Genomic DNA, 144,179 nt, shown 5'->3' with positions numbered 1-144,179 from the left:
AGTGTAGTGCCATACTTGACACTTACTAGCTGTGTGACCCTGGGCAAGTCACTTAACCCCGATTGCTTCACAAAAAAAAAAGTATAGTGCCCAAGACTACAGCAGTCCAGATCTGAACAGTTTCCCTTCCCCTTAAGACTACTTTTTTTAATACTCTATGCACATATGTATGTATGTGTGTGCATATATGTGTATATACGTATATATGTAATATGTACAGAGCAATGATCATACTATCTAACATTTATATGATCCCTACTATGTGCTAAGTGCTTTACAAATATGCTTTCACTTGATTCTTACAACAACTCTACCAAGTCAGTGCTATTATCATCCCCATTTTAAAGATGAGGAAACTAAGGCAAACAGAGGTTACTCACTCACAGTCATATGGCTAGTAAGTGTCTGAGGCTGGATATGAACTCAGGTCTTCCTGACTCCAGGCCTACTATGCACTGTGCCGTCTGTTTATATATTTATCTCCCAATAGAACACGAGTTCCTTGAAGATGATGAGGGTAGTTTGTGTCGTTCTTTTAGTTCTTAGTCCAGTGCCTGGCACATAGAAAGTATTTAATAAATACTTGCAACCGACCAGTACAGAATAGAGCAAGTCTACCAGTCCCTTATTTCTGGACACTCTGCTTTTCCAAAGGCAAACTTAGATCTCATCTTCTCCCCATCCTTTCTTTTGGAGAGGGGATGTTTGTAGCTCCCCTAAAAACCCTCAGATATTTATACTGCTGTCCCCAGAAAATGGTGACACTTCAGAAGGGCTTCTGGCTCAAAGGACTATGAAGGCAAAAATTCCTTCCATCTCTGAGGTTCTGAAAAGTCACCTCAATTTACACAGATTAAGGAAGGTGAAATGAACTTCTTGGTAAATAGCCACCTGTATTTCTATAACCCTTTGCCAGTTACAAAACCTTTCCCTCACAATAATCCCATGAGGCAGGTAGAAAAATTATTCCCACTTTCCAGAAAAGAATCCTTGAGGTCCATAGAGGTAAAGAAACTCTTCCCAATATGATACAAAGTCTTCTCACATGGAGCCCAGTATTCAATCTACTGTTCCTCAATGCCTCTCACCAAGCTCAGTAACTATGTGTCTATGTCTGCCAGGAACTTCTGTGATACACTCTTGGTGTCTACATTCCTAAGGAGTTCCTGTTGGTATTTGTTTGCTTTGATTTCCCTTTGTTTTCACTCAAGTGCATTTTAGGATGTGGTTTTGCTCCAAGCCAGTTTTGCAGCAATAAAGCCCTGTCACATGGCAGTGTGTTCCTCTCTGGGTTCTTACTGAAACACGACACAATTTTAGATGTTGTCATCTCATACCTCAGGGAGGATCCAGTGAGCTGGACGGTAAATGAAGCTCGTTTGACTAGAAATATAACAGAGGACTGGAAGAAAAACACACACACATCACTTTACAGGCATGTAGCCACATGAATGTCAATAAACAGGATTAGGTATGTAATGAAAAGCACACTCACCCTGGAAGTACAAGCCACTGAGATGGAGGGAGAGGATAAGCAAAGGACCATAGGCTTACACCAAAAACCATGTCTGCCATGGACGTTCAGGTGGAAGTCAAAGACCCTCAGTCTGAGGGAAAATGGAGACAGAGACACGCTGCTGGAAGAGTGGCTGAAATCCTGCAGATGGACAATTGTCTAATTGACTGGTTTACCCTTTTTTGGAAGGCAGGAAGCCTAGTCTAATTTCAGGCTCTCAGCAGTGGTGTGCTGATGTGGGTGAGCAGAACTTTGATCCGGCCTCTAGGCTGAGCTGCATTGCTAGGGTGAGTTAGCCCTTCAGGGGAGCTAGCTACAGGATGAGGTCCCTGGAAGCTTGCAAACAGAAAAGAAATCTAGGCAGATCCCCACCCACAGGAGTCAGGAATTCCATTACAAATGAGCCTGTGTATGCTCCTGTGCTATGCCACTAAGTTTCATTCCAGGAAAGTATCTCTAGTCCACATGTTTCTGAAAGATGGGGGAAAACCTAATGGGGGTGGTTTCTACCAGAATTATGGGCAGTGGGAAGAAACTGGGTGCTCAGTTTGCTTAAGAATGTAGATAGCATGAATTTTAATTCCATACTACGTGGATTTATCTCATGGCTGAGAGTCCTCTGAGGCAGCTTGCATCTCAGTTCCAAGAAACTACACCAGGAGAAGAAAGAGGTACCTCTTAATCCAGTTTTTAACTTGAAATAATTGTCCTACAAACTAATTTTCAGTAAATGCAGCCCCATTAAAATCTAATAAAATGGGTTTACTTTCTTCACAAGCCATATATTATGGTTTCTTAGTGTAATGGAGTACACAGGCAGTTACTCCCCCACCCCTGCCAATATATGGGACTCTGAATCAAACACTGACAGGTTTAACTCTTTGAGATGATCCTAGGTGATCCCTTTATCCCCCATACCCCACCCCATGATAGTGGGAGGGGAGATGTCAAAGTCGTATCAGTTTGGAGAGACAACATCTGTTCTCTCTCTCTCTCTCTCTCTCTCTCTCTCTCTCTCTCTCTCTCATTACAATATTACATTGGAGAGTAATAGGAATTAAAATTTACTGCTACACATTAGGAAATATTTTACTCAATTATATACCAATAAATCTGACAATCTGAGTGAAATCAATGAATATTTACAAAAATATAAATTACCTAGATTAACAGATCAGGAAACAGAATACCTAAATAAGCCCATCTTAGAAAAAGAAATTGAACAAGCCATTAATGAACCCCCTAGTAAAAAATCCCAAAGGCCAGATGGGTTCATGAGTGAATTCTACCAAACATTTAAAGAACATTTAATTCCAGTGCTGTATAAACCATTTGGAAAAATAGGTGAAAAGGGAATCCTACCAAACTCCTTTAATGACACAGATATGGTGTTGATACCTAAACCAGAAGGAGTTAAAACAGAGAAAGAAAATTAGAGACCAATTTCCCTAATGAATATTAATACAAAAATTTTGATCAAAATACTAGCAACATGATTACAGCAATACATCACAAGGATTATACACTGTGACCAGATGGGATCTATACCAGGAATGCAGAGTTGATTCAACGTTAGGAAAACAATCAACATAATTAACTATATCAAGAACAAAACCAACAGAAATCATGTGATTATCTCAATAGCTACAGAAAAAGCTTCTGACAAAATATAGCACCCATTCCTATTAAAAACTCTAGAGAGCACAAGAGTAAAGGGAACATCTCTTAAAACGATAAGCGGTGTCTATCAAAAACCATCAGCAAGCATTATACGTAACGGAGATAAACTAGAAGCCTTCTCAGTAAGATCAGTTATGAAACAAGGACGCCCGTTATCATCACTATGGTTCAACATTGTACTAGAAATGTTAGTTTTAGCAATAAGAGAAGAAAAAGAAATTGAAAGAATTAGACTAGGAAATGAGGACACAGAGCTATGATATGGTATACTTAGAGAATTCTAGAGAATCAACTGAAAAACTACTTGAAATAACAATTGTAGCAAAGTTGCAGGATATAAGATAAAACCACATAAGTCATCAGCATTTCTCTATATGGTCAACTAAGTCCAACAGCTAGAGATAGAAAGAGAAACTCCATTTAAAATAACTGTAGACAATATAAAATACTTGGGGATCTACCTGCCAAGACAAAACCTAGGAACTCTATGAACACAATCACAAAACACTTCACACAAATAAAGTCAGATCTAAATAATTGGGAAAATTTCAATCCCTCATGGCTGAGTCATTATAATAAAAATAACAATTCTGCCTAAACTAATTTACTTATTCAGTGTCATTCCAATCAAACTACCAAAACCAATTTGTTAGAACTAGAAAAAAATAACAACAAAAATCACCTGGAACATAAGTCCCCAAAGTGGGCAGTATTGCCCTGGGAGGTACTGGAACAATGGGGGGGGGGCACGCCGTAGTAGCATCAGCTGCACTTAGGGGACATTGAATAAAAATAAGGGAGCAGTGGAAGCATAAGGAAATAAGAGAAGATAAGAAAATTTTGTAAAACCATTTATATGTGTTTCATCTGCCGTGTAACAGAGTTAAAGTCATAGTGATTACATTATTTTCCAAATAAACACATAAGGGGCAACTAGGTGGCACATGGATAGAGCCCTGAAGTTAGGAGGACCTGAGTTCAAATCCAGCCTCAGACACTGGACATTTCCTAGCTGTGTGACCCTGGGTAAGTCACTTAACCCCATTGCCTAGCCAAAAAAAAAAAACCAAATCAACACACAAAATGCAAGTTATAACTGATCAGTGGTCAAGTCCGCCCATAGCTCTTAACAAGCAAGTGTTGTCAGGTGAGCATGTAACACATTTTTGGAAAGTCCTGCATGTATCTTCAAGAACACGTGCATGTAATGACTTGTTCACAATACAATAACTATACAGTTACATAATGCAATATTGCATCATCAAAATTTCAATGGAGGAAAAACCCCACAAATTTACATTGAATTATTAAATTTAAGATGTCATTTTAAAAAATGTATATATTTTAAAATAATGCAAATTTTTTAAAAAACCACTAAAAGGTTAAAGAAAGTAGATTTCCATGGTGGAGTGTTGAGCAATTTTTTTAAAAGGGGTGGTAGGCCAAATAAGTTTGAGAACCTGTGATCTGGAAGAACAAAAGGTCAAGAATATGAAGGAAATCAATGAAAAAAAAATACAAAGGAAGATGGCCTAGCAATACCAGATCTCAAACTATATTATAAAGCAGTAATCATCAAAACTGTCTGGTACTGGCTAAAAAATAAGTGGTGGATTAGTGGAATGGATTATGTACACAAGACATACACACACAAGAGCATAACAACCTAGTGTTTGAAAAATCCAAAGATCCCAGCTTTGGGGGTAAGAACTCACTATTTGACAAAAAAAGCTGAGAAAATTAGAAAACAATAAGATACAAACTAGGTATAGACCAATATCTCATACCACATACCAAATAAGGTCAAAATGGGTATATGATTTAGACATAAAGGGTGACACCATAAACAAATTAGAAGAGCAAGGAATAATTTACCTGTCAGATCTATGGGGAGGGGAAGAATTCATGAGCAAATGAGAGATAGAGAACATTATGAAATATGAAATACATCATTTTGATTATATGAAATTAAAAAGTTTTCACATAAACAAACCAATGCAACTAAGATTAGAAGGAAAGCAGAAAGCAGAAAAACAATCTTTACAGCAATTGGCTCTGATAAAGGCCTCATTTCTCAAATGTATAGAGCTAAATTTATAAGAATTCAAGCCATTCCCCAATTGATAAATGGTCAAAGGATATGAACTAGTTTTCGGATGAAGAAATCAAAGCTTTCTATAGGCATATGAGAAGTGCTATAAATCACTTTTAATGGAAATTAAAACAACTTTCAGATACCACCTTTTACCTATCAGGTTGGCTAATATGACAAAAAAAGAAATGATAAATATTGGAGAAGATGTGGGAAAATTGGGACACTAATGCACTGTTGGTGGAGTTGTGGACTGATACAACCACTCTGGAGAGCAATTTAGAATTATCCCAAAAAGCAACCAAACTATGCATATCCTTTGATCCAGCAATACCACTAATAGATCTGTATCCCAAAGAGATCATAAAAAAGAGAAAAGGACCTACATAATCAAAAACGTTTATGGCAGCCCTTTATAGCAGCTCCAAAATATTGGTAATTGAGGAGATGCCCATCAACTTGGGGAATGGTTGAACAAGCTGTGGGTTATAAATACAATGGAATACTATTGTTCAATAAAAAAATGATGAACAGGTATGTTCCAGAAAAACCTGGAAAGACTGGTACAAACTGATATAAAGTGAAATGAGCAGAACCAGGAAAACACTGTACAAGGTATCAGCACCATTGTGTGATGATTCTCTATGAATGACTCGGCTCTTCTCAGCATCACAATGATCCAAGACAAGTACAAAGGACTCCCAAAGGAAAATGCCATCCACCTCCAGAGAAAGAACTGATGGGCTCTGAGTGCAGATCAAAGTATATGTTTTTCATTTACATTATTCTTTTTCTTGTTTTTTTATTCTTTTGATCCATTTCTTCTTTCACAACTGTAACTAATGCGGAAATGTATTTTACATAACACATGCACAACCTACATCAAATTGCCTACTATTTTTGGAAGAGGGGAGGGGAGGGAGGGAGAAAAATTTGGAACTCAAAATCTTATAAAACATGAAGGTTAAAAGTTGTCTTGACATATAATTGGGAAAAAATAAAATACTACATATTTTTTTAAAATATATAAATAAGAGGGCATCCCTGCTTAAAAAAAAAAAGTACTGCTTCATGTTTAATCTGTCAATGTACAGTTATAATTCATTTGTGTTTTAAGCATTTCTTTTGTGTGGAGGAAATAAGTAACTGTCCCATACCTGATCTACATTGTACATTTAATACTTTCCTATACCTTCATTTCAAAAGACCCTAAAATTGAGCCACTACTGAACTTTAAATTATTCTCCCTGGGGTTCCAGTGTAGGGATATAAAAAGCCAGAGTAAACAAAAAGAGGGGGGAGGGAGGGTTGAATTGCCCAGGACAGAATCCATTCTATGCACTTAAATCCAGAGGTAGGACCCCCTTTAAAGGGTAAGATTAGTGCATCAGCCCTCTAGAGCCAAGTAATGGCTCTGTTATCAGGAAGTCTGGCTGTTATGAGAGGGAATCAAGGAACCAGGGACCACTCGAGATATATTGTATCATTCTGAAGCACAAAGCCTTCTTCAGCACTCAGCCAGAATCCACATGGCCCATTGGAAGTGAACCAGGATTGGGCAGACCAGATGATGCTCACCTGTTTTGCCTTCTGCATCAGAATTTTGTAGTTGACGTTGGGGTGTTAAGGGGTCCCCTAAACTTGTCTTTTTGAGTTGCCATGTTTTCCAGAAACACTGGACTCAGAGAATTGAGGAAGCCCTGAATGTGTCAAGGACAAAACTCCCCTTCAGCTGACATAATTTTTTGTTGTATCCCAAGCTAGACTCCATGTGTGTTCTTGGGAGGCAAGACAGGTGCCAGCCAGTCTGTGCGTGGCTAGGATGATTGTGCAGCTGGGGTCCTTTGCAGATTAAACAGACCCTCCTATCTTATAGTGTAGCAGTTTCCAAGGAAAAAGAATGAGGCTTTTGCCATCACCTTGCTCCTCCCCATGGGGAGTAATCTTGTCTTTTTTCCCCACCTTCGCTGCACCATTGCTCCTTCCATGTCACGCCCCCTCCTGGTATCTCCTCCTCCTTTTGTCCTGTTATTATAAAAATGTAGAGACTGGGAACCTTTGGGTTCCACATGCACGTTCATTTCTCTTGTAATAAACCTGGTTTTCACTTGTCTCATAATGTTGTGATTTCCTGTTGACAACATTCAGTCATTTTTTTGGTCATGTCCAATTCTTCATGATCCCATCTGGATTTTTCTTGGCAAAGGAACTGGAGTGCTTTGCCATTTCTTTCTCTAGCTTACTTTACATATGCGGAAACTGAGGCAAACAGGGTTAAGTAACTTGCCCAGAGTCACACAGCTAGTAAGTGTGGGAGCCCAGATTTGAATTCAGTAAGATGAGTTTTCCTGAATCCAGGCCAAGCACTCTATCCAGTGTGCCACTTAGCTACCCATCTACATTATAATACCAAATATGTTTATCACTGGGCCACTCAACCTGTAATAGATGCAATGGAATTGGGAGAAAGAGATCATAAGATCATATATTCAGAGCTTGAAAGGACCTTAGAGATCATCTAATCCACCCTCTTCATTTTATGGATGAAGAATCTAGAGAACTGAAGACTTAGGAAGGTCATGATATCTTTCACCACGTATATGAATGAATGAATGAATGGGAAAGCTTTTACTAAATGTTTCCTATGAGCGAAGAACTGTACAAAGTGCTAGAAATACAACAGAAAAAGCAAGACAGTCCCTGCTGCCAAGGAACTCACCTCTGATAGGAGGAGATAACTCACAGAAGAATTCAACTGCAAGGAAGATGGAAAGGCCCAGGATTCCTAAGGGTGCTTTTATGGCATACAATGCAAGGCCCAGAAGTTCTTATGATGGGTTGTCATGTGAAAGAGGGCTTCGATTTCTGCTTGCACAGTGTTATCTAATGAATAAGAGTCACAGATGCAGTTTGAACCCACACCTTTCCTGATGCCAAGTCCAAAATTCCATTCTCCTCTTCCACAATGCCTCTCAGCAAGCTGCTGGAAGACCCCAAGTATGGGTTCTATCCTCATATACCAGACCCCACATAAGAGAGACAATTCCTAAAAAATAAATCTACTTGAGAGTAGAATGGGAGGCAATTGGAAATCATAGATACCATGCTCCCTGGAGAATTTCAACAAAAGATTGGATTGCCACTTAGCAGGTATGTTTAAGGTGAGATTCTAGACCCCAGGCACAAATTTAAGGCCATCTGTAAAATGAGAGTGTTATGCTAGATAGCCTCTATGGTTCTGAGATCCCATGTGATCTCTGAGGTCCTTCTAGCTCTGAGATTCTGGAAAACATTGACCCAGAGAGAGGAAATTACTTGCCTGTTATTTTTTTTTCTTTTTCTCCTTTTCTTTTTCTTCCCTAGGGGAGTAATCTTTCCCTGGGGCAAAAGCAGATATTGTGAAATATTAGTAAATTGTGAAAAGTCAGTTGTCCTTCTTTCCCACAATTCTTAAAAATGAAGGCTATAAAGTCCCAATTGATTCCCTTTCTGTATGCTACATTTCTGAAACCAACAGAGTGTGCCTGGGTGCCCTTTGCCCAGAGAGCTATGCCTTGTCAGGCAAAGAGAGCCCGGAAGTTTCCCAGCAATAGTTCTGGGGAGCTCACCCAACAAGAACCACATATCATAAAAGAACGAGGGAAAACATGTTTCATTCACCAAGAGAATTCTGGCAAACAAGGCAGAGGTGACTAATCAGCTCTAAAAAATCAATGAGGCAAAAATGGGCCAGCAGGAACAGGATCTGAAATGTAACTGTACCTAAGGTGAGCCACAAAACAAATGCGGTGATATTTCTATCCGTCCTACAGTGTGCCGTCTTATTGACATTACTCACACAACAAAATGCCTTTCCTGCCACCATCTCCCAAACCCTACCAACTTCTCCTCAGGATTCTGATGCCTTTTTAAAAAAATCTTATTTATTTTATTCTGAACTTCAAAAATAAAACAAGCGTTTATAACATAGTTGAATAGGGGAAAAAAACAGATGATTGTACATGAAATTACAAATCTGTTATGTGCAACTTGCTATTCCTTTTAAATATATAATAAAGTTACCATGTAGCTTTCTTTTTTCCCCTTTTCTTCCCCCCCCCCAGAGATGACTACCATTAGACACAAATGTGTATGTATATATGTATAGTGTGTGTAGGTGTATATATGTGGATGTATATGTGTACATATATATGCACACACACGCATATATATATATATATACATATGTATATGTATACACACACACACATATATTTAAAACCATTCCACATATACTTCTTTTTTTCAGTTCTGTCTCTGGATGCAGACAGCATCTTCCTTCATATACCCTTTGTAGTTCATGTTGGTATAGCAAAAATAATTTAGTCACTCAAAGTTGTTTTTAAAACAATATTGCTGTTACTGTACACAATGTTTTCTTGGTTCTGCTCATTTCACTCTTCATTGTTTCATGCAAGTCTATCCATGTTTTTCTAAGATCATTGAGTTCATCATTTCTTTCTTTTTCTTTTTTAGGTAGTTGAGGTTAAGTGACTTGCCCAGGGTCACACAGCTAGTAAGTGTCAAGTGTTTGGTCTGAGGTCGGATGTGAACTCAGGTCCTCCTGACTTCAGGGCCGGTGCTCTATCCACTGTGCCACCTAGCTGCCCCTCTCATCATTTTTTATAGCACAGTAGTATTCCATCACAATCATATAACACAACTTGTTCAGCCATTTCCCAATCGCTAGGCATCCCCTCATGGCTTATCTGGTCCAACATAAAAAGGATAAGAAAGGGGGTTGGAATTTTGAAGTCTCCTTTGGGAGCAGATACGCATCTGTATTTTGGGTTTGTCTGGTCCTGCGATTTCATTGGTATAGGAACTTCTAATACAGAAACCCTTCCAGCTGATGCACGAATGTTTTGCCCAGAGCACTGAGAAGGCAAGGGTCCTGCCCTGTCTTACAAATAGGTCTCAGCAGTATGTTTCAGAGGGGGCACTCAAACCCAGGCCTTCTTGACAATACTTCGTTCAGTCACGATTAGGTGACATGGTCAGTTGGATAAAGCTTTGAAAGGGCAGTCGGGTATAGGATTAGACTATAGAGGTATAGTTACAGGAAATACAATTGGGATTTAGAAGAATTCTTAGAAAGTATGGCAACATGGGTAATAGTGAGGAAAGTAATGGACTTGAAATCATTGACTGTAAACTCCTTAAGGGCAGACTGTATTTTTTTTTTGGTCTTTCTTTGTATCCCCAGTGCTTAACACAGTGCCTGGCACATAACAGGCATTTAATAAACACTTAATAACTAAGTGATTGAAATCAAGAATGTCGTTATCAAAATGCTGAATTTGACATTTACTACCTGTATGACACGGGCACCACCTTTTAACCATATTGAGCTTCAGTTATGTTTAAAGCGGAGATAATAATACCACTTTATTAACTACCTCACAGGACTGAAGTATGTAAAATAATCTGTTATTGGCAGCTATTATAATGGGGGAGAGGGCACATGTGCTAGTATGCAGAAATAAACAAGGCTGATTCATATTCTTCTATTCTGAAACAGGTAAGTTTGGGGCCACTAGGTGGCGCCATAGTGCATGGAGTGCTGGGCCTGGAGTCAGGAAGACTCATCTTCAGATATTTACTAGCTGTGTGACCCTGGGCAAGTCACTTTACCTTGTTTATCTCAGTTTCCTCATCTGTAAAATGAACTGGAGAAGGAAATGGCAAACCACTCCAGTATCTCTGCCAAAAAAACAAATGAACAAAAAAATGGGGTCCCAAAACATCAGACGTGACTGAAACAACTGAACGACAAATCTGGAGTCTTTGAGCTGGCTCACTCCCACTTCTTGATGGCCTCATATTTTTCACAGATTTCACAGACCAAGAGAGAGAAGGGACCTTGGAGATCATTTAATCCAATCTCTCCATTTTCCCATGAGGAAACTGAAGCATGGAAAGGTTAGGTGACTTTCCCAAAGTCACCCCACCAGAGTAATGGAGGGTACAATAGAAAGCACAGCTGTGATCCCCAGTATTGGCATCATAAGTCTAGAGCTGAAAGGGGTTTCAGGGGCCATCTCGTCTGATCCCATAATTCAACAGACAAGGAAATTAAGGCCCAGAAGGGTCAGGTGAATTGAGTCAGAGGGCTTGGATTCAAATGTGTGGCACTTTAAAAAGTTTGAGAGACATAGTTTCTGGGTAATTTAATCATTTTATCAATAAGGCTGGCATAATTAATAAAATGATGGTCATTTGGCCATCTCTCTTAGACCAAAGACTCTTCATGATGGTGGGATCACAGTTTGTATACTCTTGGAAGAGTAAGTGTTCCTCAGGGTAGCAATCAACTCTAATTGGTTAACAATTAACGAGAAAATGAATATTATGATGAGAGGGGGGACTATGAGGATATTGGGGTACAACTCGGATCACCCAAGTCTTGGTCAAAGAGACTTCTCAATTTCCACATCACCTGTCTGACAAAAGGGAGGATCCACATTTCCCCAGACATGTCTGAGCAAACACAAAAAACAGGAATGCACCCATTAGCCCAAATTAGAATGTCTTTTACTGTCTGATTAGATCTTGACCTGGCCAAATCTCTGCCTCAGATTTCCCACACTGATTGATTTCTGAATGAAGAAGTGAAAAAGGGGGGGAAAACTTAGTCCTAATATAATAATTAGTTATAATACCAGAGAGAAATAATTATTTCTCACACTCTGATGCTTACTATCTGTATGACCTTGGGCACACAACTCCATTCTTTCAACAGTGAAATGAGGAAGTCAAAATAAATGGTCTCTGAGATCCCTTCCACCTCTAAATCTAGGGCAGGTCCCCCACCCCTGATCTAGGATCTGAAGTGGCATATCTAGCCTTTGAACACAGAGCCTCTGACTTAAGATTAATCAATTAAAATTTATTAAGTGCCTACCACTTTGCTTCAATGCCTTATTGCACAGCTTCCTCCCATCATGCATTTCTCTGACGACACCCTTGAAGCCACAGTAAACTGAGTCCAAAAATAAAAACAAAAACAAAAACCTTTTCACACTGATGACAACATAACCCAGGTGAAAGGACAAGTGACTTGATTCATTTCCCCAGTCCCAGAATACAAGTACAGTACACATGTTTTCCCACATACCCTTGGCCTAAAGGGTATCTTGTCTTCCTGTTGTTTTCCTCCTGAGGCGAAGACTTTGAAGAGAACAAAGCTTCTGGCATTTTCCTCCCCTCCCCAGAGTCATTATTAGTCTGATGGGCTGGGCCTGAAAAGCTGAGCGCTGCTGCACCCTTCAAGGAGAAGGTCTCAGTCTTCCATTCTTGTTTCATCTTGCAGTCCTGGTGGCATCGTTCCAGGCTGAGAGACAACAGAGGCTATTAAATCAAGCACTTGAGCAAAGAATAACTTATTAATAAGCAGAGAGAAGAGGAGCTGGGGCCCAGAAACAGTATACCAAGGGGGGCAAGCTCTTGAGGCTTCCTGGTCAACAACGAAGCTTCTGTTCCCTCGAGGCCCCTCTCGAGACAAAGGTGTCTTTCCCACTGGTCTCTGGTCTTTCAAGTGTTAACATCTCTTGTAGCCGAGGTTCATTCCTAGGTGAACAGGCCCAGATTGCTGTATCTGCTTCCTTTTCCCCAGAGGAGGGCGGGACCAGAAGAGAATAGAGTACAGTAGCTCTGGGTGGTATCCGCTGAGCGGGGCCTCAGCAAGTTCCCTGCTCTGGAGATAGCAGGGAATTAAAAACAGCCTCAGCCTGCTGAGCTCATGATAAGAGTTAGACTAGAGCCTTCCAGTAAAGTGACAAATAGGCAGCCTGGTGAGTTAGGGAGCTGAAGGCAGGGTCCACTCTCTGTAGAGGCTGGGTGAGACAGAGCATAAAACTCAAGCTAGAAAGGGCTTTAGAGACCATCTTCTCCAATAATTTCATTTTACAAATGGAAACTGATGTCAAAGGAGCTTATCAATCAACCAGCATTTATTAAGCTCTTGCTGTATGCCAGCGAAGGCTGGGAACACAAAGAAAACGCCAAAATAGTCGCTGCCCTCTAATGGGTATATGTGTATACATGGGCGGTGTCAAACTCAAAGAGAGATAGGGGCCACTTAATGGTACTGAAGGATCCCTGTGGGTCACACATACTTAGAAAGCAGTATATTAATATTATCTAGGTTTTTATGTAGCTTTATTTATTTTGTTAAATATTTCCCAATTATATTTTAATCTGTTTGGGCCCCACTCTGAAGTGCTGTGAGTTGATACAGCCCAAAGGTGTTTGACATTTCTGGTGCAAGGGCAAGATACATCAATAGACGGGAAGCAGTCTTAGAAAGGAAGGCACTGATGTGGGGAGGAGTTCACAGAGGGAGGGAGTGTTAGCTCAGAATCTGAATCCAGAGCAATTGATCAATCAGGGATGATGAAATGAATCCTTTGGATGACCCCCAATTCCTTTCAATTCACGTATCTGAATTATATTAGACACAGAAATCCCTCCCCACTTTTATCTGCATCATAGAAGAATGACATCACAAGGCTGAATTTTCCAGTTAATTTTATCTTTTCCAGGTCATATCATAAGTATCTTGAATAACTTTCTAAAAAGTATCAATCAATCAGTGATGATTTATTAAGCTCTTGCTACGTGCCAGGCACTGCCACCAGACTTCCATGACTCTGGAGAAGACAGTGAGGTTGATGACTTTTTGTAGCTCTGTCTCACTTAAATCCAATTCACCACATCACCCTCCTCCCGTATCATTGATCTTCAAGAACAAAGGACAAATAACAACAACAAAAACAAAAGTCCCTGCCCAAGAAGCTTACATTCTGGAGGAGGAGAGATGTCCATATAGGAGGGTATACAACATATAAGGCAATGCAATTAGGAAGAGGAAACATCAGGGAGGGCAAATCAGTAAAGACCTTATGCAAGGGGTGGCATTTAAAGGGAGCCTTGAAGGAAAAGATGGATTCTAAAAAGAGGAGAAGAGGAGGAAGTGTATTCCAGATATGGGGGACAGCCTTAGCAAAGGGATATGTGAGGAATGGCAAGCAAAACCAGCGTGGCAGAACTACGTGGAGTGTGGGAATCATGTGTGTCATATGTCTCTTAACAGAAGAGGACCTTGACCTTAATTTAACCTTTCTTTGGACGCCCATCAAATAAAATCAAATGTCTTGACACCGCATTCAAGGTTCTTAATAGCCCTTGCCATATTTTGAGGCAACATGACGCAAGGGGACCCAGTGTATACACAGAGCACCTTGGAGGCCACTCGACATTTAGAAAAGGCTGGAAAGTCAGCTTCTGGGAGAATCAAGAGAGAAGTAAAATCAAAGCATCTTAGACTTTGGCACATTTGCAGACATTCTACACCTGGTGCCAGTCGACAAACAGCACAGTCAGAAGAAGCTTTTTCAATCAGTCGCATAACTGGATCGAGCTGTGCCTTCAAGCCAGCCAGAGCCCCGACCATCCCAGATTTGGAGCTCTTGGTTTGCTGGTTTGCTGACTGCGTCCCACGAAAGAAGAGACCCAGGGCCCCCTGCCTCTGCGCCATGAAAATGACCCTCTGAACTTTGCTTCAGCATTTTTCCTCTTATTTTAAAAGGAGATTAATTCGGTAGCTACTGAATTAACTGCTAATTTAGTAACTCCATCTTGATAGTTTCAAAAGGTACAACACCGGATTTTATACGCAGTCCAGCGTCAACACCCCAAGGAGCAAGGGGAAGTGTCTGTATTTCTCTTCTTGCTGTGTCTTGGAAATAAATATTTCTTTGTAAAAGCTAATTGATGTTAAGTGGCTAAGCGGAACCGCGGTGCTGGTCTCTAGAACTTAACAGTAAGGAACACAACTGGTAGTGAGTTAGCCAGTAGTATTACAGAAGTATCTCCACTACCCCTTGAGGAAGCCCTAGAGCCCAGGGAAGTTGTCATAGGCCTTGTCCTGGGAAAATAAAGGCAGAATATCCTCACTACAGTAGTATAGTGGAAAGAGTGTGGGGTTTGAAGTGGTAAGAAGTGGGTTAGAAGAGGTGGGAACTCAGCCACTTAGTACCCTGTTACACTGGGTGAATCATTTCACCTCTCTAGCCTTTGCTTCTTCTTCATATAAAATGAAGGATTAAGATAATACAACCTCTAAGTTCCCACCTAGCTCTAGATCTTTGATTCTGTGCTGTTCCCTATACTTATAAGGTCCTCCTTCTCCTCCCTTCTGATCATTAATTCCATACATCCTATTTAAAACCCAACTTAAATGCGACCTCCTGATCCTCCCAAGCTCCTAGTTTCTAATGAACTTTAGCCACTTAAACTATTTAACCAGTTGCACATGAAATAGCTCTTACTTTATACCTTCCTAACCCACATCATGCATTGATATTTTTATTTCTATCTTCCTTTTTCCTCTCAATTTTTCTTCCAATTTTCTTATTTGATTTTTAAAAATCTTTTTGGGGCCAAGATGGCAGAGTGAAAGCAGTGACTTGCTTGAGCTCTCCCCCAAACCCCTCCAAATACTCATAAAAAATGGCTCTAAACAAATTCTGAAGCAGCAGAACCCACAAAAAGACAGAGTGAAACAAATTTCCAGCCCAAGACAACCTGGATGATTGATCAGAAAGGGGTATCATGTGGGGATGGGAGGGCAGCACAGCATGGCCTGGGCATGCAGGCCTCAGCAAACCTGGAGCAGGCCTCAGAGGACTGAATTGTGGACAGCTGTGGAGGTTTCCAGACTCCTCAATCCACAAATGCCAAAGACAACTTAGAAGGTCAGTGGGAAAAGTCTGTTTCTGCAGTGCTGAGACAGGAAGGTGGGGTCAGCTCCATTCCCCAAGAGAGTGGCCCGGGGAGGGGAGGGGGGCAGCTGCTTCCCAAGCTTCCTGCCCATACACTGAGGGGGAATCCAGTGGCTGATCAGAGAGGGATTGCAGGGATCTCTTTGCCAGTGCTCAGGCAGGAATCTCTTGCTTTGCCCCTGTTTGGATCTGGGCCACAGTTCTGGGCAGCAGTGCTGGGGTGAGGAGGAGCACTGGCGTGGTGGAGCTTGTAGTGGCTGTGAAGAAGAACCCCTCCTCACAGTTACAGGACAGAAAGTAGTACTTATGGTCACAGGCCAGGAAAGGAGTAAACATCTGGCCCCTTATCATACCACCTTGGAAGAACTGAAAATTTACAGGTCTCTACAAGTATCTCTGAAAACATATGTACAAACCCCTGAAGCTTGGGACAGTACATTCTCCACATTGGAAGCAGACTCTTACCTTAACAAAGAGTTTAAAACTCAAGTAATTGGCTGGGATCATGAGCAAGCAGCACAAAAAGAGTCAGGCTATATTATCTTACTTTGGTGACAAAGAAGATCAAAATATACAACCAGAAGAAGACAACAAAGTCAAAGCTCCTACATCCAAAGCCTCCAAGAAAAATATGAATCAGTCCCAGGCCTTGGAAGAGCTCAAAAGGGATTTTGAGAAGCAAGTAAGAGAAGTAGAGGAAAAACTGAGAGTGATGAAGAAAATCATGAAAAACAAGTCAACAGCTTGCTAAAGGAGACCCAAAAAAATACTGAAGAAAATAACACCTTAAAAAAAAGCCTAACCCAAATGGCAAAAGAGGTCCAAAAAGCCAATGAGGAGAGAATGCCCTAAAAAGAAAATTGGCCAAATGGAAAACGAAGTCCAAAAGATTACTGAAGAAAATACTTCCTTAAAAATTAGAATAGAGCAATTGGAAGCTAGTGACTTTATGAGAAATCAAGACACTGTAAAACAAATCCAAAAGAATGAAAAATTAGAAAACAATGTGAAATATCTCATTGGAAAAACAACTGACCTGGAAAATAGATCCAGGAGAGAGAATTTAAAAATTATTGGACTATCTGAAAGCCATGATCAAAAAAAGAGCCTAGACATCATCTTTCAAGAAATTATCAAGGAAAACTGCCTGATATATTAGAACCAGAGGGCAAAATAGAAATTGAAAGAATCCACAGATCTCCTCCTGAAAGAGATCCCCAAAGGAAAACTCCTAGGAATATTGCAGCCAAATTCCAGAGTTCCCAGGTCAAGGAGAAAATATTACAAGCTGCCAGAAGGAAACAATTCAAGTACTGTGGAAACACAATCAGGATAACACAAGATTTAGCAGCTTCTACATTAAAGGACTGCAGGGCATGGAATATAATATTCCAGAGGGCAAAGGAGATAGGATTACAACCAAGAATCACCTACCCAGCAAAACTGAGTATAATCCTTCAGGGGAAAAAATGGTCATTCAGTGAAATAGAGGACTTTCAAGCATTCTTGATGAAAAGACCAGAGCTGAATAGAAAATTTGACTTTCAAATACAGGACTCAAGTGGAACATGAAGAGGTAAACAGGAAAGAGAAATCATAAGAGACTTATTAAGATTGAACTGTTTACATTCCTGCATGGAAAGATGATATTTATAACTCATGAGACCTTTGTCAGTATTAGGGTAGTTGGAGGAAAAAAATATTTATAGATAGATAGATAGATAGATAGATAGATAGATAGATAGAGATAGATAGAGGCACAGGGTGAGTTGAAGATTAAGGGGTCATATCTGGAGAATAAAATTAAGGGATGAGAGAGGATTATACTCGGAGAAGAAAGGGAGAGGTAGAATGGGGTAAATTATCTCACAAAAAAAAAAAAACCCAGAAAAGTCTCTTACAGTGGAGGGGAAACAGGGGAAGGTGAGAGGGAATGAGTGAATCTTATTCTCATAGGATTTGGCTTAAGGAGGGAATAACATACACATTCAATTGGGTATGGAAATCTGTCTTATCCTACAAGAAAATAGGGGGAAGGGGACAAGAAAGCAGGGGGATGATAGAGAGGAGGGCTGATTGGGAAAGGGGGTAATCAGAAGTAAATACTTCTGAGGGTCAAAAGGAAGAATAGAATAAATGGGAGGGCAGGATAGGATTAAGGGAAATAGAGTTAGTTTTTCACAACATGTCTACTATGGAAGTATTTTGCATAACTGCACATGTGCAACCTATATTGAGTTGCTTGCCTCAAGGAAGAGAGAAAATTTGAAACCTAAAGCTTTAAAAACATATGTTTAAAAAAAAGTTTTCACATGCTACTGGGAAATAAGAAATACAGGAAATGGGGTACAGAAGTCTATCCTGCCCTACAGGAAAATAGAAGGGGAAGAGGATAAGAAAAGGGGGGGGGAGAGATAGAAGAGAAGACAGACTAGGGGAAGGGATATTCAGAATGCATGCCATTTGGGGTGGGGGAAGGAGTGAGATGGGTTGAAAATTTGGAACTCAAAAACTTGTGGAAGGGAATGTTGAAAACTAAAAATAAATAAGTTAATTAAACATCAAAAAACATATACATCTTTTTTCTGGGAATTCTTTTTGGGCCTGCAATCAACTCACATTTTTCTTTGAGGCTTTGGATGTAGCTGTTTTGGCTTTGGTTTCTTCTTCCGCTTTTCTGTTTTGATCTTCCCAGTCACCATAGTAACTTTCTTAGGTCAGGTTCTTGTTGTTGTTGTTGTGTGTTCATTTTCCAGCTTATTTCTTGATGTTTTACTTTATATGAAGTTGGGCTTTGCTCCCAGGGTGGAGATAGCATTGTCCAAGTTTCAGGATTTTTGTACAATTGCTTTCAGAGCTAGTTCTGAGGATCTGTGACTTTTCAGTTCTTCCAAGGTGGAATGATCTAAAAAGAGGTGTGGTCACTGCTCTCCTGACCTGTGCTCCGGTCTGTGAGTGAACATAAGCACTCCTTTCTACCTGGAACTCTGGCCAGAGTGTTAACTCCCCTGCAGCCACAAGCTCTGGCGTGCTGGTGCTCCTCCTTCTTCTGTGACTGTGACCCAGGACCATAAACTGTATCTACCTATGGGCAACGTAACGGAGTCCTGCCCCCAGTGCCAGCAAAGGGACCCCTGTAATCTCCTTCTGACAGGTTGTCTAACTCCCATATCATCTGTGGGCTGAGTCTGGAAGCCACCGCTGCCTTCCCTGATTTGGTCACCTTCAAGGCCTTGGTCATCCTGATTTCAGGCCCAGAACTTTAGCCACTGAGAAGAGAAGACTTGAAGTGCGTGGACGTGTTAGTTGTCTACGCGTACTCTAAGGGAATCCATGTGGAAGAGTAGACTCATTCTGTTTAGCCCCACAGAACAGAGCTAGGAGAAGGAATGGAAGCTTAAGGCTACTTTTTGTTAATCGGCCTGATATAAAATAAACAAACTAAAAATTCTTAACAATTAGAGCTATCCCAAAGTGTAATGGACTTCTTTGAGGTGTAGAAGGTTCCTCATTATTGAAGCTCCTTAAATAAAGGCTGAATTATCACTCATTAGGTGTATTGTAGAGCACAGGTATCAAATGGGATGCCCACTGGTTTACGCTGGAACCAGATTAAAATTAACTGGGAAATATTCAACAAAATAAATAAAATTAAAATATATCACAGATAATATCACATTTTAAAACTAAGTCAATCTGCAGGTTGTAGGGATCCTCATGTGAGGCTTCAAGGCCTTCATTTCTCTTTAGGTTTGACATTACACTTGTAGATATTGGAGAGATTAGGTATAGGTTGCAGGGGTAAGGAAACTGTGGCCTTGAGGCCACGTGGGGCTCTGTAGGTACTCAAGTGTGGCCCTTTGCCTGATGGATTCAGTTTGACTGTCAGTTGACTGAATTCAAAGTCAAAAGACCACATGTGGCCTCAAGGCCAAAGAGTCCGTCATCCCCCCCCACCCCCCCACCCCACCCCCCGCACTGAATGGGCTTTGAGATCCCTTCTAACTCTGAATGATTATGTGATCATAGGATAACATACATTGCGCTGGAAGGAGTCTAAGCTCTTCATTTTATGTCTGAGTAAACAAACTCTGAGTCCCAGGGAGGTAAAGTAACTTGTGCTATATGTCATAGAAGAATTGAGATCAGCTCCCATGATGAGAGTACTCTGGCTGACAAAATCACCACTCTGTGGCATATTGAAATAAATTCAATCCCAAATCTCACCTGTTTGGGGGAGGGGAAGGAGGTCAACACTTAGAATATAAATCCAGCTGTGCTTTTTAGCTAAGATCGACAACTGGGAACTACCTAGCTCAGGGGATGGTGAGGTCTTGGATTGAATGATCCAGATACCTAGTTCCATTGGTTTCCTTAGATTGGAAGGGCAAGTAATAAATGGAGGCAGTGTAGTATGATAGGAAAAGTGTCGGCTATTAAGTCAGAGGACTTCAGTTCCAAATTTACTTTAGATGCCTGATATGTGACCTTGCATAAATAATTTCATCTCCATGGGTCTCCGTTTACCTCATCTGTTAAAATTGAGATTGGACCAAATGGTGGCTAAGCCTCCTTCAAGCCTTAGGTTTATAATATAGATTTATAATCCTATAAAGATGAAGGAATATATTTTATACCATATAGATAATTGATCCAATAAACATTAAAATGTTCATATATAATCAATTGGCCCAATATTTTACTTCTAAAAGTGACATTAAGACACCTATGGATGGTTATCTTCTTTTATGGATACCTCAAATGTTAAGCATGTATATAAAACACATCAGTCTCCTTTAACGCCTCATCATGACTCTATCATCCATGCATTTATCTTAACCTGTCTTGAACAAGTCCAGAGGTGGAACCTACATATCATGTCTTGAAATAACAAATTCCTCAAATTTTTTAAGAACCTGCTATGGGAAGCAATGAGAGATAATTTGATAAAGTGTTAGAGAGCTAGTGGGAGGGTCAGCGTGTCCTGGGTTCAAGACCTGCCTCTGACATACATTAGCCACCTGACTGAGCAAGTCACTCAACCCCTAAATGTCCCAGGCAACTCAATCCCTACTTCTGGTATTCTGGCCCTGAGGGAGCAAGCCTGTGCTGACCCTACCCATTCTATTCATCAAGTAAGAACTCTCAGTGCCTGCCCTTGCCTTAATTAGGAGAAAGCTGCCCCTTAGGGGCTCCTCCAGTTTCTCGCCTTAGCAGCACACTGCTGCATGTCCTAGCTTGCCCATTCCCAACAAAGACCATAAAAGAGGACATAGTGCAAATAGCTTCCCACCTACCATTCAAACACACCTGGATCTCCTGCCAGTTAGAGCTATCTCTGACTCTTGGTTTATGGGTTTTAGACACTGAAGATTAATGGAAAGGGCATTAGATTTGGTGTCGGATGAACTGCGTCTGGTGTCAGATAAAGGGATCCCAGAGGGTACCATCTAGAACAATTCATGTTTCAGGAAAAAAAAAATCCCCTCTATAATGTACCCAATAAACGGTCAAATTAAATCAACAAGCATTTAATAGGCACCTCCTATGTGCCAGGCACTGTGCTGAATGGAAGTTATCAAGACTTTGATGATATAGATGTGTGGAAAATGACAAACACATTTGCTAGCTTCTAGGGCATCCTATTCCACTTACTACTTGTGTGCCCTTGGAAAGTTATTTCCTGTACTGGGGCCTTAGTTTCCTCAACTAGAATATGAAGAGGTTGGACCACATAGTCTCTCACTTTCCTTCTAACTCTATATTCCATAATAACCACTGCCTAGACCTTGAAGTCTTCCATGGTGTGACTGATGGTTGTCCGATATTTCCGATCCTATCTGCCTTTCAGATTCATTGACATATTGCCTGCCTAACCTGTCATGAAGGAAGTCAACCTAGCAGAGCAGAGGGGACTAGCCTTGGTGTCGGAGAGATCCAGGTTTAAGTTCTGTCTCTGACACATATTGGCTTTATGGCATGAGCAAATCACTTAACTCCTCTATATTCCAGGGTATTGTCTAAAACTTTAAGTTAGGGAAGAATTTTGGAAGGGATCTAGGAATGGCAATTTCATGAGAAACCCAACAGACAGATTAGGGACATGCACCAGCCAGATGAACTATATGATCTTGGGTACCAAAAGAAGTGACAGGTATGAATGCTGATCCATGGGAAGCCATCTTTGAAAAATCAAGAGAAATAGGACAATTGGCCTAGGTTTCAAAAAAGGGAAGAGAGAGCTGGAAAATAGAGAACAGTGCACTTGCTTGGCTTCAATTCTTGACAAAATGCCAAAATGAGTTATTAAAGAGGTAATTGATGGACATCTGGAGAGGGAAAAAGTGACCATGAAGAACAAGAATGGTCCCCTTGAGAGCACATCAGACTAACTCTGATTGCTTTTTTCACAAGGTTGGTAAGTGGTAAATTAAAAGGAATGCCAGAGGTATAGTTTACCCAGATTTTGGCAAACCATTGAACATAGTTTCTCATGCATTTCTTGTGGGAAAATGATGGATTTGGGCTAGATAAAAGTCCAGTTAGGTTGGATTTTTTTGTTTGTTTGTTTCCTGTATCTCTAATGTCCAATTCATCCTCCAAAAAGCTATCAAAATAGTTTTCCTAAGGCAAAGTTCTGGCCATATCACTTCCTAAAAATTCTTTAATTGTTCCCATTGCCAATAATATTAAATATGAACTATTGCCTTGGTATTTAAGGCCCTCCACAATCTGGTTGGATGGAGGGAAATCAACAGTTAGTAATCATAACTGTGGAGAAAATTTACAGCAAGTTTCTCTGATAAAGGCCACATTTCTCAAATATATGGAGAACTAAGTCAAATTTATAAAAATACAAGTTATCCTCCAATTGATAAATGGGCAAGCAATATGAACAGGCAGTTTTCAGACAAAGTAATAAAATCTATCTATAGTCATATGAAAAATGCTCTAAATGGCTACTAATTAGAAAAACACAAATTAAAACAACTCTGAGGCATCATCCTGTACCTATCAGGTTGGCTGATATGACAGAAAAGGAAAATGATAAATGTTGGAGGGGATATAGGAAAATTTGAGACAATAATGCATTGTTGGTGGAGTTGTGAACTGCTTCAACCATTCTAGAGAGCAATTTGGAACTATGCCCAAAAGACTGTAAAACCATGCATATACCCTTTGACACATCAATACCACTAGTAGGTGTGCATTCCAAAGAGATTTTAAAAAAGGGAAAAGACCTGTACATGCAAAAATATTTATAACAGCTCTTTTGAGGTAGCAAAGAACTGGGAACTGAGGTGATGACCATCAATTGGGAAATGGCTGAACAAATTGTGGTATATTATTGTGATGGATACTATTATGTGCACTATTGTGACGGATACTATTATGGATACTAGTATGTGACTGTGATGATACTATCATGCTATAGGAAATGACAAGCAGGATGATCTCAGAAAACCCTGGAAAGATGTGAACTGATGCAAAGTGAAACGAGTAGAACTAGGAGAACACTGGACACAGTAACAGCAGTACTGTGTGATGATCAACTATGAATGCCTTAGCTCTTCTTAGCAATAAAATAATTAAAGACAATTCCAAAGGACTCATGATGAAAAATGCTATCCACCTTCAGAGAAAGAAGTGATGGAAACTGAATGCAGATCGAAGCATAATTTGTAAATCTTTCTTTATTTTTCTTGTTTGTTTTGGTCCGTTTTCTTTCACAGCATTACTAATAGGGAAATATGTTTTGCATGACTGCATGTGTATAATCTATATCAAATTGCTTGCCTTCTCAATAAGGGAGTAGTGGAGGGAGGGGAAAAAAATTGGAACTCAAAACCAAAAAAAAAACCATCTTAAAATTGTTTCTACTTGTAATTGGGGAAATATATATATATGTATGTATGTATGTATGTATATATTTCACTAGGCAATGTGGTTAAGTGACTTGCCCAGGGTCACACAGCTAGTAAATATCAAGTGCCTGAGATCATATTTGAACTCAGGTTGTCCTGACTGCAAGGCTGGAGCTCTATCTATTGTGCCACCTACCTGCTCCGAAAATATTTTTAAAAATAAAAAAAGGTTAACTGATTAAGAGGATTTGGATTTGATTCAATATGGAGGCAACTATTAAAGCTTTTACTGAATTATTTTCTATTGGTTCGCACCCAATGCTTTTGATGCTTCATTGTTGGGTGGGTATGACCATGAATTCTCAAAGGCTGTGCCAGTGTCACACGAGCCCTAGCAGGTATTACCAGAGGCGGAAAGGCTTCAAGGGTGGCCTGAACAAGTAGCAGTGCTTACCTTCAGGCCACTTGATGAAGTAAATGTATTCATCTTCACTTTGATTCCTTCTCAGATTTCCACATAGGCATCCACGCCCATGCTGGAAGCTTGCAAGTACAATGAGTAGCAAAAATATGATGTGGAAGCCAAAACACACTTAAGTAATCTTAGGTCATATCAAGAGAGGCTCAACTTTCAGGAATAAGTACTTAGTAGTTCCATTATATATACTCTGCCTTGGTCACACCACACCCAGATAATTGTATTGGGTTCTAGATGCCACAGCTTAGCAAAAACTGGAAATCATACAGGGGAGGGCCTTAAGTTTATAATATTAATAATAGCTAGCATTTATACAGTGCCTTAATGTTTATAAGTACTTAACAAACTCTATTTCTGTTATGATCTTCATTTTACAAATGAGGAAACTGAGGCTGAAAGAGGTTAAGTGACTTGCCCAAGGTCATACAGCTATGTCAATGAGGAAAGATTTTAATTCAGGTCTTCCTAACTTCAAATAGAGTGCTCCATCTGCTGCATCACTTAGTTGCCTTGCCAGTTTATGCTATGTAAGGATTTGTTAATGGAGAAGAGAAGACAGGTGGTCCATGATAATTGCCTTCAAATATTTGACTGGCTGTCATGGGGAAGAAGAGAGTAGGTAAATGGAGTTTGGCTCCATAGGGCAGAACCAGGAGCAAAGGAAAAGATGTAAATAAAGACTTGATGTCAAGAGGGGAAAATATTGCTAAGCCTTACAGAAATCCAAAAGTGACATGAGTGACCTTGAGAAGCAGCAAGTTCCTCCTCAATGGAGATCTTGAAGAAGAGGCTGACCAACCATTCCTCACCTATATTGCAGCAGAGATTGCTTTCTGGTATAGGCTGGACTGGAATAATCCTTAACTTCCTTGGGCAGTCGTTCAGTCGTGGCCTACTCTTTGTGACCCCACGAACCATAGCACACCAGGCCCTGCTACCCTCCAAAACCCACCAAGGGCTGTCCAAACTCATGTTTCTATGACACTATCTATCAATCTTATCTTCTCCCATCCCCTTTTCCTTGCAACTCTGAAATTCTGTATTTCTCAAATTATATGTTTTGGGCAGGAACTAGACCTTGAATTGGCATTTGAAGGAAGGAATCAAAATTAGGTAAGTGGAAAAGTTATGAGAGAGCATTCCAGGATAGGAGGCAGCAGCTTGGACAAAGGATTGGAGTCAGGAAAGCACAAGATAGGCTCAGGAAATAATGAGGCCACTTTGGTTGGAACGAAAGGTTTGTGGAGGAATGTCGGGTAATATAGATAAAAGGAAGGTTGAGGTCAGATTATGGAATTCCTCGAGAACGAGATGAAGACTTTGGACTTCGTTCTGTAGACAATGGAGAATGATCGAAAATTTTGGTTGCGGATGGGGGAGAATGCCCAAAATATTATTTTAGGAAAAGTAGTTTAGTTCTGATGATGGAATAGAGAGAGAAGAGTCCGGAGTGACGAGAAACTTGTTAAGAGAAAAATGTAATGCTTTAGGCATGAGATATCATAGACTAGGTTACCAATGACGGGAACAGAAAGGATTGGAATTGCAGCAGTTATTTATTAAGCCCTTCCTATGTGATAAGCACTTTGCTAATATAGAATGGAATAGAACCTGGCATGGGCCAGGTGGAGCCTACCATGGAGGGTTTTGCTTTCAAAAGCTCATATTCTAATTTGAGGGAGAAAACACATTACGAGAGTTCACGGAAGAGTGAATGGATGAGAGGCAGCTAGATGGTGCAGTGGACAGAGTACTGGGCCTGGAGTCAGACACATAACACTTACTAGCCGTGTGATTCTGAGCAAGTTACTCAACCCCAACTGCTTCACCAAAAGAAAAAAAAAGAGTGAATGGATAGAACCCATGTTCCTTGGGGTACACTTCTGTATAGGAGAGACCATAGTGGTATCTGAGTGGGCAGGGGTTGGGCTGAGACTGAAGGAAGGGGTCCCAAAAGCCTGGCAGTCTCATTTACAATCTCTGGGAAAGTTCACGCAGGAACTTCTGAGTGAAGGGACAGATGTGAAAGACAGGATAATCTGTGAGCAAGGGAGAAGAAACATGACTAATAATAAACAAAATTAAGTATTCTAAACAAGGCCTAGATAGAGAAGCTATATCAATGTTTCTGTCAAAGTCCCAAGAGTCTGGATCTGGAGTCAGAAAGTCTGGGTTGAAATCATGGTTCTGCCACTTGCTACTTTTGTGACCTTGGGTAACTCTTGGGTAACCTCCTCCAGCCTCAGTTTCCTCATACATAAAATGAGAAGACCAGATCAGATGGCCCCTAATGTCCCTCCCCACCCTGTTTCTATGATCCTATGATTCCTACCTATCATTCAAAGGGAAAGGTAAAGTAGGCACATCTGTAGAATAGAAATCATCACCCAATACATCTCACAAACTGCTAATACAAGGCAGACACAAAGACAGAGTTAGGTGGTTGAACTGGCCCAGGGCAAGTGGGATGTTGCCCCCGGGTACTGCCATTAAGGTGGGAGTTCATTTCCCCCTGGGGTGACTACCATCTTCTGCTGGCCTGCATCATTACAGAGTACAGCCATTTCATGGGTCATCCACTCCCACAGTTCTATCATTATGGCACCCCTTCCCATGCCCCTCCCCCCTCCAACACCAGCACATGGTCTCCTTTCCCAGCATGCATGCACCTTTGTCTATCTGACCTCTGGATGTTACATCTCTCCTCTCCTCACTTCACCCAACAACTACTTTTGCCTAGTTATAACTCTGTCAAGAATGAATGGACATCAATATTTCCCCCAAAAAAAACGCTCTTTATTTTCTCTAAATGTTCCAGTCAGAGAGATTTTCAGTAACATCACAAATTGGAAGAGGAATAAAAGTGTCCCACCAGAAGCATTCAGGGTAGAATAAGAGGCCATCTGTGGCTCTTTAAAAATGTTGTGTTTACTCTAGTTTGAAGGTATTTTTCTCTTCAACCCACTTGCTAAAATTTACCAGCTGGGAAAGGAACAATTCGCCAAACCTGAATTAATTCGTCTTTTTCCAACACAGCTAGCCTGTCTGCTTTGACGCTTCCTCTACACCAGGTAATGCCTGCACACTGCCCATCTGGGGATGTGATACAACAATATCCATTTGTCCAGGCTCGACAGGCAGATCAAAGAGGCAGACTGAGGCAACTGTCCAAGCAAAAATGTTATCTTCCTGAATCACCCAAGTAATTGAGTTAACATTCTGCTCTGCAGCAGCTGCAGGAAGCAACTTCCAGGGCATTGTACCCATAACATATAATAATTAAGAAGAACAATGCCTCACACGTGTACAGGCTTTAAAGATGACAAAGCCCTTGCATGTATCATCTGCTGTCTGACATGTACATCAACCCAGGCAGATTGGCATGTTCTCGCTCACAGTCTAGTACCACTTTTGCTTTCTATCCATCTTTATGTAAATAAATGCATTAGAACAATTTTTTGTTGATTAAAACAAAAGGAATGGAAATCTGGATTAAATATAATAGGATAAAAAAAATTTATAACCATAAATCTAACAGTTTGCAATCAGAGGTAGTCAGTTAACAAGCATTTATTAAGTGCTTACCATGTGCTAGGCACTGTGTAAAGTACTGGTGATACGACGAAAAGCAACAAGCCAAATAAAAATAAAAAGCAGCCTCATAATGGTCACAGTCTAATGAGGAAGACAACATGCAAATGATATAGACAAATGATACATATCCTGTATAAACTGAGGATAATCAACAGAGGGAAGATAGCATTAAGGGGTAATCAGGAAAGGCTTCCATTAGAAGGTGGTATTTTAGGAAGGGAGAAAGGAATGAGGGGAGGAAGAGAAGGAAAGAAGGAAGGAAGGAAGGAAGGAAGGAAGGAAGGAAGGAAGGAAGGAAGGAAGGAAGGAAGGAAGGAAGGAAGGAAGGAAGGAAGGAAGGAAGGAAGGAAGGGAGACAGGGAGGGAAGGAGGGAGGGAAGGAGGGAGGGAAGAAGAAAAGAGGGGAAAGGGGAGAAAGAAAGGAAGAGAAGGAAAAAGAAGGAAGGGAAGGGGGAGGGAAGAAAGGAGAGAGGGAGGGAGGATGGAAATTATTAATAAGTGCAAATACTATCTCATTTGATCCTCACAATAACCTTGGGAAGTAGGTGCTATTACTATCCTTATTTTACTGATGAGGAAACTGAGGCAGGGAAAGGTGAAGTGAGCTGACCTAGGTCACACAACTAGTGAGTGTCTGAGGACAAATTTGAACTCAAGTCTTCTTGAGTCCAGGCCCAAATCTCTACCCACTGTGCCACCTAGTTGTGCCTACTTGTCATAGCTTTTCCCATTTCAATATTATATTTGAAATAGAACTAGAAGAGGTTTCAACCTGGAATGGAAGAGAAACCTAATTTTGATGATGATTTTTTTTAACCATCTTGACTCATTTTTGAAGTGTTAAAGGACAGAAAATAATGCTAATTGAAAGAAAATTTTGTTTCTATACAAATCCAGTCTCATTAAATTTTGGCTGCTGCAGACCGGCAAAGTGGGCACAATGTTAGTCTTCAAGTCCAGAAGAGTTGAGTTCAAATCCTGTCACTAAGGCTTACTAGCTATGTGACCTTGGGCAAGTCAATCAACCTCTTGGTGCCTCAGGGAGCTCCCCAGACTTATTTATTACACTGTAGATGGTTGCTTGCTTCTTGAAATCTATCATGATGGAGGGAGTTCCCAACAAGAAGCAATCCATACAGACAAAATTACAGAACCTTCAAGCATTTCTTTACACAAAGCCAGTCTTATACTTAGGATGAACGTACAGTGACCAATAGGCTTCCCTTCCCCCAAATATCTCCACTATATGCCTACACCAGTTACAAAAATTATGACAGTGGGCAGTCATTTCTTTGCATTAACATATTGCCACCTCCAAGCAGACATTCTTTAGAAGAGGTAGCAAGTTATATATCATTAACACTTGAGTATAAATTAGTTCTTTCCTCTGATTAAACAACTAGCCAAGAAAAGGAAAGAGGATAATATGGAAGTCTGAGTGAAGAATCAGCTCCAGATCAGGAGTTGAGAGAAGAATCCATTTTGGTCATGACATCTTGCCTTGAGAAATGGCATGGTAGAGAGGCAGAAAGCTAGGATATGAAGAAACTGTTGAAAAGGAGAAAGAGGAGATAGGAGATAACCAAAATGTTTGGCTAGATTCATAGTTTTGGCTAGGGATGACTTTAATGCCACTAGGTTCTGAAAAGTTTTGGGGTTTTAGTGACAATTTTGTGAAAGATCATTTAATTGATTTTTTTTGCCTTTTTTACCTACTTTAATCCTCAACATAAATGCAAGCATCCCCAAATGTCAGTCATAATATGATCCTAGAAGCTCCCTATAAGGAGGTCCATTGTAAAGTAGAACAGATTTTTCCACAAGGATAATGAAATTATTAGGGGAAAAAGGGTTAATGGTACTGACCAAGGACCAGAAATCAAATAAATTAAATCCATGACGGGCAATATGCTGTAAGCATAATGAAACCACTCTCTGTTTCTAAATCATTTTAAATGGTACAGCTATGCTCCAAGTATGAAATCATGTGGATAAATGAACTCCGTTCAGATGACTAGGAAATGTACATAAAGCACACACAATTTTAACTTATTTTTTTTCCTTTTTTTACTTTTTACTAATATAGCAGCTACACTAAACATTTCACATTTGATGAACAAAGGCTTTGCTTGCCTTGTTAACCTATGGTAGAGCTTATGGAGGCTCAATTTAGATGGTCCGAAATAATTAAGGAAGTTTAGATTATTTCCTTCCTTTTCTCCAGATAGATTTCTCCCTCTTAATTAATTTCAACAAAAATTTAAATATCTAATAAATGCAAACTCCTGTACTAAGGTCACAGAATCATAGCTTTAGAGCTAAAACGAACCTTAGAAGCTGTTGTTTCCAACAATTCATTTTACAGATGAGGAAACTGAGGCATATCTGAGGTGGGATTTTAACTCAAGCCTTTTTTTTAATTTTTAAATTTATTTATTTTTATTTTTCAACATTCACTAGCACGAGATTTTGAGCTCCAAATTTTCACCCCATCTCCTCTCCACCCCAAGACGGCATGCATTCTGAATATCCCTTCCCCTACTCTGCCCTCCTTTCTGTCTCTCCCCCCGACCTTGTCTCCTTCCCCTTCTATTTTCCTGTAGGGCAGGATAGATTTCTGTACCCTATTTCTTGTATTTCTTATTTTCCAGAAGCATGTGAAAACATTTTTTTGAACATGTGTTTTTAAAATTTTGGGTTCCAAATTTTCTCCCTTCCTCCCTCCCCAGCCAACCTCATTGAAAAGGCAAGCAACTCAATACAGGTTATACATGTGCAGTTATGCAAAACACTTCCATAGTAGTCATGTTGTGAAAAACTAACTCTATTTCTCTTAATCCTATTCTGCCCCTCATTTATTCTATTCTTTCTTTTGACCCTGTCTCTCCTCACAAGTGTTTGCTTCTGATTAACCCCTCTCCCAATCTGCCCTCCCCTCCATCATCACCCTGCTCTCTTGTCCCCCACCCCCATTTTCCTGTAGGGTAAGATAGATTTCCATACCCAATTGAGTGTGTATGTTATTCCCTCCTTAAGCCAAATCTGATGAGACTAAGATTCACTCATTCCTTCTCACCTTCCCCTGTTTCGCCTCCACTATAAGACCCTTTTCTTTTCTGTTTTTTTGAGATAATTTACCCCATTCAACCTCTCCCTTTCTCCTTCTCCCAGTATAATCCTCTCTCACCACTTAATTTTATTCTCCAGATCTGACCCCTTCATCTTCAACTCACCCTATGCCCTATATCTACCTATCAATATGTATATACATATAATTTTTTCCCTCCAACTACCCCAATACTGACAAAGGTCTCATGAGTTACAAATATCATCTTTCCATGCAGGAATGTAAACAGTTCAACTTTAATAAGTCTCTTATGATTTCTCTTTCCTGTTTACCTCTTCATGTTCCACTTGAGTCTTGTACTTGAAAGTCAAATTTTCTATTCAGCTCTGGTCTTTTCATCAAGAATGTTTGAAAGTCTTCTATTTCACTGAATGACCATTTTTTCCCCTGAAGGATTATACTCAGTTTTGCTGGGCAGGTGATCGTTGGTTGTTATCCTATCTCCTTTGCCCTCCAGAATATTATATTCCATGCCCTGAGGTCCCTTAATGTAGAAGCTGCTATATCTTGTGTTATCATGATTGTGTTTCCACAATACTTGAATTGTTTCTTTCTGGCTGCTTGTAATATTTTCTCCTTGACCTGTGAACTCTGGAATTTGGCTACAATATTCCTAGGAGTTTTCCTTTGGGGATTTCTTTCAGGAGGAGATTGATTGGTGGATTCTTTCAATTTCTATTTTGCCCTCTGGTTCTAAAATATCAGGGCAGTTTTCCTTGATAATTTCTTGAAAGATGATGTCTAGGCTCTTTTTTTGATCATGGCTTTTAGATAGTCCAATAATTTTTTAATTATCTCTCCTGGACCTGTTTTCCATGTCAACTGTTTTTCCAATGAGATATTTCACATAGTTTTCTAATTTTCATTCTTTTGGATTTGTTTTACAGTGTCTTGATTTCTCATAAAGTCACTAGCTTCCAAATGCTCTATTCTAATTTTTAAGGAAGTATTTTTTTATTGTTGTTGTTTGTCCTTTATTTTATTTTATTTTATTTTATTTTATTTTATTTTATTTTATTTTATTTTATTTTATTTTTAGGCAATTGGGGTTAAGTGACTTGCCCAGGGTCACACGGCTAGTTCAGTGTCAAGTGTTTGGTCTGAGGCCAGATTTGAACTCAGGTCCTCCTGACTTCAGGGCCAGTGCTCCATCCACTGTGCCACCTAGCTGCCCCTGGAAGTGTTTTTTTTTAAGTAAGCTTTTGGACTTCCTTTTCCATTTGGCCAATTTTGCTTTTTAGAGCATTCTTCTCCTCATTGGCTTTTTGGATGTCTTTTGTCATTTGGGTTAGGTTATTTTTTAAGGTGTTATTTTCTTCATTTTTTTGGGGTCTCCTTTAGCAAGCTGTTGACTTGTTTTTCATGATTTTCTTGCATCACTCTCATTTCTCTTCGCAGTTTTTCCTCAACTTCTCTTACTTGCTTCTCAAAATCCTTTTTGAGCTCTTCCAAGGCCTGGGACTGATTCATATTTTTCTTGGAGGCTTTGGATGTAGGAGCTTTGACTTTGTTGTCTTCTTCTGGTTGTATGTTTTGATCTTCTTTTTCACCACAGTAAGATAATATAGTCTGACTCTTTTTGTGCTGCTTTCTCATGATCCTGACCAATTACTTGAGTTTTAAACTCTTTGTTAAGGTAAGAATCTGCTTCCAACGTGGAGAATGTACTGTCCCAAGCTTCAGGGATTTGTACAGCTGTTTTCAGAGATACTTGTAGGGACCTGTAAATTTTCAGTTCTTCCAAGGTGATATGATAAGGGGCGAGGTGTTTACTCCTTTCCTGGCCTGTGCTCTGGTCTATGAGTAACGACAAGCCCTCTTTTCTGTCTTGGAACTGTGAGGAGGATTTTCTCTTCATCACCCCTACAAGCTCACCATGCCAGCACTCCTCCTCACCCCAGGACCACCACCGAGAACTGTGACCCAGATCCAAACATGGGCAAAGCAAGAGAATCCTGCACTAGCAAAGAGATCCCTGTAATCCCCCTCTGATCAGCCACTGGATTCCCCCTCAGTCTGTGGGCTGGAAGCTCAGGAAGCAGCCGCCACCCCGGGGCTGTGCTTTGAGAAGTGGGACTGGGACCTATCTTCTCTCTCTCACTGCAGAAACAGAGTTTTCCACTGACCTTCTAAGTTGTCTTCTGCATGTGTGGGTTGAGAGGTCTGGAAACTGCCACATCTGCCTGTGATTCAGTCCTCTGAGGCCTGCTCTAGGTTTGCTGTGGCCAGTGTGCCCACACCGCACTGTGCTCCTCTGCCCACCTAGCACGATATACCTTTCTGATCAGCCATCCAGGTTGTCTTGGGCTAGCAATTTGTTTCTTTTTGTGGGTTCTGCTGCTTCAGAATTTGTTCCGAGCCATTTTTTACAGGTATTTGGAGGGGTTTTGGGGAAAACTCAAGCAAGTCACTGCTTTCACTCTACCATCTTGGCTCTGCCCTCTCAAGTCTTCTTAATTGCAATCTTGGATTCTACTCACTAACTCATTTGGTGGTGGGGTAGACAAAAAGATAAATAAAACATGGCCCCTAAACTCATGGGGTTTTGAACCTCTAAAGGTAACGTATATGTACAAATATTATAATCAAAATAGAATAGGATAAGTTCATTAAAAAAATGCATTGAGGTAGGATATATAGGGTGTTCCAAAAGTCTTAGTGAAGTTTTCAACTATTAAAGCTGTTAAATTATAAAACTGCACTAAGATTTTAGGGTGACACCCTCCATAATTTATGACTGAGAGCATAATAGTTTACATATATGCATATACATACATATATACATATGTGTGTGTATAAGTAGATGCTACTTTTATCTATCTCTTACAGATGAGGAAGATACAGTTAAGAGAATTTGAGTGACTTGCTCAGTAGTAAGCTTCTGAAATAGAACAGAAACACTAGTCTTCCTTATTCTAGGCCAGCACTCTACCCTCCACACTATACTTCTTCTCGAAAGAGATGGCATTCATGTTGGTTCTTGAAGGGTGGGTAAGTTTGTTGTTGTTTTTAACATAGAGTTCCCAATGTAATAATGAAATACTATAGGATAAAAGAATGCAATGAACAAATCTTTACAAAAAATATATAATTTTACAATAACTGCAAGTAGAACTACAGAAGAGTAAATGGGGAAAACATAAGAACCGTATGAGTGTTTGAATAATTTTATTAAAAAATTACAGTGCTAAGAAACTAAATTGGCTTTCTTTAAAACTGAAAAAGAGAACTGATAGCTTGAAATAGAAGGTGGAAAAATTGTAACAAGGCAGTGCACATTCCCCCCCCCAAAAAAAAAAGTAATGGAAGAGGCAGAAATAAAAAATGCACATAAATCTTTGAGCAAAATCAACGTGTGGTATCTATAATCCACAGCAAAAAACCTTCAAGACAGAGCTTAGTGGTACAGTCTATGAATCTTTTGCCTCCAATTATACCATGGTGAAACGAAAATCTTGAATGGTATGGTTCAGGGAACCATAAAAGAAAATTACCTAGAAGTATGGGAACTGAGAAGAAAGTAAGAGCTGGTAGAATCCACAAGACAGCAGCAGAGAGAAAATTTTAATTCACTGCAAAATGTAGTCAAGCAATTAATCCAAATAATTCTGTTTGGTGATCTCTTAAATTACCAATATCAAGTGAGAAATAAATAAGAAAGATGCATACTCAATGAAGATGTTTGCTACCTACATGGAGGATGCCCAGCAAAGTTCAAATGGAAGGGTGATTCCCTATAGGTCAGTGGTTCTTATCTTTCTGTCTTGGACCCTTTTGGCAATCTGGTGAAGCTTATGGATCCCCTTTTTATACAAAAAAAACTGGAGGAAATTTTAGTTAGAGGTGGGTGAGAATGAAGTTTTTGTTTTCTTCATACCAGTTCTCAGACCACCCCCCACACGTGTAATTATCTCTAATTTATCCAGTGTAAATCTTGTTTACATGTTCTCTCTCTCATTAGACTATGAGCTCCTTGAGAGAAGGGACCGTTTTTACCTTTCTTGGATCCCCAGCATTTAGCAAAGTACCTGGCATACAGCAAGCCTTTAATAAATGCTTGTTTACTGACTGAGCCTTCGAAATCTATCCACGGACTCCTTGGGAGTCCATGGACCTTGATGTAAGAACCCCTGATAGAGATGCTAAAGTTCTCCAGACACTTCTGTGTGAGGCTAACATTGTGATAATCGCACCAAGTCCTACAACACTGAAGAACTTCCAAAGTAATGTCTATAATCACGTAAAAGGCTTTGACCAAACCATCCACCAGAGGGGAAAACAAAACACAACAAATGAATGAAGAATATCTTCTGTCCAGATTATGATATGTAATGGGATGGACAGCTCAGAAAGCAAATCAATTAGCATATAGTACAGCTTATTGAATCTGTATATCCATACGCATCCATAAATGTCTTCTGTGTAGCATGTTAATAGGTTACATTTATCAATATGTATTCATATAGCTTTCATCACATTGTCTATGCTTCACTTATTCAATTTTTAATAGATTTACCTGCAAACATATCTTATCACCCATATAGATATGAAGCCTTGAAGGCAAGAAACCACATCTTATTTATCTTCGCGAGTGTCTAGCAGAATGCATTGTATACAATAGGTGCTATTTGTTGAGAGAATAAATAGATACAAATATTCTACTACTTACTATATGATAATGGAATGAGAAATAATATGGTATCAAAAGTAGAATTGTTCTTATCATGAATAACAATCTTAGAAGAACTCACAAACTCAGGTCCCCACCCAAAAGCAAAGGTACGTAAACACAGCTACTTCCTTTAATAATATTCTGGCTCCTCTCCTTCCATCTCCAAAAGGCTCTTCTAAAAAATTGAAGAATCTGGCAGCATGCTTCACCTTTGAGTTTTAATATTCTGAGACTGCCATAGGCAAGTTTAAATATTTCTTACATTTGAAATAATGGAATTCCTCAGGTAATAATTTTTGTTCTCTTTTAAATTTTATGACTAAAATATTGAATGGCATTTTACCACCTGTGCCAATTCTATTCTGCATAGTCAGATAGTCAGCTCTAGGCAAGCATCATTTCTGAGCCTAGAATTGGTGGCTGAGGAATGAGAGATTTACTGTGAGTAATCATATGTTCATTAAATATCAGGATTCTCCAGTGGTTCTGGTGCTTAAAACTAAGTAGAAACTGTAATGCTATTACACACAACTTTCCTTAGTTTGTTACTGTTGTTTTTGAGACAAAATAATTTTCTTTTTTCCTTTCAGGTATGAATTACTTCTGCTGATGTCAGATTTCATCTCCCTTGGGAGTCTGGGGTTACTTGCGTCCAGGGTGGGATTATTTATGACTATTTTCATTTAGCAATAAAAAGTGATTCTTTACAATTGATAAATGGTCAAAGGATATGAACAGACAGTTCTCAGATGAAGAAATTAAAGCCATCTATAGTTGTATGAGAAAAATGCTCTAAATAACTATTGATTAGAGAAATACAAATCAATACAACTCTGAAGTACCACATCACACCTATCAGATTGGCCAACATGACAAAACAGGAAAATGATAAATGTTGGAGAAGATGTGGGAAAATTGGAACACTAATGCATTGTTGGTGGAGTTGTGAAATGATCCAACCATATTAGAGAGCAATTTGGAACTATGCACAAAGAGCTATAAAAATGTGGATACCCTTTGACACAGCAATAGCACTTCTAGGGTTATATCCCAAAGAGATCATACAAATGGGAAAAGGACCCACATGTACAAAAATATTCATAGCAGCTCTTTTTGTGGTGGCAAAGCATTGGAAATTGAGAGGATGCCCATTAATTGGGGAATGGCTGAGTAAGCTGTAGTATATGAATGTAATGGGATACTATTGTGCTGTAAGAAATGATGAACAGGCTGACTTCACAAAAACCTGGAAAGACCTATATGGTCTGATGCTGAGTGAAGTGAGCAGAACCAGGAGAACATTGTACACAATAACAGCCATGTTGTGCAATGACTAATATTGATAAACTTAACCCTACCCAGCAATACAAGGATCTAAGACATCTCCAGAGGCCCCGAGATGGAAAATGCTGTCCACATCCAAAGAAAGAACTATGGAAGTTGAATTGATATTTTTTTCTCTTCTGTTGAGTTTTGTTTCCTCTTTCTGATGGTTCCTCCTATTTGTTTTAATTTTTACTTACAACATCACGATTGTGAAAATATGTTTAATAGGAATGTAAATGTAAAGCCTATATCAGATTGTGCGCCATCTTGGGGAGGGTGGGGGGGAGGAAGGGGGAGAAAAATTTTGAACTCAAAAGCATACAGAAGTGATAACTGATAAATCAAAATAAATTAATAAAGAAATAAAAAGAAAAAAAAAAAAAAAAAGCAAAAGTGATTCTTCATGAGGGTGAACCAAAGAGCCTAGACATCTTCTGGCAAATTTCAAACAGAACTGAAATAGAAGAAAATCTAAACAAAGTGACAGATTATAATCAATTATTCAATCAATTAACCGGCATTTATTATGGGCATACTGTGTGCCAGGCACTGTGCTAGTCATTGGTGATGTAAAGATAAAATTGAAATAGTTCCTGGCCTCAAGGATCTTACATTCTATCAGAGACATAAACCACATCTGTATTTGTATATCCGTATTTTTATCTATATTTACACAGACACACAGGCAGACAGATAATAGATAGACATGAATACTGAGAGAAATTATATTCCTTATTCAAAGCCCAGCCTTTGAAGGACATTACTGACCTCAGCCAAAAATTTTCCCCATGTAGACCATCTTATCTAAGGTGAATTCCTGACCATTGTGTTCCACTCAAGCAAGTCTGGGTGGAGGTAGATCCTTTGTCTAGGCTAGAGCTAGGGATGGTCTGGGTGTAGAGACAGTCTATTTGTCCAACTGTGACATGATGTCCCTCTCTCAGTTACTCATTGGAGTGAGCCTACTTCTACTGTAATATTCATTCTCTCATTAATTGTTAACCAATCAGAGTTGACTGTCATCCTCAGGAACACTCACTCTTTGAAGGGCATATAAACTGTGAGCCCAACACCACGAGGGGTCTTTGACATTTGAGAGTACACTAACCTCTTTTATTAATAAAATGCTAGCATTAATTTCCCCCCCAGGCAATGGGATTACATGATTTGCTGGGGTTACATGGCTAGTAAGTGTCAAGTATCTGAGGCCAGATTTGAACTCAGGTCCTCCTGACTCCAGAGTTGGTGCTCTATCCACTTCAACACCTAGCTAGGTGTCCCTAGCTAGCTAGTGCTAATTCTAGCATTATTCATAAAATAATTAATCACACAGAATTTATGTCTCTTAAAGATTTTTAGATATTACAACACATATACATGTACGTATGCATAAAACAAATATGAGGGGATCTTGGGGTGTACTGGCATCTGGTGATCAGGAAAATTTTACAGAAAAGAGTTAAAACTCTTCATTTTTAAAGAGAAGTATTTAGGACAAGATCTTTCTACCATCAAACTGTCATTTTAAAATATCATATAAATTCTTGTGCATTTAACTGGTTTCCTAGGTTAATGAAAAATGCTATTCTAGCCAAAAATACCACAGACAGTATAAGAGAAAGTATAGTTGACTAGGGTTTGGGCCCTGATTTCATCACATATTGATGTGTAACCTTGGGCAAATCCCTAAATCTCCAGACCTGGGTCCTCACCTGTTCTGTTGAGGGTACCACTATTCTATCAGCTACCCATGTTTGCAAACTTAAAGTCATCCTTGACCCTTCCCTCTGTCTCATGCCTTTCCCACACACAATAAGTTGATGAGTCTTGTCAATTCTCTGTTTATATCCCTCAAATTGCTTTTTTTCCACTGTTAAATCTTTGACCTTGTTCAGGACTCTATCACCTCTCACCTGGCCTTATTAATCTTCCTGCTTCCAGTCTCTTCCCTTTCCAACCTCCTTCTCCACACACCTGCCAAAAGAAACTTTTCAAAGTTCAAAGATGCTTCGGTAGTTGCCTATTGTCTGGAATAACATGCAAACATATCCATTGGTACTTTGAAACCCAGTCTAGCTCCAGTTTACATTTCCAAATTATCTTAAGCTTCTCCACTTCATCTACTCTACATTTCAGACAAAAAGGTAATGCTGTGCCAGTTCCACCACATTCCATCTCTTGTACCAGACTGCCTCCATGCCTGGAATGCTCTTTCGCCTCAGTCCACCTTTTTGGTATCACTAACTTCCCTCAAAGTTTAACTCGGGTGCCATCTTACACACAAGAGTTCTCCTAATCCAAATCTGGGTCCAATTATTAGCACACACAGCTTAATGAATTTTTGTTGATTTGATTGATTGACCTTTCCAATTATTACTGCTCCCCCTATCTTGAGATAACTTTATGTTACTTTACACTTACCTGTTCACATGCAGTCACCTGCAAAGGACAATATAAGTTCTTTGAAGGAAGGTACTGGTTCATTTTTTTTTTTTTTGGTCTTTTAACCTGCAGCATCTAGCATAGTGCTTTGTACATAGTCCTCCCAATGCCTTCCTTCACAGAGGGCAGAAACTAGACCCTCAACTTTCTTCACTTTGCATCTGCTGCTCTGCCTGGTTTCAACTCCATCCCTCCCAGAACAAACTCATCACTTCTAATCTCATCCCCAATGTTGCTAACTCACTTGATTATCATCAGCCTTCTCTCTTCTCTGATTGGAGGTCTGGAGGGTGGAGTTCCAAACTTGTCCCAATTTCTTTCTTTATAAAGGGCAGAAACTGGGCTTTTCAGCTCACTCCACTTTGCATCTGCTTCTCTGCCTGGTTTCAACTCCATAGAACAAAATGCTCTCTACCTCCTTTTGTGTGTTGTCTCTCCCTTTAGACTGTAAGCTCCTTGACGGCAAGATCTGTTTTTTTTTTTTATTAATTATATCCCCAGTACTTAGCACAGTGTCAGGTATGTAGAAGACGCTTAATAAATGTTTGGCAGCTAGGTAATTCTGTGGATAGTGCAGTTGGCTTGGAATCAGGAAGACTAGTCTTTCTGAGTTCTAATCCAGCACTTACTAGCTGTGTGATCCCGGGTAAGTCACTTAACCTAGTTGCCTCAAAGAAACTGGAGAAGGAAATGGTAAACCATTCCAGTATCTTTGCCAAGAAAATTGCAACTGAGGTCACAAAGAGTCAGACATAACTCAACAATCACAACAAATTGCCTTTATGTTCTAAACACTTTCCTAGTGTTTGTTACAAACAACTAATGATAAATAGTAAAATCCTGCCACAAAGTAATAAAAATGATGGGGCATATAACGAATTTCACTAATAATAAGGAAGCATCTGGGAAATAGCTTACTTTTCTTAGAATTTAGGTCAAGGACAGAAACATAATTATCATTTTATAGGTATGCATAACCTGAATTTTCCCCCTCAAATATACATCTCAAAATATGCCTGTACTGCAGATTCCATTTGCTTTCTTAAGTGGTGAGTGTTTCCTAGTTTTGCTAATAAGTTTCAATTATTTCATTTAAATAGACACTCCTTGCCTTTACAATGTAATTTGGAAATGTTACTTTCTACAACTCGATTTTTTGCCACCAATAAAATAAAGATATACAATGAAAGGCATGAAACCTCATTTCAGCCTGTGAAGTTAGTTTTTTAAATTGTTATTTTTTGGGGGGGCGGGTTAATAGCCCTGGGTAACAAGAGCTCATTCCCCTCCCACTTTATCACGGACAGGCTTACTTCCAAGGGCCTCTGTAAACGGCTGACACTGCAATTCCACTTCACCTGGGCAGATATTCCCATATGGGGATGCACACCTAGACATGTGTGCTGCATAGGACCCCATGTGTGTCTTTCGAGCTAGATCCCATGTGAGGATGCTGGTTCGGAAGACTGCAGCATTCACACAATGTCTTCAGAGGGGAGACAGGGCCCTGCATTCCACACCCAGTGTCCTCTGTGCACTTGGGTGTCTGCCACACGCCCTCTGCTCCTGCTTCCCTTCCACACATGCTTACACCTGGGATGAGCACACGCATACACCGCACCAGCGGTTCCTGTGTCTGCATCTGGACCGCATACATAACAAACACACAATCACACACCCACACAAGTCGCACACGTGCGCGCGTGCCCAGCGACAACTAAAAGTCCCCTCTGCTGCTCCTCCTCCTCTCACTCGGGACAGGCTCCACGTGGGCACCCCGCGGTTCCAGCCGGCCGCCACCTCCCCACGCAAGGTAGTCCCACCAGCCCGCGCAGGGGGCGGGCCGCCAGAGCCCTCCGGCCAGACAGACAAAGCGGGCGCCCAATGGAGCTGGGCCCTGCCTCCCCAAAGGGAGGGAGTGGCCGCTCGGACCAGCCCAATGAGCGCAGAGCCGCGCGCGGGACTTCCTCCCGGAATCCCGTTGGCCGGAGGAGCGGGGCTGGTGGGTGACACGTAAGTTGAGTGGGAGGCTGTGGCGGCCCCGGCAGGGCCAGAGGCAGCGGTGGAAGCGGCAGCGGTCAGTCCCTCCTGGCCCAGACGCGCAGTGCCCCCCAGCCCAGCCCAGCCCAGCCCAGCCCAGCCCAGGCCAGTCCAGCCCAGCTCACCCCACCCGCGATGCGCCCGGGCTAAAGAGCCGCCAACGGACCGGGACCAGCCTCTCTTCCCCTTTGTCCTACTCTCACCCTCCTTTAGGTGGCAACAAAGTAGCGCCCGGAGCCGGAGCAGCCCGGCTCAGAGCCGGCCTGTCTGGACCCTGCCCGGTCTGAAGCCGGCCGGCCCAGCCCAAGCCGCCAGGAGCCCGAGAGGGCCGGATCCCGGGGGCACAGGGAAGCGGCTGCTGGCCGCCAGCTCGGCCCTGCGGGGCCAGGGACAGAGGGAGCCCCGGCAGCCCTCACCGAAGCATGCAAAGGGCCCCCGCGCGGGCGCCAGCACTCGGGGAGAGCGCACTCAGGAAAAGTTTGCTGCTCCGCTGCTGCCCCAAGGAGTTGGAGTTGGAGCAGCCGTGGCGGTAGCGGTGGCGACGTCGATGGCAGCCCGCCCAGCAGTGCCAGGGGGCTGAAGCGAGCGCGCCGCTGTACCCGGGGGTCCTGCGTTGACGGCGCCTCCTCCCTTCTTTCGGACCCGTACCCGATGCTGCTGCTGCCGGGTGCTGCAGCCCCCTCCTGCTGCGGCGCCTGCAGCTGTTGAGGCGCTTGGGGCGCAGAGGAGGAGAAGGAGGAGGAGGAGGCTCGGGGGGCCAAAGCGGGGACTATGGGAAACGGGATGTGCTCCCGAAAGCAGAAACGGATCTTCCAAACGCTGCTGCTGCTCACCGTGGTGTTCGGCGTCCTCTACGGGGCCATGCTCTACTACGAACTGCAGAGCCAGCTGCGCAAAGCCGAGGCGGTGGCGCTCAAGTACCAGCAGCACCAGGAGGCCCTCTCAGCCCAGCTACAAGGTACCTGGGGGGGCCCCCGGGGCGGAGCGGAGCCGGCCCCGAAGGCAGCACGTTCACGGAATGCCCCCACACTTGTGCACGCACACGTACATGTACACTCATTCACACTCTGGCCACCACCGGCGCACACACTCACCCTGACCACCAGCGCACACAAAAGTTGCCTTTCTGCCTCTGATTTAGGACACACTGATGAATGTGGTGGTGGCTGAGGCAGCGCCTTTGACCTTCAGCATGAATTGAGGCAGGAGAGTGATGAATATTGATGCCTGGCTATCTCCCTGCCTTCCTATACCTGTTAAGCAATGGAATCCGTCCCTCCCAGCATCCTTGTATTTCAAGTAGGTTCGGAGAATGCCATTGGCAGGTCACCACAAAGTCAGTCTGAGGGTTATAATGGGGTTCTTGATCTTCAGCTGGAAAGGTCCTTTCTTAAAGATCAAGTTCAAGTCCCTTATCTTTCTCAGGCCCAGAGAGAGTAAGCAGATTGGAAGTAGACAGTAAGCAGATGGGAGTTTCTGTCCCTGGATTTGAAATCTTTTGCCCCTTACATTATATCATGAGCAGAGAGATTTAAAGCCAGAAGGGGTCCTAGAGATTATCTGGCCTAGAATCCTCATTTTTCAAATAGGGAAACTGAGGCCTAGAGACATGAAGTAACTTGACCTACTTGCAATTTGGAAGTGGTCCAGCCAGGATTTGAGCCCCAGGTTGGTTGACTTCCCCCCTGGAGAGGGGGGAAGGTTTCCCATCACACCATCTTTTGCTCTCCTAGTTGAATCCCAAGTCTTACCAGTTCAACAATCGAGTAGTAGGTTGAGTTCCTGGACTTTTAGTCAGGGAGATCTAAGCTAAAATCTCACTTTCTCGACATTTACTAGCTGTCTGAACTTGAGCAAGTCGCCTGAACTCTGAGCTTCAGTTTCTTCCTCTGTAAAATGAAGAGGTTGGATGGACTCAGCCTCTTAGGTCTCTTCCAGGTCCTTGTCTGATCTTATGAAATGCTCACTCAACTATGTGCTGAGTATGCAAACACCAGAACCACACAGTCCTACCTACTCTCTAGGAGCTTACAGTCTCCTTTGGGGGAGTGAAGAGATAAAAGGGTAGGATGGGTAAATACACCACCTATCCAGATTAAATACAAGTTAAAAAACAAAGTCATCAGAGGGAGCACTAACATCCAGTGAGACTGAGCACAGCCCTTTGTTGGAGGTCCACTTTGAGTTGAGCCTCGAAAAGAGAGCCTAGTGGGTTGGATGCAGTGGGAGAGGAAGTTCTCATTCATAGCAGCACGCTCCCCATTAGACTGGCCACCCAGAACCTCTCAGACAGGCCTAGCATCTTCAAGATGTGTCTTTTTGCTTGGATCCAGTCAGTGATGTTGAGGAAATTGGGGGAGAAGAAAAGGGTCATTGCCACAAGGCTGACTGAAATTGATCTAGCTAGGAATTCAAATTTTCAAAATGATCCCCTGGCCTAAGCAAATGGTGAATCAACTATGCCTCTGGGTTTGTCTTTTCGCTTCAGTTTGTCAGTGTAGATGGATTGGAGAGGTTTGGAGTGTTTACATTGAAATGCCTATGACACTTAATGACTTGTTTACCTTCCCTCGTTACATTTGGTGCATCCCACATGGCTTATTTTCAAAAATGTTTCTTCTGGACCCAGAGTGCAATTGATCACTTTCCCAGCCTCAGCAGATACCAGTTCTAGCCACACCACAGACTCACTCAACTTCTATCTATCAATATATCTAATGGAAGTGTCAGAATCACATAAATAATGCATGAATTCAAAATAAACACTATGTATGGTAAATAGGCCTAGTGGAAAAGAGTCCTTTCAACTTTGGAGACTTTGAAAGTCTTAAACTACAGTTACTTTTAGCTGTTTCATATCAAGTCACTTTTAAGTTAAGGAGTGTGGGATTTGTGGTGCACCTTTTGACAAAACCTTTCCTGCAAGATAACTTTAAAATTACCTTCATATACTCTGCCTATATCTCATATACAGCTAGATATTTATTTACATGTTGTCTCCCCATTTGAATGTATGTTCCCTGAGAGCAGAGACTGAGATTATTTTTCCCATTTCTTTGTATCCTCGGTGCTTCAGACAGTGCCTGGCACACTTAGTAAAGAGTTTGTTCACTGACTGTTGGCTGTCCAGTATATCTTGAGTGGAGTAGAATATCAGCTCCCCGGGCCAGGCACTGTTTTGTTTAATGTCCTCATCTCCCCTGCCTGTGATTTCATGCCATGTAGTTGCTTAATAAATATTGGCTTGAATCTTGTTGAAGATTGTTATGGATACACATTAAAGCAGTGCCTTCAGGTCACTTTAGTTCTTCTGGATGCTTTTTCTAATTAAAAAAAATATTAAGGCAGAAGAGAAAATTAAACCCACCCATTTGCCTGCATGTTTGCTGTGACCAAATTAGAAGAAAGTGAAGTATTTTTAGCAAATAGAAACTTCATAGCTATAGGCACCATCCATCTGTGAGCTGGGCTGGGCTCAGAAGAGATCTTGCTTTTTGCATTCTGGCTTTTAACTGTTTCTTTTTTCTTTTTTAACTGGGTGAATTGACCCACGAGTTATTGTTGGTATGAGAGGTAGGGATTTATTAGTCACCAACTTCTTTCCGGCTTGCTTCCGCATATCAGGTTGCACCAAACTTATCTTAGAAGTCCAACTGGTGCTTTAGAAATAGATTTTCATAAAAGTGGATAGAAGAGGAAGGAAAGGGGAGGGCTTGTAGGTGCTCTTGGATTCATTGGCTGGGCTCCTGGAGCAAGCAGAATCTGAGTTGTCTTTCTCTCCTCCCCCTGCACCCCACCCCCCTCCCGCCTCACTAAAAAATTCTGAACCCAAGTGAGGACACTCATAAGTCGTCTTCTGTGGGTTTCCTCCTCAACCCTCTGGATCTGATTTAGCTTTGAAAGCAAAACCAACCAACCAAGAGGGACCCTGGTTCCTCCCTCTGCCCAGCTAGCTAAATCTCCTTAACAGCTGCTGCCAGAATTTGATGACTGAGCCCTTAATTAATGAATTGGTGCTTTCTTCCTGTTTGCACTATTGGATTTTTGAAAATAGATTTGATTTTCTTTTTCATCCTTGCTTCATTTAGGAAGTGAGATGAGGGAACTCGGCACAATGCAGGCTGGTATTGGGGGGGAGGCATTTGTAGGTCAGAAGGTGGGGATATCAAGAGGGAGAAATATATCTTGAAAAAGTTTTCAGTGAGGTGGACTTAAAGCCCAGCCTTTCATTGAATCTGTTCTGAATTGGGATATTGTAATAGTTACAAGAGGGCAACAGAAGCAGCCTTGCAAAATGAGGCCAGAGTGTTTGAGCAGCCCATGTGCAGTTAGTTCACTGTTAGCTCTAACTCTGGGACGCTGCTTCTTGTTTCATTTTCAATTCATTTATTTATTTGGACTTGTGAACCACCTGGTTTATGGATTTTGGGGAGATTATGACTTTGTTTTTCCCGGCCTCTGGAAAAATACCATTTTACTAAGAGGGGCCAATAGGAAACTACCAGGGAGGGCCCTTGGTTCATCAAAACATACACTCTTAGGGTTATATGTAGGTTAGATTTAATCTCTCTTTTGTGGTTTTACTAGACAAGTAAAAGGAGATAATTGTATAAATACTCCTTTTAAAAACATGCAGAAAAAGTCAGTCTGTAACACTGGTGCCTGGAGTTTTTTTTTTTTTCAGCCAACAGAAATATAGTCAGTCCCTTACACGCAACCCACACTGTTGGAACAAAATTCAATTGGAAGCCTCCTGTTCTAGTGGAAGGGATACTTGGATTTGGAGGCAGATGACGTGGGTTAGAAATCTGCTTACTACCTGTATAATTTTGGACAAGTCGCTTTATCTCTTTGGATCTCAGTTTCCTTATCTTTAAGTGAGGAGATTGTACTAGGTAATTCCTCAACTCCCAGCTCTAGGTCTATGTTTTTGTGTCTGAGTCTTAGGGCCATTAAGGACCCCATTAGTGATTTAGTATGAAGTGGTAAAAGTAAGGCGTTTGGTACTTGTAAAGCAAAGTATCATTGGGAGATTGGGTAAAGGACTTGGGAGAATGGCTTCCCACTAGTCTATTAATGCCTATGATGTAGGAAGTTCTATGGTACCTCTTTCAGGCCCTCAATATGTTTGATTTTTGCTTTATAAGCTATTTGTTATAGAAACAGAGTGGGGAGAGAGAGAGAGAGAGAGAGAGAGAGAGAGAGAGAGAGAGAGAGAGAGAGAGAGAGAGAGAGAGAGAGAGCGCTTGCCTTAGAGCTAGGAAGACTGAATTCAGAACCTGCCTTTGACCCATACTAGCTGTGTGACTCATATCAGCTTATTTGAGTGTTCTGGGCAGTCATCTAAGACTGTATGTTATGGAGAGAGTACTTACCTGTGTGGATCAAGGGCGACTTTTGTTTTGGAATCTCCAATGCCAATGAGCCACCTCACAGGTCCAGTCTTTATTCTGTTCTTGTCCTTGGCCTTAGTTATTTATTTGTCTGTGGTTTGTAAGTGTTCCTTCAACCAACACCTCCTCTCCATCCCCCAGTAGCTTGTAAACTGTTTGAAAGCAGGGGCTATGCCTTCATTAAGTTTTGTGTTTCGCTGTGTGCTGAGATAAGAAACATTTCATGGATGGATCTGGTAGTAAAATATTCCCCACTTTCTTCCCCTCTGCCCAAGTCTTTGCATGCTTACAGTAAAGTTTAGAATCCTCCCGTGTCTCTATACCAATTCCTCTATTACCAAGTATCTAATAAGCAGGTTTGTGTTTTGTATTGTTTTTTATTTATCTTGGATTGCCAGAAAATAGTGGACGGCATATATGTCCTAGATGTGATATTAACATATGAATAGGAGATGATACAGATGCGGAAACCAAAAAGCATTTGTCCTTCCTGAGAGTATGTCCTACAAATTAGGAGGCCCTTGCAATAGTCTAAGCCTGACATTCAGAATAAAGGGGAGTTTGTTGCTAATGGGGGATAGGAGATTGTCCAGAGGACCTAAAGGAACAGCAGGGCTGAGGGGGTCAGGGCCTTTGAAGGGACAGAACTGAGGTGAGTGGTGATATCCAGTTGTACCAGGAAAGATGGAGGGAGGGAGAAGGGGCACGTTGATTTCTGCTTTAGCAGTTATTGACTCTGGATCAGTGAGATAAAGAATGTGGCTTCTGGTAAGCTTTTTGCCTCTCTTCTCCTCTGTCCATCTTCCAGCTGTAACTCAGAGAACACTAATCCAATCAATATTACCTTTCCTGGCATGGACCTCTTAGGCAGTTTGTCCTGTTGGGCCAATCACTGTCCTTGACTTCCCTCTCCAATAGCTACTCTAGCTACCACTTCTCTGTATTTGTTGCTTTTCCTATTACAGTGTAAGCTGTTTGAGGGCAGGGCCCCATCTGGTTCACTTGCACTTGTATCCCTAGCATTTAGCACAGTTCCTGGCACACAGTAGGCAGTGACGGAAGAGTGACGGTGGTGATTTTGCTCTCTGCATGAAGGCTGTCTTCTAGGAGCCACGTCCTAAGATGACAAGGTCGTGAGACAGACTCAGGAGATACCCTACGTGTGAACAAGGCTTCAGGCTCTTGATCTGAGAGTTTACTGCAGTCCCCAAGGAACACTGGGGTGCTAAAGCTTGGGATCTGTGATGGCCTAGAGCAGGAGTGGGGAACCTGCAGCCTCAGGTGACATATGGCCTTCTAGGTCCTTGGGGGCGGTCTTTTGACTGAGGCCAAGTTTTACAGAAAGGGGATTTGTTCTGGGAAGTTTGGATTCAGTCAAAGGGCCGCACTTGAGGATGTGGAGGGCCACGTGTGGCCTTGAGGCCTAGAATCGCCTTCAGAGCAAGCTTTCTGCTATCCCAGGTACCTAGGGACTAAAATCGAGGTGGACTTGAGGAACTCTTTGGAACTAGCCTTCTCTTCTTCTGGTTTTCAGAGGCTGGGTTGTCCTGAAATCATGGCAGGTGGTCCTCAGTTACTCTGAAAGCTTCTGCCTCTCATCTCTTTCCTTTTTCATCCCATCCTATGTACTATAGGTGTGGACAAGAGACAGAGTAGGTAGAAGGTAACCTTAGAAGGAAAGGTTCTACCAGCCATAAAGGACCCTCCATGCTTATCCTCCAAACCCACCACTTTTATCATGCCAATCACCTATTCAGAGACCCTGTAATGGCTATTTGTTCCTTTTCCCCAGTCCAGGCTGTTCATCTTGTTATTCAACGTCTTTTGTAATCTGGTCCCTTCTTCTTCTTCTTCTTCTTCTCCTTCTTCTCCTCCTCCTCCTCCTTCTTCTCCTCTCCTCTTCTTCTCCTCCTCCTCCTCCTCCTCCTCCTCCTCCTCCTCCTTCTCCTTCTTCTTCTTTCATTTTTAGGCAGTTGGGGTTAAGCAACTTGCCCAGGATCAGGCAGCTAGTAAGTGTCAAGTGTTTGGTCTGAGGCTGGATTTGAACTCAGGTCATCCTGACTTCAGGGCTGGTGCTCTATCCACTGTGCCACCTAGCTGCCTCTCCCATCTTCTTTCTAACATTTTTCTCTTGATTCTCTGGTCTAAAAGGAATCTGGCTTAATTCTATTTTCATTGGAACCTCCCCAACTGTTTGTATACTTGTCTTTGGTCAAAGTGTTCCTGCCACTTATTTTACCCAAAGGCTGTGAGCTCCTTAAGGATAGGGATCCTAATGCAGATAGAGTAGGACAGTGCTGAGCCCATTAGGAGCATTCAGTAAATACTCATTGCATGGAATCTGTGCCGTGATATTTATCTGTTGGATCCGTGTTCTTCTCACCCAATTGGTGCTCCATTCACCAGTGCCCATTGCAGCTCAGCCATCGCTTCTTCCCTTGCCATTCTTGTCTATGTTCTCCCATAAAATCCTCTGAAGAGTCTCCACCCAATGTGCTGCTGGCCCTTTACATCCTCTTGGCCTTTTACTCTTCCACGCGTCCCAGTGTGCCTTTCGTATTGGGTGTCTTTCATCCCTTTAAATGCACGGTTGGCTCACTTCCTTTCACAGTCCTACGTCTCCTTAGCATCCTAGCTATGGAGCTGAAAGGGACCTTCGAGGCCATCTGCCCCAACCGCTTAATTTTACAGATGAGGACAGTGACGCGCAGAGGTCATACAGGGGCTAAGTGCCAAAGATGGGATTTGAACCAGAAAATCTGATTCTAGAGCCAGTGATTTTTCTTTTTCTTTCTTTTTTTCTGTTAACTGGATGGTTTCCTTTTCCTACCTTTTTGTGTGCAAGTCATTGTGGGTAATATGCATGCAGCAGGGTGATGTATATGTTAGGGCCCCAACAGTACTGAGTTACTTCGCATTTTTTCTACTATTTAGAGATAGTGTAGCTATTATATAATTATAAAAAAATAATAGCTCACATTTTTATAGCCCTTTAAAAATTTCAAAACATCTCACTACCCACTTGATCTTCACCTCATCCCTATTCGAGAAATGTGCTAGGATTAGCCCTGTTTTATAGATGAAACTGAGGCTCCGGGGGTAAAATGATTTGTCCAGTGTGAAGCAGCCAACGTGTCTCCAAGGAAGGATTCAGACACACATCTTGCTGACCACTAGTCCAGTGCTTTATCCACTATACTAGGCTCTAAAAACTCAGCACTGGAAGAGCCAGACACATCAATTGAAGAGATCTATCTATCTACCTTATCTATCTATTTATCTGTATCAGTAGATATAAAGGTAGCCATATATACATGTGTATATATGTATTATATGTATATATGTATTATATGTATATAAAATACACATAAAGTTATATAATTTACCTTGAAATATATATTATACATAAAATTACATATATAATTTACTTTGAAAACATTTATATATATAAACTGTATGTATGTATGTAAAATTTTACTTTGAAATAAAAATTTTCATCTACTGTCTTTTTTTTTTCACCTTAAGGATGAAAACAAATGTATTGCATCGTTTGACACAGCTTAGTCTCCTAGTATTAACTTAGGTTCACCTAAATTTGTTGCCTTTTATCTTTTTCTAGCATGTATATGTTGTGGGCTTCTTCATCAGCATCATCAACAAAATTTGAGCACCGAAAGTACTTAGTAGGTCAGGCAGCTCATCCCTCAAAAGCAGAGACGGACATTTTCTTCTGATTTCTTTAAAGTTGGGACCTGAAGCCTTCTATTTGTAGCCTTCTTAGAGCATCTTCAGCAGTGCGCACGCACACACACACACACACACACACACACACACACACACACACGCGCGCGCGCACACACACACACACACGCGCGCGCACACACACACACGCGCACACACACACACACACACACGCGCGCACACACACACACACACACACACACACACACACACACACACACACACACCCCTCACTCACTCACTCTCTCTTACTCTTGCTTTTTAGTAGACCTGAGACTAAGTCTACCACCTCCCATGCTCCCTGCTCCTCTTGGCAAACAGATCACTCTTCTCCCTAGCTTGTCTCCTTTCTGCTGCCTCATTAGGCTCAGCACTAGCTCCAATAAAATCCCATACCCTCCCTAAAGGCTCTTCTCCTTGGGGGCAGAGACGTAGGAGGTAGTTACTGCTAAGATTCTTTTGCTGTGGCTGATAATTTGCAAAATGGTCTGTGTATTGCTCGGAACTGAATAGTCTCCAGTCCCTTCTTTGAGCGCTGTTATTTGCAATACTTAATCACTGCTTTGAACCTTGTAGATTGGATTATCCATCCCTTTAAGAAGAGAATGGTGAATTGACCCTTGCATTTTTATTTTGAGGATCAAGAGTAGAGGGTTTAGCCACATAGTGGTTCTTTTTTTTTTCTCACATGGGCTGAGATTAACTTGTTTTTTTCTAAAGTTTAATACTTCTTTTTTTCTTTTGTATGACTCTCACTTCCCAGTGACTCCTGCATAAGTATCAAACAAAACAATTATGTATATATATATATATATATATGTATATGTGTATGCATGTATAAATGTCTGTATATATGTATATTTATATATGCCCTCCTACACCTATAGTCTTCCTTAGGAGACATGCTTCATTACCATCAGTCTTCTGAAGTCCGGATTGGTCACTCAATGACAGATCAGTATTCTGATGTTTTTTCTGATGTCTTGTGGTCACCAGTGTGAAGGGTTCTCCTGAGTTTACTCATTTTTCTCTGCGTCATCTTCTCTGAATTCTTTATATTTAGAGTGAACTACTTCCAAAGTGCTTCGGAAAGTCTACACAAGAAGTATCTTGGGCCCATCAGGGTGGCCTAATGGGCAGCAAAGATTTACTCTGGGCCGAGTACTACTTTAGGGATAGGAATACAAGAGTCGCTAACATCTGTATCATTTGTAAGGTTTGCAAAGCGCTTTACAAATATTACTCACGTTGTCCTCACACAACCCTGAGAGGTGTCATTATCATTCCCATTTTAACACAGGGGGAAGTTGGGACTGAAGGAGGCCAAGGGTCACTCAGCTAGTAAATGTCTGAACTCATATTTGGACTGGAGGCTTCTCACGTCCAGGTCCAATGCTATGGCTGCTTAGCTGCCTCAAAGAAGGATGGAATCCCCACTGTCAGGTGCTTACATTATAATAGCTACGTATGAAGTTACCAATAGAACTATGTTCCTTCAGACCTTTCCAAAATTACATTCTCTAAACAAAAGGATGAAGCTTATACCCTCAATATTTAAAGTAACAACAGTAAAACAGAACAAAGCAAAAAACCCAAACCTCTGAGGTGGTGAGACATTGCACCGATGTATATCTCTGCAGACTGGAAATGGGACACGTTGTCTGTCTTCTACACATCAGTCATTGCGGGTAAATTGTAACTGGCTATCTCCGTAATAGAAGTACCTGATACCAAGGCTTTTGCATTTTCTTAAAGCTACTATCAAGTCTCCAGAGAGCAGGAAATGCCTGTTTTATGTATTCTCTTCAATAATGAGCACATCAGTACTTGGGAAATTTTAGGCAGTGATGTTACGATAATGGCTTGATATCCGTGAATCTTTACTTCAGCTGAAGGTCTGATGGGATCTCCTTCCACAGTGTAGCCTTAGCTACTGTACCATAGGATATATTATGCTTTATTCTGTAGCAGCGGTTCTTTTTATTATTATTATAATATCTGAATTGAGGTTAAACTTAAATACAGAATAAGAAAAGGAAAAAAAATCGCCATGTACACAGCAGAGCATAAGAGAGAATTCAATATAAAGCAATAAATGTCCATTTCCAGAAAACCTATATAATCAATACTATACGTTATTTTCAAAGCTGCCCAACTTTTCTTTGCTGACTTGTATGTTTTCTTTTATTTTCTGCTATGCACTTTATACTTTATTTTTTTTCTTTCCTTCTTCCCTCCTACCCAAGAATGCTACAATTAAACATGGATAAGTGTGTATGTGTGTGTGCATGTGTACAGATATACGTACATACATCATGCATACACATACATGCATAAACATATACATATGTACACGTATACACTCGAACGCATATACATAAGACCAAATCATGCTTATTTCCACTCGTTATCCGTTTCTCTGATGAAGGTAGATAGCAGCTTCCTTCGTTAAGTCCAAGTCATTCCATATTTTTCTAAATCCACCAGCTCATCATTTCCTACACTACAGCAATATTCCAACACAATCACATTCTGTCTGGGAGATTGTCTATGAGAATTTTTTCCCAATTTTTCTGCATTTTCATTATTTTTGGCTACATAGGTTTTATTTATAGAGGAAATTTTTAATTTAAAATAGTCAGAATTATCCATTTTACACTTCAGCAATGCTGTCACCTTATAATATGGTTTAAGGTCTCATACTACTGAATCTAATCCCTTCACATCTTTTTCCCCTGGTTTCCTTGAAATTCCTGACCCTCGACTCTTCCAAATGAACCCTGTTATTATTTTTTCTGACTCAGTAAGATAATTTTTTAGTTGTAGCAATGATTCTTAAGTGCGGGTCTGGGAACTTGGGCCATAGATTTCATTAGCCAGGCAAAAGGGTCCAGAAATGATAAAGTACATCTGCTTTTTAGGAGCTTTAGCCCCCAGTCAGGAAACACTTCGGTGGTACACGCCATGGTATAGTTATTAAAACACGCTGGGTATGGAGTCAGAAAGACCTAGGCTTCAGATGCTGTTCGCCTGAACCCTCTGTGCCTTAATTTTCTCTCCGTGAAATGAGGAGTTGGCCTCGATAACCTCTGAGCCCCTTTCCTGCTCTAAATCTAGGTCCGTCTAACGGGCTGCCTTGGCGTTTTGGCACATGTAACTCTGAATTCTCAAAGTCTCAGCTCATGAGTGGAAACATCTTTGGGGTCCACAGACTGTGAAAGGTTTTCCACTCTGAGTATACAGACTTGTTGAGCTTTGAAAAACTTATCACTAGAAGGTTGGCTTCAAGGGGATGACATATTTCCTTTTTTTTTTTTTGGCTAGGCAATGGTGGTTAAGGGACTTGCCTAGGGTCACACAGCTAGTTAGTGTTATGTGTCTGATGTCAAATTTGCACTCAGGTCCTCCTGAGTCCAGGGCTGGTGCTGTATCTACTGTGCCACCTAGCTGCCCCTGGGATGACATATTTCTGCTGCAGACCATCTTCTGACCATCTTCTAAGGTGCTGACAGGTCGCAATCTGTGGGTTAGAGGTGTAACAACTCAATGTGAATCACAGAGCAAAGGAAACAGAGGCAGTATTTGTTTTTTTGGTTCCAGCCTTGTGAGCCTTTTGGTGTGAGGAAACCTCTGGGGTGATAGCTCTCTTCACTGACGCAGATCAACAACTTGTCTATAATTTGTAGTTAGGGGTTGCATGGACCTGAGAGGTGACTTGTCCAGGACCACAAAGCCAGTCTGGACAAGAGAGAAGACTTGAACCAAGGTCTGCCTGACTTCAAGATGTACATTCTCTCTGTTGTGTTGTACAGTGGTAAAGTAGGTGACACTTCCTGTCAACAGTGAATGTTGTCTTACTGCTGCTATTCTAAGCTGGATTTGTGATTTCATTCAGGTAAGGAAATCTCCCTTTTCCAATGGAGACTGGCATACACTTGGCATCCTAGCATTTCAGAGAATTGCCTGAGCGTACTAGGCAGTTACAGGGCTTTTCCAGGAGCAGACACACAAGGCCAGGCTCTAATCCAAGTCTTCCTGACTATGCCTCTCAGTGGAAGGTCAGCCATCTGAGATGGAGTTTTATTAACAAAGGTCGACCTTGTAATAATTGTTCACTTGTTTTCAGTTGTGTCTGATTCTTCATGACCCCATTTGGGGTTTTTTTGGCAAAGATACTGGAGAGGTTTGCCATTTTCTTCTCCAGTTCATTTTATAGATGAGGAAACTGAGGCAGACAAGAGTTCGGTGATTTTCCCAGGGTCACACAACTAGTAGTAAGTACCAGAGGCCAAATTTGAACTCAGGAAGAGCTGTCTTCCTGATTCCATGCCCAAAGCTCTATCCACTGTGTCACCTATCTGCAATCACTTACAGATCTGTCTGTAACCTCGTTTTAATTCAAAACAATCTTTAAATACTTCATGTTGAAATGATAATAGTTTTGTGGGAATGTCCATGCCAAGGCTGCTCTGGTCTTGTAAAAGTAGCATTGGGCATGTGCCCAACCCCCCTCTAGATCAGGAAGTGGAATTGTTGCTTTTGGCTCCCACGTTTTGGAGTAACATTGCCAACACATAGCATAATTCATGAAAAAGCAGATTGATAAAGGGTACGACACCTAGCCAGAATGAATGACCCGTTATAGTTCAGAACAAACCCGAGGCTTTTGCTTTACCTTTATGCATGAGTACGTGGCTACTCAATTAGTAATTTGATCAGTATCAACATAGTTTTTGGTTTAAATTGAAATCCCTTTCCCCACTCCCAGTGATAAAACCAACTTAAAAGAGTTGAAGTTATAAGTAAACAGTTGAGGCTGTAGTTTCAATTTTGATAATTGAATAACAATTGATCATGAGTGATGAAATTACTCACTGCCACTCTCATCAGTGGATGGTCCTTCATTTAGGAGTTTGGTGAAGTAGTGATGCTAATGGAAAGATGAGAGAGAGAGAGAGAGAGAGAGAGAGAGAGAGAGAGAGAGACAGAGAGAGAGACAGAGAGAGACAGAGACAGAGACAGACCTTGGTCTGATCCCATTCACCTCTGGCACTAAATATAGAACCTGGGACACCTTTAGTATTCCTGGCTACACTATTTGAATAGGTCAAATAAGGATTCTTACTGATTTTGACAGTGCTCTACTATTATTAAAAGGTTGGGACCGGGGTATTAACCTAATGATTGATGACTTGCATCCACCTCCATGTTAATATCATTCAGTCAGTTTTTCAGATCAGAATAGAACTTTTGCAATATGAGCATGCTCCACCCCCTAGCTTGCATCCCCCCAGAAAACATGGAGGGCTGCAGAGAGAAGACGTGGACCGGAATAGGGTGGATCAGAAGGTCACAGAGTTAGAGTTGGAAGAAACCTTGAAGGCTGTCTAGTCTAAGCCCTCCTTTTTTTATTTTTAAAGGGATGAAGAAACTCACTCCCAGAGATCTAAAGTGACTTGTTAGTCTCACATCACCAGCCGATGTCCAAAGCCAAATCTGAACTCAGGTCTTCTTGGTTTCAAATCAAGCACTCCATCCGCTAGGCTGCACTGCTTCTAATTCAAGGGTAATAATGAATTTGAGCAGCACTGATGGAATACTTTACAAAATGGGTGTCTCTGAAAAGCTGGGGACAAAGTCAGAAGGGCCGCTAATGTAATTCCCCATTGTGTTCATTCTGATTTCTGACCTATCTTTCAGTGGGGAGAACATTGCCCTAACACCAATAAACACTCCAGAGTCAGAGTGTGTTCTGCCTTTGTTTGGGCAGCTGACTCATAGCGTCAGAGAATGAATGTTAGGACACAAGTTCTTCGAGGCCAGGAACTATCTTATTTTTCCTCTTTATGTTGTCAGTGGCCAGTGCAGTGCCCCGTATTTGGGTGGCATAGCGGATAGAACCCTGGGCTTGGAGTCAGGAATCCTCTCTTAGATACTTACTAGATGCCTGACCCTGGACAAGTTATTTAATTTCCCTTTGCCTCAGTGTCCTCATCTGTAAAATGGGGATAATAATAATACCTACCTCCCCGAGGACTTGTGAATATCAAATGAAATAATCTGTGACAAGTGCTTTGCATACCTTGTAAGTGCTACTTGGTACCATCATCATCATAGTCAGTCATCATTATCATTGAAGAATAATAAAGCTATAACTGACCTTTGAGTGATTTCCCATAGCACAGTTTAGTCAGATGGGTAGTCAGTACCACCAGCCTTTTCATTTACTTTGTGGCCTCAGTTCTTGTGGTCACATTAGCATAGAAAAAGGGAAGGGGGCTTAGATACACCCTTTCCTGGAGGCTTGCTAGCAAGGAAAGACTTATCCAGAAGATTGCAGACTTCATTGTTGTAGATCACAGCTCCTTAGCTGGGGTAGCCAGAATGTTCTGATGGCCAGTGGCCAGCTGTCCAGTATTGAGCCACTCCAAAACTTAGCTGGGCTCAACCTAGGTTTGTAGTGGGTTGTGTATCCCGGTTTAAAGCTTTTCCGTCTGGGTTGGACCTGGGAGGTGGTGGCCGTGGCTGGCATAAGCTGGCCACCTCTGTGCCCTTGTGGTCCTGTGTAGGACTCTTGGGGAGGAGGAAAATCACAAACTTTCAAAGTTACTGCCCCGTATCAATTGCTTATGTGTAAAAGGATGTTATTGCTACTTATGGATGTTTCCTGTTCATTAACGCATGCCTGGGAGGACCTCTGCAGAATACCATTTTTTTAACAGTTTGACTTACTTTCTATTCTCAAAGTAATGAAATCTGAAAACCTGCTTTGCTTTTTTTAAGCCTTCTACAATGTGGAGTTTCCCTTAATTCAGACTTTCCTTCCCCCTCACTTAGTTTTAATGAGTGAGGTTTTCTGAGAAGTTGGCCAGATCCTATTGCCTGAATAAATTCCCCTGTGGAAGAAGTTCCTTAATCTGGAGTCCATGGATAGATTTCAGAGGAATCCGTGAACTTTTCAAATATAGATATTTTGATAACTATTTCCTTTGCATCCCTCTGTGTTTTATTTTATGCGTTTAAAACCATTGGTTAGCCACAAGTTCATAGACTTCCTCAGACTGCCAGATGGGCCTATGACACAAAGAAGGTTCCGGATTCGGAACCCCTGCCCTGTGGGGATGTTGGGGGGGCTTTTGAAGCTACCTTACTCTCAGTCCAGTGGGGTATATATGACTTCATAAGCTCCGGGAGAATTCTGAGTCAACAACATGGTCATTTAGGGCTACTCAAGATGCTAACTTATGAATTCTATTAATAATTTTGAATGCTATTAATTATAATTATTAATACTATTAATGCTCTTACTAATACCAACTTATTCATTCTTTAGAGACCTGACATTTTCATTCCTTTGAAATTATAGCATTAGGTTGGGTTTCTAATACTTTCCTTTTAGGCATACTTACTAATGCATCTAATAAAAGAGGCTTTGGGAAATTCCTTAAGAAAAAAAAAAGTATGGCCAAGGCAGCTGGTGAGGAGGTAGGGGAGTCCTGAGACCAGGTTAAGCTTCACTGAAGTGATGAGGCTGGAGGCCTTCATGAAGTGGTGGTCAGGGCTTGTCTGGAGGGCAGACCTTAGGGTAGAAGTCTCTCTGGTGGGAGGAGGTAGAGGAGGCCAAAGAGGGATTTGATGTACAGTGGGACTTCCTCATTTCCTGGTGTTCTTGCTGGCTCCCTAGCCACAATGCCACGCTTGCTTGCTTTCTGAAATGTACCATAGTGAAATAAAGTTTGGTTTTTTTAATTTGTTTCCCCAGAGGAAAATTGATAAGATTTGAAAATTGATAAGACTAGTCCAACCTGTAGAAAGCCAGGCGAGTTCATTTTAAGGGATTTCCCTACCTTATACTCTATGAGTTCAAATGTAGACTCCTTGGCCTTCTTGTTTTTGTGTGTCCCCTGTGCTCAGCACATGTGTGATTAACAGGTGTTTGCTCGTCAAATGCTTCCTTTACTCTGAAACCAAGGACTTGTTTGTTTTTTAAATCAGTAAGAAATGGATGACATAAATCTTTCAGCTCACATTTCCTAGATGCATAGGGTTTTAGAGCCATAGGGTTTTAGACCATCCAGCCCAATCCACTTCTTTTTCAAATGGGGAAGCTCGGGTGGGTAAAGCAACATTGCTCAAGTTGCACAGCAAGCTGGTGGCAGAGCTGAGCCTGAAACCCATGGTTTTCATTCCTTCCAAGGTGCTGTCCTCTATTCCCCATTCCCCCCCTCCCCCTCCCAGCCACTGCCTCTGGAGTTAGATTCAGTGATTATATTCATTGGATTCAGTGATTACCTCCTTGGGTGGGAGCTGTGATCACAGTGGAATTTCACATCAGCTGTGGGATTTGGGGTCAGAGCCATTGATATGGATTCTGCTGCTTATTCCCCGTATGACTTTGCCCAAGTCACCTGCCCTTTCCAGGACTTAGGGTCCTCCCCTGTAAAACGAAGGGGCTGGATTAGAACCTCTAATATCCTTCTAGTTCTCCATTTTTTATCCTATGGTAAGTGACTGTGCCCAGCAAGACTTGGACCCCGGGTCTTCAGGAAGTACTTTTGATTTTAATTGAAGTGAACGCTTAAAGCTAAATGCCATCCCATGGAATCTTTATGATTCAGATTTTTAAAATTATATTTGTGTGGGTGGAGTTTTCTATTAAAGGGCTCTGGGAAACTTGGGATACTGCTTTGAGCCTTGGAAACTAGGATTAGAAAATGGATGTTTTTGTTTCGCACGTTTTTTTGTGTAAAACTATAAAGGTTTTGACATTTCTGCAAAAAAGGGCCTTAATGCATCTCTTAAACTCCTTAAAGAAGGAGACGAAATGGTATAAATTAAGGCCTGACATTAATTATAAGGTCTGGTAAAGGAGGTGGGAAGGGAGAAAAATGGGAAAATAAAATGCCAGTGCTTATTAATAGGCACATGCAAGGCTTAGATTTCTTCCCTTTGATGGCATAATTAGATTCTTTCATGGAAAGTAAAGTAACTTTATACCACCAGGAAGATAAGTAAAGGTGCCGATAACCGTTCACTGCCAAGAGTTACACTAAAATATGATACCAGGAAGGCTGGTTGAGAATTCCTGGGGACCAAAAGGTTGTCCCTCTTGTGTAGGAACTTGGTTTTGAAGTATATTTTTAGTACTAACAGCTTTTAGTTTCTGCGATTCCAGCCTGCCCATTGCATCCTGTTTATCATGACTCTGGCTCTCCTCATGGAGATAGTGATGAATGTGTATTACTGGCCTTAGGTTAGTCTGAAACAGTGAGGCCCATCCCTTTTACTGGATTCTTTCTTACAAATTCAATCAAATAGGCATTTATTAAAGGCCTACTGTGTGCCAGGAACAGTGTCCTAAGAATAAGAAGACAAAAAAAAATGTTCCTGCCTTCCAGGAGCTTATATTCCACTGGGGGAACTCAGTCAACGAGCATATGTTAAATACTTCGGCTGTGTTCCTAGGTACTGTGCTCGGTGCTTGGGGCGCCAGGACAGAATTCTATCATTCTCCCCCCACCCCACCCCCTGCCCTGCCCCCTTTGCCAGTATGTTGCTATGGCTTGTCTCATGGGTGGGGAGCCTGTGGCTTTGAGGCCACATGTGGCCCTCTAGGTCCTCAAGTGTGGCCCTTTGACTGAATCAGAGCCACACTTGAGGACCCAAAGGGCCACATGTGACCTTGAGCAGCAGGTTCCCCACCCCTGGCCTGTCTATTTCACCTTTGCAGTATTTCTTGAATCCAACCCTTTCTTTTGTCAGACACGACCACCACTCAGGTGAGGCCTCCGTCACCTCGCACTTAGACTATTGCATTAGCCTCCCAGTGGGTCTGCCTGCCTCAAGTTTCTCCACACTCCAATCAATCCTCCGTTCAGCCACCAAAGTGATTTTTCTAAAGCTCAGGTCTGACCGTGGCACCCCCTACCCTACTTAATAAACTCCAGGGGTTTCCTTATCCTATGGGATTAAATTACAAAATGCTCTGTTGAATGGCATTCAAAGCTCTTTATTTCCTATCCAGTCTTCTTACACACACACTGGCCTCCTGGCTGTTCCATGAACAAGACACCCCATCTCTCACTCCTGGCATTTTCTCTGGTGGTCCTCCATATCTAGAATGCTTTCCCTCCAGATCTCCCCTTCTTGGCTTTCTCGGCTTCTCTTAGGTCTCAACTAAAATCCTGTCTCCTATAGGGAGCCTTTCCCAACCTCTCTTAATTCTGGTGCCTTTCCCTCTTTTAATGACTCGCAGTTGTTTACGTCCTGTATATTTTGTTGGCTCCCCCATTGGATGGTGAGCTCCTCAAGGGCAAGAGTGGTCTTTTAGCTCTTTTTGTTTTTTTTTTTTTTGGTATTCCCATCATTTAGCACAGTCCCTGGCACTTGACAGGCACTCAATAAGTTTTTATTCCTACTAGATTGAAGTTGCGAGCCCTTGTGAGCTGCTGTGGCCAAATCACACTGGTCATCTAGTGGCCAGTCATTGGGTGAGAAGCTTTCTCTTCTCATTGACCAGCCTCCAGGCTGGTCCTTGTGTCTCACCAGGTCGGTATTTAATGTCAAGCTGTAAAGCTTGATAGGGGTACTAGGGGCTGCTATTTATGTGGCATTTTAAGATTTACTGAGCACTTGCCTTACAGTATCTTGTGAGCCTCCCAGAGCACCCTGGGAGCTAGGTCCTCTCGGCTTTATGGAATCCCATTTTAAAGATGAGGAAACTGACATATGGGACTTGCCTTCAGTGATCACATAGCTAGTAAAATGTCAGAGGCAGGATTGGAACCTGGGTCTTCTAACTCCCAGCCCAGAGCCCTTTTGACTATGTCACATGGTAAGAAAGACCTACTTGCTTTGCTATATCTGAGTGACCTCCATGACAAGGTATTGGAATGGGTCTTCTTTGGTAGGCTTTGTGCCTGGTATCCTCAGAGATTGAAATTAAACGGAATAAATGGTTCCTCCTTTTTGGGTTCTGGCAAAAGTGAAGGAAACCCGTTTCCTTACATTAAAATACTATAGTCTTAACAAGTGGTATTTAGATGTGCTAAACCATGTGTGTGGTTTGTCCTTCATTCTCAAAGAGAACCATGACATCAGAGAGACAATGACATGACTTGCAGTTGACTTTGATTTGAGTGGGGGAGGGCTGTGCAAGGTCACCAGCCTCACTTTGTCCTCCAGAGCCATCTGGGTCCGGTGGCCAGATATGGATCAGGACAACTGGAGATGGCCCAGGATGCAATGGGGGACTGTGGCCCTTTTAGGCTAAGGTCTTTTCAGGTTCTCACTTTGAGTGAGGCAATGCCCATCCATTGAACAGGCCTCTTTAAGAAGTGAGTTAAGGGATGGTCCCATTACACATTTAATAAAAGGCATACTGGGGGTAGATTGTAGCTTCTAATGCCTTCATTTCTGCAGGAATAGTTTTCAATATGTAAGTGTGTAGATTCTTGTAGAAATGTTGTTGGTGAGGGGAAAGGTAGGGGCAGGTGAAAAAATTGGTGAGTAATCCCACTGTTCCTATGGTCAGTCATTTGGGGCCCTAATCCAAAGGAAGCTCAGGATGAGAGAGAGAGAGAGAGAGAGAGAGAGAGAGAGAGAGAGAGAGAGAGAGAGAGAGAGAGAGAGAGAGAGAGAGAGACAGAGAGAGAGAGAGAGAGACAGAGACAGAGAGAGACAGAGAAACGAGAGGGTTCAAAAATCACCTTTAAAGCTGAGCTGATTTTTATCAAAAACTCAGAGCTTTTTTGTCTCTGGCTTTAATTCCTCAGTTTAAAAAAATCTTAAAATAAAGCTGAACACTTAAAAAAATATTTGTACATATTTGAACCTAGAAAAAATAGACCTGTCTGCTAATTTCCAAGACAGGAGCTAGGCTGAACTTTCTCCTTACTGACCCAAGCAGTTCCATTAGATAGAGGTATCAGTTTCTTTTAATTTTCATCTTAATGGTCAACAAAGAGGAGAATAAAAAAGAGGATTGCATATGAAGCAGTAAACTTCTGTTATGTATGTGTGCATCAAATTTAATGAGGTAAAAAGAATTGCTGTCTGTATCCCCTTCCAAGTTCTGTTTGCCTTTTTATGTTTCTCTCATTCCCCCCCACTCCTTTTTGTTCTTCTTCCCTTTCTCTCTTTGCCCATTCTGTGTCTGTCTCTGTCTCTCTGTCTCTGTCTTTGCCTCTGTCTGTGTCTGTCTCTGTCTCTCTCTGTATCTGTCCCTCTGTCTCTTTCTGTGTCTGTCTGTCTCTCTTTCTCTCCTTCTCTAGGAAAGGCATTTTCCATCAAGGAGTCTCCTGTCATCTAATCATTTCCTAGGTTTTCAGGCCCTGAGGTATTTCTCCTTAGAGACTTGACCATATCTACCTTCTCTTTTGTTATGTGGCTAGGTCTGTTTTAGGGATTGAAACACTATGTTAAGCCAAGTCACCAGAGACTAAAAGCTGGGTAAACTGAAACTCAGGCTCTGAAGAGCTTTCAGGAAACGAGTGACTCTGGATTGCCCAAGTTTTCCAATTTAAAAGGTTTATATATGCTGAGCACCAATACTTTTAAAAAAATTTTTCCCACTTGGAATTTCAGTCATACTGAAATGTGTTACATTTCCCCTCTGCCTCTTACATGCACAGAATGAAAGTTAACTCATTTCTGCCCTGCGTGGTTTGAGTCATGATCAATCAAAAAGCCTGCATTTATTGAGCATATAGATGCCAGACGGCATCCTCAGGCCTGGGCATACAGACAAAAGTGAAACCATCCCTGCCTACAGGAGCTTCTATCCTGAACATCAACTATTAGACTGTCATGGGACGCTGGCTCCAGGCCACTGTTCATCTGACTTCATGATGGGTTTTCCTTTCTTCCTCATGCAGTCATCTGCCGTTTCTTGGTGCTATGAGTAGGCCTGCCCAGAATGGCTCCTTGCAGTTAGCTGCTTCTAATTTACTATGGCGGAAACAGCATGGTGTGGAGTAGAAAGAGTGGGGCCTTGGAGCCAGGGGGGCCTAGGTTCAAATCCTGTCTCACACGTATCAGCTCAGTGACACTGGGAAAATATCACGTATCTCTTAGTGCTTGAAGCTCCTCTGCTCTCTAAGATGCTACATTTCAGAGAAAGGGCTGCCCTGCCTCAGCAGAGAGAGTTTTCTTCATTTGGGAGTGTTCTCTATCAATCAAATCAAGCATTGAATCCTTATCTGAAATCTACTGTGGTTTTACAAATGAAATAAAGTTTTTTCTCATTTATGCAAAGCAAGAGTCAGCAGATTCTGAGGGAAGGAAGGCCTCAGTGATTCTTCTGTGTGAGGTGGCTGTCTTGGCAGCTTCCTTCTTAGCTGTGTTTGCAGGCTGCCGGCCCCTTAATGGGTGAGATGTCTCTAAATAGGCTTTCCTCTTCCCTCATTTTATCTCTCCTATACACTTCCAATTTGGAACAGAATGGAATGGAATAAGCATTAATTAAATGCCTACTGTATTCCAGGCATTATACTAAGACATTTACAGATGCCTCATTTAATCCTCACCACACCTCTGCAGGGTAGATGCTCATATTAGTCTCATTTTGTAATTGAGGAAACAAAGGTGTGGTGACTTGTGAGGCTTACAAAGCTGAAAAGTGTCCAAGGTTAGATCTGAACTCAAGTCTTCCTGACTTGAGGCCCAGCCCTCAGTGCATTATGGTGTCAGCTAGCTTCCTCTCTTTCATTCTCATATGACAACATTATAAACACTCCCAGCCCAAGTGAAGTGATCCGAAGGCAGCAGTGCCACGCAAGGAGAGCTGCTGCCACCACCTCTTGGTGGCACCTGGTCCATGTTTGTTGCTGGTAGTAGTGAAGAAGGTGGGAGGGGGTCCCCTCTCCACAGGAGTTTCTTTTCTCGTGATGGCTGGGGAAAGGTGGGCTGGAAGCAGGTCTCATGGTTTGGGAGAAACTGCTATTCCCCTGGTTTGGAGAGTGACAGCTGCCTCCATCTATATCAGAGGGGAGATGGTGGTCAAGGGAATGATGATGGTGGTGGTGATGGTGGTTCTGTTTGCCTGGCACTGCTGCCTTCAGTCTTCCCCCTCAGGGGGCCCTATCACTTCAGTCAGGCTGGCTTGCCTGCCCTGTGTGTGTGGGCAGGATAATTTGGGAGATTTTCAGAGATTGACTTCTTCTCTGAAGTGTGTTCCCAAGAGACTTGGCTCAAAACTAGAAGCCAGAGCTTATCAGAATCCCAAGTCCTAGATTGTCCTTAGAAAAGTAATTCATGGTAATAAAGTACCTTCAGTTTACTGTGAGGCGGCAACATATGGCTTAGTATGTAGAGAACACGTTGGAGGAAGGGGGCTTGACCTTTTTGGTGTCCTGGGTGTCTTTGGCAGTCTGCTGAAGCCCATGGAGCCCTTCTCAGAATACTGGTTTTAAATGCATGAAATAAAACATGTAGGCTAGAGGAGACAGTTTCTGTTGAAATGCATTTGTGAAAATATTTAAAAAACAAAATCAAGAACATGAGAGAAAAGAAGGAGGGTAGGAGGAGGCAGAGAAGAGAGAGAGAGGGAGGGGTACTCAGCCATCAGACTGTGAGCTCTGAGAGCATCAGGAAGGGAAATTGCACAGGAGCTAAGCCTAGAAAGGCCCTGGGGTGCTGAAGAGGTGCAGATAAGGAAGGAACTCATTCCGGTAATGGGGAAAGGCCTGTTTGAAGGCATCTAGGTGGGAGATGGAATGCTGGATTCAGTTTGGCTAGGGAGTGGATGAATGGAGAATAAAACAGAATTAGGTGACAAGACTGGGAAAGGCTTTAAATGCCAGATTAGGGAATGACATGGTTAGGGCCTTAGATGTATTATGTTAGTGGCCGTGGGAAAGATAAATAGGACAGAGGAGCCACTAGCCACCAGGGGCCAAACTGTCAGACTGGGATCCTCTTCTGGTGTGTTCGGAGATGAGGGCTTGGATTAAGGTGGAGGCAGTGTGAGCATCGATGGGTGATGTATACAAGAGATGCTTTGGAGGGGACATCCAAGACTTGGCAACCAGTTGGATATAGTGGGTGAAAGAAGGAAGAGACAAGAATAACTCTTAGGTTGCCTGGAGAGACGGTGATTCCTTTGACTGAAAAAGACATGGTAAGTTCTGGCTGAGAGCAGCTGGATTTGACATGTCCACAGGGCCTCCAAGGGGAGATGTCCAGGTAGGTGGTGATGGAAGAGCTCAGGATAGAGATTAGGATTGGATATGGAGTTTTGGAAGTCATTTATTTAGAGATAATTCTTGTGGTGATTGATGAGATCAGAGAGAGAAGATGAAAGAGGAGGTACCAGCCCAGGGTTAGGGGGTGTAAAGCTGTGCCCAGATGCTGCCTCTCAGTAATGAACAGTCCTATATAGATGACCTGACCGATGTTCAGTGTAAGCTACTTCTTAATTAAAAAACAAAATGGAGCCCACAAAGGTATTCTTGTGGAAAAAGCACCCAAAGTTGACTCTCCTGTATGTATTTTGCTTGTCTACCCAACTCTGTGATTCCCTGCATGTAAAATGAGCTCAGCTGACATTCTTTGCTGCTTGTTAAATATAAACTTAATGACTTTCTAGCAAGTTAGGACTTTCTCAGACTGTAAATCTCTATCACTTAATGGCTTTCAAAGCTAGACTAGAGCAGTGGACTTAGAGTCAGAAATATATGAGTTTAAATTCGGTGTCAAACACTTACAAACAGATCACCCTCTGCCTGCCTCAGCTTCATTATCTGTAAAATGGGAATGCTATAGACCTTACCTCTCAGAGTTGTTGTGAGGATAAAATGAGATAATATTTGTACAGTGTTTGGAAAACCTTAACGTATTAAATATTTTTTATCAATAATAGCAACAACAACAATAATCTGTGAATGGGAAGCTGTAGTATTATCCGAATTTTCAGGGTGGTTCAGTTCCCCTTCATTTCAGTGTTGACTCTTTCATTCCTCATTTTTCTTCTTTTTCACCAATACTGACCTAGTGTCTCTAACTCCGCAGTCCCTCACATTTCCACTGTAATATGCAGCTTTTTATCACTGAGCGGTTTCTTTGCTATTGCCTGTAAACATGCTCTGGACTGTAATATGTGGCTTTTTATCAGCAATTGGTTTCTTTACTGTTGCTTGTAAACATGCCCTAGGCCTCCCCTATCCCGTCTCCCAGCTCTCCCTTGACTCTTCTGCCCCCATAAGTCATCCTCTCCCCTCCCTCCTCCTCGTCACAGCCACATTCCTAGAGAAAACCATCTCTACCTGTTGCCTTGATTTCCTAACATCCAGCTGACTTTTTGATCATTTGCAGTCTCTTTTCTGACCCCATCACTCAATCAGAACTCCTTTTTCCAAGATGACCCAAAATGTTTAATGCTTCATTTCTTTCCTGACAGTGCTTCAGAGTCTGAGGAGTTCACTGCCATGTCTTAGCGGCCTCTCATCCTGGCACGTCCCTCATTGTCTGGGGCCTTTTACCCGGTGGTATCCTTCCTTCAAGATAAGCCCTTTCTCCCTTTGGCAAGCCTCCATTTGGAGGACACCCCAAGGCCAGCCATGCTTCATTCCCCTTCCAGAAGTGCTTACAACTCTGGACTTTGTCAGTTTGCCTTCATATCCCACCTACACACACACACACACACACTCTCTCTCTCTCTCTCTCTCTCTCTCTCTCTCTCTCTCTCTCTCTCTGTCTCACACTCCCTTGGTTTTCATGACTACTCCTTTTTATCCTTCCTCAATGTCCTTTGCTCAGTTATCACCCTTGGGTTTCCCCATTATTTCTCTCCTTAACCTTGAGCATCCCAAAGTTTCTTTCTGTTCCCTCTTCTCTCCCTGTACTTTCTCTCAGGATCACATCAGCTCCCGTGGTTTCAGTAATCCCCATGCAGATGACTGTCATCTGGACATATCTGAAACTTCCCTGGATCCCTTGGTTCTAGTCCCATATCACCAACTGTGTGGGAGATGTCTCCAGCCAATTTCCCTGTAGGCCCATGGCATTCATTCGGTGTGTACAAAGTACAGTAAAGCTAATCCACCCCCTCTATGGGGCCGTTGTTTTTTTCTTTTCTCTTTGTGTTACCAGCACACAGAGCTGTGTATGTAGTAAATGCTCAATAAATGCTTTTGGGAATGAGCAAAGAGTAACATGAGTATTTGGATGGTGCCAGATTTAGTAAACATTTCCATCTCAAATCCCAAAGCCAATTGGCTCAAACCTTGTCTTTCTGTGTGGTAATTCCTAGAGGATGTTGATTGACAGAGACTTTAGACATTCTATGCCAGTGGCTGTCCACAGGATTGCCTAATGAGAGAGAAGGCGGTGGGGGTGGGTAGGGGAGGCTCCTGCATTTTTACAAGGGGTGGGGGACTTTTAATTTTACTCAGAGAAGCAAGAAGAGGCATGGTAAAGCCCTAGGTCATTTAAATCATCGATATTTAGTTTGGAAACAATGTTTTCTGTGTTTTTGATTTAATATGGATGTGTTTCATAGATATCTATGCAGCATATGAATAAAATCCCTGACTCAGTATCAGGAAAATCCCAGTTCAAATCATTCCTAAGCTACTTACTAGCTCTGTGGGCCTGGGCAAGTCTTCTTTGCAGCTAAGTTTTCTTACCTGGAAAATGGGGATAATAACAACACCTACCTTTCATCCTTGTTGGGAAGATTAAATGATATAACATAGACAAAGACTTGTAAATGCTAAATAGAATTATTATTAACTTTTATTATTATTTTATTCTGGAAAGTTAATTTAAAAAAAAAAGCCCAGCAGCCCCAGTATGAAGACTCAGTCTGGGGCGGAACAGAGAAGCTGGGGCATTTCTTCCTTTTCTGTTGTCGCCAGGAATGCAGAGCACTCTAAAATGAGTGATCTTTTCACAGCGAGTCAAGGACGATGGACTTTTCTAAAACATTCTCCAGAAGAAAAGCTGGTTAAATATTTGTGACTCAGAGGCCAACCTTCTTACCTGCAGAGTAGCAATAAATGCCCCATCCGAGGGCAGCAAAAAGAAAGGAAGAGGGACCATAAGGTCCTGAATTTGTAGGCAAAAGGCCACTGTGTTCAAGCCTCACATTTTATAGCTGACGAAACTGAGACCCAGGTGAAAAGTGACTGTCCCAGGGTCACATGGCTAATGGGTGTGGGAGGCAGGATTTCAGCATAATGCCTCCTTGCTGTAATTCTGCTTAAAAATAAACAAACCGAAAACCCTCAGTCCAAAGTTCCAACTCCAATAATAGATATATAAGAGCATGATTGTTCATGCTACAAAAGGATTCTTTATTTTGTTAAAACAAATATAACTGAAGGGTGTGTGTGTGTGTGTGTGTACTCACATGCATATGGTTCTCCAGATAGAGATTGGGTTTACTGAGCTTTTCTATAATTCAGCCTTGCAGGACAGCTGGATTTGCTGGGGATCAGTCAGAGTGAGGATGAGCTACTTGGAGGAGAGTTGGGACTTTATTGTGTGTCCTGTTTTGTTTTGTTTCCCCCACATCTGCCCTTTTATTACACATTTATAATTTATAAGGCTTTTGTGTTTTTGTTGTAGTTACAAACATTGTGGGTGAATGCCTGAGTAGCTTGGCAGAGAGCCAACCAAAACGTTTACTGGGATTAAAAAAAGAGTGACTTTTCCAGTGTTCTGGTGGAGAAGAGCCCTTCTGGTCACCCTATCCAGACCTCTCCTTTTGGAGTCATCGCTGGAAAGTTCCTTCCACTGGTGTGTGGGTGGCTTCTCCAGGAGTTGGTAGTCTTTGCAACTTGCTCAGGGCCTGCAGAGGTTAAGTGTCTTGGCCAGGGTGACCCAGCCAGTTAATTTAAGAGGCAGTACTTGAATCCAGGTCTTACTGACTCCTGAGCCTGCCTTATCTTCATTATGCCATACTTTATTTCTTCCATTTTACGGATGAGAAAACTGAAGTGCCAAAGGAACATTGACTTCCTGAAAATTGAGTCACTCATATGGGAAGGGAGCAACTATCCATTCACTGGGTAATGGAATCAGAATCGTGGGAAAGTGTTTTTGTGTTTTCATTTTAAAAACAAAAAAAAATTTGGGAGAGGGCTGTATTCATGTGCTAACATTGAATATATAACATAAATGATGATTGTAGCTAGATTTCCTTCATTCTAGTGTTGAGAAGCTTATGATATGCATTTGTAGACATTTTTAACTGATTTTGTTTATTGAATGACTCCGAAAATTGGTGGTTTAACTTTCCCTAACCAAATGATGGGGAATGTGGGTAGTCTGTAATAAATAACATCTAATATTTATGCCCGTTCTTAAGGATTGTAAACATTGACTCTTTTGTTTCTCAAACAACCTCTGAGGTAGGTACTTCAGGTCTTCTTGCCCCTTTGCAGGTGAAGAATGTGGTTATTGAGGGTCTCATTCCAGAGGGCAACATTCAGACCTGGGATCTTCCTGATCCTCATTATGCAGAAGAGTTAAGTTCCTGCCTGGCTTTTGTAACAGCTGTGTGACCTTGGAAAAATCATTTAACCTCAGTTCCAACAGCTGTACTATGAGACTGGATCAGAGAATCTAAAGTTTATTGGAGTTCTGTCCTGTCTTAGGGAAGCATTACCAAAATGGTTTGCTATGAATCTGTGCAAGAGCTATCAAACAGTTAATGGGAGATGAGCAAACTCTGTCATGATTCTACCATATGCAAATGCAGGAACGTGTTCATTTGTTATTTAGAAAGAAAACTTTAAAGGAAATGGTGTAAATCAGCTAGCAGTTGGATAAACAATCTCAGAGTTTCATTGTAGATCATCTCATTAAAACCTTTATCGGAGTTGGGGAACCTGTTGTCTAGGTGAGCTCAGCCACCAGACTACCCTTGTGAGCAATGGGAAGAGATGTATGCCTCAGTTTCCTCATCTAGAAAATGAAAGGTTGGATTTCATGATCTATTAAAAAAAAAAAAGCCCTTTCAGCTCCAAGATTCCATGATTCGGTTCAAAAGAGGGCTGCAGAATTGAGCCTGAGGAATGGTGTGGGACTTGCTTACCTTCCCTCTTTATGCCTCCTTTATTGCAAGTTTTACGTGAGGCAGTTAATGCCCAGCTGTGAAATTCCATCAAGGGCTCCTTGTAAACATTCCCAGGATAATGCCCAGTGGGCCAGGATCAGCTCTGATCGCATAATCCATTGTGACCACCATTGATTATTTAAAAGGATAGCAGTCTTCCTGACAATATTCACCAAAAGGGTATTGAAGGAAATAGCCACGAAGCTCCATCTTGGATCATCGCATGAAATCCTTGCTGCTAACAGGGGTGCCTTTGATCCTCTAAAACACTCTAAAAATGGCATTTTGGAACAAGTTGATAGTGATCTCCCCGATCGAGCAATTTACCGCAGGCTCCTTCCTTCTCGGAAGGCTGCCTGGCTTGGGGGAGTAGAAGGAGCGCTGGAGTCTGAGCGAAAAGATCTGGACCCAGATTCTGTCCCTGACATTTACCAGCTGTGTTGTGTGACATTGGGCAACTCCCATTCCTTCCCTTGGTTTTAGGTTCTTCCTCTGAAATGCCTCCTGCATCACAGAGTGATTGTGAATCCTCTCAGGGTGAGGAGGGCAATGGACTCTATAAATGTGAATGACCTCAAAGCAGGTGTCAGTGGAAGCCCTCTCTGCCCTGGGAGGTGGTCCATGTGCTGGTTGCAGATTGCAGCCCTCCTTAGTGAACACATTGGCCCGTCTCCTGATGCCGAGTGGCTGTGAATTTAGCCAAGGCCTCTCTCTGGCCCTCAGTGCATTTGTGGGCCCTTCCCTGAGGGTTTTCTAGCTTAAGGATAGTTGTCAGAGCTGGTAGCCTTCAAGCACCAGGGATCTTCTGCCTGCTGAGAGGAGACAACAGGGGAGGACTTCAGGAGAGGGTTACTGATGCCACCAGCTTATTGTTACTGTTTGCTCCACGTAGAGACAGTCCAGCTCTTGCCCTGGTCTTCTGATGGTGAGAACCTGCCCTAGCTAGCCTGCACCAGATGCACCATGCTTCTCTTCTCCTAGATTTGTGCTATGGGCTGCCGTTGTACCCTTCCCTTTCCTCCTTGTCTGTATTTATCTTTTTAAGGAGTAATATCAGCTCAACACTAGCATTTTTTGAAAGAACATGGGCATCCATTGCCTTATGACTCCACTTAATCATCACTTTGACTTCCCAAACTAAGTCAGGAGGCCTAGGAACAATGTTGTGAGTGCTGAATTTGGGGCAGCTGGGTGGCGCAGTGGGTGGAGCACTGGCCCTGAAGTCAGGAGGACCTGAGTTCAAATCCAGTCTCAGACCAAACGCTTGACACTTACTAGCTGTGTGACCCTGGGCAAGTCATTTAACCCCAATTGCCTAAAAAAAAAAAAAGAAAGAAAGAAAAAGAGTCACAGGAAGTGAGTTTGAATTTGAGCTCTGCCATTTACCCTGTCTGTGACCTTGGGCATCATTAAACCTCCCTGGGCTTGAGTTTATTCACTTATTCATTCATTCATTCATTTATTTAAAAAGATTAATTACATTTTAAGTTCCAAACTATCTCCTCTCCTTCCCTCACCAGAGAAGCCCACCATTTGACACAGAGATAGATAGATAGATAGATAGATAGATAGATAGATAGAGATATATATATATGTAAAGCCATATTATTTGTACTTCTGTTTATCAGTTCTTTCTCTGGAGGTCTATAGCATCTTCCTTCATAGGTCTTGTGTAGTTGAGTATTTATAATACTCAGAATAACTTAGTCGTTCGTAGGTGGTCTTAGAACAGTATTGCTGTTACTGAACATTTTCTTAGTTCTGCTCATTTTGTTGTTTCATGCAAGTCTATCCATGTTTTTCTAAGATCATTGAGCTCATCATTTCTTATAGACAATGATATTCCATCACAATCACATAACACAACTTGTTCATCCATTTCCCCCATTGATGGGCATCCCCACAGGTTCTAGTTCTTTGCCACCACAAAGAGCTGCTATAAAAGTCTTAGAACATAAGGGTTCTTTTTCTTTTTCGCTGGTCACCTTGGGAAACAGACCTAATAGTGGTATTGCTGGGTCAAAGGGTAGACATAGTTTTAGAACTCTTTGGGCATGGTGGGACTGAGTTTAAAATGAGGGCTGGCTTCGATGACCTCTAAGGACCCTTCTCACTGTTGCTCTATGATTTGATGATGACCTTCTCCCTGACCACCACTGTCTTATACACATTGTCTCTGCTAATGAGAATGTGAGCCTCTTAGCTCATGGAGCCTGGTATGTAGTAAGCACTTAATAAATTGTAGTTGGCTGATGGAATTGCTTTTGGTATTTGTATCCCCAGCACATAGCATAGTGTTTATCTTATCATCAGTTCTTAATAAATGTTTATTCCTTCATCCATTCCTTCTCATCTTTATCAGTGGAACTCAGATAGAAATGGGCCTAGGATGAGATGCTATTCTGTTATTCTTTTCTATTTAATGATCTGTGTCTCTTGAGTAGGTGGGTTCACTGACTGCTTTGTGTAGCTGAATAAAAGTTATGAGGATATGTGCTCATCTTCTGTAGTCTCCCTGAAAGCATCTCTGGAATGACTCCAGGGCAGGCTAGATGACAGAAATGAAATGCATCTCTCCTTCTTTCCATGTGACTTTGGTTAACTCTTCTAGGGCCTTATATTTGGAGAGCCTTACACATTCCACATCCTTCTACTGCGAGATTGAGTATTTAGGCTGGTGACAGCCAACATTAGAAAATGTTGCTCCAAAGTGTTATTATTCTAATGATCAATTTAGTAAACATTAAGTCCTACTGTCCTTGGTGATAGAAAGACAAACATAAAATAGCCTCTTACTTCAAGGAGTTCATGGTTTACCTGGGAGGGGGTGAAGCATGTACTGTAAGTAAGTTATGGCCTGCAAATTTGTGGGAAGGGAGAGCTCTCACCCCTGGGGGGTATCAGGATGGCTTCATGTGGGAGTGCGTAAGGTAAGCCTTAAAGAAAACTAGGGATTGCATGTGGTGGAGGTGGGTGAGTGGGGCCAAGGGCAGTGCACTGAAGGCTTGTGATTGGCCAGGGAGCTGGGAGGGTGGAGAGGCCAGATTTTCAGTGGGGCTGACTGAGGTGATGTGGTCAAGACCCCAGAGTGCTTGCTTGGGACTGCCCTAGGTGGGACCATACTGACTCAGTAAATGCTCTTAGACAACCCAAGCTAGTTCTGCAATTCCCCGATAGGTAAGTGATCTAAGGGCATGGACAGACAGGAGAAATGTAAAACAAAACATTCTGAGGCTTCACCTTACCCCCAGCAGCTTAGCAAAAAGAACAAATGATGGGGATAGTCCATGGTAGAGTAGCTGTGGAGAGATGGAGGCACTCTAGAGCCTTGTCTAAGCTGTGAATCTGTACAAACAATTTGTAGTGATGCAAATGTAGTGACTAAAATATCCATGCCCTTTGAGCTGAGAATCCATTATCGGGCTCATACCCCAAGAAAGCCATTGATAAGAAGAAAGGCCCCAGAATCACAAAAAAAAAAAAGTATGGCAGCACTTTTGGGGATAGCAAAGAATTGGAAACAGAGTCGGTGCTCATCTACTGGGGTATGGCAAAACAAAATGTAGTTCACCAATGTAATGGAATATTGCTGTGATGTAAGAAATGGTGGATGTGGAGAAGTATGCAAAGATCCACAAGAATGGATGCAGAGAGAAGTAAGCAGAGCCCAGCAGACAATAGGTCCAGTAACTACAGCAGTGCAAACTGAAAGGATCACCATGAGCACACACACATACAAAAATCAGAAGTGAATGTTGCAAAATTATAAAAAAAACAAGCATGGTTTGAGAGAAGGAATAGGAGAATTGCCCCACTTTCTCTTTGCAGAGGTCCATGGTCCACAAGTAGACGTTGTATACACTTTCAGACTTTTTTGGTGTATTGATTAAGTATGCTGATTTCTTTTCTCTTTTTTTGGTCTCTAAAAGATTCTATTATATGAGGTGGCTCTCTAGGAAGTCAGAAATCCTAAGGGAAATTATGTTAATTTTTAAAAATACATCAATAAAATTTATTTTTTAAAAAGGGTTCAAAACAAAACAAATGAAAAAAACCCATCTCAGTTCAAGTATTCTTATGTGAGGCCTGTCAGAGACCCCTGCTCTCTTGTCTCCCTTCTCCATTACTTTGTATCTAATTTGGTTATGTTTACATTTGGCATTGTTTCTCCAATTGGATCAGTCTTCTTAAGGGCTGGGGACTGTTTGTCTGGTGGCCCCTGGGTTCAGCCACAGTGCCCAGTATACTGTAGGTGCTTAATAAATGCTTGCTGAACAAAGCAAAACCCGTGGATTTTTATCTGGTAGAATTGCTGGCTAATTGATTCCCTTTTTCATTCACAGCTCAACATTTGGAAAGTGTTATATATGGGATTGTACTTTAAAATCTCCCGGGAATTCATGGAGTCCAGAGTTTGGGGAGTCTGAGGTGTGTCCCCTTAATGCCATGAATGTCAAACAGTAGGTAGGACCATTGGGAATGATTAGCCCCATCCTGGGAGCTCCGTGAGCTTTAGCACTACTGCTCCCTGAAGGGTAGTTCCAGACGTAAATGAGGTATGTAATGGCCCTCGGAGGTCTTTAATAACTTCCTGTATTTATTCCTTGTGGCATGCACAGAATTCTGCTGATCACACAAGAGTAACCTTTGACTTCCTGGTCCTGCTCTTGGAGGTAGCTGGGCTCCACCACCCCTGTGTAGAGCTTCCTCCTGCAGACCTACAGGCTCCTTAAAATATGACATTTATAACAGAAGTCTCCTTTAGCTTGAAAACAGGCTGGAGCAAGCAAGGAGAAGGAGTATCCTTCTAAGGAAATAAAAACAAAACAACAAAAACCAGAAAGAGAAAGTCAAGGGAGCTGTGACTCTGTCCTGAAAAATCATCTCATAGTCTAGTGAAAAGGAGATTCCCCTGGGAGGGAGGAGCCCGGGTTCTATCCCAGCTCTACTGATGACTGGTGGCCCAGAGGGCCCTGTGTTTGGAAGTAGAAGGCCGACATCCTGATCCTCCCTCTGCTACTTATTAACCAGGAGGAAGTTATACCAGATGGCCTTTACAATTTATGCCAGATCTAAGGCTCTAGTCTGATGCTCCTAAGTTATAGGGAAAATAGTAAACTTTTTATTTTCAACCTGAAGAAAAAATGTTCTTTGTGTTTGCTTTCTGACCTAAGTAAGCTATAGGAAATATAATTAAATTTTTCATGGCTCTGGGATAATAATAGTAATAAACTGATTAATAATAGCTTTCCTTTGTGTGCACTTACTATGTGCCGGCATCATGCTAAAGCATTTTTTATACTTGTTTAATCTTCACAACAATCCCAGGAGGTAGGTGCTATCATTATCCCCATACTACAGGTAAGGAGACTGAGGCCAACAAAATTTCCCAGAGACAGTTTGAGTGTTGCTTTTCTGGAGTGTTGCATTAGTTCTAAGGGGCACCTTTGAGGAAAGACACTGAAAAGCTAAAGAGCGTGGAGGGGGAGCCCCAAGTCCATCAAATTCATTCAATAGGATGACTGGTTGAAGTTGGGGATGGATAGCTTGAAGGAGATGAGATTTAGGATTTACGGGACAGAAGAACTGTCTTCCAAGTATGGGAAAGCAGTCGTGGAAAGGGGATTAGACATGTTTTACTTGGCTCCAGAAGGCAGAATTCAGAGCAGTGAGTAGAAGGAAGCTCTCTGGCTAACAACTGGACCTGTCCCAAGTGGAATGAACTACCTTGGGAAGTGGTGGTCTCTTCCTCACTGGAGACCTTCAGGTAAAGGCTGGCTGACCCCTGGTCTGGGATCTCATAGAAGGGTTTGCTTTTGAAGTATCCACTGGGAGAATGGTCACTGGGCTAGCTAGCCCTTCCTTTTCTGAGGCTCTGGACTGCTTCTCAGGGGGTTGTTCTGAATGTCAGTTTTCATTCTGTAACTGAGGAGAGTTAACAAGATAGAGTTGAATGTATTCTGAGGTTTGGACATCAATAGTCCAGGAAAGTGAGCAGCTAGGTGGATGGAATTCTGAACTTGGAGTCAGGAGAATCTGAGTTCAAATCATATCTCTGTGATCTTGGGCAACTCACTTAATTTCTCAGCCTCAGTTTCCTCATCTCTGTAATGGGCATAATAATAACCTCTCACAGGGTTGTTGTGAGAATCCATTGAGATAATGGATGTACAGTGTTTTGCAAACCCTAAAATGCTGTATATAAGTTAATAATAGCACCTCTTTCCCCAGGTTGTTGGGAGGATCAAATGAGATGATAATTATAAATAGCATAGCATAGTAAGTACTGTGTCCATGTTAACTATCATAAACACTGTCATCATTATTTAATAATGCATTTGCTGTGTGTGCGTATGTCAGTATCTAAGGTACATGTGTTGATGCATGCCAGCACATTTCATACAACTTAGAGAGATGGGGCCTAAAGAGCCCTGTCAGAACTTAAAGGGTAATTGGGAAATGTTTAACAGAGTAAACAAAAATGCAGTAGAATATGGACAACATTAATTTGTGGGTTCCTCAGGCAGTAGGCAGCCAGCAGGGGTCTGTGTCTGCTTGAGTTTGACCCCGCTGATCCGAAGCACTAAGAAATTAAGTGACTCACCCAGGGCCACTCAGCTATTAAATATGAGGTAGGATTTGAATCCAAGCTCTTCCTGACTGCTGCCTAACATCTCTCTCTCTCTCTGTCTCTCTCTGTCTCTCTGTCTCTGTCTCTCTCTCTCTCTCTCTCTCTCTCCTCTCTGTCTCTCTTTCTCTCTCTCTCCTCTCTGTCTCTCTCTCTCTCTCAACCTTATACCCCTGTCAATTGCTCTTTTCACCACCTTTCTCTTTCTCAAATGCTCTCAATATCTCTTTCAGTAACATATGTTTACTGTATTATGCTGCCTCTCCACCTATGATATGGTTATTTCTGATGTCCATATATTTTTGTGTCATAAGCTACATATGGATAATTAAGAAAAAAAACCCTGAAATCTGAGTTTATTAGTATAAGAAATGATTCATCTGAGGAAACTCCCTGTGCAAATGAAGGTCACTGCCTTCTTTTTATCTTAATCTTAGATAATTGCTTAGGTCACTGAGAGGTTAAGTGATTTATTTGCTCCGTGTCACTGAGCCAGAGTTGTCGGAAGCTGAATTTGAACCCCGGGTCCCTAGCTTCAGTAAGTCAGCCAATCAACAAACATTCATTTAGTACTTAATGTTGGGCTCTGTGCTAGGCCATGAGATACAATGAAAGATAAAAAAGTCTCTGCTGTCAAGGAGCATGTGAATTTTCCAGCTCTCACTGCCTCAATAAAGAATCCAAAATGGAATGAAAGTAAGATTGAAAAGCAGTCACTGCCCTCAATAGCTTCCATTCTCCTGGAAGTGGTGATTCGGATCGAATCCCTGGTAGAAATTGACTTTCTTGGGCTCAGCCTCAGGAGCAGATGGTCCCCATGAGCGGGGAAGGAAAGTTTTTTTTTTTAATTTGTTGGGTTCCAGTTGATTGAAAGTTTACCTACCATCTCAATTTCACCAATCAAAGCTAAGTTAAAATATTAAGTGACCCTTTTGCAAAGATAGAGTGCAGAAATTCATTTCCTCTCAAGAATTGAGGAAATAACTGTGCTGAAGCTAGTGGGGTAAGCACTGTGCATTACTCATATGCTGCTCTTGCTCTTATGAATTCAAATTTGAAATTCTCAAAGCAACTTCAAGGAAATGCAGATGACAAGGGCAGTCTGGCACCGGGCTAATGTGTGCTCCCTCTTACACTGGCAAAAAGAAACCTCCTGTCTTTTTACATTAGGCAGTATGGCAAAGGGCCCCCTTGGGTTTGGGCAAGAAAAGCAGCAAAGTATTTTGGGAAAGTTCCTCTACCAGCAGTTGATATGTAAAGGGAAGCACAGGCCTATTTTCAGAGTGTCTGCTCAGGAAACAATATGGCTTTGAAAAGGAAACCATTTCAGAACCCAGGCTTTGGAGAGGCACCTTGTGGCTGCTCTCTTTTCTTGTAGTTGTGAGAGAGCAATTTTATCACAATGAAGAAAGCTAGCTTTAAACAAGAATTCTTCTATGCGTATTCTCTCTCTCTCTCTCTCTCTCTCTCTGTCTCTGTGTCTCTCTCTCTCTCAACCTCTTACCCTCGATTGCTCTCTCTCCACCACTTTTATCTTTCTCTCAGTATCTCTCTGTCTCTATCTCTTTTCTGACTCTCAATCTCTCTCCCTTTTTGACTCTTTCTCTTTCTCTAAATCTATCTCTCAATCTCTGTCTCTGTTTCTGTCTCTATCTCTTTATGTCTGTCTCTGTTTCTCTCTCTCTCTCTTTCTCTCCCTCCCTCCCCCTCCCCCTCTTTCCCTCTCCCTCCCTCTCTCTCTCTCTCTCTCCCCCTCCTTCCTCGCTCCCCAGGGGCTACTTAAGACCCAGTCCCATTCTGATCTGCACCAACCTTAAAGCTGCTTAATTTCTGATGATTTACACTTTATTAGGCAGCCCGGTTCCCCCAGCACCACCATATTGATGATGAAGTTAGTGCAGACCCTGCTGTAGCCATTTCCGCAACACAGCCTGGAAAGAATCACTTCTATAACAGACTAGGCAAGGGGTCAGCCAGCCTTCCCCTTGAGGATCCCCAATGCCAGCCAGCCCCTTGTCTCTCGAGGTAGTCTATTCCACATGGGAACAGCTCAGATTGTTAAACAAGTTTTCCTTTGGCCCTCCTGCTCTGAGTTCTGCCTCCTGGGGCCAAGTAAAACATGTCTAATCCCCTTTCATATGATCATTTTCCTGTGCTTGAAGACAGCTCTTATGTCCTTAACACCTCGGATCTTCTCTTCCTCATTCTAAAAATCCTCACTTTCAGCCAGACCTCCTGTGTCATGAATTTGCTGTGCTCTCCACCATGTTTGCCCGTTTCCCTTGGCCTCCAGTAATGACACCAATTTTTTTGGATAAAAAGTCAAATTATAAATAGGTCTAGAAATGGCTTAAAACCCCAGAAGCTTAGAATATTTAGTTAGAATTGGAAGTGACCTTTATGTCACCTTCCCCCCCCTTCTCTTTTCTTTCTCTCCTCTCTCCCCCGAGTGTGTGTGTATACACTCCCCCCCCACACACACATACATACATATGTGTATTTTACAGGTAAGGAAATTGAGTCCTAAGTAATATATTCAAATCTTATTCGAAGTCAGCCCTCCAGTTTATAAGAGCAGCATGACTAGAATCCATTCTCTCAGCTTTCGGTTCAGGGCTGATTCTGGGACACTTCCTTTCATTTGGACTTATGCCCCTTGGAAGCTGTGGAACAAGATAGAACATTCTCAGAACCTTCTTTCTAGATATAAAGATATCAAGGTAAAGTTATTTTCTTGCCCCTTTTAACTTTGAAGGCATTGTTTGTTGTGCAAGACTCTGAGACTTTGACATGAACCCTGGCCTTAATTTTAGCCCTCCAGTCACAGAGCTGGATACTTTTGACACTTTGGGTGTGGGGATGATTTGCTGAACTCTGCCAGAATTACTGCTGGCGTTTACTTTTAGACCCAAGATGGTATTTTTGGAGTCTCAGAAAGAAAGCTGTTGATGAGAGAAATTTTTGATTCAAAGACACTGTTAGTGAGCACTCCTGATGTTATCCTCATTAAGGTAACTAATTAATTTAAGAAGTGAGTTAAAAAAAATTGTATAAAGTAGTAAAATTGTTAATTCGCAAATCCAATTTGTTAGTAACAAGGATCATTTTTTCTATCCTGTTTTGAGCAAGTTAACGAAGGAGTCACAAAAGTGCTTTCATTAAAAGTAGTAACTGAAAGTTGGCACATTTCGATGGATTTTTTTCAAGAGCAGATTAATTTCTCAAGAATAGATGACAAATTAATAGAACCTGGCACAAACATTTGTATTTAAATAATATTTTATTTTTCCCAATTGCATATAAAAACAATTTTTAACATTTGTTTTTAAAAATTTTGAGTTCCAGTTTTTCTCCTTTCCTTCCCTTTCCTCTACCTGAGACAGTAATATAGGTTATATATGTGCAGTCATGTAAAACATTTCCATATTAGTCATGTGGTGGCATGAACATGTTTGTAAATAAAAGTTCAGTTCTCCTTTTACATATAATGTTCAGCACTCTCTCTGGAAGGATTGTTGACCATTTTCTTAGAGTTGGCCATTTTATTTCACTATGGCTGTTGTTGTGGTGTACATGACTTGAGATTAAGAACGGTTCTTCTGTCCTTCCTCTCCCATTGATGAAATTCATCATTCTAACTGGAATGGTCCTTAGAGATGGACTGGTTCCTCCCCCTCATCTTAGACAGGAGGAGACTGAGGCCCAGAGAGGTTGTGACCTCTTGCCAAAGATTGCCCATATAGCAAATTGCAGGCCTGGGTTTTGATGCCAGACTTCCACCACCATATTATTTTTTTCCCCATGCCATGCTACTAATAGAACATTTTGCAAAGAAACTCGACACAGAGGGTGAATTTCCATTTTTCGTGCATATCACGCGTCCTTGTTGCTGTGTTGAAATATAGTTGAAGAAGGTGATGAAGATTAGGCTGAACAGACAAAAGCAGTGCAAGATTCTGGCGATCCCTGGGGTAGGAGTGAGTGGGGTACTACTCACTGCACTGAGCAGATAGCAGCGGATCATCCCCACATCCTAGCCTGAGGCAAGAGGAGCCCAGCTAATAATCAGTGTCAGAGACAGAGATTGGGTCCATGGCTTCTTGACTACAACCAGGTCCTACAGTGTGTCAGCTGAGCTTCACTGCATCAAACCCTCTAGTCAATCAGGCAGTAAGCATTTATTAAGTACCTGCTGTGTGCCAGGTACTCTGCTGAGCTCTGAGAAAACAAAAGCAAAAGAAAGTCCCTGTCCTAAAGGCACTCCTAATGGCCTGTAGCCAGCTAATGCCACACAAACCATACACAGAATAAATAGGAAATCATCATCAACAGGGGGAAGGCACTAGAGGGATTGGGAAGGGCTTCCCACAGGTGGGATTTTAATTGGCTCTTGAAGGAAGCTAGGAAGTGAAGATGAAGAAGGAGCCTTCTAGGCATTAGAGATGACTAAAGAAAACTCCCAGAGCCAAGAGATAAATATTTTCTTCAGGGAATGGCAAGAAGGCCAGGGTCCCTTTATAGGAGGAAGGGAGGATAAGGCATAAGAAAGCTAGAAATTGTCAAGGAAGGGGGACCTGGAGGCAATAGGGAGCCACTGGAGTTTGAGTTGGGGGTGAGGTATCATGGTCAGACTTAGGCTTTAGGAAGATTATTTTGACAACTGAGTAGAGGATGGCCTGGAAAGATGAGGCAGGAAGAGCAGCCAGCAGGCCATTACAATAGTTCAAGACTTAGGAGATGAAGGCCTAGACCAAGAGGGTCTAGGTATCAGAGAAGAAAGGCGGACATATTCAAGAGGTGTTTCAAAGGTGAAATTAACAGGCCTTGGCAACAGATGGAATAAGGGAATAGTGAAGAGTTAGGGATGATTCCTAGGTTACAAGCCTAGAGGACCAGGATGAGGTTGATATCCTGGGCTTCTAAGTGTCAGACACTTCGCCTGATGTGGTCTCCAACACTCCTGAGTGCAGCTCAAACCAATTAAAATCTAATTGGGAAATAGTTAACAAAATAAATAAAAATACAGTAAAACAGATCATAGGAATATGTGCTTTTCTAAGTCAGTGTTAGTTTACAGGGATCCTTATGTACAGCATAGTCTACTTGAATTTGACAATACTTACCTAGAAAGTAATGGGGAATTTTGGAAGAGAAAAGGGTTTTGTCAGAAAGATACTGAGCTCTAATTTAGTCATGTTGAGTTTAAGATATCTACCTGACGTCTGTTTCCAAATGTCTGAAAGGCAATTGAAGATTTGAGCGTGGAGGTCAGCTAGGGCTAGGTAGGGCTAGATAAGCAGATTTTGGAATCATCAGTGAAGAGATGATAGTTAAATCTATGGGAACTGATGAGATCAAGTGAAGTAGTATGAAGGGAGAAGGGACTGTTATAAACTCCTATTTTCTCTAATAAAAAAAAATTGGTAGCAGTTATAATCATGTTTCAGAAATAAAAAATTCTAAATATGGTTAGTTCACTTAAGTTGACCCCTTTTTCTTACCCAACTTTCATTTACATTAATAATCTGATTTCTTTGCCTTCTGAAATGTCACAGTTGCAGTTCAGCACATGTCTGTGGATAATTTGTCTCCCTTTCACCCCTATTTTAAATGGATTTGCAGAATTACTATTGGTTTTTCCCCTTCCTAATTCCTCTTAATACTCATGCCTTCCCTCTGTTTCCTGTATCTGTCCTTCTACTTTATTTAAAATTTAATTTTTTTCCAATTAACAAGGCTTTATTTTCTTTCCTTCACGCTACTCCAATGGAAAATAAAACCAAACCCTTGTAATGGATATGCACAGTTAAGCAAAGCAAATTCCCACATTGGCCGTGTCCAAGCGCATTATCTCTCATTCTGCATCATGAGTCCATCACCTACCTGTCTGTAAGGATGTGGGTAGCGGAGTTTATCATTAGTCCTATCAAATTGTGGCTGGTCATTGCCTCAATCAGAATTCTGAAGTCTTTTCAAGCCCTGTATCTTTACAATGGTGTTATTGGGTAAATCACTCTCCTGTTTCAGCTCAGTTCACACTACATCACTTCATACAAGTTTCACAGAGACCATCCCTTATATCATTTCTTATGTCACAATAGTTGCCACAATAGTATGTCATGACATTCCTATACATAATTGTTAAAGCATTTTCCACTGGTTCTTTGATTTTTATGACAAAGAGCTGCTATGGGTATTTTGGTACCTTTGGGCCTTTTCCTCCTTCTTTGATCTTTTTAGGGGTCTAGGCAGCCATGTGCTGGAGCCAGCTCAGGTCAGCTAGCAGTTGCTTTCTCAGTCTGATCATTTATACTCCAGAAATCTGCAACTCTACAGATCAGGGGTTGATTTATTGTTTTGTTGTTTGATTGTGTTTAAGAAAGTCATAGAGAAAATTTAATAGAGAAAATGTAATAATGCCAATTAAATTTAAAAGTGGGTCATGCCTAAACTTTTTTTCCTTCAGAGACAGTCATCAAAACTTTACCAGCCCGTCCTTGAATATAGGCCTAGTAATGGTATTGATTAGTCAGACTGTTTCCCTACCTATATCTAGTCTCTTTGCCTCTGTTTGCTCTCCTCCTCCAGGCCAGCCTGTACTCCCTCCTTTTAAAATTCTCTTCAAGAAATAATCTTTTATTGGGTTATCCCTAAACTCTTAAAGTTTTTCATGGCTTCACATTGTTTCCTAAATAAAAAGCCACACTTTTTGGCTACAGGATTATGGACTCCAATGTCTGGTTTCCACCAGTGTTTCCACAATGGTCTTCCTCTAAGAAAGTGATATAGTGAGACCTGCCTCCTCAGTCCTGTTGTCTGGAATGCTTTTACCTTCCCTTTTTATATCAATCCTACCCGCTCCTTGAAGGTCACATCTAAGATAATCCACCGGGATTCAGAATAACTAAGGAGAAAGACCATTCTGAATTTGTGTAAAATTTTTAAAAGAAGTTATGCCCTGATCATGGAATCATACAAACTAACAAAGAGCCGCAAAGTCTTTTAATGAAAATATTAAGAATTATTTGTAATTAGCACCTTTGCATGTAAATGAGTGCTGTTAAGGGGAGTTTCAGAATGCATGGAAATGATTGGTTTTAGCCTTCCACAGCATCTGGCTTTATGGTACTCCTGTGTGTATCCTCCCCCTACCCCGCATGATCCGGGGGTGAATGTCAGACTAATCTATGTTCAGAGAATTAAAAGTAAATTAATAGATCTCTGAATTTGTTCTGTGACTGATAAAACTCCTTGCTCTTCCTGTTTCTACCCTGTCCCAGAATGCTGCTGTCAAAACTAATTTTCCATTGGTTTCTTCTTCCATTGGTTTCATGCTTTAAGTAAAAAAAAATTTTAAATCTGTTAATCCTGAGTTTCTAGGTCTTCTGCCATCTAACAGTCAATCAATCAGCAACTATGTGCTCCAGTGCCTGGCACAAGAATCTTTATGTGCTATGGAATATGGAAGAAGAGGAAAAAGCCAGTGTCCAGGTTTCTTTTTCCTTGAGACACCTGCCTATCTGCACCCTATTTCCTCTTCTCTCAATTGTCTGCCTTTACCTGGGCTGTCCCATGAAGGGAACTGGACAGAATGCCTCAAAGAAATCAGGGTTTTGGAAGGGATTATATGTTTTTGTTTGCTGGGTTTTTTTTTGTTATTGTTGTTTTCATTTTTGCTGCTGCAGATATATGATTTATTATGATAAAGTCAAGAATGTTACATTGTGTTCTAGTTCCGTGCTGGCCCTCCCTGTGCCCTACTGTCTCCTCATTTCATTTCTGAAATGGCCTTCCTTGCCAAGCTCGCATGGCTAATTAACCATCATAGACTCATAAAGCAGGAAGGGAACTTGGGGAGATGGCGTAAGACAGCCCCTGTCATTTTACAGATGAGGAAATGTGGAGGTCATGTGACTTGTAATGACAGAACCATAGAGCCCTAGGTCTTGTCTCTTACTCCTACTCTAACCCTTTTTCCACTGGGCAGTGTGCCTTTTTTTAAAAAATTATTTTATTTTCAATTCATGGAACAAAACAAACATTTCTGTAACACAGTACAATAAAAAAGGTGATTGCACATGAAACTGCAAAGCTACTATGTATAGCTTGCCATTCCCTCCAAATATACAACAAAGTTATCATGTAAATTTCTTTTTTTCCCTTTTTTGGTCTCTCCCCGCCATCGTATTTTGATATCTGCCGAGGGCTCCTTTCTTCTCCAGTCCTCTACCCAACTGTCCCTTCTTCCGCCTCTGTGTCCAGACCCCATTGCCTAAGTACCAGTTAGATATTTACCAGGGTAGAGTAAGTAGTGTGAAGAACAAAGATTAGTGTCTGTAGCTCAGGGAAAAACAGCTAAGCACATTCATTAGATAGGCCTGTTTACATTGTCTATGAAATCTCATTATTTGCTGCACTGAGAGTTCTTGGTTAGATTTTCAGAACGAGTAAGCAATAATGTGTTTGGATTGTCCCTTCTGAGAGCCTTTGGGGACCCTCAGTGATTTGATTCTTATACTAACACTTCATAAGCAAGACCCCGTGTCAGTAGCTGCAAGTAATTATCATTCACTGGCTACCTTGACTGAAATTAAATGAATGTTACTTTGCGCAGAGTTGTTGTTGTTCAAGAGTTTCAGTCTTGTTGTGAACTTATTTGGGGTTTTCTTGGCAAAAAATATTGGAGCGGTTTTGCCATTTCCTTCTCGAGCTCATTTTGTAGATGAGGAAACTGAGGCAAACAGGCTTAAGTGACTTGCCCAGGGTTATATAAGTAGTATCTGAGGTCAGATTTGAACTTGGGAAGATGAATCTTTCTGACTCCTGGCATGGAACTCTATTCCCGGCGCCACTTGGCTGCCCACTTAATTGGGAATAGCACATGGCTAACCTTGGAGTGGCCTTGACTTGCTGATTAAAGAAGATATGATGAAGGAACTGGGAATGTTTGGCCTCATAGGTAGACGTAGGGAGTAGTCATGGTAGCTGTATTTCCTTTCAAGTGTTGCCGCTGGAGAAAAAGAAAATGTGATTAAACTTGAACCTCTTTGCCCCAGAGGGCAGAGTTAGGAGCAGTGAGTACAGATTACACAAGTTTTTAGGTTTGAGGGCAGGAAGCATTTCCTAAGCCATAGAACTAACCTAGTGCGCAATGGGTTGCCTTGAAAGGTAGTGAGTTCCCTGTCCCTGGAGGTCTTCAAGGAGAAACCTCCCAAGACCAATTGCTGGGTTTGGGGTAGGGAGGATTCTTATTTGGGTACCTTTTGGACAAGATGGCCACTTACGTCCCTAACAGCTCTGAAGTTATGTGACTGTATTAAAGCTGTACATTTTATTTTGAGCAAGAATACCTCTTAAGCCCACGAGTACATATGATGTCACTTCCTACTTAAGTCTTCCTGAGTAATGAGCCAAATTTTCCATTATCAGCTCCTATTCCAACCTCTTCTCTTATTCGTTTGTTAGTACTTGAATGTCTTAGAAAGACATTTATAATAATTTTTGGATTACTGATGCCAGATTGTTCCACATTAAAGTAGATATGTGAAAGGTGATTAACGCTGAGTTTGATAGCCCTGATTTATTTGTTCCTCTGCTCTCCACACCATCCTCCCCTGGGCTGCTTGGTCTCCGTGCTTTTTACTCTTAGCTCACAGATTTTAACATAAATATTGCAGGGAGTGGGATGGGAAACAGTAGGGCTCTGATTAGACCACTGAGGCTTTTAAGAATCTTGTGGAGCAGTGATCCAGCACAGTTCCAAAAATGACCCAAGACAATTCCAAAAGACTCATGAGAAAAAGAAGCGGGGGGAGTCTTAATGCAGATCTAAAGATACTATTTTTTAATTTTCTTTATTTATTTTTTGGTCTGTTTTCTTTCACAGCATGAAGAATAGGGAGATGTTTTGCATGATTGCTCATGTATGAGCTATATCAGATTGTTTTTACCATCTCAGCGGAGGGAGAAAGAAAGAATTTGGAACTCCAAATTTAAAAAAAAAATGTTAAAAATTGCTTTTATGTGTAATTGAGAAAAAATAAAATATTATTTAAAAAAAAAAGAATCTTGTGTAGCCCAGAGCCTGAGCCCTGATGCTTTGGGCAGATGTGAACAGTGGATTGATTTTTCATGATTTTTGCAGAAAGTGGTCAGTGTTCTTTGTTGCTCAGTGTGGATAAAGTCAGTTACTTTCCCTCCTCTCAGAGGAAGCAGCTTTGTTAGCCATCGCTGCTGCCCACAGATGAATGAGGCCTCTTTAAAAGCTGGCCCTGCGTTCAGAAAGCCATTTTGAGAGTAACCGGCTTTCACTCTTCTAACTCGTTCTTGGGAGGATCAGGACTTCCAGAGTCTTAGCACCAAGGCTGCCCTCTGGGACTGATCTCTTTTTCACCCACCTTGTGGTGAGGATGAAATCTCAGAGCAGTAGCCTCAGTTTCTCAGATGAGGGTGGGATGGGCAGAATATTCCCTCTAACTGGTCAATACTATTCCCTCTCCTCCCTTCCCTCTCTTCTTTCTACATATTCTCTCTCTCTCTCTCTCTCTCTCTCTCTCTCTCTCTCTCTCTCTCTCTCTCTCTCTCTTCTCTCTCTTCATCTCTCTCATCTCTCTCATTTTCTCTTTCTTTCACAACATGTTTTACAAAGAATGTTGCCCCAAAATTTTCAAAATGAAATACATACTTGAAGGAAAAAAACGTTTCTAAGTGTTATGCATTTCTCCCATACAGTGCAGTATGCCCCCTCCTCAGGACCTTACTGGGTGCCAAATACAGTCAATACAAATATTTGAATAGCATTCTGGTCACATTGTAAAACTTGATATTTGTATGGTTTACAAGCAAGCTGCTATAGATATCTCAATGTTCTGTTTCACTGGCATCCTAATTGGAATTTTGAGGCTGGTACCATAATCTGTTCTCTGTGATGACTCAATTCTTCAGACTTGGCATCTGCATCCTTTATGGCTGCGAGTGCCCTTGGGGTCTCCTGGGTGCGCTCCTACTGCTTTAACCCCTGGTGGCCATGACGACTGCCTGTCTCCTAGCCCCAGCCCCAGCCCTCTCTACCTTGTTCATCCCTGCCCAGTTCAGTGCTAGCCCTCTTCAGGACCACAGCTCTTCATGTGAGCCCCATCTTGGAACCTAGAAGCATCTCGGAAACAGTGGGCTACTTTTGAGTGGATGCAGCAGGTCCCATCAAATTACAAATGTGTCAAGGCCTGTCTACACTTGGTTCTTCAGGGCTTTAGGGAGGGAGGCAGCCAATGCCAACCTGCTTCAGCTATGTGCCTGTCTACACAGGTTTCTCCTCCTTGGTTTGTACCTTTATGATGTCTATGCCTTGATTTATTCTTTCTCCATACTCTGTTTACCTACTGATCTCCTCTTGCTGCTTGGGGCTGGGAGCTGGCTGGGGGCCTTTCCATTCAAGCACTCACTGTGGTTCTCAGCTTTCCTGTGTGGGGAGAAGAAGGAAGTGCATGCTTAAGAAGTGCTTTGTACAAAGTAGCCTCAAAATATATATATTTTGAGTTGGAATCCAATGCGACCTTCACAGCATTGGATGGGCAGGGATCAGTTGGTAAGCCCCTTTTACAGATGAGGAAGGTGGTTCGTAGAAGTTGAATGACTTCTCCAAGATCACAAAGCTACCAAGAGACTAAGCTGGGCTCAGACCCCTGAGCTAGGCCAGCCCCTTCTCCCATGCTCTGTGTTCATAGAACCCGCTCAGAACCGCATTCCAAGCCAGTCATCCACAGTGACTCTATAGGTGTCCAGTGCCTAGCATTGGGGGTGCAGTGGATAAAGTGGTTGGGAAGACCTGAGTTTAAATCCTACCTCAGACACTTCCTAGATGAGTGACCTTGGACAGGTCACTTAATCTTGCTTAGCCTCAGTTTCCTTATCTGTAAAATACATAAGAATAATAGTACCTACTTTACAAGGTTATTTTGGGGTTCAAATTAACGAATATATCTGATAGGCTGTAGAAATCTTAAATCATTGTTACTACTCCTACTCCTACTTATTACACTAGATACTGCATATACAAGAGTGACACTAAGAACAGGCATTTATTAATGACCAATTCCTCAGAAACTATGATAGGCGTTCAGGATAGAAAGATTAAATAGTCCCTGTCCTCAAGGAGCTTCCATTCTCTTGGGGAGAATTAATGATGGACAGCATACATGATGATTTGAGGAAAGGAAGGCACTGATGTCTAGGGGGCCTTAGGAAAGGCTTCCCACAGGAAGTGACTGGCCATCAGCTAAGCCTTGAAGGCAGTTTGGGGTGCTAAGAAGCAAGGGTGAGGAGGGAATGCATTCTCGACATACAGGTTGGGGTCCGAGGAGGGGGACACAGCTTCTGTGGAAAAACGAATTCCACTCAGTTTCTTCTGCAGATCTGGTTATACTGCAGGCAGAATTGATGACCCTAAGTTTCAATACATGTGGTTAGAAAAGGAGCCTCTTACAATAGCTTTGGTGTCAGTACCTTAGGCCTATTGAGAAAAAGGCAGCTTGCCTGTAGAGTTTCTTGCTTTGTTCATCAGAAGGCTGAGGGCAATTGTGGATCATAATATCCTTGGAGTTGGGTCCAGGCATTTTTCCGAAAAGTGACTAAATTTAGGTGGAGAATCCTTGGACCACCGGAGGCCCTGTGTGCTGTATGGTGTGCTAAGCAGACCTTAATTATGGGGCAGTTTGGAGCCTTTTTTTAAAGAAATAAGTGCTCATACTGGTCATTATTTGGCTACCGAGCCAAGTAAAAAAAGCCCATTGTGTTCGAAATCAGGAGCCCTAGTGAATAAAACACTGTCTCCCCCTGGGCACACGCTCCCTTCCCCACCCCAGCTCCCCCACCAGTACTGCCTGTAGGCAGAGTCCAGGTCCTGAAATGTTGTTGAACCGTTTTCTCAGGAAGGCCAGGTTGTGTGGGATCACAGACAAGAGCTCTGGACTTGGAGTCAAAAGACAGCCACCTCCCTCGGTCTGCTTTGTGTCACTTTCTTGCTGTGTTACGCCAAGGCATATACTTTCTGAGCCTCTGTTGTGGTTTTCTCATCAGGAAGATATCTGTCCTAATGATCTTACAAATGCAAGAATTTACGTGATGTCTGGCATCAGAGGACATGGGTTCAGATGGGGGCTCTGCTGCTTCTTGGTTGGGGTTACCTTCTTCCAGGCCTTGATCTCCTCATCTGTAACAGGAGAGTATCGTCGATTAAAATGAGAAGGGATCTTGGAGATCATTTCATCCAGGGCTCCTTCAGCTTTTACTGTCAGGGACCCATTGGGCAGTCTGGGAAAACCTCTGGTTTTAAATATTTTTAAAAGAAAATGTGCAGGTTTGCATAGGAAACCAATTACATTGGAATACAATGATCAACGTATTTTGTTAAAAAATATGCTCCTAGACCCCAGGTTGAGAACTCCTAATTGAATCCACTCGAGGAAGCAGAGGGGCAGGAAGCAATAATAACAGACCTAGGTTTTCAGCCAGGTCACTGCCTCCAAATCCAGAACTCTAAGACTCGGTGCCTGGAGATACAAAAACATCTAAATAAACAAAAATGATAAGACCCTGCCCTCAAGTAGCTTACCTTTTTTACTGGAGGCTATAACATGGATTCTGCTCAGTTCAGCAGATGGAGATGAGGAACAGGCCATATATATATATATATATATATATATATATATATATATATATATATACCTGGACATTTGAACAGCAGAAAAGAGGGGGCAAAAGCCAAGAGGGGAGTGGGTAGTAGAGAGGAAGGTGGCACAGGAGGTAGCACCTGGGCAGAATTTTGAAGGACCATCAGGACTCTCAGAGGTGTCAGGTGAAGCGAGGTGAGCCTCCCAACCTTAAGGGGCAGACTTTTTTTTTTTTATTGTTGAGTTGTTTTTCTGTCATGTCTGACTCTTTTTGACTCCTTTTGGGTTTTCTTGGCAAAACACTGGAGTGGTTTGCCATTTCCTTCTCCAGCTCATTTTATAGATAAGGAAACTGAGGCTGTAAACAGGGTAAAGTGACTTGTCCAGGGTCACACAGCTAGGCAGTGTCTGAGGCCAGATTTGAACTCAGGAAGAGGAGTCTTCCTGTTACTTTCTATTCACTGTGCCACCTAGTTGCCTGGGATTCAGAGACTGGAAATTTCTGATTATGTAGTGCACATTCTCACTTCAGTTCCATTCTTACCTCAAACTCGGTCTATGACAAATTAAGCTTGCCCCCTCCACTTGCTAACTGTGTCCTTTGGTGATAGTCCCCCCCCTCCCCCTTTCAGACTGGGCACATTGAAATCATCTTCTTCCCCTACATTTCATCTGCCACCGACTTGGATCATGTCCTTCCTTTAAAACGTCTCCTTCTCGTTTTTCACAGTCAGCAGTCCTCGTCATTCACTCCCAAAGAGATGGTGGTAGGGACCCTGCCTCTTGGATGTTTCTACTCCAGTACATTCTACACACACACCCTCCAAACTAACCTACGTAAACTCTGCTTTTATCATGTTGTTATGGTTCCACATTTCAGGGATTCCAGTTCAGAGGCCTCTATACTGCTTTCAGGATTTCAGTTTGGATCCTTCCTCCCTCCCCATCTTTGTTCAGTCCTCATGGTCCCTAGTCCAGACCCTCTATTCCAGATTGGTCAGTTTCCTTGATATCAGTGCTCACTCTTCTTCCTGCCTTCTGGTCTTCCCTTGTTTTCTTCCCTTCATCCAGCCCTAGAAAGGTTTTGTACCCTCAACTCTTAATAACACAGGGATTTTGGACCATAAGTGGCCCTTTATGCTGCAGACCTGATCATGGAATTCTACCAGCACCAGGAGTCCAAGGACTGGCTCATTCCACTTTCTTACAATGGCAAGGAACAAGTGGGGAGAGGATGCCCAGTGGGATTCTGTCCCCTGGCAGTTTCATAATGTGCTGTCACCTTGTACTGTGAGCCCGGAAGAACAGACCACCTTCTGTTAACAGCCAGAGCAGTATAGGCATTGTAAATAACAAGTAATCATGTGGTACACCTGAGGAAGGCAGATTTTAAAATAAAGACCTGTTTGCATAAATAGGGGGAAAAAAAAGGCCCGAGTGAACTCCTCTGTTCACTTTTTGACCTAGCAAAGAGTAAACATTTACTTGGATCTCTTGTTTTTAAATCCAGGTGAAAAGGGCTTTTTTTGTTTTGTTTTTTTGCTGTATTTTGTTCTTCTATTTTAAACTGAATTCAAATTTTAAAATATAAGCAGTAGTTCATTTGAAGATAGGCCAAAAAAGAAAACTCTCATTCTAAGCAATGAATGTCGTAGGCCAGCCAGTATTTAAAATTATTGCCAAGTCTCAGTCAGTGTCATGAGGAAAAGACTGGGCATGTTATTTCTCAGAATCAAAGCTAGAAAAGGCTGTCACCCCAATTCAGAGCTCCATGAAAATTTCAGTTTAATCTTCGGAGGAAGCTGGATGCATCTGCAAATGCATAAATAGATGCTGGTGTAAACGAATAGAGAAATCATTGTTGTGCTTCTGAGAAATGCTGGCCTGCTGCAGGAGAAACAACTGAGAGAATAGTGTTACCTTTGTCAGTGAGTCCTCTAAAAGTGTTCAAACTGGGTAGCACCTGGGTGGGAGTGCTGGTTTGCGTGATTAACACTGGTCTCAGGAAGGCCCAACCTGTCAGAAAAGATGAACTGAAAGGTAACCTCCGTCGTGTAACTGGGCCCACATCCTCTCTGGGGGCAATGCCAGTGGGTGAACAGGTGGGAAGGTGGCGGAAGGGTCACTGAACGGCTTTATGAGTTTAATAGGCATGTCCTCACCCAGTGGGAGATAAAAGAGTCTAGGGTTGAGGTGCTGCTTAATGAAGCTTACAGTCTGAGTCCCCTTACAGACACCTACCCCTACATGAAACATTGACACAAGCAGAAGAAGGCAGTCAGTAGTAGGATACAATGGAAAGAGCATGAGTTAGAGATTTGGGTGATTTGGGTTCAAATCCTGTTTCTGTCACTACCTGGTGACCTTGGGCAAGTGACTTAAATTCTCTAGCTTTGGACTCGATGGCTTTTGGAGTGTTGGCCGGCTGTGAATCTCTGATCCCTTAAAGGCATGTGCTATCAACACTGGAAGAGTTTAGAGGGTGGGAGGGATCCCTACAGATACAGAAAGCTTCCTAGAGGAGACTGCATGGCTAGGATGTAGCTAGACTCTGTCAACAAGAATTTATTTAAACACCTACTAAATGTCAAGCACCGTGCAAAATCCTGGGAATGCAAAACAACAGTGAAATAGGCTCTGGCCACAGGGAGTTTACATTTTGTGGGGGGAAGGAGGAATAATTCATTAATGAAATGTTTTTAGGTTTGCAAAGCATTTTACATATGGTATTTCAGGTACACATAAACCACTGAGGCAAGCACTGAAATTGCCCCTCCTCCCCCCTTTTTTTTTTTCAAGTGAGGAAGCAGGCTGAGAGAAGTTAGGACTTGCTTAGGGTCAGACAGCCATAGGAAGGATGTGACTCCATCCACCTTGGATGGATACTACTAAGACCTTAAAAAAAGGGAGGGGACAGAAGAGAAAAATAAACGAACACATGGATTTAATCTACCCATTGTACTGTGTTGTGGAGGAAAGTGGGATGGGAAGGACATTCCAAATGAGTGTAAAATGGGAGTAAAGACTCAGCTCGACCAGGCTGGTGCAGAACAGAGGCTTTTTGTGGGTCAGCCCTGAAGGACAAGTTAGAAAGCTGGAGAACCATGAAAATGTAGCTGAGTTTGACTTTTCCCCCTGGCAATAGAGAGCTAGTGAACATTTTTGAGTGGTAAGGGACCTGATGGAATCACCATTTCAGGAAGAATAATTTGGTAGTGACTTAGAATGTACAAGATGGATTTCAGCAGGCAAAACCAATTAGGAGGGTGAGCAGTGAGGATGGAAAGTAACAGGGAGGAGGGGATGCATACAAAAGGCTTTCTGAGGTAGGAACAGCTGCTCTTGACTGGGAAATATACTGGTGAGAAAGAGGAGGCGAGAGAAGTGATTGCCAAACATTTGTGGATTACCTACCCTAAATTGTGCAGAACAACCGGAAGTCAAAGATAGCATTGAGAGTTAGGGTCTGAGAGGATTCTGACACCATTAATAGAAATGAGGAAGTCAAGAAAGTGAGCCATTTGGTGGTAAGACACTGTACTTGAGTATGAGGTAGAATTTCTGAATCATCGTTTGGACAGAGGAGAGATTCTTGGGCAAGAGCTCAGAGTGTCGGCTCAGAGTGACATTCATGGGGAGGTACTACTGGAAATTAATCCACAAGCATTTAGAAATGTGCATTATGTGCCGGGGGCTAGGGATACAGGGACAAAGAGGGAAGCCATGCCTACCCAAATGGAGCCTGTATTCTAACAAAGGTGACAAAATGCATGTATAACAATATCTACAGCAGAACTATCAAATGAATAAATAGCAGTATATGCCATAAGAATTGTTCAGTTGTTTTTCGGTCGTACCCAACTCTTTATGATCCCGTTTTGAGTTTTCTTAGCAAAGACACGGAGTGGTCTGCCATTTTCTTCTCCAGCTTATTTGGCAGATGAGGAAACTGAGGCAGACAGGGTTAAGTGACTTATCCAAGGCCACAGAGCTAGCAAATGCCTGAGGCCAGATTTGAACTCAAGAAGAGTCTTCCTGACTCCAGACCCAGTCCTCTACCCACTGCGCCACCTTTTGGCCCATTTGATAATTAACAGCATTTATATATAGGCTTGTTAAGGTTTGTGCAAAGCTTTTTATGTAGGTTATACAAAGTTGTTTGAGGGAATGAGGGAGGGCGCTACGGGTCGGAGAAATCAGGAAAGGCTTCAGGTGGAAGACTGTGCCTGAGCTGCACCCTAAAGGAAAAAGGGATTCCTCTATTAGGTGAGGGTAGGGAGGGAATGCATTTCAGGGACGTGGGATGGCAGAGCGCAGGGGCATGGATGTGGGAGACAGAGAGCTGTGAGACAGGAACACACAGTAGGAAGGCCAGTTTGGCTGGATCGAGGAGGGGTTGGGGAGAAGCTGTAGCGCATAAGGCTGCAAAGATAGATTGGGACTAGGTTGTGTATGGCTTTTAAAGCTAAACAGCAGCTTTTATGTAGGGTGTCCCAAAAGTCTTAGAGCAGTTTTCAGCTACTCATAAATAGCTTTGAGCTTCATTAAAACTCCGGGGACCCCTTACATTTTATCCTAGAAGTCATAGGGAGCCAATAGACTTGGTTAAAGAGGGGAGTCACCTCCTTGTATCTGCACTTAAGAACAAAGCCTTTGGCAGCTGTGGATGGGGGTGGGATGGACTGGAGTGGGGGAGGCCAATTAGGAGACAGCGGTCTAGACAAGAGGCAGTGAGGGCCTGAACCAAAGTGTGAGCTGTGTGCTTGGAATCAAGGGGTGGGATGGAGAGATGCTATGAATCCTGAAAAGGGATGAGCCCTCTTAGGGAGGAGAGTGAAGAGCGGAAACAGGGCTTAGGAAAGAGTCTGGGGCAACACCCTCTTTATAGGGGTAGGAAAAAGACAAGCCAGTAGCGATGATCCATCCGTGAAATCATTCAAAGTTGGCTGGACCCCATTCACCACTTTATACACGTATTTGGTCTGTATGGTTTTGTATCTGGGGAGATCTGGTGCCCTCTAGAATACCGGAGTACTGTCCTCCAATGTACCTTTGAGGTAGGAAGGTAGAAGAGCAAAGGAAAAGTAATTGCAAAAACCCATCTTCATTTGCCAGTGCCGGCAGTCAAGTCTTTAGCAGGAGATTGCCTGCCTCCATTCCTTTGACTCCCTTTTCCAAAACAAGACAACAAAACCAACACTTTAGCAATATGATAAATACACACACACACACACACACACACACACACACACACACATGCCACACCTTGGATGGATACCATTAAAACCTTAAAAGGCGGGGGGGGGGGCGTGACAGATGAGAAAATAAATGAACACGTGGACTCTGTTGTTGAGATAAATCTCTTCCTTTCTGACTTGCCTCAGTATTTTTTGCAAGTTTTTCCTCTGAATATCCTCTTACCACAGTGTCAAAACTGTAGGACATATACTAGTATAAATAAATCCTATATTCAATAATACTTAGTAATATTAGCAATGAACAAATATCACTATGCACGACATCCCCACCCCAATGGTGTAAAAGCCTTTGGCAACCATCTATCTTTGCAGGTAAGAACCAGAGTTATCTCTGTGGTTTCATTTATCAAGGATTCTTATCTGATCTTAGCATGCAGCAGAGTCTTCTTGTTGGAGGAAAGCCTTTTAGGCTGAATTTTGTGTTTCCTAAGTCACGTGCTTTTTTTGTGTGTGTCCTTATAAAGCAATAAAACAGAACCCAGTACCTATCAGTCAGTTGTGTTGACTGTAAAGGTGTGTGGTCCACCGTTAAGAAGGCCTTTTAAGTACCACCAAACTCCCTCATGTCATGTTTGTCAAGGGAGGGAGGGCAGTGACAGTTGAGGGAATCAATTGGGAGAAACCTCATGGTCATCCTTTGTCTGTAGATTTGATAAAGCTGGTAGTTTGAATTGGTCCTGATGGGTGTTCTCTTGTCTTGCCCTCAAAGCCTAAGCTCCTTGAGGGCAGGGATTTTTGCCTTTCTTTGCCTTTCTAGTATTTAGCAGGGTTTATGCCCTGGCCCGCAGCAGTGAATGCTGATTGATTATTGATTGGTAGTCTTTGGGGTATCAATATCATCTTTGCCTCTCTAGCATTTAGCACATGGTAGTAAATGCTTGTGACCCATCTTTTCAACAGAAATGTTCTCCTAGTGAATCTGTAGGGTTGGTTGGACATCTTGGAACACCAAAGCCCCCAGGAAGTCAGAGTTGGGGGTAACTAAGAGAATGATGGATTGATTCCATGGTGGCCACAAGTGTTTGGCACCATGTTTCCCATCCTGACCTTTGCTCAAGAAGTGGGATATTTACTATTGGTGTCCATAAAAGTTAACAAGTCCTACAAGAAAGCCTCCAGAACACTGGACAGTGTCTTTTTAGGAAGATTTATGGAAGAATGTGGACATGGGCTGCAAAGGCATGGGGGGGCTGCTATCAGTACCAGTGAAGGGAATACTTACAGCTATGAGATCACAGATCCACTATAAGCCTGATTAATATTTTTGACATGCAGAAAAAATGCATGTATTTTCAGAGCTCTTTGTTTTTGCAAATAGCACTGAAGTTTATTTCATGCAGAGTCCCAAAGTCCACTGCAAATATTTTATTTAAGTGATCTTGTAGGCAAAATTATGCCAGCCAGAGGAAACAGAATCCCATGGGGGAATTGATCCTGGGCTATTGCTGTAGATGAAAGGACCATTGCCCTCTTCTAACAATTTTTTAAAACCCTATAAGAAAACTTCTGTGTATAATGTTTAGAGAGCTATAGACTAAATGTAGTCTTTGAACTCTTCCTCCCTAGGCAGAATTGATGGGCTGGGCTGCTCTTTGTTTTCAAAACTGATCTATGTTTTGCTGATTGAGTAAGTATAGTGCATTTAATTGATCTCTTGAGATTTTATGATGTGAGTCAAAGAGATAAAATAAAAAATATTGCTTTAAGAAGCTGGTACAGTTAAAAAAAAACCCAAGTACTTAGAAAAACAGAAGCCTGCTTCCATTCCTGCATGCATGGAAAATATTCAGCTACTTTTCAGTAAGCAGGAGAGGAGATGAGCATCCTGGCTTTCATCTTTGCTCCTGATTTCCAAGGCTGTGAGCAGAGCATGCACTAAAGCGTGGTTCTGTGTTCCAGATCTAGAGGGCCCAAAATCGAACCCTTGTCACTACTGCCCTCATTTCCTGAGAAGCTTTTTTGATGATTGGGGAATAGTCATCAGAGGCTGCTTTGGGGCATGGGGGTTCTTGTAGCATCACTTCATCCTGGCAGATGCCTTTGACTTTCAAATATAAATAGAAAAGTAGAGAGATATATGACAAGGATTGACTATCCATCTTTTTTTTTTCTCAGCAATACACTAAAACCTTTGGAGAAAAATCACTTGCTGAAAAATCCAGTTCCATTAGCATTAAGAATGATTTTTTTTAATTCATTTTTGACTTTTTTCTTACGGCCATGGAGTCATTCTCTAGAATAGCAGATGGAAACATTGATGCAAAGCGGCTGGGTTTTTTTTGATCTGTTGTGCTGCCCCTTGCTCAAGTTTTATGAAAAAAATAGCTTTATTATCTGTCTGGAAAATGAGGGCAATCATTTACTTTTGTGACTCTTTTAAACAGATTTCCATTTTGAGAGTTTGAAAAACCAGGAAAAAGAAAGCGTGACCTAGCCCAAAGTGGGCCGCCTAATCTTTGCTCTTGGCACACTCAGCAAGGGCTCACTTAATCTTGGTGGTTGCACTGTAACCATTGGATTTGGGAGGGATCAAGAGAGGTTGTCTGGATCATTGCCCTGGCATCAGGTGGGATTGCGTTTAACCCCCTGCAGACAGATGGAAATCTGTAGGGGTTTTCAAGGCTCCTAGAAAAAGAACTTCCAGAACCTCTTTGCTAGTAGGAAAGTTTTCCTTCTGTTTTCTTGGAGACCCTATGTCCCAGCAAACCTCAGTTCATGGGCCACTTGCTACATGAGGCCTTCCCTGCAGCCCCCAGCTGCTAGACTTGCCCAGAAATCTCTCCGTTTCTAGGCTTGTGCTGTTATAGAGTGAGAGCGAGGAGGGACTCTAGAGGCCAGCTGTTTCAAGGCCCCCATTTTATAGATCAGCTCAGACTCAGGAGCTTAAATGGCCCTTTTCTGTGTCTGCTGTTTCCTTCTCTGTTGTGCGTCATAGAGCATAAACCCAGCTGGTCCGTAGGTGCCTGTCAAATGCTCCTGGAATTGCCAGCTGAAACCTGTTTGGCTGGCTGGTTGGTTTCCCCTGCTTTGAGATTGTGCAAGACGCATCTTGTACTCGGGCCTCACAGGTGGTGCAGTGGGTAGTGCCAGGCCTGGGGTAGGGAAGACCCAAGTTCAAGTGTGGCCTCATCTGGGTGACCCTGAGCAAGTCCCTTAACCCTGTTTGCCTCAGTTTCCTCATCTGTAAATGTTGATAATATTAGTACCTACCACACAGTGCCTGGCACATAGTAAGCACTATAGAAATGCTAGTTATTATTATTATTAAAGAGGAATTCATGCCCAGCTAGTGATCCTGGGTTGTGTATTTCTTGCCTTTGATTGTTGACGTTATGGAGGTTTTGGCTTGGATAGTGGCTCCTTTTTTCTAGGGCACTTTTGAATTTTGATGTCTCACAATTGCACTCGCCTCTCTGTAAGAGTCTGGAGAATTTCCTTACTCAGATGATGTATGCAAACAGCCCAGCCCCAGAGTGGCTCTTGTGGTCTGGCCCAGGGATAGGTAACCAGTGACCTGTGTGTGTGTGTGTGTGTGTGTGTGTGTGTGCCTGTGCATGTGTACGTGTATGTATGCGCGCGTGTGTGTGTGTGTGTGTGTGTGTGTGTGTTAGTGGCTGAATTGTGTCACCACCTCATAGGTAACTTATCCGTGCTGTCCTCTGTGTGAAGTACAGGAAGGAGATCCTGTGAGACCGTGTCAGGTAATGGATGGAGTATAAGACCACAGTACAGATTCCACCTCTGACAATAACATGTGGATGCAGTTGTGTCGCTCCTCTTCTCCAAGCCTCAGTTTTTTCATCTGCAGAATGGGCGCAGTGATAGCTGAGTACCTACTTCATATGGTTATCAAGTGAGAGAGTGTAGTGGAGGTCTTTGTAAGTGCTAACTATCATATGGATGTCAGTTCCTGCTACTGTCCCGGGGGTATCTAGCAGTAAAACATACGGGTCACGTGTTACAAAAGCCATCCCTAGAGTTCGTGGGTTGTTTGTACAACTCACCTGAATAATGCAGTGAGGCAAAATTCAAAATTCAGACTCAGAATTCAAAAAGACGTTGATAAATTGGAGAAAACATCAGAAATAATCTCAGTGATATCAAGAAGCAATAAATATAGAATAAGAAATAATATTCCAATTTATCATGTCCCATTCCCCCGCCCCGCCCCGTTTTACCAGCTTCTGTCATTCTAGCCAGGTGTCTGAAGGCTGGAAAAGAATCCAGTGTAGTCAGAACATTTTGAGTTAGGCAGAAGAATGCTTAGGCTTAAATGGGGGGGGGGGGGGGTTAGAAGGAAGAGAAAGCAAATAGGCATTTAACACCTGTGCCAGACACTGTGCACATATTAAGTATTATCACTTTACAAATGTTATCTCATCTGATCCTCACAAAAGCCCTTTCTGTTTCACTTTCCCTTCCCTTCCCTTCCTTTTCTTCCCTTTCCTTTCTTTTCCTTTTCTTCTCTTTCCTTTTCTTTTCCTACTCTCTTCTCTTCTTTCTCCCCTCCTCCTTCCACCTCCCCTCTTCTCCCATCTTCTCTCTCTTTTCTATCCTTTCCTTTTCTTTTTTCATGTATGGGTTTATCCTGACTGTTGTCCCAGAAACTTTCCAGTGGTTTCTTCCAGGTCTAGGCAAATATATTCGTCTAGCAGGGATAGGCTAGCTTCTGCTGCTTTAGACAGTCGTCATCATGGAAATCTCCCCCCCCCCATTCACCTCTGAGCTGTACCTCTACCTCTGATGGGTCATTGTAACAGGAAAATGAATATCTAGCATCAGGCCAGGAATAATGCCTTTTGGTCCGCGTTTAGTCCCTTTAAACATGCATCTTTTCAAAGTGAGGGAATGGTGCTGGCTTAGCGGCGGTATGACCCAAGTTGTGCTTAATTATCCCTAAATCTCTCAGGGTCTGGGAATCTGTGCACATAGTTTGGAGAATAAAACTGTCATTTAGACCCTAAATGACAGTAAGGTTGGTGGAGCCTCATCGTCCCTAAGAGTGAGCATGGTCTTACTGGTTTCCTTATGCCCATCTCTGACATCAAAGTAACAGTTGAATTACCCATGATTTTCATAGGAGATTTTGTCTAGCCTCTTTGCCAGTCTGCCTTTCCTCTGGTCAGTCCTGAATGCCTCAGCAAAAATTGCTCTATTGAAGCAATGACTGCTTGCTTGTTTTTTAAAACATCTTAATTCTTTGTGAAATTGACATTCAACAAACAAGTATTTTAGCATAGCGAGAACAAGAAAGAGGATTGAATCAGAAGCTAGACTTCTCTTATTTATTGTTTGTTCTTAAGAAATATATATATATATATATATATACATATATATATAATATATATATATATACATACATATATATATATAATATATCACATTTAACATAGAATGTGTCAAAACTGGTTTATTTGTGCCTGCTTTTATACTTTTGTGTTCTGTGCATTAAAAATGTCATTTGAGACTTTTTTTGATGGCAAATCTATTATCACTCTCTAATTTATGTCCTAAAAACAAAACAACCGAAAGAAAATTTCACTTGTAGCAAATATATATGGTCCATCAAGATAGGTCAACACAGCAGCCACATCTGAAGATACATATCTCCTTCTCCATCTCTGGTCTGCCAAAAAGTGGGAGGTGTCTTTGAAGTCAGAGTTATCATCTACTTGGATCAGAGTTCTGAGGTCTTTCACAGTGGTTCCCCTTCATAGTATTGTTACAGTAACCATGTCAGTTGCTCTCCTGGGTCTTCTCATCCCCATTTACATCAGTTCATTTAAGTCTTTCCAGGTGTTAGGATTCATCACATTGATCATTTCTCACACTGTAACCGTATTCCCTTATATCTATATGTCACAGTTTTTCAACTATTCTCCATTTGATGGGCACCTATTTTGTTTATACGTTTTATTGTTGTGATGACTAACACCACACTACATTCTGTGTGTGTGTGTGTGTGTGTGTTGTGTGTGTGTGTGTGTGTGTGTGGATGAGGGTCCTTTCCTTCTGTCCTTGACCTTTTTGGGGATTGATGGCTACCAGTAGTTTTGTTGGATCAAAGGGCAGAAACAATCTAGTGACCTGTTTTCCAGAGTGGTTGAACCAGTTCACAATTCCAGCCACAAGCAGTGCCCCAGGGTGCCTGTCTGTCCACAACTGCTCTAAAGATTTCTGCTTTCCCCTTTTGTCTGTTGGTTCATTATTCCAGCAAATCAGTTACTCTTCAGAATTCCCCAGTGTCTCCCCAATGGCTTAGTCGTTGGGTTCATAATCCTACAGCTCTTCTTCTTTAATTAGGTTCAGTGAAAATGTATTAAGCAGAGTAAATGCAGAGTATACACTGTGCTTTTATGTACATTTCTAGACTATCAGTCTGGCCCATTCTACCTCATGAGTCCATATGTTTGGCTCCCATTTTCCCATGTCTTAATTGTTCCTATCTTGGAAAAGGATGGACCTAAGGGGATGATCTAATATAACCCCACCATTTTTCAGACGAGGAAACTGGGGCCCAGTCACTTGGCCCAGGTCAAATGAGTAGGAAATAAAAGAGCTCAGATTTGAACCAAGGCCCTCTGGGCCAAGATTGCCGCAGAATGAACATCAACGTATGGGAGCACAGCAAGTAGAAAACTTAGTAGGTAATGGTTCTTTACCCAGCTGAAGACTAATAGGTTGACTATAGTAGGAACATCTTTCATCGTATATGCAAGATCCTGTTCCCTTTCCCAGTCCATCCCTGTTTCTAGAAATTATACCGCATTGGTTTGAGAATGGACTATTCTTTTTTTCTTTCTTTGCAGTTGTATATGAACACAGATCAAGACTAGAAAAATCTTTACAGAAGGAAAGACTTGAACACAAGAAAGCGAAAGAAGGTAAAAACATTTTTCATTTGGCTCTCATATTTTTATTGCTCAGTATTCTAATGTCTGCTATGTTGGTTTTCCATTTGTTTTGGAGTGACGGATCTGAAATTGAGCCAAGGGCAGTGTCAGAAAGTGGACCTACTATGTTCATTGTTACACCAAGAATTGAAGACATCAGAATTAGAATGTGTGTGTGTGTGTGTGTGCATATACACACACACACACACATATATGTATAAAACACCTATGAGTTTCTCGTCCAATGCTTAGTCCCTTCAGCTAGACTTACTTCTCAAATAGGTTTTGCTCTGTCAGGGAGTGATGATGTTGCAGCCAGGGGATTATTGGCTGGGTCCTTGGGTCATCTAGTTCATCACTAGATCTGTGCTCAAACACTTTCCACCTTGGTGGATCTGGCCATAATTTTACTTGATCTCTATGAGTCATTGGACCTGTGGATATAAAGGTCACTCATGGTCACTAAGCAAGTTGAGGAGGCAACATTATGTAGAGAGAGCCCTGGATTTAGAGTCAGAGACATGGGTTCAGAAGGTGCTCAGACACACTTAGTAGCTGTGTTACCTTGGGAGAGTCATTCAACTGCCTTGAGCCTCAGTTTACTTATCTGTGAAAGGAGGGGGAGTTGACCTTGATGACCTCCAAGATCCCTTCCATCTCTAAGTCAATGATTCTATGACTTTCTCTAAATGTGTTTTTGGTATTCTGTATGTTTCTTTATATATCCTTTCTTGACAGGAAATATCTATAATGGACCAGAATTGACATATCATGTTTAGCACAAGTAATAAATTTCTGCTTTTGCTAGGGTGTCTTCCAAAGCATGTGCAGTCCGATGAATGCCCTTTGATTGGCATATGTCCTTTGTTGAATCTGATCATTATTGTTTAAATGCACGTAAAAATTCTGGTATGAGAAGAAATGTGTGTTGACATAATTGACATTTTTTATTTTTATTTTTTTGCTTTTTGGTGAGGAGATCAGGGGTAAGTAACTTGCCCAGGGCCACACAGTTAGTAAGTGACAAGTGTCTGAGGCCGGGTTTGAACTCAGGTCCTCCTGACTCCAGGGCTGGTGCTCTATCCACGGCACCACCTAGCTGTACCAATTGACTTTTTTTTTAATGAAAACTTTTCGGAAAGCACAGCTCCTTTGGGACTTTTGCAATTTCAGGCACCTTGCATTTCCCATTTTCTTAAGGTCATCCTCCAATTCAAGGTCACGACAGTCCTTCCTGTACTTTGGGAACCTGGAAGGGTAGATGACAAATGTCATTAGTTGGATTATCTTATTAAAACCTTGAGGTTGTCTTCTGAATAATAACAACAACAACAACAGTAACACTTGTATAGTTTACAAGGTGTTTAAAAAATATCGCTTTATCCTTAACAACCATGGGAGGTGGGTATTTTTATTAACTTCATTTTAAGTATGAAGTTTAAAGTGTGTGCTCATGTTTTGAGGAGAAACAGTCTACTAGCTTTCTTGTTTGCAGATTCTGAATGATTTTATGGAGCCATCTAGTGGACAATAAAGCTTAAGAACCGTTAAAGCTCTTTGGATGGCATGATTTGAACTAGTCTGCTCTTCCCATCTTGAATGGTTTTGTGGTGCCATCTAGTGGCTGGTGATAAATCATCCCTTGTTTCATTTTCTCTAATAGAATGAAAGCTAATCTGAGAGAAAATTCACTTTTTATAGAGTGTTTTTTTTGTTGTTGTTGTTGGTTTGTTTTATTCAGATTTTAAGGTCAACAAAAAAGAAAAAAATAGTTCTCTTCTATTTAGTAACAAAATTTGCTAGACAGAACAGCCATAAGGAAGTGATTTTTTTTTTTAATTTAGAACACGGACCTCATGAGATGAGCATTTTTCCATTTAGACTGGCATCGTAAAACATCCTAGGATTCACTGTCTCTCCATGTGTCTCTTTTCTTTTTATTTCCCAGATTTTCTGGTTTATAAATTAGAAGCACAAGAAACACTAAATAAAGGAAGGGTAAGTTTTTCAATGTGTGTGCCCACGTGTGGTTGATTAACCAGAATGTTTGTTACTAAGCCATTTGTACAGGAAAAGCCAAAAACTTTATTTTAATTCAATCACACAAAGATACGTCCAGTGCCTCCGTATGAAACACTCCGGGGGTAACAGAAACAAAATGAATAAAGTACAAAATGGATGGTTTGTGTCCTCCAGAAGCTTATATTCAACGTTTCCTCGGACAAAAAACTTGCTCTGAATCTAAGAAAATAAATCCAATAAATGAACACTAACAATAATAAAAGCTTCATTTGCTACTTGAGTTGGAAGGCAATGAGTAGCTAGTGGTTTCGGTGAATTATAGCCACAGCAAAGTCACCTCCAAGACTACCAGGCTCTCTGTTGTTATTCACTGGCCAAGTCTCAAACATTCTAAGGAGACGAAATATTTCCCTGGCTGTGATTAAGGATGGATAATTCTCTACAGGAAGAGCTCATGCCTTTCCTGGGTGGAGGAATTTGTGGTGTGGGGACTTATCACTCTGGGCAGCTAAGAGACTTGTCCATGGTCACACAGGTATTAAGAGGCAGATTGGAACTCAGGTCTTCTTGACTCCGATGAAATGTGTAATTTAGCTGCTTTGTTTAGCTATGAAAGGCTAGGCTAGAGTCAGCTTTAAAGAGAGAGGAAGAAAACAGGATAAAAGGAATAGATTCTGGCAATTGATATTTTTATGCAGGCTAGTCACAGATGCTGAGTCTTACACATATGAGATCCTTCTAGGCTGGAGATCAACCTCCCTGTTCTTTGTGCTTCCTTTGATTCCACAAAAATGTGAATTTTCTGGGACATTGTTAAAGACAGGCCATCCCTAAAACATGTCAGGTTGTTTCCTTATATGAAAACCTCTGTGTATTCATTACAAGAGGGAAACTAAATGTGTGAATCCTCCTAGTCCTGTGGCTGTGAAATTGTTATCCTCAGACTCTGGGTATGTGAATATAGAAGCCAGATGTAAGTTGGCTCGGTCACCTACGTCACGTGAAAGTCTTGGCGGTCCTAGGAGTAAGTGAGGCCGAGCTCGTGGGCAGCTCTCTCTTCCCTACACCTGGTCTCGTAGAATGGAATGATTTGGAGTATTACCACCCTCTTCTTATGTCTTGACCCGAGTTTTAAGCATAATTCCTGCCATATGCTTTGTCCATGTAACTTCAGGCGAGGCTGTTAATATCTGTTGTTTGTCAGCTCCTTGAGGTCAGGAACTTTTTGTTTGTTTATCATCTTCATATCCCCCTTGTGCCTAGCACAATGCCTGGCACACAGTAGGTGCCTAATAATTGCTCGTTGGGTCAGCCTGTTGCTGAACTAAGTTTGAATCCTTGCTCTCCTCCTTACTCCCTGTGTCCCCTTGGGAAAGTCTCTTCACTTGTGGGCCTCACTTTGCTCATTTGTGAAATGAAGTGGTGCCTTTGGAAGGCCCTGTTCCTTATATAAAACAGGTCCACGGATGGGACCTTCGCAATCCACGCCTCCAACACCCGCATTTTATAAATGAGGCTCAGAAAGGTGAAAATGCCTGCCAAGGTCACTCACTCAGGTAGTGAGCAGTGGAGGCAATATTTGGAACCAAGTAGTCTGAGGACTTCCAATCCAATACTAACTTTTACTCCAGCTCCAGTTTTTTCATCACTTAAATATGACAGCCATACCTGACCCTTTCAGCCTTACTGCTAGCGTGATATAAAGAGACTCTCTGTTCTAGTTCTGAATTCAGTTTAGAAGCAAAATCATTCTCTTAACAGCTCGAGGCTGAGTTTCACATGAGTCAGATCTGGTGTCTTTGCATTGACTTTTTTTCTTCTCCAATTTTACAGCAAGATTCCAACAGCAGATACAGTGCGTTGAATGTACAACATCAGATGTTGAAAGTGAGTATTAGGTAAAATATGGCCCTTAAAAAAGGCCCCTCTTGGTGAGCGAAGGAACGAATTAATTGCCACTTAAGATGATTCGTAATGCTGGTCCATGGAGTGATTAAGGGAAGGTTGGAGAAGATCAGTGGATGTGAATCTATGGCAGATAAACTAGGGACATGGTTGGAAATGATGCACGCTCATCAGGGCCCTCTCCATCATCGCTTAGCTAAACTCTGCGTGTTTAGCTTATTTTATCTTTCCTCGTAATTCAGGCATCGAGTCCCCTCATCCTTCTCATTGCCATCCTTGGCATCATTTCAGGTTTTTTTTGGTTTTTTTTCTTTATTTCTCCCCATACTAGGCTGGTTGTGTGCCTCCTCTGGACAAAAGTGTCATCAGTTTAGCAGAGAGTGCATAGGTCTGCTAAAATGAACCTCAGGGTACACAGACATTTACTGTGCCACCAGAGGCATACAGTTTGTACTCAGAGATTCCCTTTCTTTAGTCCTTTAGCAAAATCCATTCATTTACGTCAGGAGAGGATTTTTTTTTTCTCCAACCAGTAGAAGTGACCTTTTTCCCACCAAAGAACATTCTTAGTGACCCACAAATCATGAATTGCAGCTACTAGATTTGTGTCTCCTCTTCACCTGAATGATGAGCATTGGAGGGGATGTACAAAAAGCGCTTTGTTGAAGCTGAAACCTTGTCTGCTTCCTGAGGGTATATCAGGTGGATTAGGTCGCAGCCTTCTTTCATGGAGGATTGCTGAACGTAATGGGATTAATATCAGCTGAGAGCATGGGACAGTAAATAACAGGACTGGCACCAAAGGCTCTCTTAGACATGTGGGACATATCAGTGTTTCCAGTGAAAGGGAAGCCCAAGGCAAGCATCCTTGACATTTATTTGGGGTGCCAGGCAAAACAGAAGACTGGGGAGGAGAATTTGAGAATGGAATTAGAAAGGAAGTGGAGGTGGTATGGTACATGGAGGGAGCCTGAGAGCACAGAGGCTTCATTTTATGTATGTGTGTGTGTGTATACACACACACACATATGTATGTATGTATGTATGTGTGTGCATATGCATATGTATGTGTATATACATACATATATATATGTATACATATATATATTATTGACAGTTATCTGGGACCCCATGCGTCTCAGTGGTTTTTCCCTTTTTCCAGTCACCCCTTTTGAACTTCAGAGATTTAGCAAAAAGGATTGTTGGGTGTCCCTTGGCCTTAATTCCAACCCATTTGTCTGCTTCAGAAATGTGTAGGGGAAAGTGGGCAGAAGGAGAGAACCTTGTACATGACTGTGCTCCCCAGGCTTGGATTTGGGGAGGTGTTTGTTATGCTCTCCTGCTATGAGCTAGAACTAGGGGAGTAGAGGACTCGTCCTCAGAGCCCTCTTCCCTGTTCTTCGCACGCCGCATTTGGTAATGGTTCCATTTTGGTCTTTGCAGAGTCAGCATGAGGAGCTGAAGAAGCAGCACAGTGACCTAGAGGAGGAACATCGAAAGCAGGGCGATGACTTCAGCCGGACCTTTAGTGACCACAAGCAGAGATACCTCCAGCTTCAGCAAGAGAAGGAGCAGGAGCTGTCCAAGCTAAAGGGTATTTGAAAGTGGAGGAAGAAAAATGCTTCGTTCTTGGCCCTTTAATAACAGTAATAATAGGAACTAGCATGTATACAGTGCTTTACATGCGTATGTCATTTGAGCTTCACAACAGCCCTGTGAAGTAGGTGCTGTTATTCTCATACCCATTTTACAGATGGGGCTGAGTGTTTTGCTGGAGGGTTACAGAGCTGGTGTCAGAAGCAGGATTAGAACTGAGGTCGGTCACCTCTTCTGTGACGCCCTCTCCCCACAACATGTACGGTCCTGAAAGTTGTTCTGTCCCTCTTCATGTCTTTCTTTTGGCCCTAGCATTTCCTCCCATGTATATCTCCTGCTCTTCCTCTTCGTCCTCCTCCCCCTCCTCCCCCTCCTCCTCTTCTTCCTCCTATCTGATTGGCTCTAGGGTTTTACCAGTGTTGGAGTGTCTGGTGAAGAGCCTCTGACGACACAGATGTAGCCATGTTGTACAGCTTAGTGTCTTCTGGGCAGCCTGGCACAGTGGAGAGGGCAGGGCAGTGGAAGCTAGCGCCCCTGGCTTCCCATCTCGTCTGTGCTGCTCCCTCCCTGCCGGGAGGACTCAGATAAGTCAGCTGGCCATTTGGTCTCAGTTCCCCCATCTGTAAACTGAGGGGCTGGACTTGATGACTTTTGGGGTCCCTCCAGGTGCCACATCTGTGACCTTTAGGACACTGAGGGGTAAGGGATGTGCTCATGGTCCCACAGCCAGTATCCTGTGTAAGAGATGGGGGTTTAACCCTGATTGTCCTAACCACAAGGTCACCTCTGTCTAATCCAGCATGATCCTCCCTTGTTTACACTTCTTTACATATTCCCTTTCCCTCTGGCTTTCCTTGTGACTCTGCTTTTTCATTTTTTTTGTTTGTATTGAAGTATCCCTACTACCTAGTTTAGGGCCTAGCACAGTGTGTGTGTGTGTGTGTGTGTGTGTGTGTGTGTGTGTGCACACGTGCACACACATACATATATGTACATACACATACGTGCATCAGCATGTGTTTGTTGTGCGTGTGTATATACATGCATGTATATGTGTGTATGTGTATATGTACATGTGTATGTGTGTGTGTATGTATGTATTTCATTGAATCAAGGGACCTTTTTGTTTATGGCAGCCAGGTTATTTCCTGTGATTTGCCTTCTGGACCTGTCTCTTATTAGATTAGATTGTTGGTGGCCAAGTTCCTATTCCACCTCTCTTCTTGACCTGGTCTTTATCTGTTTCTAAATTCTGTCTTGGTCAAATGTATGTTCAGGGAAGTTATGAAAAGAGAGTTTTACATCAGAAGGGGAGATACAGGTGTGTGAGGAGAATTCCCTGGGGAATCAGTAAGGAGGAAAAACTTGACCTTGCTGCCTGGATAACAGTTAAAAAGGCTGCCCTCTGTCTGTAAAGGTAGAGATGGAGGATCTGATTTAACGAGGGGCAAAGGCAGCATGGGAGTGTAGTTGATAGGAGAGCTGGTCTGGGTTCAGATCCTGCTTCTGATACATCCCTGGCCAAGGCACTTCACTCATCAGTTCTCCAGGCAGCTGTCTCCCAGTGTAAGTTGAGGAGCAGGGTTCCGTCTGCATGGGTAGACAGAATTTCTTCACTGGCTGTCCTCTCTACCTGTGAAATTGCAGGTTAAGTTTAAAAAAAAAATCAGAGTTTGAATAGATTGATGTATATTGAACTGCGTTATTTGCCAAAAAAAAAATGAAAAGGGAAGAAGGCATGAAAATTACTTAAATAATCTGCTCAGAATCAGAATATCTTATATTTTGGAGGGATCTGGAAGGCCATGTGATCAGCCCAGAAATGGACAATAACCTTTATTTCTGCCTCTCACATGAAACTTGTGTTTTGAGGCCAATGAGAATAGATGTAAATGACTGTGAGAGATGGTGGCCCTGTCCTTGGGGGAAAAAAAATGACTGCTTCCTTCAATCTAGAGATCATGTATTTTAGACCTCCAGGCACCCCTCCTTACAGGTGTACCTGTTAATGAAAATGCATCTCCTCGAGCTGAACTGCTTGTCTGTCGGGTATCTCATTTGTAAGGATTTGTTCCATAAAACCAGATTGGTTTGGGTGACCAGCTGGATCGATGCCAGTGTTGTCTTTATGTGGAGAGCAGCACTCCTACGTCCCTGTGGGTGAACTGGAGTGTAATAGTTCTGTAAGGAAACCAGATCGTGAAACAAAATGTCAGGATTTTGTGCTATGTGAGGATGTTATAATAATTTCATGACATTATTCACTGGTGTTTTTTCTCTAAAATAGAAACAGTTTACAATTTGCGAGAAGAGAATAGACAGCTAAGAAAAGCACACCAAGACATGCAGACGCAGCTTCAAGATGTGAAGGTAAGGTCAGTCAAGCCTCAGGTCTCTGGTCCCTGAAGCATCTGCCCCCCCCCCCCGGCCTTTGTAGTAACCCAAGGATCCTCCAGAAGAGGGAAGCCCCTGACGTCATGCCACAGGATGATGGGTTGAAGGAACTGAGGATGTCTTGCCTGCCTTAGGGGATGTGACAGCTTGAAGGACCACCATGGAGAGGAAGAATCCCAGGGTTAGAATGCTCTCTGTCCAACCCCTCAGATGAGGATGAGGAAGGAGCAACCCAGGGGAGTGACGTCCTTGCCTGGTTCTTACGTTGGTCATGGGGGTCAGAAGCAGGGTTTAATCCCTGGTCCTTGGCACCGGGGCCAGAGCCTTCGTCTACTGCCAGTCATTCTGCGTGAGCCCCAGAGGCCAAACGTAGGCACAGTGGTAGAAGTGACAAAGAAGCACATTTAAGTTTGAAAGTTTAAAATTTAAAGACAAAGCTCTTCCTACCACTTTGTGTCCTCGTAGATTTAGGGTTGGAAGGGACCGTAGGGGCTATCAAGGCTGGACCTTTCATTTTCCAGATGCAGACACTGGGCTTGGAGGGGCTAAAGGATTTGCCCCAGGTCACAAGGATGGCCAGTGACCAGGGTGGGAATGGCCTGGTCTTTCTGACTGCAACCCTGTCCCCTACACACTGTGGAGTATCCCAAGTGGAATGAGCTGACTTGGGAAGTCATGGGCTGCCCTCCCCCAAAGGTCTTTGAGCAAAGGCTGGAGGACCATTTGCCCAGGATGTTATAATTGGACCTCTTTTTCGGCTGTGGCTTTGGCTTGGTGATGGGGGGTGGGACAGGAGAGGGAGGGAAGATACGGTAATGAAATCCCTTTTGGCTCTGAGACCTGGGATATACGAAGGCTGGGGGCTGAGCTTTGCCATTGGGTGAGGTCAGTGAAACCAAGCCCAGCTGATTCTTTGGCCACTACTCTAGGGTTTCACCATTGCTTTCTTATTGCTTGAGAGCCCTGGGGAGCTTCTCGTGCTAAGTGGTCGCTTCTGGTTATACAGAAGAAGGATGTGGTAAGAAGGAAATTCAACATCAGGATCAGTGAACATTTTTTTTTTTGCGAGACAATTAGGGTTAAATGACTTGCCCAAAGTCACACAGCTGATAAGTGTTATGTGTCTGAAATCAGATTTGAACTCAGGTCCTCCTGACTCCAGGCCAGTGCTCTCTCTGCTGCGCTGCCTGGCTGCCCTCAGCGTGAACATTCTTGAAATGATGTGGTGACGTTGTTGGATTCAAATCAGTCCTTCTGGTGGGAGAAAGGAAAGAATTGTTCAAGCCTCATGCCCAAGCATCATTCATAGGCTAACAATGGTTGGGTTTCTTTGAAGGGGGTTTAGGACCACTTTGTATAGTACTTTGTGCCTAAAAATTGTTGAGATCTCTGCTGAGCACCACACAGTCAAGGCAGCAGTCATCGATTAAACACCTACTGTGTGCCAGGCACAGTGCTGAGTGCTGGGCATACAAAGATAGGCAAAAGACAGTTGCAGTTCTTCAAGAGCTCCGTCCAGTGGAGGAAACACCACACCAACAATTATGTGCAAATAGACTGGTGATCGCCAACAGAGAGAAGGCCCAGGCATGAAGGGAGTCTGGCAGTGGCTTCTTGTAGAAGCCGGGGCAGACTAAGTTGCGTTCACATCCTGAGGATGGGGGAAAGCTTGTTGTCCTCCGTGCATGTCCATTTAAGAGGGGAAAAAATGTTCTATTTTGTGCAAGCTTGCCTTGCTTTATATAAAAAATGTGTTTCTGGAAATTTCAGCATCAGTGAAATTTATCAGAATTGAATCTTAGCGTATATGGGTTAGGGAAGTATCACTGGCCAGTGTCGGAAGAAATCTAGGCCACGATGTTACTCTTCTTCAAGTGGAACTTGAAGGTACCTTTGGAACTTCACCTGGAAAATGTCCACATGCACTCGGACACATCGTTTAGGTTTGCCAGTGGTCTTGATGTGGTCCTTTGTTTATGGGATTGCATTGTTTTAGCCACCCAGACACAAGCCAGATTTGTTCATGAAAAGTCACAAGATCTCGATTCAGCGTGGGAAAGAACCTTACAGACCATCTAGTCTGAGGGTCTTAGGCTTTCAGGGGTCACGGAGCCCATCTGGTGAAGCCCACAGACCTCTTCTCAGACTCGGGCTTTTAAAAAATTATCATTCATCATTGAAGGAAATGCTGGATTTTGGTTAGAGGTTGGTGAAAGGAAGGGTGTTTTTCTTTTTCCCATCCCAGTTCATTGACCCCTCATAAATCCATCCATCCATCCATCCATCTTCCCATAAGCCCTGGGTTAAGAAGCCTTGATCTATTTTGTAGATAAGATAAGGCAGCCTAGTAAATGATGGATCTGATATTTGAACCCAGACACTCAAATTCCACATTCAGCAGGTGTTCCCAGATGGTTTCTATTGTGATTTTTGATTTCGCATTCTGTAGTCTTACTGCTTGTGTTCAAAACTAAGTCTTAAAACAAGAGTATAGGCCAGTGTAGATTGAACTAGAGAGATTGTTTTTTTCACTTGGGAATTTTTTTGGGGGTAGGGTGGAGAGGTGGGGGGGCTGGAAAGTCAGTTTGCAGAGTTGAATACAATGTTCAGTCCCGTCACTATCAGCTGGAGAAACATGTGCTTTGAGATCTTACAGCTCAACGTGTAAAAATTCTTTCTTTATGTAGCAACAGCATAAGAATTTACTCACCGAGCATGAGCACCTAGTAGTGACTTTGGAAGACCACAAGAGCGCGCTAGCGGCTGCGCAGGTTAGGAGGGTGGCAGCCTCTATGGATGGGTTCTTTTCAAAGGCGGCTTCCCTTTCTGAAATCCTGTATGCATGTAGTCTTTTGCAGTGACTCTCCAGTGAGTCGCAGCTTGGGCCAGCTCAAGGCTGTCCTGATCCTGGAGAATGATGCATGCTTTAAAGGTTTCTAGCTCTCTTCTCTACCCTGCTCCCTCTCTCTCCCCACAGAAGGAATGAAGCTAACCCTGAGGGTGCTGTGGCTATGACTGAATCTGTAGTGAGGATGAGCAGGCTAAACCCATGCCTTGTCTGCATGGGCCAAGACATGGAATTTTCATTAGCTTACCTTTTGAGGTCTGTTACGTTCTAGAGACCTGGGAAATTGCCTACTTTTGAGGGACATTGTTTCTTTTTTCCCCCTACTGTGGAAATGGCTCATAGTCATTAATACTCATACTGATATGTTATTAGATTCAAGGCTTGTACGTTGTTCTGATGTAGTAAATCTATTAACTTTGAAAGCGAGAGCCGAGAGCCGCAGAGACCTCTTCGCTATGAGAAACAAGCTCAAAGTGGTGCCGTTCAGGATTTGAGCAGGGTACTACAGTGAGGGGTGGACCACCACTTCTAGAGAGTCAAGAATTAGAACCATACCTGGATAGAGTGGTTATGTCTGGAGCTCCCCACTTAGCTCAAAAAAGAAGCAGAACATTAGGGGGGAGGGGAGCATCAGCTGAGCTCCTCTGGGAAGGAGGGCGCCGACTAAAGGGGAAGGGGATAGGAATAGCCTTTTAATAAGGAGATGGTGATTGAGTGGGGAGTCTTCCTTTTGCTTTTCGTGCACTTCTTTCAGAAGGTAGATAGGACAAGGAAGAAGCAGGTGTGCTGGAGGGAGCCCCTCAGAAGATAACTGCTGCATGAAGGGTATCTCCTACCCTTCACCCTCGTTCCAGAAGTTATCTGGGTGTGCTGATTTTTTAAAAATTTAAATTAGGTTGACTTTAAGAAAAGGGCTTCTTGTATAGGGAAATCATACAAAGGAGAGTGGGGAATGGGAGGGAGAGGGGCATGCATCATCCAGGCCAATGATGGGGCCTGGTGTAAAACTAAGGCCCACTAAGTCCTGATCCTGTCTTCTCTCTTCTTTATCACTGTACTTCCCTCTTCTTTATCACTGTACTTCCCTCTAACGGAAGGTCCTCATTAAAATCTTGCCTACACATCCTATCACTTTTGCCTTTTCACATCCTTACCCCAAAACTTTTATTTCTTTCAGTTCAATTCAGTATTTGATAAACACCTACTGTGTTGCAGATACCGTACTAAATGCTGAGTATACAGAGACAAAAATGAAATAGTCCCTGCCCTCAAAGTCTATTGGGGTTATAGAAATTCAACACGTAGTAATGATGGGGGCAGGGAGGGGGGTGGAATAGGGAGGTGGTGCAAAGAGCTAACCACTAGGGGAATTAGGAGTGTTCTTGGGGAACCTTATCCCAGCCTCCAGTGGCTTTGGAGAGGCAGAGGCAAGGAAAGAAAACATTTCAGGCATGGGTGACACCCTGAGCCAAGGCAAATAGGCCGGATATGGGAATGTTATCGGAGTAACAAGGATCCTGGGGGTTGGGGTGGGCAGGAATAATGTGCAATCAGCTTGGTTGGTCAACAAGCATTTATTAAGCACTTACTGTGTGCCAGGCAGAAAGGCAAAACCAGTCCCTGCCCTCAGGGCGCTTATGTTCTGACAGGAGGTACAGTGCTGTTATGTGCATATGAAACATGCAGAGTAGATAGGTGATCTGAAAGGAGAAGGTATGAATAGTCTACAGACATAGGTTAGAGTCTGTTTGTGAGTGCCTTTAAATGTCAAGAGTATAGTTTGTATTTTATCCTAAAGGAAATAAGAACTCCAGAAACCTTATAAGAAGGAGAGTGTCATGGTCAGACCTGAGCTTTGAGAAGATTGTTTGGGCCCCTGGGTAGAAGCTGTATTGGTGTGGTGAGAGATTGGGGGAAGAGAGACTTAGGGGAAGCCGATTGCTTTAGTCCAGGGATGAGGCAGTAGGCCTGAAATGGGAGAAAAGGCAGTAGACATTGTGGAGGCAAAGTTGACGGAATTGGACAACCGATTGGACATGAAGAGCAAAGCTTACAAAACTGAGAGACTGGAAGGTTGGCCTATTGTTTGACAGAAATTTGAAAGTCAGGATACAGTGTGTGTCGGGAGGGGACAGTCATGAATTGTCTTGGACATGATGAGTTTGAAATGCTGACACAGCATTCAGGTGGGGGTGTCCAGCAGGCGGCTGGTAATGGGGGCCAGAGCTCAGGAGAGAGACCAGGGCTGGCTTGGTAGATTTGAGGAGTCATTGAAATAGAGTGATAGAATAATTAAAGTCATGGCAGGGAAGCATAGAAAAGAAGAGGGGTGGAATGTGGATGGTGTTCTAGTTTAAGAAAGTGAGAAGAGGCAGTTGGGCAGATAGGGAGAGAACCAGGAGAAAGAAGTGTCACATAAACCCAGGAGAGGATTTCTAGGAGAATGTAGCCTGAGGAAACTCTTTGCATTTAGCAATGAAGAGATGATGAATTACCTCAGAGTGGCTTAATTCGGAAGCCAGAATGCAAGGGGCTGAGCAGTGAGTGGGATGTGAAGAAAGTGGAAGCAGTGAGTGTAGACAGCTTTTTCTAGGAGTCTGGCTGTAAAAGGGAAAAGGAGGGGGAGTCACTTGAGGGCATGTTAAGGTCAAGAAGAGCAGAGGTTCTGGCCTAGTTTGCAGACAGCAGGGTAGGAGCCAGTGGTTAAAGAGGGGTTGAAGTTTAAAAGAGAGGAGATGATGCAAAGGGCATCCTCCAAGAATAGTTGGAAGGAAGGGAACTAATTAGGGCACACGTATAATTGAGAGTCACTCAGAAACAGTAAAAGAATTAGTGAGCCCAGTGAGAGAAAAGCAGAGAAAGCTTTCAGGGTCCTGGGGCCAAAATTCATTGTCTCCTTTTGCCTGTGTTCACAGCTGTGTCTCATGACTTTTCCACCTCCTTTCAGCACAAGTTGACTTGATGTCACAAAATGTATTCACGTTTTAAAATACTTGATTGCTTTCAGTTGAGGAAAAGACCGTAATGGGTAATGGAAATGGATCAGCATTTGGCTAAGCATATTTTCAGTAGATTGTTATGTAGTAGTGTAAGAATTATACAGCTGGCTCATTTATAAAAGTGGCATTTATTAGAAAGTAGAGGAAATAATAAGAATTCTGACTCCTTTTGTATGTAGCTTGGGAAATTAACATCTGTCTTCAATAATTTTTCCATGTTTTCCTTAGAGCTCTAATTTCTAATTTGCATGTACTCTATAATGGTGAAGCATGTCAAAATAAGACTGTCTAATGCATGGAAATCATCTGCATATTTTGCTAAACTGGAGTCTAGTTGTGCTATGTATGTGATGCCAAGAACTCATATTCATAGTAAGCTGCCTGTGAATGACATGTTTTTCCTCCTCTCAAATTCTACAATTTGCATCCAGACCCAAGTGGCTGAATATAAACAGCTGAAGGATACGCTTAATAAGATTCCGAGCTTCCGAAAGCCCGATAGGGTGGAAGAACAAAATGTCATCCAGGCAGCACCTTCCCGCCAAGGCGCTTTCATTGCCAAAGAGAGGAAAATCACTGAGGAGCCAAAGGAGGTAATAACATGAGCCCTTCCAAAATTCTCTCTTTTCAATTACCAAACTTTTATTATCTCTCTCTTATATCCTCTCCTTTCTCCCTCCCCCCATTAAAAAAAGAAGAAAAACCTAACCCTTGTAACACATAATCATAATGAAATAAAACAAGTTCCCACATTGATCATATCCAAAACTGTATGTGTCGTTCTGCATCTCGTGTCTGAGCCCTGTGTCAGGAGGTAAGTAACAGCCTTCATCACTCTCCTATCCTGCTTGGTCATGCACTGGTCTTAATTCTTAACAGTGTTGTTGGTTTTTGTATAAATTGTTCTCCCCAACAGAGAATGCTTAATGTGGGGATTTTTGTTCGAACTCTGGCCAGTCAAGTTGCCATCCAAGTGAGTTGATCAGTCTTGCCAAGTTTGCCCATTATCTCCAATCCAACAAGCATTTATTATGTGCCCTAGAATGTTCAAAGACTGGGGCTGCAAAGGCAAAATACAAGAATGCTCTCTCAGAATCTTCAGTCTTTATCCATTGAATTTACCTCTGTTCCTCTCAATTTGTGTGGCTGAGAACCCTTGCCATGATTAAACGTTACTGACAGTGTAATTAAATGGTGCACAAGAACAATCCAGGTGGTCTTTGAACTGATCCTCCATGTCTATACTTTTATTTCTTGGGATGCATTTATTTATGGTAGCCATTACTGATGTCTGTCCTTTTGACTTTAACAGTCTTGTTTGGGTGGTTATGTATCAACCAGTCAAGAATATTCATTAAGGACTAATCTGAATAAAATTAAAATTAATTAATTAATCCTGTAATGATGGAGTGGACAGCGTGCTAGGCCTGGAGTCAGGTTTGAGTCCTGCCTTGGACACTTAGTAGCTTTGTGACCCTGGGGCAAGTTACTGTCTCTGCCTCCCATTTGCTTCCTGTAAAATGAGAGGATTTGCCTTCATGGCCTCTGAGTTACCTTTCACTCTGATCTATGATCCCATGATATTATATGCAGCCACTGTGCTAGTTTCAAGGGATAAAAAACAAAAATGAAACCCTAGTTGCCTTCAAGGAGTCTCCATTATATCAGAATGAGTGAGCTGGGGTTGTCTATAGCCTGCCCCCAAAGGGCAAGATTGGCCTCAGAGCTCAGTCTGTGTTCTGGATAATCGATTCCCTTGGGAATACACCTTTCTGTGCACTAGCAGTAAACACAGAGTTGTCTTCTAGCAGAATAGCTCACTTCATCCCAATTGTTCCTGTCTGGGCCTCTCTGTCTTTCTGTCATCTCCCCCCCCCCCCCCCCCCGCGCTTGTTTAAGGTGTCCCAGTTCAGTAAATAGAGACAAAGCAGGTGTCAGGAGGCTGGCCCGCTTGCCATTTAACCTGAGTTCCTTAACCACCCCGTTCTGTAGAGTAGAGATAGTGTTATCTGTTCAGACCCACTTCACAGGATTTTCTGAAGATAAATGAGATATTTGGGAAAGCCCTCAGGGCTCAGAGAAAGAAAAGACTCCATCCATCCAGGGTATTCTGGTGTCAGAGCTAGACCAGGTGTGAAGAGGACCAAAAACCTGTATCTTCTACAAGTTTGTCTCGCTCCCTTCTTCTTGGGAAACTATCAAAATGCCTCCCTCACACATTTGTCTGCTTTCACAAATGTGATTAAATCTTGTTCATTTAAAACTCAGTAGATTCAAGAGAAAATTGGCTTTAAATTGGAGGAGTTGAAATTCCCTTTAATAACCAGAGAGCAAAGCACATGATCAAGCTGTTCCCACATGGGAAAGGATGTGCAAAGTCTGATAACTTGGCAGGAGGGGAGGGTGTGATGGGGAAAGTGATGAGAAATTTTTTAGTTCGTTTTTTTTTTCTCTTTTTTTCCTCCCTTTTGATAAAGGATCTCAGTTTCACTTCTGTCTGCTTCAAATGAAACCATTCCTGAAGGAATGGAACCATGGGGACCACATTTCCACTTCAAATTCCACATTTCCTAAACTTTTTCAGATTGAAAGTATGCATTATTCTGGAAAATCTCTAGCTAATTGGCAATAGCTAACAAATGCTACAGACAGAAGGACGCTGTGCTTTGAAATCACTGACATTGAATTGATATTTCAGTGTTTTCATGTATTATTTTTATTAGCCACTATTTTTAAGCAGCTGGGGTGGTCTGATTTCATACTTGAAATCATTGCTAATACTGTTATTTCTTGAAGTCAAAGCATTAGATGAGAATCAGTTTATTTTCCATTTCATTTTTATTATTTTCTTTAACATGGATTATTTGAGAATCAAAATGGATTGAATAAAAAAGACAGAAAAGGACTTCTCAGTTTTCAAAGGTGGCTGTTTTGTTTTTATTTGAAGAGGAAGAGAGTGAAGAAATAGTTGCTTTGCAAAATAAAGTAGGAGTCGCCATATTATGTAGGGCATTTGGACGTTATCTATCACCTGTTTCTGTCATCAGTTTCATGTGGTTTTCTGAAGGTGGCATTTTATCTACAAAGCATCACCGTTTTGCATATGAGGATGTTAACCAGGATTACGGGCTGATAGATTTAGAGCTGGAAGAGATCGTTAAATGTAAGGTCTTCATTTTACAGATCAAAAACAACAACCCTAAACGAATGTCTGAGGCCTGAGAATGTTGAGTGATTTGTCTAAGGTACACCGTTAGTAAGTAGCAGTAGACGGAGTTGAGCACTGGCGTGCCATAGTCTACGAGCCACGTTCCGACTTCCTTGAAGTTTCATGGTAGGACCATGGGACAGATGTCTTGTCTGTCTCCAGGAACGCCTCTCCATTTGATGGGGTAACCATGAAGACGGTGGTGTTTGCCATAGTATGTCCCTATGAAATCAGCATGGTTTTCTCACATCCTCTTTGGCCTAGGGTCCCCACAGTAACGAAAAATGGCAGGACCAGGAGCAGGCCGTTGGGAAGAGGACAGCAGAGACCAAATCCTTGCATCCCACCCCAAGAGAGGTGGAGTTCCACGCTGGAGACACACCAAGCCAGCGAGAGGAGGAGGAGCCCAGGAGAAGAGAGGAGGAGGCGGGGCAGGTGGAAGAGGAGAGCAAGAGGGAGCTCGAGGAGGAGGCGATGGAGCAGGTGGGGCAGGCTGAGCACCTGGTGGAAGAGCAGGATCAGGCTGCCGAAGAGCAGGAGCAGGCGTGGAAGGAGCCGCAGGAGCAGAGAGAAGAGGAAACCAACTCGCTGACAGAGCATGCTCATCCAGAGGTAGGGGCCTCCCTGTTCTCGGCCGTCTGGGGAGAGGCAATGTGGGGAGCGGTGGGAGCCAAGAAACCCGGGTCCAGGGCCAGCTTCTGCCGCATCCTGGCTGTGGGACCCCAGCCAAGTCATTTCCCACTCTGGGTAGCGCTTTCTCTTGCAGTTTTGCATTGATGTTGGGCTGTTCTATAGAAATCTGCCCACAGAGAAGGAGGGAGCTGGAGTAAGTTGCCCTGAAAGCGTTGGATGTATTCGGAAGCTTAGTTTTATGTTTAAAGACTCAGAAATAATCCCCCTTGCCAGTAAATACTTTTCAGTGTTGGTGCTGTGTGTCATGTTGTCCTGCTTAAGGCAGTTCATCGAATCGTGTTTAGAGCTGAAGGTGACCCGAGGTGACTCTTATTTTACAGATGGGGGAACTGAGGTTAAATGACTTGCCCAGGATCACACAACTAATAAGCATCCGAAGGCAGACTCCCAGTCCAGCACTCTATCTACTGTGCCACCTAGCTGCATTGGGGTGTTAGTAACAAATATAGAATGGATGATATTTAGCATGTGGGGAGGAGGCGGGTGCTGTTGGTAGGTGGGAGGTGTTTTTATGCCTCTCTTACCGTCATGGGATTTAGGGATGGTGGTGGGTCTTCATTTGGTCAGTTGTTTCCCAGCTCTTTGTGACCCCATGGATCATAGCACGCCAGGTTCTTCTAGCCCAGCATCTCCCAAACTCAATCTAAATTCATGTTCGTTGTTTCCATGACACTTTCTATCCACCCCATCCTCTGCCATACCCATCTCCTTTTGCCTTCAATCTTTCCCAACATCAGAGTCTTTTCCAATGTGTAGAAGTAGGAAGGAACTCAGATATTAACTAGCCTCATTCTAAAGATTTGGAAACTGAGGCTCAAAGCCACAGTAGCTTCTGGCTTCTGAACAAGCATGTGTAAGCACCAGCTCCATGCCAGGCACGACAGGGCTCAGGGCTCAGGGCTCCATTCTGGGGCCAGCCGTTGCCTTTAGCTGGCCAGGGTCACCAACATGTGCCTAGACAGGCAGATACATTGGGAGGGAAGCATTGACAGCTGGGGGGATCCCCGAAGGCTTCATGAATGGGGTGCTGCAGGTGGAGCTCCCTAAGGGAGGAGGTATGGAAGGAGTGCATCCCAGCCATGGAAGACAGTCAGTGCAAAGGCAAGAATCAGTCCACTTTGCATTAAACATGTAAATCTACCCTTTTATCCCTTCGAGGGAACATGGCAAAGGCTACTTGCATTTTATGGATGAGGAAATTAAATCTCTCTGTGCCTTAGTGATATACTCAAGCAATTAAATAGTACCTAGATCTTCTTAGCCACTTAATTCTCCTCTGGTTGCTCCAGCATTCACAAGCTATCAATGCCCTGCCTCTTGTTAGGAAGTTAGTCTGCATATACTCATACAGTACTGTGATATAGCTTGGTTCCCCCCCTCCCCACCCCACCACCAACAACAAAAATCACCATTTAAAATGTGGTAGAACTTTTCTTTTCTCTCAGTAACATTTGCTGTCTGTTTATCTGTCTGTCTGTCTGTCTGTCTGTCTATCTATCTATCTGTCTGTCTGTGTATCTATGTATTTATCTGTCTATCTATCTGTCTGTCTGTCTATCTGTCTGTCTGTCTGTCTGTCTATCTATCTATGTATTTATCTGTCTATCTATCTATCTGTCTGTCTGTCTGTCTGTCTGTCTATCTATCTATCTATCTGTCTGTCTGTCTATCTATCTATGTATCTAGCTAGCTAGCTAGCTGTGAGCTGGTGCTGCTGTTTTGCTTTGCCACCACCAGGTGGGGAGCCCTGGCATCCAGCTTGAATCAAGAGATGCAACCTACATGGGCATTTGCCCAAGACCCATGGGTGGCAGCTTATTGATACCTCCAATTTCAGTTTACAGGATTAAATGGTTCACTAGTTTCTTTAATAAAAAATATAACTATGAAAACAACTGAACTTAAATGGTGGCTGTTCAGTTTTTAAAAGGTGCTATTTTATAAGAACTTTTAAGTTAACCTTTCTCACCACCCCTTAATGATTACCAGTCCCCTGTTCTCACTTACAGACTTATCTATCACAGTGGTGTGCAAACCATTCTGGGCCTTGTGTGCAATTCAGACACGTTAAGTTAGCACGCAGACCACAGCTGATAACCAAGCTAAATAGAGCCAAAATATGGCTCAGGGGAGAGGGATTCTAGACCTTTGTAACCTTAGCATTGAAAATCACTGTCTGTCCTTTCTCATCTGTAACACGGGTATGTCTAAGACTTGATTCTTCCTCACAAGAATGCTCATCTGGATTGAGGGGTTAAGCCCCTTGGAGCCCCTTCCCTCTGCTGCTATTTGTGGCATTAATTTGGGAAAGAGAACCCTTCTTAAAAAATAAAAAAGTTCACAGATGTCCTCACATAAATGTAATTGAACTCTGAGGACCCATTGTTTGAGAGATTAAATGCTCACAAAAAGCTGCTATGAATGACTTCAATAAAACTTTTTAGTGGATTTCTATTATGTTCATGAAAATAGATTCTATATATACATGAAAAATAGTGATACCCATGTATGTGACATACTTGCATTTACCAAAGTGATATTTGTTTAGTTGTAGATTTGTAAGCCCCTGGAAATAACTCCATATCCCTCTGGGGTTCATGACCCACAGTGTGGGCCTGTAAGCCCCCTAGCTTTGGAGGATCTTGGCTGTGGCTGTCTTCCTTCAAAGAGTACTTCAGGAGTAATTTCTTAGGATTTTTCATCGTTCTGCCATTTCAGGTCTTCCTCCTCTTGCCTCTGCTGAGAGACATGAGAAATGGCTTTAAAGTGGTGTGCTATGATGATTCTTCTGTGTGTTGTTTTCTCTAAATAGAAGAAGGTAATTTCTCCATCCCTATTTTTTTTAAAAAAAAGAAGATTGCCTTTCTTTCTCTCTCCCCTCCTTCTAAGGCATAACTGCTAGTTGACTTTTTTTTAGCGGGTTATGCCCTAATTTTTACAGCCAGTAATAGAGTTAACTAGCATCCCCTAGTACACAGCCGCCTTGAGGCGCAACAATAGCTTCAGCTCACAAACTTTTTATTTTTTTTTTCTTTTTAATGAGATTTTAAACTCCACACATCCTTTTGAAGTAAATGGAACTGCCATTAAAAATTGTCAAGTGGAAAAGTTCGAGCCAAATTCTGAAAATAAGACTCAGTTGACAGATGAGAATAATTTTGCCCAAGAATAGTTCTGGAGACAGAACTCTTCTCCATCATGATCTTAGTTTAACATGTAAAATTCCTCTATTTCCTTACGTATCAAATGGCTATTGATAACGCCAGCCTTGACTTTCCCTGCCCACACAGAGTTGCTCTGAGGATTGAATCAAATGCAGGCATGCCTTACCAAATATCATTCAGCATTTCTGAAATAATTTAAAAAATTGCCAGTCAATCAGGGTCAGTTAGGAACTATGTTTATGTAGAAGCATTATGCAGTATGAAGTCATCTGAAATCCATCTGAGTTTCTAACGCTAGCTTGACTTGTCACCGTCTTGATTGGCTGATTGCCATCTTGGTCTTTCGCCTGGGTATTAGGAGTTTATAAATAATGAATTAATGGTGTTTTCGTGAAACTGCCGGGGCTGTCTTATTGGGGGTTACACCTGCCATAGAGAGTAAGACAGAAAAGTACCAAGAATCACATTAACATCAAGGGGCCTCACATCCAGATAACCTTGTGTCTTTTGTAGGCGCGTCCTTCAGAAAAGGCTGTGACGAAGGCCAAATCGGCTTACGAGGAGCAGCTAGAACAGCAGCGGCTGGCGGCCAGGCGGGCCGAAGAGGCCCAGCAGCTCAGAGAACGGCAGGAGGCTTTGCATAAGCAGAGGCTGCAGGAGCACTTGCTGAGGCAGCAGCGACTTCAAGACAGAGAACTGGCCTTGCAGCGGCAGGCTGCGCACGAGGACGAGCAGCGCCGTCAAAAGCGCCTGCGGTGGGTGTTCCTGGGCGGGGAGCAGGGAGGGATGCGGTGGAGCGTCAGTGTGTGCCTCCTGCCCATCCAGTCAGGAGACTGGGGATGCTTAGCATGTGGTGGAGGTAGAAGCAATGGATTTAAAAACGAAATGCCAGCTTCCTAAATCTTTTTTCACCAGTACATCGTTTTACCTTTTTATTTTTAAAAGAAAGCACTTAGGATGGCATAGAGGAGGAGATGGGCTTGGAGTCAGTAACCCCTGAGTTCAGATCGCACTGTGGTCATTTCATGTCTCTGTGCCTCAGGGCAGCACCTGAGGAATCGGCTCCTGTGACCTAGGTGGGTTATAATCCACATTCGTGCAGGAAGATCTCACACTGGGTTCTCCACATGCTGATGAAATCCCCGTTCCTTTGCATGTTTTTAAACGAGGGAGCCGTAGACAGACAAAAATGCCTCCATCTTGATGGTCTCCATCAGAGCCATGTTTAAATGTTTCTACTCTTTTTTTCTTTTTACATTGCTGTTATTTCCCAGTATCCCGCTATGGCCACCAATAGAACCCTCCTTTGTAGCAAAGTACAAAACCAATGGATGCATGGACCATAACTGATGGTTCATGCCTCAATGTATGCTTGCAATTTACCCCCAACCCTGAGAAAGAAGCAGTTCTGCTTCCTTACTCCTCTGATGTCAAGACTGGCCATTGTAGGGATCTGAGATCTAATCAGAATCATATTTTAAAAGATTGCACCTTAGAACTTTTTAAATTTTCTGGCAGGCGTCATGATAGCCAAGTAACATTGGTTAGCCTTTCCTTCTGATTTTCCACATTTCTTTGTTATGGAATAGCTTCTTCTAGATATGCCCTGGCCTGGGGGAAACTGAGTTTGTCAGACCCCAATACATGAGGTTTGTCTGGTTTCATTTATTTGCTTTTTATACATGTTGACAAACCTCGTTTAAGGCTTGTCTGCTTTGAAAAATAGCCTGTGTCAAATTCGTCTGAGTTTTCTGTTGAAGTTACTGAAAAATGTGTTCTTGTCTTCCTCCCAGGCAGCAAACACGTTATGATGCTATGGATAACGATATCGTCCAAGGAGCAGAGGAGCAGGGGATCCAAGAGGAAGAAGGGGGCGGTGAGGACTCATAGACGGCTCATCTCTTGTTGCATCATCCTGCCAAAAGGCTGGATGGGTGTAGGACTGTACCCTAGAGAGACATTAATCATTCAGTCATATTTAATGGGTCTATCTATGTATGTTAATGTGTATGTGTATGTATGTACATCTATATCTGTATGTACTTATGTATATTTCTCCAATAGACATTAACAGCCACAGTCATTCAGAAAGATCTATTTCTTCTCTTCCTTTACCAGTATTAGGTTATTCTCTATATGAATCATTTATGGCAAGTTTTACTAAAAGAAATTTGTACTCCTAGAGAATCTGCATGCGCGTTTCTAGGTGGGCTTTCTCCGGTTGGATCTCTGAAAAAAATAGAACTAAGTCGTTAGTGGCATTCATTTATAATTATTGGCTAGATGGCGTTCTGAGTTCCACATTTCCTTGGGGTGACCTTAGAGACAGGCTGTCAGCCCTTCTGCTGCTTAGTCTTCGGGCAGTGCTAATGTAGCTGTGTAACCTAATCTCCTGGGCCTTGACAGGAAGTGGGCATGTGGTGCCTCACTGATTTATTTGGATGTTTGAGAATTTGTTATTTACACTCAAGAAATTATTTTACTTGTGGTCCTCCTCTGGCAGTACTCTAAGTGCCTTTGTTCTTGAATCATTGGGAATAAGAGAGAGTGGATTACCATCCTCTCATCAAGCCATCATTTCATATACTTTGAAGGCTGATGTTATCCCATAGTTCACTGTTCCTCAAACTAGCTAATCCCCAGAAGTCTTAATCTTCTTCTGTCTTTTCTTTATATTCGATAACCCTGAGATCTAGGAGAAACCTACTTCAATCTCTTTTTATACCATAAGTTGCCAGCATCTTTATGATTGCATCGTAGAACGTGTTCAGGTGTAGAAGCTGGTCCCTAAACTCCTAAAATGGGTTTAATCTTTGACTTTTGTGAGATATTTTTAGCTTTCTTGGTTCCTTGGTATTTCTTTTGATAGGATCAAGGATAAACTGTTAATTTTGCCAATTTCATTAATTTCCACTTTTAAATGTAAATTTTGTTCATTTTGGCCTTCTGGGGAGAAGAATTTGGATTGAAAATTAAGTCTTTTCTCATGTGCTTTTATTCAAAGAAGGAAGATAGATGAATTCTCTCTTTCTTCTTCCATCTCTTTCTCTCTCTCCCTCCCTCCACTTTTTTTCCTTCTTTCTTTCTTTCCCTTCTCCTCTTTCTCTGTGCCCTGCCTTTGTCTGTTTCTCAATCAATCTCTCTCTCTCTCTCTCTCTCTCTCTCTCTCTCTCTCTCTCTCTCTCTCTCTCCCCCCCCCCCCCCCCCTCTCTCTCTCTCTCTCTCTCTCTCTCTCTCTCCCTCCCTCCCTCTCTTTATCTCTCTCTCTCTCTTTTCCCCTCTTTCTCTTTCTCCATTTCCCGTACCACCAAGCCTGGAAAATATTCTAGACAGAGCAGGAGCTGGACAGGAGGAGACCATTGTTATTTGTGATCCCATAAACTTGATGGAAAGCTATTACAGGAAGCTGGTTGCTACCATTCCAGAGGGAATTTCACAAGAGAAAATTAGGCTGACTGTGTTTTGGAAGTCTCATAATTTGTTTGATTTTCTAGCCTATGAAAGAGACAACCAGCATCAAGATGAAACTGAAGATGATACACATAGAGAGAATGAGCCCCGAGGACAAGTACAACAGGCAGATAACCCTCAACGTGATGTGAGTGCCCTCTTTGTACATTTCTGTGCAGGAGACAGAGCTCCTACTGTGTGCCAGGCATTGTACTTGACAAATATTACCTCATTTAATCCTTCCAACAACCTTGCAACGTAGGTGCTGTTATTATCCCCATGTTTGCAGTTAAGGAAACTGAGGCAGGTAAATGACTTGCCTGAAGTCACACAACTAGGGATTTTCTGAGGCTGGATTTGAACTCACGTCTTCCTGCCTCCAAGCCTGGCCCCCTTATCCACTGCATAGCCCAGTTGCCTAGCTGATGAGATTCAAAGTGTGACCATCCCTTTGGGTGACTCAAGATGGTCATAGATCTAGAGAAGGACAGGGTCTCAGAGGCTATATTTAGTCCAACTCTCTCATGTTAGAGGAGGAAACTTGACCCCCAAGGCTAAAATGGCTTGCCCAAGGTCACACAGTTAGTAGAGCTAGGATGTGAACCCAGGATTTCTGATGCCTCATCTGTCTTTCTTTCCACTGTTCCATGTTTCCCATCAAAGAAGGGAGACCCTGTAGGTAAGATTCATCATGCAAAGTGTAATCCCCTTCCTTCATCTCTGTGTGCAGTGGACTGGGTGCTTGATATGTGTGTGTGGAACAGTTTAATTCCCTTGAGAAATTATCCATTTACTTTGTTTTAGACGAGCAAGGGGTGTTTGAGATTGTTTGAGGCCATCCCTCTCTTTTTACAAATTGGGAAATGGAGTCTCCCAAGATATTCAGCGACTTGCCTTAGGTCACATGAGGAACAAGAAGCCCCAGATTCCCAGGCTACCCATGGCAGCCCAGTTCCTCTTGCCGTTGACTCTGCTGCCTGACTGGCCTTTCCTCCCATTAGTAATCATTAGCGCCTTGGTCTTGTCCCTTCTGGCCATTCTATTTTAACGCTCATCTTGGTGTAGGTTAAACCCTGCTCATGAGGCCATTTTGTTTCTCTCCAGGGCATGATCCCTGCTTGTTTAAATAGAATGTGGCTTGGTGAAACACCCTTTTGTCACTTTGCTGTGGCTTGGGACAGTTTTCCCACCCAAGAATCCCATCCTATCCTACTCTGTAACTCTTCTGTATTGACTTAAAGGTGATTGCTTGTTACTCATGCTAAAGTAAGGTAGTTCCTTTGTATTTTGGAGAGTGCTTTGAGATGCTTTTGCAGAGTAGTAGCTGTATAAAAGGCAGCTAGGTGGCTCAGCAGATAAAGCACTGGGCCCAGTGGCGAGGAAACCTGAGTTCAGATTCAGCCTCAGATACTTACTAGCCATGTGACCTTGGGCAAGTCACTTAACCTTTGTTTGCTTTAATCCTCTGGAGAAGGAAATGGCAAAACACTCTCATGTCTTTGCTAAGAAAACCCCGTGGACAGCATTGCCGCGCCGTGGTCCACAGGGTCACAAAGAACTGGACGTGACTGCAGAGCAAGCTATATAAAACAAATGAAATCAGTCAGATATTGTTTCCTCCTCATCCTCATTTATCTGCATTTGGGAAGTGAAGCGGGGAGTTAAGCTCTCCAGGCAGCTAGAGCTCTGTGATACACGTTTAAGTTAAATTCATGCTGGTTAGGGCAAAGTTGTACTGCCAGAGCGGCCGTACTTAAAAAATGTGGTTTCTCAATTGTAATCCCTTTTTAAAATGTTGCCTTGATGTCTTTCTTTTGAATGATAGCAAGCAGCTGGTGAGGACGTAAATCCTGCCGATGACCCAAACAATCAAGGAGAGGACGAATTTGAGGAAGCAGAGCAAGTAAGGGAAGAGGCCTTGCCTGAGGAGAATGAGGTGCCCAAGCAGAGCAGTCAGAAGCGAGGGAACGCCGAGATGGAGGAGCATTTGGTGGTGAGGAGCTCCCAGAGGCTGGGCCTTGTTGGAATCTGCACATAGCAGTGGATAACTGGCCTGGGCCAAAGAGGGCGGAGTAAACCACACAGACAGAAGGGCCCCTGACTTGTTTGCAATATTCACTTAGCCGCCTGGGGACCATGAGAGAGACTGGCATTCTGTGCTTCTTATTATGAACTATTGTTCATCATTTCATGGCCATTGAGCCATTGAAAGTGCTCTCTCCTAGGGCTGGAGGGCTCGGCTTGAGGTCCCGCAGTACTAAAGGACGCATCTGAAATGGCCAGTTGCACTAGCCCCTCCGTGTTGTTTCAACAGATGGCAGGAAATCCAGACCAGCAGGAAGATAATGTCGATGAGCAGTACCAGGAAGAAGGCGAAGAGGAGGTAGGAACGTTCCAGGCCAGGTCGGGGTCAAAGGATTGAGTTTATGAGGATGGCAGGGTCCGACTGAGCCAAAAAGCAGTGGACATATCTGTAGAGATTGTGGGTGTATCCTAAGGGACGGGCAAGAAAACCACGAACAACCCAGATAGTGTGCAGACGTACAATGGTGTCGGCTCCCATTTCTGCAGCAAGGCACAGAGGACAGAGAGCTGGCCAGAAGGACCCAGGTTCGAGTCCTGCCTCTGACCTTGTGACATACTGACTTTGTAGACTTAGCCTCTCTATGCTCTAGGCAACTCTCTGAGACTCTTAAGTTAGAGAGAACAAATGAATGGGTGAATAAAGGGAAGAAGGGATGGAAAAGTGTTAAGTGCTTGTTAATAGAGAAAAATGAATAGTCCCTGCTCTCAAGGAGCTCAGCCTTTTGATTGGGAGAGAGAACACATAAAAGAGAGGGCAGATGGTACTGATCTGCTTCCGGAAGAGAAGGTTCCTCTCCCAATGGAATTCCAGATCCAGCCCCCATCCCTGAGCCTTGGAAATCAAATGAGAGAGTGAAGACACCTGGGAAAGTTTAGGAGACAGGGCCATCTAGCCATCCACAAGTAGTGAGGGCTAGCGAATGCTCTAATTCAGAAAGACATGTCTAAACCCTGCCCTGACACTTACTAGCTATAACTAGTAAGTTGTAGTCTCACACCTCATCTATAAAATGAGAATAATCTACACGGTACCCACCTGATAGGATTGGTATGAGAGCCAGAAAGGGCAGGGCTTGGATCCCAGCTCTCAGACTTCCTGTCTCCGTGGCCGTGGGCACTGCCCAGGGTTTTACTGGGGCTTTGATGAAACTGAGATTTATAAAGCCCATTGCAAACTTTGAAGTGTGAAAGATAGATATGTGTAAAATATAACAGATTGCATTATATATTACCCCATTTAGGGATAACACTGTCATTAAACTGTCATTAAACTATTCTTTAGTGGAACCATGGGGGACAAAGTGTCTTCAGTCACAAACTGTGTGGTCTCTGTCAGCCAGAAGTTGACAATATTAGCTATTTTATCCAAATGGAAAAAAAAGAAGGAATTTCATTGCATCATATTATAATAATATGTGTGATTAGAGGTCTTGATGAAGAGAGTGTGTGTCTGTGTCCCTTCCCAAGACAATAAAATAAAGAGAAAAAAAGAAAAGAAAAAAAGAAAATGCAGATCTAGTTTAGCAAGATGGGGGTCTTCAACAGTCCTAGTCACTTCTACCTTTATGAAACATAGCTAGTGACATTTTTGAGTCCCTCTCCTTTCTGTTGCACATCTCCTCTCCTCACTCACAAGAATTCCTTGACACAAGTGAATTTGTGTGTAGATATGTGTATGTATATATCTATGTGCATGTATATACCCAGAGAGAAAACAAATAGGAGTAGAAGATCTGGGTTGTCCACATCCTGCCTGGGGAAGAGCCAGTGAAAATGCACAGAATGAACAGATGGCAGATTGTGTTTGCAGCTCAGCAAGCAGGCCACTGTCACTGGATTGCAGAGTAGGGTGGTGGTGGGGGAGAGGAGAGTGGAGAGCATGATGTAGGATGACTGACAGTGTGGGGAGGGGGACAGATTATGAAGGACTTCTGGAACCAAGCAGTGGGTTTTGGATTCAATCGTGGAGGCAATAGGGAGCCACTGAAGTTTTCTGAGTAGGGAGGTGACATGGTCAGACCTGGAGATTAGTGTGCCAGCTGAATGAAAGATGGACCGGAGTGGGAGAGACTTGACGTAATGAGAGCACTCTTGCACTTGTCCCGGTGTGAGGTGATGAGGGCCTGCACCAGGGCAGGGGCACTATGGGAAGAGAGGAGAGGGTCACACAAGGTTATTCACACACTAGTATGAAGGAGCGGCAGTCAGGGGGTTGGGCCCAGGTGTTCCCCACCAGCCCATCTATTCATCACTGTCTTTTCTTCCGTCGTACACCCTCCCAATTCTGCCTTTTCTAATCTTTCTCCTGACCTCTCAATTTCCCTGTTGGTTTGCCATTTTGAAATTTTATTAAAAAAATTTCAGTCATTCCATTTCTTGTCTTTTAAAAATCTTTAAGGAGCCTGTTATCAATGCCTTTCATCTAAGGCGCAGGCTCAGGGTAGTCAGATTTTCTTTGAGTAACCATATGCTAACTTGTACTAGATTTTTTTTAAGCGATTGTGAACTTTGGTCTGCTCGACTAACATCTCCCTTGGCATCTCAGTGTGGCACAGAGGACATCCTGGCTTCTTTATGTCCAGTCCAGGGAAGCACGAGTTCTTTTTTTTTGGCTAGGCAGTGGGGTTAAATGACTTGCCCAGGGTCATACAGCTAGTAAGTGCTGTGTGTCTGAGGCTGGATTTGAACTTAGGTCCTCCTGAATCTAGGGCCGGTGCTCTATTCACTGAGTCAGCTAGCTGCCCCTAAGCACAAGTTCTGATAGGTCTCTCCAAACTGGAATGGCTTCCAGTATGGATCCACTGGTGGGCTGTTTGTCTGTCTTCCAAGGCCCACTGGAGTATGTCTGGCGAGACACTGACTCATCACCAGATGGGTGCCCCCGAGTAAAAAATTCAGAGGGACCATAATCTAGTGGATAGAGTGGGGCATTTCATATCAAGATTTGGGTTGAAATTGTGCCTTAGACACTGACCAGCTATCCTGGGCTTCAGTTTCCCCATGTGTAAAATTCCCCACTTCTAACTTTAAATCCATGATCTTTTAAAATTTTCTTTTATGTCAGGGGTTCTTAACTTTGGGGTCTGTGAACTTGTGGGTTTTTTTAAAAACTATTCCGGTAGTTGTATTATAATGTATTTCCTTTTAATCCTATGTGGTTTACTCATTTAAAAACATTCTGAGAAGAGGCCCCTAGGCTTCACCACCTACGACAGGGAGTCCATGACACCAAAATAGTTAAGGCCCCTGCTCTCAGCCCCTGATGTGATTTGCCGTGCGAATGTATCCTTGCAGGGTTTGAAAAGCTTGCCTTCAACCACCTAGGCACTAACTACACTAGAATTTGGTGCACTAGAGTTCTTTTTGCAAATTTACAAAAGGAATTTGTTACATAAGAGGCAGCTGTTTCATTTATAATTTAATTTTTATTACATTATTTATTAAAATGGAACCCAATTCCACACCTTGCTCTTCATGCCAACTTAATCAGCCTGAGGTTTTTATCTGCATCCACCTTCTCAACAGATTTTGTTTCTAATTCCTATTATTTTAGATAATTTTTTTTTAACTGCCAAGGCCTTAGGCCTAGTTACCTTCTCAGATAAAGAAATTGTTTACAGTTGGTAATGTGAATGGAGTGAGGTCTGGACTGAAATAAGAAAGCATTCACTCCCCTAAAAGTCTCATCCAAAGGAGAAAATCCTTGTCTCTTCACTCCTTTGGGAGTTGAAGTTTGGCAAAGAAATATTTCACGGTACTTGGCTTGCGGTTTGCCATAAAGCCAGGTTTCATTCATAACATTCATTTGTGTTTGAATTTTTCCACGCTCTTCATGACCCCATTTGGGTTTTCTCGGCAAAGATACTGGAGTGGTTTGCCATTTCCTTCTCCAACTTATTTTATACATGAGGAAACTGAGGCAAACAGGGTGAAGTGACTTGCCTAGGGTCACGCAGATAGTAAGAGTCTGAAGCTGGATTTGAACTCGTGAAGATGAATCTTATGTATGCAAAGCCCAGTGTTCTATCCACTATGCCACCTAGCTGCACCTAAGATCCTTTAGTCAAGTGGAAAGCCCCAAGTGCCTGGGTTGCAGGCCTACCTCTACAGCATCTCTGGCAAGGGGTCCAGTCAGAAGCAGTGTGGTCCAGTGGTCAGCTCACTGCTGTTGGAGTCAGAGGGCCTGGCTCTGCTGCATGCACACCTGTGTGGTCTGGGGCAGGTTAACTCATGACCCTTCTAGGACTCGGTGTCCTCAGCTGTAAAATAAGGGGCGTGGAGTAGATGCCTCTGATGTTACCTTTGAGCACTAGAGCCAGGACTGTGAATCCCTTCCACTCACACGATCCCTTTTTACTTCTCACCTGAATTATCACAATGAACGTCTTGAAGTCACTCGTGGAAGGTGAGAGGGTGTTTTTGGCTTTTGGGGTGATAGGGAGGAGCGTCGTATTCTCTGGTTTGCTTTAAAATGAGAATGATCGTGCTGGATTGGTATGGTTTTTGTTTTAGGGTCAAGAAGATTTGACTGAAGAGAAGAAACGGGAATTGGAGCATAATGCCGAAGAGCCATATGGGGAGAATGATGACAACGTGTGTGCCGCATGTTTCGTTTCGAGTATAGCAGGAGCCAGCCTTGCTCAGTGGGCCGGGGGCTAGCCGCTCAGCGGTCTTGGGTAGTGGCTATGTGGGCTACCGTTGTAGCCTTGCCATCTGGAACAGAAACCATCACAGTCTTGGGAAAAGAGGAACAGCAGCAAGAGAAAGAGCAGGGGGTGGATGAGAACCTTCCCGACCCTGTCCCTTTGAATCACCCCTCCTCACTTGGTGCCTTTTCCTCTTCCGTTTGAGGAGTAATTTTTAAAATCAAGTGTTTTACCAAAACTGTATTGAACATCAGTACAGCCATTTAATTTAAATGAATTAATTTCAAAGTAAAAAGGAACCAACCATTTTCCATCCCTCCTTCAGAGTTCCCGTTAGGATTCCTTTCATACTCACTTCTTGCCTTTCACCATCATAGTGTATACTCTTTTTCTCATTGTCTTACTTTTTGCTACTTTCCGTTATTTGCCACATGCTGGCTGGCTGACCTCTGGACAGGTCAGCCCTTTGCCTCCCAGTGCTTTGGGCAACTCTCTAGGACTAGGAGATACCAAGAAGGTGCTGACCTGCTTGATGGAAGATGTTTACTCGCCTTGGAGTTCCCCATGCCAAGGATCTCGGTGTCCCTGGATTATTTTCCACTGGGCTTTCCACAGTACTTTGTGATCCTTGTACATGGTCTTAATGCCATTAGCACATTAGATCAGTATATCCCAAATGTCTCACCTTACTTTTTTTTTTTTTGGCAAGGCATTTGGGGTCCAGGGTCACACAGCTAGTAAGTGTCAAGTGCTTGAGGCGGGATTTGAACTCCAGTCCTCCTGACTCCAGGGCCGATGCTGTATCCACTGCACCACCCAGCTGCCCCTCACCTTCCACTCTTGATGCATGTGTAGATTGTTTCCAGTTTTGTTACAACTGCATATAATGCTGCTGTGAGAATCTTTGAATAGACAGCTTTTCTATTTGTTTGTCTATTTGTTTATTTTTAATAACACTCTCAGGCCAGAGTCTTAGCAGTGGGATTACTTGGTCAAAGGATATGATCTTTCTTGTACCTTTCACCAACTACTACCAGATTGCTCTCAGAAAGAAAAATCCACAAGCTTGCAATTTTACCAGCAGTAGAAGAAGATGCATGTTTCCGGGCAGTCCCTGCCAGAGTGGAATTTGGCTGCTTTTAGTTATTTTTGCCAGCTTGATGCAGGGCCCCCCGGTCATTTTCATCTTCATCTCTTTGATTTCCACTGAGGGTGAATGTATTTTTCTAGTGATTAGGAACACCTTGCGTTTCCTCTCCAAAAGCTTTTCAAAGAACACTTTTTACTGCCCACCTTCTTCCCCACTAATTGTTCTATCCCTCTCTTTTTTCGTTGTTTTAAACTTTCAGGTGGATGATAAGAACAATGACGCCCAAGAACAGGCAGCTCGAGAAGTAAACCCCCGAAGAGGCCGTGAAGAAAACTATGAGGAGGAAGAGGAGGAAGAGGAAGGCGGGGCTGTGGAGAAAGCTCGCGGCCGAGCGGAAATGTGAAGCTCTGGGGGGGCTTCAGCAGAGGGCTCCTCTTCAATCTGCTCCTGGACAGTGTGCCTGCTGGACACTAGGATATTTAAGGACAATTCAGAGCTGCAACTTTTTTTTTTACTTTTATATTAGATGCCCGCATTCCTTTATATGAATATAATATTTTGATATTCTAGGTTAGTGCTTTTTTTGTATACAGGCTAAACACGAAGAAAGAGAAGCACATCCGAGACAAACCGTAGGCTCTGACTCACGTCTTCCTTTCTTTTTGGGTGGCCAGTAGGGGTGGTGACACCATCAAGCTTGTTAATTCTGTTTGTGTTTACCCCAGGCATTTCCAAGCATCTCGTTTCTGACACATATCCCATCCCAACAAGCAATGTAGGCAAAAAACAAGTGGGGCTCTGGGGCCCATAGACCACAGATGGTTAGGTCGGTAATTGTGTTCCCAAGTTCCTGTGTTCAACTAGGTAAGAATTTTAAGACGCTAGGTTATAGGGAAGGTGCTGACCTGCACTGATATAGAGTATTTGCTCTCATGGGAGTCCCTACGCCCATGATATCTGTAACCCTATATTATTTCATGTTGGTGTCTTCAGAATATTTTGTTTAGCCCTAGTCTGATTCCAATACCAGATGCCCATGCAGGTGGTATACACTTGACCAAGCCTCTAATTCCCATATATGGCCAATGTCTTTTTTGGACAATCAGATTCATATTAGTGAAAGTGCGTGCATGTGTGTGTGTGTGTGTGTGTGTGTGTGTGTGTGTGTAAGATTTCCCATTGCTGCTTCTGGAGGATGTACAACACTATAATCACCTAAGGAGCAGTTGGGCCAAATAGCAGGAGTATCCCAGTGGCACTAGAATGACGTGAGATGCCTGTAGACCACTTACCTAAGTCATTTTAATGGTCAAGTGAGGCAGGGTGAACCAGCACCTTAGAGTTGTTTTGTTTTGTTTTGTTTTGTTTTTAGAAAGAGGCTTGGTACACTTCTTCTCAGCAGCTTTTTTTTGTTTTTCCTCAGTATTCATGTTGAGTATTTTGACTTTGTTCTTTCTGGAATTAGCTGGTAGCATCAGGATTGTCAAGGTTGTGCCCAGTCCGTCTTGGCCGTTTTTCAGATCGCTTTGCTATCACTTACTTACTTAAGCACCAGCTGTCAAAATGTAGTCCATCAGAGTGAAGATATATTTCCCTAAGCATACCATTTAACGTAATCGTTTTGCATGGAACTATATATAGCAAGGCATTATACATTCAGATATAATATACTCATGACTTTCGTTGGCAGCGGTTAAGTCTGCTTTCTCTCCCCCCTCCAACCCCCCATACATAAGGCATGATGGTAATTCTGATTTAATGAAGCTCTTTAAAAAGTCAGAATTTCCCAGAATGTTCTGGTTTTGGAAGTTGAGTGTTTTGTACGTTCAACACTTACATCCTACCATAAAGTGAATCATCCCTTTAGGATGCATGGGCCAGTGTTTCCTGGATTTGGTTGTGGGCTGTGCTGCAATGACTGTGGAGATCACTTCTCCCAGGGGGTCTGGAAAGAAGACACTTTCTAAGAGGGAAAAACTGCCGAAGGGAGGGGTGCTTGAGAGCTATGATTTTCCTCCCAGATGATTGTCAGACTTTAGTGACATGTAAATGTTAGAGTTGACTTAGTTCAGAAAAGATAAAAGAAAAAAAAAACATTTTAACCATCTAATTAAGAGCCTCTTCCAATTAATTTCCCATTAAGTTTTCTTAAAATGCATTTCTGTTCCACAGAGGACTACATTTGTTTCAAAGCTGGATGTGAATGCCACCAGCAATAAGGGGTTAAATGCATAAGAAAACATTTTTTTAAAACCCATATACTTTTGTAATTTGTATTAATTCTTTCCAAGTAATGAAAAGAAGTTATGTTCTTACAATTTTGATATTGATGTAATTTACCCTTTAAAAAAACTAACTTTTATGTTCATTTCTAGTTTTGACTGTTCCTGGCTGACTGTTTTTGTAATTATGCATAGAAAGGTTTCATTCAAATGTATTTTGGGGTTTTCTAGGAATCATAAATCAACTTTTACCTTATGTATAAAAACTCACTGTAATGTAAAATGTATAATATTGTACATAATCTTCAGAATACAATTATTTTGGTAAATTAGTTTGTATTTTAATGTCCCAGTGGCAATATTTAATTATTTGAGGCATAATAGAATTTGGTTATAGATAATAAAGTCAAAAGACAGATGGTACATCTTTCTGAAGTGTGATATGTCTAAGAAGGGTCTTAATTTTCATAGCCATTAAACTGTGTCACACCCACAGCAAGACCCAGACTCGATCTGCCATCTGCCTGCCAATTGGTAACAGAACCAGACAGCTGGAGTCTATGGTCACATTCCTGTGGTCATCAGAAACTGAAGTACTGCTTCTGTTTGGGCCATGACTTATTGGTTCAACTCTACAGAGTACTGAGAGAGCTTCTGTAAAGTTCTGCTGTTGTGGCATAGACAAAACCACAGAATATTACAGTATTCTAATTTTATCCTAAAGTAGCAAAATGGACAGAAGAAAAATTATTTCATTAAGGACCCCAGTAGCAAGCAGCACTCTTTGGTAAGTATTTTCACTGGTTTTCAATGCTGTCTCGAGTTGTTAGAATCCCCTCCCTTCTCAGAGGATCAGGAATCTACTTAACTATCGTGTCTATTCCCCATCACCACACCGCCACCATAGACTAGATGCTCTTTGAGGGCAGATTGGAGCCAAAGACCACCTGAGTGCCAACTCTCTGAAGAATAGTTAGAAAAGTAAGAATTCCATTCGAATTTCTATTCTAGGAGTCTGCCAACCACCATGGAGGTTATGTGGAAGGATGTGGACAGGAGCTGCACAGGATAAAGAAGAAACGATGCGTAACAATCTCTACCATTGGAAGGAATAACCCTGTTACTGATATATATCTAAATGGAGCATTACATAGCTTTACCATCTATCCTGACATTATGCTACTGAACAGATGCTAGGCACTAGGCCAACTGGCCTGCCAAAATACTAACACGTTGTGGATCTAGGCATCTCCCCCACCTCTGTACACTTTGGGGTCTTTCCATCCACCCTATTGCTGGACTGTCCTCTGTCTGTTATCTTCCCCAATTGGAGTGTGAGCCCTTTGAGAGCGAGGACAAGGTCACTTTTCTGTGTGGATCATCAGTGCTTACCGCATTTGGTGGGGAGCCTCAATAAATGCCTATTCATTCATCCAAGTACTAAAGTATGAATCGGCAGAGATATTAAAGAGGCCGTTTGGCCCAAGTATTAGAGCACTGAGCTTGGAGTCAGGAAAAGAATTGAAATCTGACCTCAAACTTACTAGTTCTGGCACCGTGGCAAATCCCTTAATCTTGGTGTCTGACTCTAGGGCTTGTCTGCTCATAGGCAGGTTTGGATTTGAGTTGGGGATGGGAGTTCCCACAACAGAAACTCACCATTGATTAAGAGCCTTTATTGCAGTTCCATGTCCACTTAGGATTTCTGCGAACGAAGGCTTAGCTTCCAGGAATAAACATGATAATCTCTCTGGATTGTACCATGACCAGACTACATGTGGAGTATTACCTGCGTTTGAGGACATTAATAAGCTGGAGAGGGCATTCAGGGGAGCAGGCAGGATAAAGAAGGGCCTACCTAGAGTCCATGATATAAGGAAGTTGGTTGAAGGAACTGGGCGTGTAACACTTGGAAAAGAGAAGCCTAGGGTGAGAGGTGGGGAGAGGAGCTGGAAGAAGTCATGTCCACAGCTGTATGCAAAGTATTTGAAAGGTTCTCTTTGAAGAATGGTCATTAGATTACTTCTAAGCACCTAACTGAAATATTCTGGAGGATTCTGGTTCAGTGGTCTCTGGGCAATGTACTGCAGTTGTTGCTGATGAATTAATGCCGTAGACAGTCATGAACTCACCTATTTATAATTGTTCAAACCTGCAGGAACTATAGGGCAGAACCATGTGGCAGAAAAATGGCAGACATAAACATGTTTACAGCCATGTTGGAGTACTTTTTAAATTGACATTGAAAATCAGGGTAGTGTAATATATAGAGTGCTGGAATTGTGACCTTGGTGACCTGGGTGGGTTCCTGTCCCATCTCAGACACATTGAGACCTTGGGCAAGCTGGTTGACATCTCTCAACCTCAGTTTCCTCATCTGTAAAATGAGGATGATAGTGAGGGTATACATGAAACAATATATCTAAGCTTTCTATAATGTCTTACTGTTTCATTCTCATCTTTTTCAATGGGATTCAGATAGAAATGGTACCAAAAACAAGCAGTTAAACTGTTCTGTTTAATGTTCTATGAACTATTTCATAGATGGAGGAAATAACTGCTTTTTTTAGGTTAATAAAAGTATTAGGGTGTAAGCACATCTTCTGTAGGCTTCTCAAAGTTTCCTCAATACAGCTCCAGTAGCGGGCAAAAAGAGAGGGTTGATACACGTTGTCCAGTTCTCATGTGATTTTGATCTCTATATTTTGAATGTTTTTCATTTTGTCTAGCTTGGAGATTGAGTATTTAGTGTAGCAGTATCTATTAAAAATATTATTGCTCCCAGGTTTTTAATGGCTCTAGGTTCTGTCCAGGTGACTGTGTGAGTAGCAGCTTATTCTGTGATAACAGTCTAGTTCCAGTACAATGTATTGACTGAGCTCTCTATTTCAAAGTCTATTTCTGTAGTATGTGGATTTCCCATCAGTCGGCTGTGGAAGAGAGTGAGCTTTAGAAGCATAATTAGTACTAACCACCAGGTCATATCTTGATAGGTATTCAGCAGGTGCTAAAATTTTATGGCTTGTGGTGATGTGTTGGGCAGGTGCTACTGTTTATTTGCATTAGCTGCATTGATCAGGAAATCTGGACTCTTCCAGGATAACCCTACTCTAATTTCTACTGCCAATAAATTGACCCTGAATTGCCATCATAGCCTCTCTTGCTCCCTTCAGTTCCACAAACATTCACCCAACAATGTGTTGGTGGCCAAGTTCATACAGATGTCTTGCATGAAGGGCCAGTTATCATCATTAATTCACATTTCCTAATTTTGAGAAATTTAGTGATCATAAATGATGGGGTATGGGCCCAAGCCAAGACCTTTGCCCCTTGCTCTAAAAAGAATCTGGCTCCCATTTGTCTACAGGCCAGAAAACCCTTAAACTTTTCTTATTCTGGTCTCAAAAGGTTCCTTATGGATTCCCCTTATCTCCCTTTGAAAGCTCTAGTCTGTGATCTTATTCTGATGCCTTTCAAACTTCTTCCTTCCAGTTGCCTTCATTATCTGTCCCCATTGTCTATTCAATCTCTCAGGTATTCCAATCAGAATTCTCACCTAGACCCTTTTCCTAGCCTCTCCTCTGGCCACCCAAAGTTACTTTAGTGTATATAAGATCCACCCTGGCCCCCATTTAAAGGCTGAGACTTTCTCATGTTCAGATTCCTTAAGAGTCTGGCCTGTATGGTTTATGTCTAATAAACTTTTTCTCTAGATGAAAGAAGATTTGGGTTGAATTCATTGAGGCAGGGCTTGCATGTCGTGATCTCAGGGTCCCAGCACCCCTAAAACTCTAGACCTCATCAATAAATGCCCCACATGCCTCCAGTTCTAAATAACTTTGCTTTAACCTCAGGTCTGACCATGTCACCCTCCTCTCCCACCCCAACCCTCAGCCTGTTTGATGCACTCCCATGGTTCCCAGTACCTCCAAGATCAAATATAAACTCCTCTACTTGGCTTTTAAAGGCCTTCGTAACCTAGCCCCTTCCTACATTCCCAGTCTTCTACACTTTACCCCACTCTGTGTACTCTACAACCCAGTGGCACCTGCTTCATTGCTGTTACCAACACGTTCAACACTTCATCTCTTGATTCTGGGCATTTTCTCTGTCTGTGTCCATGCCTGGAATTCTGTCCTTCCTCATTTCTCCTTCCTGACTTCCTTGGCATCCTTTAAGTATTAGCTAAAATACTATCTTCTGTAAGAAGCCTGTCCTGGTCCCCTTTAATGCTAACATCTTCCCTCTGTGGTTATTTATAATTAATTAGATAGATAAATAGGCAGATCTAGCTATCCATCCATCTATCTGTCTGTCTATCTATCTATCTATCTATCTATCTATCTATCTATCTATCTATCTATCTATCTGTCTGTCTGTCTGTCTGTTTATCAATCTATCATCTACCTATATAGGTATGTAGATCTATCTACATAAATATATATGTATATGAGCCTATATAGATAGATCCATATACCTATGTATATAGACCCACATACCTATATAGGTAGATCGTATAGATAAATAGACAGATAGATAGATAGATAGATAGATAGATAGATAGATAGATAGATAGATAGATAAAGATAGATAGATCGATTTCTATCCTTGGCACTGTCAGATGGTAGAGCATAAGACACTGATAGGATTATTTTAATGATAAAAAAGAGACATTACCTTATACTGTATTGCTGCACCTTAAGGACCATGGGACTTTTTTTTAAAAATAATTTTAAAATTAAAAAAAAAGTCTTTCTTTAATATGTAATGTTTTCCCCCTTAATAGTTTTTTTCCAATTATATGTAAAGATCATTTCCAACATTCATTTTTGTAAAATTTTGAGTTGCCAATTTTTCTCCCTCCCTCCATCCACTCCCCCCTCCTTAAGATAGCAAGCAATCTGACAAAGGAAATACACATATGATCAGACCATGGGACTTTTCCATAGAACTTGAAGCTTAAGCCTATTATATGTGTTGTCTCCCCCCATTAGAATGGGAGCTCCCTGAGAGTAGGGACCATCTGCTTGGATATTTGCATCCCCAGTGCTTTACACTTGCTAACACTTAAGGCGGCATTCATTCAGTTGACATACTGTCTTCATTGGGCTATGACTTCTTTAAGGGCAACAGGAAGCATTTTTCATTATCATTTCTTTGTGGCCCCAGTGCTTAGTCCAGAGCCCAACACATAATAGGGGCTTAATAAATGCTTGGGGGCTTGACTCAGTCTGCACATCTGCAGTGCATTTCCTTCTCATTTCTAGTTTACATTTCCCTAGCTTCCTTCTAAAGTACATCTCAAATGCCATCTCCTATGATGGGCTTTTCCTGAACTCACCTTCTCTGTGCCCCCTTCAAGTCCCCCATGCCACCCAGTTGTTGGCACTCTCCTTTCCATAAGAGATCTTTATGTTACTCCTTCCCACCCCATCCCCACTTGAAAGTAAGCTCCTGAGGGCAGGGACTGCTTCATTTTCATCTTTGAATCTTCAGTCCTTCTCCCAGTGCCTCCTATGTAGTAGGTGCTTAATAAATAATCTGTGCATGAAATGTTTGGGAGATTGCTAAAGAGAAAATACCAAACATTCCTTTACCAACATTTTTGTAACCTGCACTGACCTAACGTTTATGGAAAACGATTATTCCTGCAGAAGAGAGAGCATTTTGAGATGTGTAGGTGAGAGCATAATTGTTTTGCCTTGACCCCTTCTATTTCAAGGAGACACTGACGAGGATCACCTGTTGCTTAGCCACCATGTTCATGCACCTTCTTAAATGAAATAAAATCCTCTTGTCCTTTGACATCTTGGCAGACCTTGTCTTCACCCATCCAGACGTGTTTCTAATGGAGCTTGAAATTAAATGTCAGTTCTGTTTATTTGTTAACGCATGCAGCATTCTGCTTAAAATAAGCATCATCTGAAGAATTGGTTAGTGAGAAAACATGGATTTACCCAAGAGGAGTCATTTTCAACTGAGGATTTTAAAAAAATATATCATTAAAATAAAACAGTTAATATATGTACAAGACTAGAGGGGCTGTTCATGGAAACAGAAGCTCATATCGTCTCCTACTTAGATTAGATATTTAGAGCCAAGAAAGGACCTAAAAGGTCCACCCCACTCCCCCTTATTTTATAGATGAGGAAGCTGGATCCTGAGAAGTCGTGATTTTCTCAGAGATGCAGATGGTTGGTAATCGGTGAACCTCAGCCCAGGCCCTCTGACTTTGAATCAAGCTCTTGGGCCCTCCTCAGTGTTCTTTCCATCCCAATTGCTTAGTTCCTACATGCATTTTATCCACTAGAACATGTCATATTTAGTAGGCAGATATTTGTAGGGGTGGTTTTTTTTCTTCCTCCACTGGGGTTTTGAATACATGGTGATGGGGGCAATGAATCTAACTTATGGTTATTTTTCAGAAGGTACCTAATATGCACTCCTTATCTCCCATGCTTCAGCTCTTGGCTCTCTCCCAGTATCAATGTGCGTTTCTCCCTTGCATAATTGTCTTTTCCTTTTCTTAACTTCACTCTTCTAACGTCTGCTCCCTCTTGGAT

General features: G+C 42.3%; 1 protein-coding gene across 3 annotated transcripts; it reads left to right on the top strand.

Annotated features, from left to right (window-relative positions):
• The first annotated feature begins 41,579 nt into the window (after positions 1 to 41,579).
• Positions 41,580 to 138,039, top strand: GOLIM4 (golgi integral membrane protein 4). Of its 3 annotated transcripts, XM_020980166.2 has the most exons (16): positions 41,581 to 42,613; positions 103,211 to 103,285; positions 105,243 to 105,292; positions 107,150 to 107,203; positions 108,665 to 108,815; positions 111,105 to 111,187; positions 113,899 to 113,982; positions 117,490 to 117,651; positions 120,531 to 120,878; positions 124,637 to 124,878; positions 125,917 to 125,999; positions 127,618 to 127,721; positions 129,399 to 129,566; positions 129,888 to 129,956; positions 134,171 to 134,251; positions 135,654 to 138,039. In XM_020980166.2, the coding sequence occupies exons 1-16, from the start codon at positions 42,427 to 42,429 to the stop codon at positions 135,795 to 135,797; spliced, it is 2,085 nt and encodes a 694-aa protein (XP_020835825.1). In that variant the 5' UTR covers positions 41,581 to 42,426; the 3' UTR covers positions 135,798 to 138,039. The 3 variants fall into 3 exon arrangements, with proteins under 3 accessions (XP_020835830.1, XP_020835825.1, XP_020835836.1); XM_020980171.2 differs by lacking the exon at positions 134,171 to 134,251 and having other exon boundaries at positions 41,580 to 42,613; XM_020980177.2 differs by lacking the exon at positions 113,899 to 113,982.
• The last annotated feature ends 6,140 nt before the right edge of the window (positions 138,040 to 144,179 follow it).

The sequence above is a fragment of the Phascolarctos cinereus genome, unplaced genomic scaffold (genome assembly GCF_003287225.1).
Source record: "Phascolarctos cinereus isolate Bilbo 61053 unplaced genomic scaffold, phaCin_HiC Scaffold_7;HRSCAF=346, whole genome shotgun sequence".
NCBI classification, from domain to species: Eukaryota; Metazoa; Chordata; class Mammalia; order Diprotodontia; family Phascolarctidae; genus Phascolarctos; species Phascolarctos cinereus.
Note: the sequence above shows the minus strand (reverse complement) of the source record. Positions and strands in the feature narration are given on the sequence as shown.

What these genes read in the sequence shown, in the direction of transcription:
- GOLIM4 (XM_020980166.2), top strand. Translation starts at nt 42,427, where the DNA reads ATGGGAAACGGGATGTGCTCCCGAAAGCAGAAACGGATCTTCCAAACG. An exon ending in GCGCGCTAGCGGCTGCGCAG is followed by an intron (nt 113,983 to 117,489) that starts GTTAGGAGGGTG and finishes ATTTGCATCCAG; the next exon opens with ACCCAAGTGGCTGAATATAA. An exon ending in CCAAGAGGAAGAAGGGGGCG is followed by an intron (nt 126,000 to 127,617) that starts GTGAGGACTCAT and finishes TTGATTTTCTAG; the next exon opens with CCTATGAAAGAGACAACCAG.